The sequence below is a fragment of the Protomyctophum parallelum genome, assembly GCF_964188405.1.
Source record: "Protomyctophum parallelum genome assembly, chromosome: 15".
Lineage (NCBI taxonomy): Eukaryota > Metazoa > Chordata > Actinopteri > Myctophiformes > Myctophidae > Protomyctophum > Protomyctophum parallelum.
Genome location: NC_139710.1, coordinates 42,516,949 through 42,657,047, shown reverse-complemented (window position 1 = coordinate 42,657,047; position 140,099 = coordinate 42,516,949). Strand labels below are relative to the sequence as shown.

Below are 140,099 nucleotides of genomic sequence, written 5' to 3'. Positions count from 1 at the left end.
TTGACCAAGAGAAAATAAAGACAAATTGCTTTAAAATGTTATAGATAAAGGCTAAGGTCACACTGCTCAGGGGGATGTCTTCATATCCACACAGACCGCCAAACACTTGGATGGCATTAACATTCAACAGTCAACACATTTAAAGCATTCACCCCCGTCCAAAGTACTGTGCCCATTCCAGTTCCACTCGTGTTACAAAAGTTCCATTAATTCTCAAAACATTCAACACACGGAAATGGAGATTTTCCCATTTGCATGTTTTTGAAACCAAGCTTCAGTTGGTAATCTGGCAGTAGATGGATGGTGCGTTTGGTATGCATCAATTCTCTTGAAACGTGCAACAAACTCTGTGTAAATGTTAATTAAAGGTCAATAGTGTTAGCTGTAAACAAAATGGTGCCTCTGACATGCTTTTTGGACCACTGTTTCCCAAACAGTAGGTCGGGACCCATTTATGGGTCGCGGACACATTGTTATGGGTCCCCTTAGTTTTTGTTTCCTGCATTTTGGTTTTTAATTCTTATTTCAAACCGTTTTTAAAAAACATTCCCAAAAAAGCTAAACTTTTCATGAAATAATTACAAAATCCAAAGATCTTTTTTTCTTCAGTAATGTCATGAAGAAAATAAGAAGAAAAATCTATGAAATTCTATATATGAGAACAAATATTGAAGAAGTAGTGAAAATAGCCAATCTACGAGCTTGTAGATCTACTATTTTCACTAGTTTGGTTCCCGGGCAAATAACTTTATTTCTGTTTTGGGTCACGAGCTGAAAAGTTAGGGAAGCACTGTTTAGACTGGTATTTGTTGCGGTGGGTGGGTGGGGGTATGAAATGTTCCCATCAGTCTTGTGATGTGTGCTGGTCATGCTAATCTGGACGGCTAATGGCCTGTTCCTTCCTGTCAGATACCAGGGAACGGCGTATCACTCTCCTCCTGTACAGTTACACAGGGAGCACAAACTAGAAGGTCTAGTCAGCATGATCTGCACTGTGATGTTTGCCCATGCTTGGGGAGTAGTTCTGTAAAGTGCCAACAAGCCAATCCTGATCTATATCTCCATGGTAACCACCTCCACTCTTTTTTTCCCCTTTTTTTTCCCCTCTCGTTCTCGGTTGGTTTGAAGTGTTTACAGCCCTGTCCTGTATAATACGTGCAGCTAATTTATTGCTTTATTTAATACTGCAAAGGGCAACCAGAAGCTTCTTGAGAAGTGACGCCTGTCAAATTATCTGCGTGTGGCTCGGGGGTTTAGTGGGTAATTTAAGTCACGGTGGTTCCCAAACTTTTCAGGTCGAGACCCAAAAGAGAGATTAGATATTTGCCCAGTAGCAGATCTATCTATCTATCGACGTCGCTTAGTGCCGTGTTGCGAACTGGTAGATCAGCTATTTTCACTACTTCTTAATTATATTATTTTTATTTATGGAATTTCTTACATTTGTTTGTTTTAAAATTTATGAAATTATTTTTTATTTTATAAAAAAAAAAAACTTTTGATATGTAGGCTATATATTTTTTTAAATGTAGGAGAAGAAATGGGAGCAACGAATTTTTTTTACTCTAGTCATGACCCATATATTTTTGCAAATGGCCGAAATGTATATAGGGCTGAAGTGTTTAATGTATGTTTTGTAATACTCAACATCATCAACATTTACAAAGTAACTAGTAACTCAAGATTTCAAATAATTGTAATGGAGTAAAAGTACTATGTTTATGTTTGCCTCTGAAATGTAAAGGAGTAGAAGTAAAAGCACAGACAATTTGGCATACTCAAGTAAAGTAGAGATACTACAGATACTCAAGTACACTGGCATACTCAAGTAAAGTAGAGATACTACAGATACTCAAGTACACTATCTTAAGTAAATGTACTTCCACCACTGCACATTCAGAGATGGGCAGTATTTGAAATACGTATTTGAAATACTTTTTTGTATTTTGTAATTTGTATTTCGCTGGGATGGAAGAAATGAGATGTATTTTGTATCTAAATACGTTCAGATTGAGTATTTTCTGTATTTCAAATACATAAAATACTTTTTTTGTTTTAATGTAATTTTATTCTCAAATGGACACATGTTAAACATTTACACTTCCTCAGGTTTAAACTGTAGGGGCAAAACACACCCACCCATACACACAACACAACACAATGTGTGATGTCACTTCTATTCCGCCTTCTGATTGGCTTACACACTTGATTGATTGATTGAAATATGTATTAACAGTTTGAAGAATTACAGTACATTTCAAGCACAAACTCAATACAAAGACTGTTAACTGTGAGTGGACGACCCAATTAAGCATTACACTTGTTTACAGAGGGTCCACCTTGTTCAATTCATCAAAACATTTAGAGACGTACAAATAGACACTATATAGTTAAAGAACAGAACAGGAATTCATCATAAAGGGAAAAGAAAAAAAACAGTGAGGGGGGGGGGGATTCTGATTTTACAGGGACCAGTTTTGAATTGCAGCCGTCCGTAGGTGCCCTTTGAGAGCGATTTTGAAGGAGTCAAGGGATTCACATGTCTTAATGACTGTTGGTAGGGTGTTCCACATTTTGGTGGCATAGGAACGAAATTAATTTAGTCCCTTGTTTGTGCCGAATCTGGGTTGTACATGGTTTGTTGCACTCCCTCTGGTGTTGTGGGTGTGGACTTCGTTTACATTAAGGAAGTATCTAGACTGGTACATGGGTATCTTGGTGGCGTATCGAATCTTGTGGACCAGACCCATTGCAAGATGCTGTACTCTGTCGTCAACCCTAAGCCATCCCAGCCTGTCAAAGTGGGCAGGGGTGAGGTGGGTTTGGGGGGTGAGGCCAAGTAGGAGCCTGACCAGTTTGTTTTGTGAGGTCTGGAGCCTTGTTTTAAGGGCCTTGTGGTACCAAGAGGTGCATGTATAGTCAAAGAAACCTTGTACGAGGGCTCCTGTTAAGGTCTTCAAGGTGTTTTTGTTGACCAGTGAGGAGATCCTCTAAAGGAATCTTGTTCTTTGATTGACTTTTTTTATTACTTTGGTGGCCATTTTATCACAGGAAAGATTGGCCTCCAGGATGGAAGTTTGGAACCTAGGTAGGTAATTTAATCTTTTCGTGTGATACTATTGTCACCCACTCTAACCAATAAGCCATGAATGGATTCAGTTTTTCCCAGGTGTAAGGATAGTTTGTTATCAGCGAGCCAGGTGCAGATTCTACCAAGTTCAGAGCTGAGGGTCTTTTCAACCTGCAGTTTGTTCCTGTCCGAGACCAGTAGTGCTGAGTCATCTGCGAACAGGAACAAGTTGCAGTCACAAGCTGATGTCATGTCGTTTACATTTATTATTAGGAACAGTAAAGGCCCTAGTATGCGTCCTTGTGGAGCTCACTGGGAGGGGGGGGGGGGGGGGGGGGGACAGTGTTCCGTTCTCAAATTGAACCACAAATGAGAGGTAAGTTTTGAGTTACCATTCCTTTGTGGGTCCTGTTTTATTTGCTTAAAATATAAAGTGTATCATTCTTAATAATCTTTAATGTATTAGACATTCTGACGGGTCATTCATTTAATATTTGGCAATCAATTATGAATTTACTTATCATTATACACATGTTCATGAAAATGTATTTTCATGTATTTTCAAATACAAAATACGTATTTGTATCTCAAATACATTTCTCAGACCAGTATTTGTATTTTGTATTTAGATAAAAAAAATTGACCCAGTATTTGTATTTTGTATCAAAATACACATCTCTGTGCACATTACTTTCTCGTGAGAGAGACAAGGATAGTGTGGAGAGAGATAGAAGCAGGACTGAGTTACCCTGCATCAAAGACCAAAAGATGGCTTTTCCTCCTTCGTCCATTTAGCTGCTGGAGCTCTCAGCCTCTCTATGGGATTATAGAACTCCATTGTATCTTCACTTTGAACTTCACTAGGTGGTGCCAGAGGGTATGAACTAATGGAGCCCTGCAAAGACACTACACACATGCACAGTTTGCGCACGCCACACACACACATACAAATGTTTCTTCCCTCTTATTTGTTTGACTTTCACCTATTTCTGACTGTTCCTGTCTGTACAGAAGGTATTTATAGAGTCAGAGATGGAGATATAGGAGGATGGATAACACACAGACACACATGATTTTTGCCTCCAGATTTTCATAGCTGGTGCATGAATTTGAACCAACAATCCTTCAGTCACAAGCTTCTTTCTCTTAACTTCAGACTACTGTCATCCGCCCCATTTGCAGCTGTGCCCGAGAATATTGGATAAATACAATACTACTTCTCTTCCTAAATTGGATCATTAAAATATATCAAAGATTATATACCTTTTAATACCAGTAAGACGCCCTGAGTGCGAGACGGCGAGGTCATGTGCACGCATCCGCCTGGCTGACGGCAGACTGCTGGGCAAGCGCTGGTGCTTTGGCAGATCAACATATGGAATGAATTATGTACTGGCCATATATGGAGCGTGTCTTGAGTGTACAGGGTTTGATGAGGTCTGGCCATATATGGAGGCTGGAGCGTACAGGGTTTGATGAGGTCAGATCAACATATGGAATGTCAGAACAGGTCAGCTCCATATCTGGAGATCTAAGGGTGGCAGCGGGGGCAGTGTCTTGAGTGTACAGGGTTTGATGAGGTCAGATCAACATATGGAATGTCTGAACAGGCCAGCTCCATATCTGGAGATCTAAGGGTGGCAGCGGGGGCAGTGTCTTACGTGTACAGGGTTTGATGAGGTCAGATCAACATATGGAATGTCAGAACAGGTCAGCTCCATATCTGGAGATCTAAGGGTGGCAGCGGGGGCAGTCTCTTGAGTGTACAGGGTTTGATGAGGTCAGATCAACATATGGAATGTCTGAACAGGCCAGCTCCATATCTGGAGATCTAAGGGTGGCAGCGGGGGCAGTGTCTTGAGTGTACAGGGTTTGATGAGGGCCCCTGTAGGGCCGGGCCTTAATATTCAGGTTTGATGATGTCAGAATGACATATGGAGCGTGTGATGTCACGAGGCGTGATGGACTGACAACCATATATGGAGATCTAAGTGTCTCCATGATGTCACATGGTGTCACGAGGCGTGACCATATATGGACATGTGATGTTACGAGGCGTGACCATATATGGAGGTGTGATATGGCCATAGAACGAAAATACATCGCATGGATGCAATGCAACTGGGACGTATCCTCAGTGATGTATCCAAGGTCATCTGGGTTTCGGGTCTCGCGAACATCATACCCCTCACTCACGTGACCCAGCCGGGGTGATCAAGTCCCGACTTACGCCCCAGTAGCTACCCTCGATCAGACCCACTAGGGAAAGACCAGGGCCACACAATCCGTTGGAACCACTCCGGAACTACTATGCCGGGACTGAGAGATACAATTCTGGCATACTGTATATTAAGGGCCCTTGGCAATGTCGTCTACGTCGCGACTATATGGAGATCCCTGATGATGTCACGATGCATGACCATATATGGGGGGCGTGATGGACAAACGGGACATTTTTCATAGTAAATGTGACCTGTAGTCGCAATAAAATAGAAATTATCTATGGTTCTTTGTAGCATCCGCTGTTGAATGCAGACAAATACAATTTAGGTATTTAGCAGATAACTCACAATGACCGTACAATGTGGAAGGTCAGATTAAACCCTGATTTATACTTGTGTTATGCACCGAACATAGCAGCTCTACAAGCTCACAACGACTTGTGCTGTACCGCGAATCAATGACCTCCATCATGTGTTCCCAGGCCATTAGATATGTCCAATGGAAATTTTGAAGTAAACTTAAGATGGACCGACCAATCGACTGATCAAGACAACTATTTTAACATTATGGTAACACTTTGTTAAAAAAAGCTAATTATGATACTGCACTTTTAATAATCACACAGAAAATATTCATGGCTGTAATTGCTTCACAACAAAATCCCACTAATCGTCAAGGATAACAAGGATTCATTTATTGTCAACGTGACCAACTATTTAAAAGAATCTTTATTGAAATTGAAATTACAAAAATCTCAGGTGCAGGTAAATAAGACTATGCTGCTGAACACCCCACGCCCCTCCCAGACAAAAGGGAAAAACATTCTCCCCTCCCCATATCCCAATTTGATAATTAAGCCAATTCCAAGTTCCCCTGCTAACCCCCACAATAGGTCATTTGAAGGGTGAAGATGGCCACGAGTCTCGTCCGATACCTGGGCCGTCAAGCCACCATCTTCTTTTCACCTGACAGTGAAGGGCCTCACTAGGGGGGCATAGCACATCAACACGACAAACGTAACGGTTAACTTTCAATTTTCTCGGGGGGTTGGACTGTTTTCACCTTTAGACAAGACAAACACGGATAGCCATCAAGCCAGACGTTATAACCGTGGATCAGAGCTTTCCAGAGGGTCTTCTTCCCGTAGACCAGCACCATGGCACTGACGGTGGTGTAGACTGACGTGAAGAAGAAGGTGAGAGCGATGGCGCTCTGGTGGTTGACTGCGATCTCATAGTGCACGTACAGGTCGACCACCACGAAACACAGGAAGGCAAACACCAGTGACAGCGTCATGCGGATCACCCTCATCTGTGCGCCGAGCTTCGGCCCCTGGGCGAGGCCGTTGGTGCTTGCCTTCATGTTGCGCAGGTGGATCGCCAGGTGAACGGAGATGGAGAGGCAGCATTTAATCATCAACAGCCCCGGCAGTATGTCGGCAATGACCAGATACAGGGCTTCATACACCTGACCAGGGGTGGTATCAGGTATCATGATCCCGCAGTCTTTGCCTGGTAAATGGGAAATGGTGCATTTATAGCGCTTTACATAGATTGTGCATTCACCCATTCACACACATTCATACACCGATGGCGGAGGAAACCATGCAAGGCACCAACCTGCACAGCGGGTTCAGTGTCTTGCTCAAGGACACTTCGACACCAACTCTGGGGGAGCCCAGGTTACAAACTGGGAATCTCACGGTTCCCATCCAGCCGCTCTACCAGCCACTCTACCCCTGAGCCACTGCCGCCCCACGTTCACATTGAACCTGATTTGTGGAATACCGGTATTGCACCAACAACATTTAAGATGAGAAATACATACCTGCAATGTCGTTATCGTGATGGAGAACCACCAGCATGGGCATGCACGTGGCGAGACCGCACACGGGAATGAGCGAAATAATCACGTTCACGTGTTTCAGGATGGCCGCTCGAATCTTAGTGTAGCACTGATTGGGCGTCGCCACCAGCTTGGTGCTGTAGTAGAAGGTGAGGAAGCCCGAGGTCCACATGATGGCGAACTTGAGGCTGAACATGAGCAGCAGCATGACGGAGTAGGCCGTCTGGGAGAGGTGACACTCCCCGTCCACCTCGTCCATGGTCATCCAGAAGTAGCAGAGGAGCTGATGGGCTCCGTTGGCCACGGACAGCGCCGTGATGATGGTCTCGCTCGCCGTCCAGCGTTTGTTTTGCCTGTAGTGCCACAGGCTCATCAGTAAGATGTATAGATTGAAGAACACCGTTGTCACCGCCAACAGGCCCGTCATTGCCCAGATGGCTAACTTATTAGTACCCAGCATGATGCTGCTCTCTTCGCTTTCCCTAAACAATGCAGAGGAGATATTTGAATTATTTTTGTATTTATTTTTCTGATCAGCCTTTGTACCACTAACATCAGCAAGATGTTTTGGGAGGGTGCAAAAACGATGGAAGGAAGAAAAGGTCAGTTTTCAGAGATCATCTGATTGCAGTGTTTTTTTTAGAGGTGTTCAGGAAAATAAATCCTCGTTTCAATGGTTTCAACACGGTTTTGTCACTTTGCCTGGGGAGAAGAGACACACATTTAGCTTTGTATAAAGATCCACACATTTAGCTTTGTATATAAACCCATTCCAAATTTTTAAGTTTTTAATTATGCTGCAATAACATAAATGTAAACATAAAGGCATGTCAAATGTGCAATTGAAAAATTAAGCTCAATATATCTGGAATATGTTGGTAGAAGCATTCATAGAACTGTCATGTTAAAACACACAACTCTACCTCATATACAGGTGCCTTTGGGTTGGATCAGGAATTTCATCGTCTCAAACCTCATTAAAAAGTCTTCGTTCTCTTCGTTCACTTTTCTCATTCCTAATTGGATGGGTTGCAGTCTGACTCAGATTCTTTGTTTGTTTAACCAGTCGCCTGAAGACTTTTATTAGCTGTGGCACTGCAAACACAACTGCCATGCCATGATCCTTTATATGCAAGCTTCTAGCGTGATTTGCATCTGTGTTGACAGTAGGGAATTGTGGCTAAAGTATTTGCCTGGCCATAGGGTGAGGTCACAGGATGTGGAAGATGCGTGTTTATTATGCATATCCGGACAACATACTGTAATGCAGTGAGGCTGAGAGCGCAGTGGTGTTAAGTAACTAAGTAGGCCTACATTTACTCAAGTATTGTACTTAAGTGCAATTTTGAGGTACCGGGTACTTGACATTTTATTCAATACTTTTTTCTCAAACTTGAACTGATTACTTCACTACAATTACTTGAAAATGTTGTTACAAGTTACTTTGTATATTTAGATTAGTATTACAAAACATACATCTACCATTTAAAGCCTATATTTTATCTGTTCGCTTTACTATTATAGACAGACACTCTTGATGAAGGTCCAGAGGGACAGAAACGTCAATGCTTGAATACAGATTGCTGCTGCTGAGCAAGAGCAGTGTGCGGGATTTTTCTTCGTGAAGGGTAATTTGTTACTGTCCAAAGCACCAGCATCTGAGCTGAGAGTCCATGTATAGAATATTTACTTTTCATAGTTTATCTATTTGAAAATGGCAGATTTTCACAGCACGTCACATGCGTTATGGGCTTGTAGATCTGCTATATTCTAAAACATTTGACAAATTTGTGTAGTTTTACTTTCGTATATATATTCTGATGCCAATACTTTTGTACTTTATATAGTATAGCGCTTAAACACCAGGGGTCATCACCATGTTGGCTTGTGGTGGACATTTGTCATAATTCAATTTTTGCCACGGACATACAAAATGAGCGGACAGTAATTCTACCAAAAACACGTAAAAAGCTAGCCCTGAATGGGTCCATTTGGTAATGTACCTTGATTTATATACTCTCAGAGTTCATAAATGTTTGAGAACCACTAGTACTAGTTGGACTCCTGATGTCATAGAACCTTGACCTTGACATTCAGTATTTTATAACTATAACAGAAAACATCACATGGATGCACCTGGGACGTATCCTCAGTGATGTATCCCAAGGTCATCGGGGTTTTCGGGTCTCTCGAACATCATACCCCTCGCTCAGGCGACCCAGCCGGGGTGATCAAGTCCCAACTTACGTCCCAGTAGCTACCCTCGATCAGTCCCATTAGGGAAAGACCAAGGCCACACAATCCGTTGGAACTACTCCAGAACTACTCTGCCAGGGCTGGGAGGTACGTTTCTGGCGCATGGAAGGACTAGGCTCTGTGGGTTGACTCCTGTCTGGGCCCCTCCTACGTCTAACCAGGTCCACTCCTGCTCTTACCAGGCCCAGGACCTGTGCGTTGCACCAGACTCCCAGCACCAGACACTTCATTCAGGAGTGGTGGATTCCTAAGCCACAATGGTTCCGCAGACTCCACCCGAGTGGCCTTGCGGCTTGAGTGGCCCTCCTAAAGGCCTCACTGAGGGTTTGTTGGGCTTCCTCCACATGGAGGACACAGGCTGGGGCGCTAACCCATACTGCTCACCCGGGTGCCGTCTACATTCCGGCTGTGTTTTAGTATTATGATCAAAATAATGAACATTATAATGGTCTGTAAAAGAAATAATCTAAAATTTGCCATGCAAGGACAAGGACAAGTCTTTGCCACAAACACATTTGTCCGTGTACGGACATATTGATGACCCCTGCTTAACACCCAATGCAAATTACTATTCCTGGAGCATGACCACACATTTACAAAACACCATAAAACAGAGAACATTTTACATGAATATAGGAGGGGACATCACCTTTGGCTTCGAGTCACCTTCAGGACCTGTGTTTTCAGACCTTTTTCTTGTTTGTTTTACATTCTGTACTGCATAATTAAAGTAACACCCCTGTTTATTCAAGCATGAAGTTGGTTTTTACAATGTCACTAACTTTGTTGTGACACTGAGGCCTTATTTATTTCAAATGAAAATGTTATCAAGTTATTGGTTATTGATTACAAAACCAGTCAAAAGATGATTCAGGGTGCTTATCCTATACTATGTACACGGTAAAATACTGTTAATATAATTCAGACAGTGCAAATGTAAGGGTCCAATTGGTTATGTTCGTAAACTCTGAGTTGAGTTAAATTAACACTCAGGATTTTATAGTGTAAAAAAGGGAAGTATTAGGTTTAGAAGTTCCTTCCTCATGGGAATAAATACAACCTGTTTTCATAGTGTTTTACCCCCATATTTGCTTCTAGAAATGCGATTAACATAATATTTAGACCGTAAACACTGTCAATAAAACTTTCAAAGTTTATGCTGTTTTTTTTGTTCGTTTTTTAATTTATTTCTGGGGCAAGTTTCTTGAATTACGGTATATTTACTGCATTCATGTGGAATAAATGATTTAGGCGATAGATTTGTGCATCAATCACACAGATTATCTTGTTCTTATCCTCCCTTAAAATGAACTGGTCATTTACAAGATGAACTGAGCAAATCCAAATGATGCATGCACACACACATGTCACCCTGATAGCCTTGAGCGGAATATAACATACAGCAGTTATGGAAATCAATATTTTGAGATGTCTTTAACTTAAAGCCAAGCATACAGTAGTTTGTATAAGGATCCAAGTCATACTGTAGCTACTCTACAACTGTAGCTGGCCTTTGTTTGTGTAGGAAATGTAACCTCAAACATCTTTTTTCTGCAACAGAAAGCTTTTTTCACATCGTTTCACATTTTTCATAATTGTTCACATCGTCGAGTATTATCCAGATTATTTAAAATAGCCTACTGTATAGCCTGACTATAGGGGTGTGTGTGTGTGTGTACTGTATGAAAATTAGTGAGTCAAATTAGCCTGGACTTGTATGTGATTAGCAGGAGACAATTTGATTAATGCATAGCGATGGATGTACAGTATATTCATTGATAGACTATATTATGTTCATTCAGTTGGAGATCCAGTGCAGATACCTAGTAGCGCAGCATTTTGTTTAATTTTCACTTTCACTGCTGTGACACCTGACTTTCCCTCCGGTGATCAATAAAGGTTTATCGTATATCATTTTGAATTATGTCAGCATCTCCACTGAACATGCTCTCTTGTGCTGCAGGCTATAAAAACGATGACTGCATATGGTTGCGGTCACGTGTCTTGGCCTGCATTTTTAATTAATAGGCAACGGCAGAATATCAAGTTTATATTAACAGGAAACTGTAGAATATAGATTCAGCTCTGAAGAAAATAATTTAGAGGTGGTTTGTTCTAGCCTTTTCCTAATCGATTCTGTTTTGAAGCCACTTTAAGTCCCTTTTGGTTTCCTGCATTTCTTTGTAATTATTTTTCATAAAATGTTCTCCTGGCAACGATTAGAATGTTGATCTAATGGATTTTCTTTTATTTGGTTAAAGTTTGTTCTTGTCTGATTTAAGTAAAAGTAATACCTCATCAAATTTGACTAGAGTAAAAGTAAAAAATAAAGTATACAGTACCAAAGTAAAAGTACTCAAATCTACAAACATGTTGCATTGTGACACTTGCAGATCGGCTATTTTTGAAAGATTTGGAAACATTTAGTGCCTTTACTTTGAAAGTTTGATATGGCCATTTAAGTAAATAATATATTTAGAAGTTTAAAATATAAAAGGAATCTTGGTGGGAATGACGTGATTACAAGGTCAGAATAAAAAATAATCACATATCAGGTGTGAATACATTCCTTCAATAAAAAGTTAAAATTAATTAACCACTTAAGCCACTTCAATTGCAGTGGGGGTATCAGATTTACAAGCTAACTGATGCTGTGAGCTTGGAGATCTATTTTCAGTATAGTTTCTCATATATAATTTCTGGAACATTGTCTACATTTAAATACAGCAGTGCATTAACGTTTAAAAGAATCTCAGGTGTAAATGGCTTGACTATTGTTTTGTTACATCCACCAAGATTATCTAAAACAAATCATTCGAGACGATGTACAATGAATTACAATGTAATTGTGTAAAAGGATTTTTATTGTACAAAGATAAAAAGCGTTATATACACACATCTTTCAGTGTATGCCTTGTATAAAACAAATATGCATCAAAGATCCCGATAATTATCTATATACACATTTTACATACAGGATTTACAAAATAAGACTTGAACATTATTTTGACAAGAGCACAGTGGATCCCAGCAGCTAATAGCCTGCCATTTAGCATCCAGTGGGCTGTACCCTTTCTATGCAGTTAATCCATTGCACCATTCATCACATACAGTAGGCCTAAATGTCCCTTCCAAGATGTATTCGTGTACTTGAAGCAAAATGTCTCAATCCAACACAGTTTAATATTCGATACTTCCACATGATCCGTGTCCTCACAGCTCACACAGGGTATCCGTATTTACTGTCATATTCGTATTTCTGGGGAGGGGTTGCGTGGTCGCCATTGGTTAACTGTAGCGTGCCGTTGCCCTTGTCTGTGTGGGTGGTACTTCGGTCAGACTCGGTCCTGCCGGCCTGGGCTCTCCTCGCCGAGCTGTACGCCACCCCGGGGTGTGCGCGATACCCCAACACTGAACGGAAACTAGAGTTTCTGCTGGAGGGCCGACTCTCTGGTGCTGTGACGTCCTCCCTGAGGAAAGAGCACCACACAGGGACTCAAAACTGCACTTTTTGATTTTGTTTGTTATTTAAAGAACGTTAGGCCTATGGGGGGGGAGGAGAGGGGGGCATGATTTACGATTCTGTCACTATCAGTGTCTATTTTTATTGCAAATTCTTAAATTGTTTAGTCTTAGTCTAAACCTTAGTCTTTTAGTATTAGTATTTTTGACGGCAAATTCTTGATATTTAGTCTTTTGAACACCATTAGTTTTAGTCAGATTTAGATTTCTCTAAATCTAGTCTTCTTAGTTGACTAAATATCAAAAACGTTAGACTTTTAGTCATATTAGTCAACAAAATTAACACTGAAACTCGGACGGCGCTGAGTCGACTGAAGTTGACTTCGCAATGCTTGGCACGGCGACTTGCTCGCTCTGCGAGGCCTCACGTGGCTCAAGTCACCTTCAGGCGGGTCGCCTCCGTCGGAGAAACTGAGTGCACCTTGTGTGTATAGTTTCACAAACCTGATTTCATTGGCAACCTCCTTTACGTAACGTTTCTTACGACAGCAGCAAACCAGGAGACAGATGAGTAGCAGCAGCAGCAACAGCAACAGCAGAGCTCCTATCACCGCACCCGCTATTACACCCGCTTTGTTGGTAGCTATAGAGCAGAGGAGAAATGACACTCAGATGCTGTCCTCATTTACTGTAGTGCTCTGCATTGGCTTTTAAATGTCAACCGATATTTTTACTTTGTCACCTCGAATATCACAGCGGATGGATGACAATACAGTACTGAGAGATTTGTTCCTGCTCCGATTAGGTTCATTGTGAGATCAATGTTTTGATAACCTACTGTATGAATCTTCGGTTCAGATCTGATAATCCTTTGGTGATCGAAATGTTGATCTTACCATAGTGCAATACACTTACAGTAGTGGGAGTAAATATAAGAGTGTGCCGACTCCATTATTGTCTCCACCAAGCCGAAGGCATGGGGAGAGAGTATGTTTTGAACTCCGTCCGTCCGTGTGTGTCCGTCCGTTACCAATTTTGCACACACATTCCCTAGATGCCAACGATGAACCTCTTTTGTAAAACATTTTTTTTGCCATTACTCCTCCAGATTGTCCAAAAATCCTGCAAATCGTTACACAGTATCTCTATAGTCATGTGCTCAAGACAGATGGCACCCTTTTCACATTGACCTATTATAGCGCCACCAGAAGGCCACAACCTGACCTGCCCTGGTGGAGACCTGTGCCCGAGTTATTTCTTATGTTTGTTCTGCACCTGATTACCAGAGTGGATATACAGTACATGCTCTACTTTTCTAACGCATAACTGAAGCCCATGGGTTTGACAGTCCCAATCCTAATGAGGATATCCCAAGGCGTTCAAAACGTTGTAGAATTTGGAGGGAAAATTATAAAAGAAGTGACATCACATTGACTGACTTACGGTTGTATGCGTGCAGCGTGTATTTGCACTTCTGTTTGCCAACAGCATTTGTCACCTGGCACAGATAATGCCCCACATAGCTCTCTGAGTGATTCCTTATCAACAGCTCCCCGGTCTGTGAGTCTGAATGAAAGAGAGAACATTCAGTACTGTCACACGACATGACATACTGGAATATATATAATGTGTTATCGATGTAGGCTACAATATGGTCTATGCCTGCTTTTTCTGTATCATCAATTAGCCTTGAGTTGTACAGTACCTTGAGTGGCAGTTGGTGGGATGGCACCTCCACTGTCTCTTGTCCACACATAGGTGAGAGGAGTGGATCCCTGAGCAGATTTACAGCGGAGGGACACGGTGCCTCCCTTCTCCTCACCACCTTCAACCGAGCACTTTGGCACTGATGGGGGAACTATAATGCAAGAGAAGAACAACAACCACCAAGATTAAGCAGGGTTTTAGTGTCAAAATTTAGCCTATCATAGGATGTTTATGTGTGAGACAGTAGGCAGTGTCTTAGGTGTGGTTGCTAAAAGAAAAGGAACACTACAGGGGAGTTCAAGCATGGTTATTAGGAGTGGAAGCAAAACTGCCGGGGCATTAGCATTCCTTCTGAATGACAAAGCTCTGATAAACATAGAACAATAGGGAGGGACAGAACAGGCAAAACAGAAACCAGTCTGGGAGGCGTGTCAAAGTGTATTCATCCTCACCCATCACTACGAGGGTGACTTTTCGCATGTCAACACCAGGCGCTTTCTTGACTTTGCATTGGTAAGTGCCTGTGTCCGAGACACAGGCATCAGTGATGACGATGGAGGCATCTCCCAGTGTAGGGTCTCCCACAAACATGAGCCTTCTTGAGAGGCTGGCGTCACCATAGTGCAGCGTTTGGCCCCCAGTATACGATAAGATCTGAGATGGGGAGATTCAGTTCAGTGACAAACCAACACAAAATAGTTTGTTGGGAGCAGGTTTTTCCACTAGAATATGAATATACCCTCTAGCTGAAAAGGATCATTTACCTTAGTCTAGAATGTTTGAAATGCAAAGTATGAAATGTTAATCACACTCTCTAGTCAATTCCCCAAACCTCCCAGGCCAGTTTCTCTTGAGGGTATACTCTGATCTTCAATGGAATACTTACCAGTTGGTCTTTCTGGGTCATGTCAGGGCTAACATTGGACCATTCAATGTCAAGTTGTCCTTTATCTTCAATAGTAGAGGTGTAGGTGCATCCCAGAGTAACCTTCTCTCCCTTGGCTCTCTGGATGGTCTGGGGGCCTGTGGACGTCACCTTCAGTGCCCTTGTTACATCTCAAGGATCAGAGGAACATTGTACATATAAATGTTCTGTCATGATTCTTTTACAGTGTGGCATGTCATTCCCTTCAACCAAATTCATGTGCTGGATCGGTATTCATAAATGTATATAGTTTGCACCGATGTGCAAACTATAATTAGACTCTTAAGTCAAAATTAAGTTTTATACTGGAGGGTATAGAGCCCAAAGAGCAGTAAATTAATTGTACAATGAAGGCTCTTCATGAGTAAACTTATGACCAAAGTTGAACAGATCAACTTTCAAGTTTTTTCTTTTTGTTTCTAACCTGTGTGCACACTGACTGTCATGGCAACATATCTGCGGTATATAATCCTCATCCAAAAGGCTATAGCTTCTATATATATATATATAAGATATATACTATAGCTTGGAGATTCAAAGAATTCTTGTAATAATAATCGTCACACATATAACCAGCGCAAGAGGCCAAGGATGAAAAATAGTGTGTTTATGAATCTTTATTTCAAGGAGAGAGGGGAAGACCTCAGCATGGTTCTTCGTTGTGCAGCTGTTGTGCTTTGTTTCTCGTTGATATTTTCGTTGAGCAACACAGTCGTACGAGAAAGCATAAATTGGGCTTCAAGCCTTATGTCTGTTTATATTCTGCCTGCACACTGACGGGGACAGAACCGCATCTGCGGTGTGTTTCTGCCATGCATGTACTTAAACTGAAAAGCCTCAGAATCCAAATGAGTCCGTTTAATTCTCACAAAATATAAATATATGATTCTAGGACAACCGCCACAAACTTCTAGTGGCCTCTGAGGACCGGCCATGGAGCAGTTGCTCAACTGCCTGTGGGATCTCAAGGGCATCTCAGCAGTTAGGGAGGAGAGCATTACACACATTTTGTCCCAGTTTTCAGTCAGTCTGCTGCCAGTTTGACTATTTTAACCACTTTTTGTTAAGTACGGTTGGAATGTTAATACAAATTCAACAAAATGCTGCTTTTGAAAATAAATAAAAGAGCATTAGAAGAGATGGAAAATTGCGAAAGACAATTTAAGAAAAGATGATTATGGCAGATGACAGACAAAGAGTTAAGGGTTTATTATTGTGAGTCACGCTTAAGTTGAGAGGCTGTGGTAAGTTGTAATTTAAAGACTGATGTACTGTACATTCACATAATGGGGGGAAATCATTGGCAAGATGCGTTTGTCATAATTTATTAATGGTTCACTGAAAATGCTCTGAACAGTCTGAAGCTATTGTGTCCATTATATTCAGGTAGTGCACCTAACATTTCCACCCTTTTACAACAAGCAATGGAAATGAAAAAATGGTCCATTCAAGCAGTTAAGCTGTCAGATCATGCACATTGTCTAAACAAAGAGTCTTGGCACCATGTTAACATTTACAGGAAATACTTGTGTTTAATGTATTGATAAGTCATACTGGCCATCTAACTATTTAGGCCAGGAGGCATGGTTAGTACCATATACAACATACAGTACTGTACAAAGACATGTACTGTAAATAATAGAGTGCACATAACAAACATAGCAGTTGGTTCAAAAACCAACGACACTCACCTGTGTTCAGCTGAAGTGTTAGAAGAAACAGACCAGCCAGCAATCTGAAGTTTCTGAAACCATTTCCCATTGTAACCGAGGGTCCCGAAAGTGGCCAATTGTAACCCTGGGAGTAAATGTGATAAGTTACAGAACAAATGTAGAAGAATGTAAGACTGCATGGTACATTTAAAGTGGCATTTCATCTGAATTATATTTGATCCCTACATTGTATTTGATTCTTCTTGAGAGAATGAGTTAGAATGTATTGGTTATTTTTGATTTGAGGCTCAAATTGAAAGCTCGACAATAAGTAATTTTTTCGGTAAACTACTCCTTTGTGTCCTTTAAACCTCCTGTACATAATGATTACAGCAGGCCAACTCAGGTTGCAGTCCAGCCCATTTAGCTACTCAAAGAAATGGAATCTATTCCATCTTAAAATTTAAGACATTTTCTCTGCCAACTAATCAGCACATTCGAGCTATAGATGAACGTGAGGTAAGACTTTACATAAATCCAATAGCTAGACAGACATACTGTATATCAACAAGAACACTAAACTGAGTTCTGTTCAGCAGTAGTGAATTATATTAAAATGAATAATGACTCAAACATACCTTTCAGTGGAAAAATAATCCAACCAAGATGAAGGCACAGAGAAGTGTTTCTTGACAGCTTAGTTTCCCTTCCTATTTTGCTCTCAGCTGAAACCCAGCAGGTGCGATAAGTGTCAGCCTCAGCCACACCCTATCCTGTCCATAGTGCTAGCCTATTGGCCACTGCTGAAGCTGGGTGTATTTCAAACAAGTCCACATAACTATTTACCTTTCCAACTTGTTATTGTATTTCTACAGAAATTATACAGGGATTTTAGAACATGTTTAATAATATATAGTTATTTTGCAGTTACTGAAACATCTGCCCTTAATGAGAAATAATGTGTTCTCTGAGCAAGAAAAAATAAAGTTTGTTTACAGTCTATATATAGTTTGCCCTCCCACAGTAAATACAGTAGTTGATTGTGAAATTAATGATTTACCTCCTAAGGTAGGGAACAGCACAACCACATGGTTCAATTTGTTTATCTACATACAATAGTCTTAGAATAATGACATGTATTTAGTAGAACACATTGGCATTAATGTTAGCAAAAAGAAACTTGTCAAATACAAGCCATTTTGCAGAACAAGAACAAAAGCTGTGTTTTTCACTTTTAGTCTATAGTATCCCAACTTAACTCTACACAATGTTTGATGTGTTACCGTGTTGTTCTGTGCCGTGGCCCCTGGATGTTGTTAAAATCGGATTTCTCAAAACTGTCATAGTTTGACAAACTACGCTTTTGAGCTTATTTAACCGAATTCTCTCAGGGTGAAAAAGATAATGGTTTCATACTACATTTCCCCCAGCAATGGCAGCCTGCCATGGTCTTTGGCACTCCCATGACAATACACCACTTTCCTCATGAAAGCCCTGTAGAGTTGAACAATAAAACATGTCACTTTTGAACTTACCGTATCTGACAAAACACAGAGCACTGTGACCACGACAATGTGACCACGACAATGGACAGGAGACTAAACAGCAAACAGAATAAACTTTTTTTTGGATCATTAGGCAGAATAGAGGAAAGCTACTATAGTGGCGTTGCTTGAGTTAGTGCAGTTTGAACCAAATAGTACAAAGTCCACACTCTCTTATCAGCTCTGAATCATTTACCAAAATGGAGAGATTAGATTTATTTTGCTCGATTTTCAATTCCAGAAGGGTAATTCTTTTGTCCTCCTAAATAAAAATAAAAAATACTATGAGCGCTGCGCTCCTATAGGAGCACAGACCTCCGCCAGGCCGGGTTGGCTACCCAAGGCCTGGAAACTTTGGAAGTCAATCATAGCCAATCGGAATGGAATATGGAAAATGTGACTGATACATCTTGATCACATGATCAGTTATGGACCAGAATGTGTGCATGGAACGCTTTACAGACACTGATCGCCTGTCTAGCTGTGCCAGAGATTAGCTGTTCACAGACGGACGGACGGACGGACGGACGGACGATGAGAGGTGTGGAAACACAGACAATCTCTGGTCTGGTAGAGATAATAAAGATTCAAAGTGGCTAGGTGGAGCAAAATATAGCGAGATTAACCATGCAAATTAGCAAAAGTTGGATAGGGCTGAATCCACCATGATATAGACCTAATTTGGTATTGATCGTCACGTTGAGTGTATATGCACCTGGTCACGTGATACATGACATTGACATTAACAGACTGCTGTGCTGGGTTAATGCAGTCCTGCCAATAACATTCATTAAGGCGAGAAGATGAACAAATTAGGACCACCCAAGACGAATCATGATAAGAATGCAGATTTGAAATTACCACTTCTCTGCATGTGCATTCTCTCACCCAATTGTAAAACAACATTTCTGTTCCTAATGAATAAGGAGCCTGCATTAATGACTGCATGACTTATGGAATACCAATTCCATAAGAATATACATGAATATTCCCATAAGCCTATATGAGACAGTACAGCATCATGCTATACCAGCATGTGGTTAATTGCCCCTCTCTCTCTCCCCCAACAAGCTGAGCTTGTGGCAACAAAACGTGTGTGGGTGGGACACCATATGAGAGGACCGCTCTGAAAAAGTACTAATAAGCATGGTAAAGAAAAAAAAAATTGCCATTGAAATAAATCTGGTATTTTGGCAAGCCTTTATTTCAACATCCTCCATTTGGACACCCACTTACTTTTTCCACTAATCGTCCTAGTACCAAGCTTAGTTGGATGACAAGAAGCCAAATCTGCCTCTGTCTTACGGCCAAGGTTTGTGATAACCCCATCCATCTTCCTAGATTTGGCAAAGTTGGCCCTAATCACACCACAGGGTAGCAAACAAACCACCTTGACAGATGTCCAAATTACAAGTAAACAGCCCAGCAGGGGAGGCAAACAAATGACCCGAAGCAGAGAAAGGGAGAGGCTATGGAGAAGCATGGGCTTGATAACAGCCATACTGAAATAGCATGGCAGAGTGAGTCACGGTGTGTCAATGTCAGGGAGCCAGTTAGGCACGTATATTTGTCTTTTTAAGGCGGAGCGCCACTGGGACAAGGAAGGAGCTCCTGGCAAAGAGAGGCTCAACCTCCTCTGAGAGTTACGTGAGCGGAATGCAGCGCAGTCACTCCTACGGTACAGTATGTACATACCTCATTGAATCTTTACAATTAAATGGCCACTCTGACAGTAAATTGATTTTGGCCCCCTTTAAATCAATTGGTCCATTATTCACAGATCACTTAGGTGTCATACGTAAAAAGCACTGGGGGTGTTACAAACTCCTGTAATGACTGCAGCAGCATTGTGTTGCACTGTCGGCTGTCAATCACCTTCTGTTCTTTCACTGAACAATGAAGCAGACGTGAATATGTCTATCCTTTTTTATCCTCCACACACTGCACGCTATTTGTGTGCAGTGCCCGGCCCGTGCTACAGAATACATTATGAAGGGGAAAATGCAAGGATTCTCTCCAATCTTCATGATTCCTCATCTCAGTAAAGGACCCTATCTCAGAAAGACCACATCTAACAGTCAACCCCACACAAGCAGAGCATAGCACCTTGCTGAGATGGTGCAGTGCACAGCAGGAAATATCTATTTGGTCATCCATAAGCCTTTAATGCCAGTCTTATTAAACATGGCAAAGGTAGGGATACCAGATTGAATGGGATCATCATTCCTGTATATTGCTATTATTCCCAATGCTACACAGTATAATTAGTCTAGCATTAGGGATGGCAAGGAATTGAGAGGAAACACTAAACTAAAGACTAAGACTGAGGGTATGTGCAGGGTCGTAAGGCTTTAACATACTGTAACTGAGATGTAATTATATAGCCTATAGATAGAGAACAATGCCTCATGATATTTGTCTTGGTTTTTAATATTATTTTATTCTCTTATTCTCTATTGCTGCTAGTCTATTCGAAATAAACATTTCAAATAAGTAAAAATTATAATTGTGAATCAATTACAAGCAAATGGCATGGAGAATCAAAACCCTGTTTGACAGTCATTGTCACATGACTCACAACTAATGTGGTAAAATAAATATAGTTGCTGCAACAACCAGTGCCATTTGTAGCGTTTGTGGCGCCCCCTATCGGTGCAAGTGAAATCGCTTTTGGCTCTGCATTGTTTAGGTGCTGCTGCTCAATGTGTGATTCAGATTTGGGGTAGATGATCATAGCGAATCAGAATGTATTATGAAAATTAATACATCTTGAGTACACGACTCAAGAGAAGGTGTACCGATTTCTGAGGTTTTGACCCATATAGTAGGAGTAGTTTAGGAAAACACAAAATGGGAGTTGAGGAAAAGACTACTAAAGAGTAAGACTACTACTTGTGAGTGCGGTTATTTTTTTGTCAGTTGCATCATGATCCAAAGAATGCAGGAAAAACATTATTTTGGATTGTATGACCTACTTATAGGCCAAAATATTAAGGAGCCTATTATAGTGCCAAAATAATTTGGGTGGAGGTTCTTACTTGGCCTAGTAATCATTTTGTTTAGCCAGTCAAATGGATGTCATTCTGTGACAAGCAGACTGCCAGACTCCCAGATCACAATGACATTGGTCCATCTTGCCAGACTGACAGTTCGGTACCATGAAATAAATGTGCCATAAATCTGAAATAATCTCATAAATGTCAGGGAGCTGACATCAATATACAGGAGACTTGCGCTGTGATTTACAGTTGAGAGAGCCTTCTGTGGTAAAAAGAAAAACCTTATGCTTAATTTATAATCTGTCGTACTAAAATAGTAGATCTACATACTCATAATGTGTCACGGATGCAACACGTTGTGAGCTTGTAGCACCAAGAAGCAGCGTGAGTCCAGGATGATGGCCAGGTACTTCCTGCTGGGCATGTGGAGCTGGGCCAAGCGGGCAGGAAGAACCCAGTCCCAGCTGATTCCTGCCGCCAGCTATTTTTGGCAAGTATAAATCGAAGAGGTTTCTTTAGAAACCAAGGTTTTGTAAGTAGAGTGAGCGAAATACTTCACTCTATGGGATGTTTCCCTTTGCGGAGCAAAAGGGCAGAAACTTCATTCATGAACTCCCACAGAGCATATGCTCCTCAAATATGCTCTGTGGGTTTAAGAGCGATGACGTAGATGCCCTGCTTCTCGAAGCATCTAGGCTGCGTCTACGTCACAGCGCGCTCATTCGAACACTTTTCCTTCTGCCGGGCCAAGACAGAAGGGTGTTTCGAGTGAAGTATTTCGCTCACTCTACTTACAAAACCTTGGTTTCTAAAGAAACCTCTTCGTTTTGTTAAGTATTCGTTCACGAAATACTTCACTCTATGGGACCTTATGAACTCCCGTGTCTTGAAATAGTCAAGTGTGTTCAGGGCTATATAAAGTAACCTAATGAGGGCTGGGCAACCTCTGGTTGATAGCCCGGTCCCGGTGGAGAATGGTAGTAGCCTCGGGCTGATATACATTCTCAGTGTAGATGCTTCATGTAGGCCTGGTATATCCAGGGCATCTAGACTTATGTGATTACACATGGTTTAATGGCCTAACAGGTCCATTATGGTGCGGCAGCCCCCAACACTGCGTGCGCCACAGAGGGCGCTGCCACGTCTAGGTTATAGTATTGGATTGGGACACCCTTACAGAGTGCCCAGGATGCTGCCATGCCTCTTGTGGAGTGAGCCCTCAGCGCCTGTGGGGGCTCCACTCCCTGACTAGTATAAGCCAGGCGGATGGTCTGCACTATCCAATTGGAGATGCTGACCGTTGTGACAGGCTTTCCTTTGGTCCTGGTACCCCAGGATACGAATAGTTGATTCCCTATCCTGAAGGGGGCCGTCCTGTCCACGTATGCTCGTAAAGCTCTCACTGGACAGAGACAGTTTAACCTCCTGTCTTCATTAGAAGCAAAAGGAGGGGGGTGGAAAGCCTGTAGGTCCACTGGAACGCACACGGAGAGAGCGTTCTTGGGGATGAAGGCTGGGTTGGGCTTGATAGTGACCTTGGTTGACCTGTCATCGAACCTCATGCACTCTGGCGAGGTCGAGAGGGCGTGTAGGTCGCTGACCCTTTTAGCAGTTGTCAAGGCAACTAGGAGGGCTACCTTCAGTGTCAGGTTCTTCAAACTAACTGTCGTCAGTGGTTCGAAGGGATCCTTGGTTAAGGCCTCCAGGACTAGGGTTAGATCCCAGGAGGGGACCAGGGATCTGTTGATCCTGTGTTCCCTTCGTACGCCCTTAACGAACTGCCTAACTAGGGGGTGTTTCCATACCGTCTCGTTTTCAAACCCCACATGGCAGACTGAGATTGCTGCCAAGTTGTTTTTGACCGAGGAGAGACCTAGTCCCCTGTCTAGGAACTCTTGTAGGAAAGTCAAAATGTCCACTACTGACGCTCGGTAGGGGACCACTTGAGTAGGCCGTGTTGAGCACCACTGCTCAAAGACGTGCCATGCCGTATCATAGCGGGCCCTTGTTGATGGAGCCCTTGCCCTCTGAATTGTGGCTATGACATTCGGAGGGAGGCCTACGTCGGACAACATCACCCTCTCACGGGCCAAACCCATAGGTCTAGGTCCTGGGGGCGAGGGTGAAAAATCTCCCGACCTGCTTGAGTGAGGAGATCCACTCGTAGAGGGAGTTGCCAAGGTTGGTCGTAGAGGAGGTGAGTTATCTCCGACCTCCAGACCCCCCAGGCTGGGGCTACTAGTAGCATTGTCAGACCCTGAGTCCTCACTCTGTCCAGAGTGGGGGGAATGAGGGTCAGTGGGGGAAATGCGTAGAGTAGGCCTTTGGGCCATCGGTGTGACAGGGCGTCTAGTCCCAGCGTCGATGGCCCCTCTATCGAGAAGAAGAGGGGGCACGTCGTGTTCCCTTCTGTGGCGAATAGGTCCACTTCGGGTGTCCCGTACTTGCTCCAGATCTGTGTGACCACCTGTGGGTGTAGAGACCAGTCTGAGTAGCGGAGAGGTCCTCTGGACAGCAGGTCTGCTCCTGTGTTCAGAATACCGGGGACGTGACATGCTGTGATGGACAGAAGCCGAGAGTCGCTCCATAGAATGAGCTCTCGAGCTAACTGATGAAGACGGGGGGACCTGAGACCGCCTTGTTTGTTTATGTAACACATCGTCGTTGTGTTGTCTGTTCTCACCAGCACGTGACAACCCTGTATGTGCGGTTCGAATTGCCTCAGAGCGAGGAAAACCGCCATCAGTTCCAAATAGTTGATGTGGGAGGAGCGTAGGTGCTCTGACCACACCCCCCTGGTTGTGGCACCCTCCAGCGTGGCTCCCCAGCCTGTCATGCTTGCGTCTGTGGTGACCACTTTCCTGATCAGAGGTCTCCCCATGGGGACTCCTTCTGAAAGGATCCGTCTGTTTATCCACCATTGTAGGGCTAGTATGCAGTGTGACGTCACTTCTACCCGTTGGTGGCGACGGTACATAGGTACACGCAGAGAGTTCATCCATAGCTGGAATGGTCTCATGTGTAGCCTGGCCAGGCGGATTAAATGGATTGAGGAAGCCATTAGCCCCGCCATCCTGAGACATATGTGGAAAGGAATCGAGCGTCCTTTCTTGAAAGACGTTGCCGATTGTATCATCGCGTCTAATCTCTCTCGACTCAGGCGAGCTCTGTAAGAGACTGAGTCTAGCGTTATACCGATGAAGTCTATTGACTGTGTCGGCGTTAACATGCTCTTCTCGTAATTGATTTGAAATCCGAGAGAGCGGAGGTGGCTGAGCACTGTGTGTGTGTGTGACAGCGCCTCTTGTTGAGAGTCTGCGGATAGGATCCAATCGTCTATGTAGGTTGCTAGACGAAGACCCTGTTGTCGCAGTGGGGCTATCGCCGCTGCTGTACATTTCACAAAGACTCTCGGACTCAGGGACATTCCGAAGGGAAGTACCGTGTATTCGTATACTTTCCCCTCGAACCCGAAGCGCAGAAATTTTCTGTGCGGTGGGTATATTGGAACGTGAAAGTATGCGTCCTGTAAGTCTATTGACGTGAACCAGTCCCCTCTGCGGATTGATCGCAGTAGGACTGGTGGCGTCAACATTTTGAAGCGGAAGGTTTTCAGATAGCGGTTGAGAGCTCTGAGATCCAATATGGGTCGGAGCCCCCCCCCCTTCTTTTTCACCAGGAAGTAACGGGAGTAAAACCCGTTCATTGCCTGGTTGTGAGAAACCTCCGTGATGGCACCTTTTTGCAGGAGGGATCTGATTTCCTCTTGTAAAATGCCTGCTTCCTGTCCCCTCGCTTGAGAGAATAAGATCCTCTCGAAGGTGGGCGGTTTCGACACGAACTGGAGCCTGTATCCGGTCGCTATAGTGCGCATGATCCATGATGATGCTCCGCACTCTCGCCACTTTGACAGATGACGTGACAGGGGGTTCCCCGTGTGTGGGGGGAAACCCGCCTGTATAGTGGTGTCTCTCTGTGGCCTGTGGGTACCTTGAGACGGTTTGCCTAGGGGAAAACTCACCTTGTGTGGAGTGTCTCCCTCTAGTGGATTCTTCGGGTAGTGAAGAAAAATTTTGGCGTGGTGGTCCCTGCCTGTAACAGCTTGTGCTGTTACAGTATGGGTTATCTCTCCCATGGCTGGGCTTGTGCCCTTCAGAGTTCGTTGTGTTGTTTTTTGTGTTTTTTTTGTTTTTTGACACTTTATTAAAGCAAAAACATTGACACTTTGTGAATTGCACATAACAACATTTTGGTACGTGTGTACACTGCTGCCCGTGGCAGTCTGCACACTCGTCCTCAAGCGCTTTGACGCCGGCTCGGAGGCGAGGTCCGTGACCACTGCCTCCGGCCTCGAACTCTGTGGGAGAAATCGGGGGGGTGAGGCTAGGACCCCCCTCTGGGACCTGCCATGCGGGTCACTTCCGCTTCCCAGCGCCTCGGCCCCTGGACGCTCCTCCTCTGGGCTTGTAGGGCGGGGGGGAGCGGCGACGGTCGGTGCGTGGACCCTGCGGTTGACGCTGTCTGTCTCCGGAGTAGTCCCTCGGGGGCCCGGGTGGGTCCTTGCTGGACGTCCTGGGCTTCCATGGGGCACGCTTGCCCCTGCCGCGGCCCGGTGGAGCCTTGGCAGCCAGTGGCTGGAGAGCCTTCATCGTCTTGGTGGAGGTCTCTGCCTGCTGGATGGAGACCGACATGTCTTCGAGAACCCCATGGAAGAGGCTCTCGTGTGATATGTCCCTCCCCACCATGTCCCTCTTCACAGAATCGGGGAGAGGGGCGAGGTTCACCCACCTCATCCGCTCCTGGAGGATGGAGGACACCAGAGCTGCTCCAGTGTGCTTGGTGACATCATATTGGAGCTGGGCCAGCTCGTGTACCAGGCGGCGCATCTCAGCCAGGTTTTCTGGGGTGGATATGTTGCCCATTTTCAGCAGGAGAGCTTTCATGGATCCATGCAGGAGGCTTCCTGCGTTGAGTCCCCTGGCGACGAAGGTCATGTGGTCATACAGCCACCTGTTGATCTTAGACCCTTCTTTGTCGGCCACACTGGAGAAGACTGGTTCTTTGTCCTGTGGGATCACAGTTGGGGCTTGGGGGTTAGCCAGGTACGAGGCCATGGCTCTGTCCATGGAGGGCATCTTGAGAAGGTTCAGCTTCTCCATGTCCTTCATTTCAGTGGCCGCCCTTTTGCCACGGCGGTGGATGGCCTCTACCTTGACTATAGGGTTGGTCCAGGCTTTGCTGAGCAAGGTCTCAAGGCCTGAGGCCTGAGGAATGGCCTGCTTCTTTGGTACAGGAGGGGGGACGTACTCATCGCTGCGTCCATCCCACTTCACCTTCTCGCTGGGGATCTCCTCCCAGGCGTGGTCACAGCGGATAGCAGCCCTTTTGTAGATCTCCATCAAGGTTGAATTATCCTTGGGGAGAGCAGCGCGAGGCTGAGGTGGGGGTGTTACCTGTCTGTCGACGGGGGGAGGAAATTCCTCTACCTCGTCGTCTTCACTGTCCTGGAAAGGGAGGCGAGTGTACTCGTCTGCCTCTGACGAGTCGTTCTGGTAGTTGCCCTCGTCTACGACTTCATAGCGCTCGCAGTCTCTCTCCTGGAAGGAGGGGAGTTCGTCGTAGTCGATTTCCCCCTCTTCAGCGTCAGCCCAGTCCTTAGTGGGGGCCTTGCTGCGTGGTGGAGAGGCTTCTAGGCGGGCTGCCATGGTAGTAGAGACCGCAGTGCGAAGACGAGGCTTTGCTATCGGTCTGGCGGAGCGCTCCTCCATGGTAGCCGGGATCTCGCGGCCGCGAGGCCCGGTTGCTGGTGTACTCACTTGACGAGGTATCAGAGGGCGAGAGCCGCTCTTAGGTCTAGCTCCGTCAGCTTCGTAGCGGGCTGCGGTGGCCCTGTCTGCCGCTGCCTGGGAGGAGACCGTAGCTGTAGCACGGCTACGAGGGGCCGGTATAGGCCGCTCTCGCTCTTGAGTGGAGCCTCTGGCTGTGCGAGGCGAAGCTGGGGTATAGTCCAACTTCTGCCTCGGTCCATAGTGCTCGTGCTCATCGCGTGTGTACTTTTTGTAGAACTCATCGACGCGCCTCAGCCTACCTCGTAGGTGGGTGAAGTCCATCCTTCTGCATTTTTCGCAACCAAATAGGTCGTCGAGATCGAGAAGGGCGTTGCGTGCATGATCCACGCCGAGGCAGTACAGACATACTTCGTGTCTGTCGGTGCCGGACATCTTGTTGCTGCATCCCGCCACAGTGCACCTCTTCTGTGGCTCGGGAGTGATGCCTCTTCGGCAGCGTCTAGCTGCGGCGGGGGTCTCTCTCACCGGGGAATACATGCTTGTAGCTCGTAGTTTTCCGTCGAGAGGGGGACCAGGAATTAGCTAACTTTGTGAAAGGGCTTCGTGGCCACGAACATGAAGAAAGCTAATTTGCTACGGGCTTCCAGGCCGTGTAGCTTAGGTGAAAGCTAGGCTAGCGAAAAACGGGCTTACCGGCCTCGTAAAGCACCAGGTAGCTTATCGTATAGTCTCTAGGTGAAAAACTAGACTAGCGAAAACTGGCTTACAGGCCCAGTAAAACACCGGCTAGTTTAACGTTGAAGGTGCTATGCTAGCGCTAAGCTAGTGAGTAACACTACGAGAGCGAGCTAGCTCGCTAGAAAAGGTAGCACCTTCGTGAGACTGAAACTATGTTAACCGTAGCGGGCTTCTTAGCCTCGAACGAGAAAGATAGCAAAATAGAAGGTAGCGCCTTGCTAAGCTAACCGCTAAGCGGCGCCAGCTGTAAGCTAGTTGTTACCCCTCTATATCTGAAATGGCGGTCTTTTCGAAATGTTCTGGTAATAGAACTTACGAACCGTCTAGGAGCTTTGTTTCTGCAGAGTTTTTGAAAAAGATTCTGTCGGAAGAAAAGTCCAAGTATCAGGGAACCTCACGGTACTCGAGTTGCACTCTTGTCCGATTTTTAAGGTATAAATTGCCCTAAACACTTGACTCAGTAACAGAAGTCTGTCCTTTCAGCTCGGCAGAGGAAAAGCGAATGAGCGCGCTGTGACGTAGACGCAGCCTAGATGCTTCGAGAAGCAGGGCATCTACGTCATCGCTCTTAAACCCACAGAGCATATTTGAGGAGCATATGCTCTGTGGGAGTTCATGAATGAAGTTTCTGCCCTTTTGCTCCGCAAAGGGAAACATCCCATAGAGTGAAGTATTTCGTGAACGAATACTTAACAAAACCAGGATTTACAGTACGCTTTTTACCCCTTTAAAATTGTAGGCAAAGACAGATAATAGTATATCCTGTTATAGTATAACAATGTACAACATAATGCAAATGGTGCATAATGCAATGGTGCACACAGACAGGAGACAGGCAAAGAAACCGTGCAAGGCACCAACCTGCTTATCAGGAGCAATTAGGGGTTCATTGTCTTGCTCAAGGACACTAACTAACTCTGGGGGAGCCCGGGATCGAACTGGAAACCTTCCCAGGACCGTTTTTCTTCCGGCAGTGCTGAGATACCAGCACTGGTTGAGCATCCAGCCGACATTTGGTGGGAATCTTATGTTAGACTTAAGTTAAAAGAGAGAATATGTCTGTCTTTGTTTAATTCATTATTACACGCAGGCACATGTGATGTAACATAAGAGCTGTCAATTTACAATTTAGGCATTTTGCAGATGCTCTTTAATCCAGAGCGATTTACAGTAGGCCTAAGCAAGAACAACACATGGTATTAAATACATCAAATACATAAAACATAGTCATCGAGAATAATACATAAGCTAGTAAGAACCTAACATCCGTCTACATGTGGAGTGTTGTCCTGGCGTTGGCTGATCTGAGCGCGCAGGAGGGTTTGTAGGGTGCGTCTCGGGACTTGCAGCAGCAAGATATGCGGGTGCCATACCTTTGGTTTTGTACTGTATTGTTTTTTTATCCCCTCCAAAGGGGACAGATGCAGTTTACAGTATACACTATACAGTATTAGCCTGGCTAATAATCACATTATATCACACAACAATTATTTTCTTACTGCAAATCCCATATATGTCAATGGGATTTGCCAGCAGATGTCACTGTTTCACTGTGTTGCCTGTTTTCATTGTAGCTCAAAAGTAGCTCCAAACCCAAAGAAAACTTCAGACCACAGAAAATCCACTGAATGTTCAAAGTTCAGGTTTTTTGGGTGTAATTGAGGTCATAAAACCTAAAAGAAAAAAGAAAAAGAAAAATTAATGAAAATGAATGTCATAAAACCTTTAACTCATGCTTCCTTCATGCTTGAGTGTCCAAGTTGCTCCTTTACACCTGACAGGGGGGATTTTCCTGGTTGGACGTAGCGTGTGGAAGGAACACGTTATTCCAACCAGTTCCTTTCCCCTCCATCAGGCGTCCCGGCTGGCCAGGGGGAGGCAGTTTAGAGACCAGGATTACTGCATGTTTTTGTGAGGGTCCATCAAGTCCAACATAATATCCTTAATAGACTTACATATCGATTCATGGCTTAACACTGACCCCCATGATTGATAAGAAGTATTTTATCACATCCTGTACTCTTCACTACATATATCACTATAATATATAATTTTGTTGTATGGCATACAATGAGTGTCTCATAAAATAATCTTCTGCGGTAGAAACAAAATCACATTAACCGTCAAGTGAGTCAACTCCACCGCTGCTGTTGTTTTGCAGATTGAGCTTGGTTTCTAAATGAAATAATGACAAAGGACACAAGTAATGTTTTTTTTTGTGCCAGTAAATGGCTTTCTCCTTGAATGTACACCAGGCATCGGGCAATGATTGAGTGTCATTTCGTCAGTGGAGAGTCCATCTGACTGGGATTGAGTGCCAAACTTCATCCGCCTCCTAAATGCAGACAAAACATTTCCTCAATCACACAAGACTGATCCTCAAGGTGAGGTCATTTAGAACAAGACAAGTGATTTTCACACATTTTAAAGGGCATACAAAAGTTATGGTGCTGTCCTGACACAGAGATGCTGGGCCAGTCTGATTATTGGATATACCTGATGAACGTGAAAGGCCAATACCGTATGAGAACTGTGTAGAATAGGAAACTAAAAGCGATTTCATCATGTACTGTATTTTCTCCACATCATGCAATCCCTCTGCACAGACTGCCCACACACATCCATACGCAGTCACACCTGCACACGCCACACACACAAACACGAATGCCCATGCATGCACTCACATGCTGTGTTCGCAACACAAGCACGCACACATCCACGCATGCATGGATGCACACACAGACGCACACAGCCTCCTGTAATTTGAGCAGAGACGGTGAACCCCATAATCTGTGCTTCATGTGCAAAACCCAGTACAGAGTGCAGACTGGCTCAGAGCGTTCATGAAGAGCATGGTCCCTTAAGCTTTGCACTGAGTTAGATTGAAACTGATACTCTATGATAAATAATATCTATGCTCTCTTTCTCTCTCTGTCTGTCTCTCTCTAACATGCACACACACACACACACACACACACACACACACACTTCTCTGTCTCTCCCACACACATTCTATTTCCTTCGCTTCAGTTCTGGTGGGAGGAAATGTAGAAGGAAATTACATAAATTACATTTGCCAGACAAACCATTCAAGGACCAAAAGTTCTACTTAATGAAAACACAGGTGAGGTGATTTTTTTTTATTGTATTTCATATGCCATACGTGCTGACCATTGTGAAATCTGGGACAACTCCTGAACGGCCGGTCCAGTCCAGGCTGAACCAGGTTGGCTGTTTTTTATATACCAGTATGTGTATGTATGTATATACAGTATACACACACAGTATATATTATATATATATATATATATATACACACACACACACACACATATATATATAGACTGAATCCGTTAGTTGAAATACTGTTCAATGGCATCTCAGATATTCTATCGGCCGATCGCCACTAATCGCTGCCCCGGCCCACAGGATGTGCTTTGCATCTCCCTCGGGGGGCCAGCCCGGCCTCCTGTGCGCATGCGCGCGCGCGCACACACACAAACACACACACACACATACACACATACACACACTTCAGCGGTTCTTTTTTGTGTCATCCCTATTGTGCTAAGCTTTGGTTGGAGAACCAAAATGTCTTTAGGAAAACGATTGGCACAGCCAATGCAATGAACTATGGAATAGGAAAAAACCGAACCTCATGTGATGCATTGCATTGCCTCATGAGAGTAATGAACTGGGTGGCATGTGCAATAATATGATATAACTGACAGCTTGGTATACCCTAGCTCTGGTCCATAGCTCTAATGCGCGCATAGAGCTATGTTACTCTCAACTTCCGCCGCTCGCATGAATGCAGACCAGCCTCTACTCTTTGGCGTAAATAAAAAGAACGTTTTTGCTACTCACCAAAACAAAGGCGAGTTGTGTCATTAGAAAGCCTACTTTCCTTAGTGGACACACTCTGAGCCCCCCACCACATATATAAACTGTACTTCCACCGGGAAAAACTTTTTTTAGTTACTCCGCTGCGCCCTCTACTGATATTGCCCAGAGAACTGCCTCATAGAGAATATTTTTCCTCCGGTGAAAACAAATCCCTTTCTGGCCAAAAAGTACCGTTTATACGTGTGGTGGGGGGCTCAGAGTGCGTCCACTAAGGAAAGTAGGCTTTCTAATGACACAACCCGCCTTTGTTTTGGTGAGTAGCAAAAACGTTCTTTTTATTTACGCCAAAGAGTAGAGGCTGGTCTGCATTCATGCGAGCGGCGGAAGTTGAGAGTTGGTCTGATTTCGATTTGAGATTTAAAACGGAAAGTCCCATAGCCTTACTGCGCAGGGCAGAATCATAGAAGCAGTAGAAGGCTATGGACCAGAGCTAGGTATACCCAAAAGTGTCACTATACCGTGAAGGTTGGCTATATGTACACTGTATGTGTGTATTAAAGACAAACAAATATAAAATGTCATAAAAGTTTATTTTAAGTAATAGGTAGACGGGTAGAGATAATTACTGCAATATTACAGTGCCATATTGTGTATCGTAATGTAATTACATTCATCTGCAAGAAAACAAAAAGAAGAATGACGTAATAATGAATGTACTTCACTATGCACAGTTTGTGGTTTCAGCAACATTCCATTGTGAAAGGAAATATATAATTTTTACTTTTGACCCGGCACATTTATATCAGAGAATTTCTGTTTCTGGCATTTAGCCTGGGAATGTAATTTGCAAAAGACCACACAGAGATGAGTACATCAAAGACAGCAAAATGTCACTGGGTATTTTCATTAAAATAAAATGTATTGCACACTTTGTGAGATATTACAATATTCAATATTCCACTATAAGTACACACTCGTGAAATAGCGTATCTTCAAAGCAATAATGTCAACCTGAACGCCATATGATATGATCATCTGCTGTTCCTCATTAATACACGCTATGCTGTTGCCAAGGGGAAAACTTTTTCAATTACACCCTTGAGGCGCCTAAAAGGTCATTTCATTTTGATTGGTTATGTGTCATACCTTATATACAGAATTTATCATTGCTTATTTAATTGGTGTGCTACTCCAGTGGATGGTATTTATTTTTAAATAAAAATGTTTTATTATTGTTATTATTTGAAAAAAAAATTATGCCCTGTCACTAATATGAACGACAACTTATTTTCAGATGTGGAACTACCTAGAATGTACCGTTGACAGCTTGACATGGGGCATATTAATTGTTAGTTCTGGTCCATAGCCTTACTGCTCTTGCTGCCATTGCATTAAGGCTATGGAACTGATTGGCTTCCTGCCTCGCATGAAATGCAGAGTGACCAGTACCAGCCTCTCCTCTGTAGCGAAAATAAAAAAATATGTTTTACCTACTGCTACTCACTTTGAGCCCCCACCACAGTGACCACACATATAAATGCACTTTTTGGCCAGACAGGGATTTGACCACATCACACCAGTCCTAGCCTCACTCCATATTTGGCTCCCGGTCAAACATAGAATTGAAGTCCTTACTTAAAACGTACCTTTTCTCTTTGGCTTTTATAAACATGAACGTTTTCTTTTTGTTTGTGTCTCCTGTATGTATATAATATTGTAACACTGCACCTTTAAGGGTAGTTCATAAAAGGGGTGCCAGAAGTTTGTTGGGGGAATGCATGTGTAGGGGAGAGCGGGGTCAGTTGTGTAGGTAGGACGGTTTCACCTTTCACTGGATACCATGCAACACCTTTTCGTCGCGTATTTCCGGTGACGTCATTCGATTCCACAGCGCCCGAAAGCCTCGCAGACAAAAAAAAATCCATTTCCGCCTAAGATTGACCGAGCTACAGACCCTTTTGTGTTTTTGCACGCTTTAAGTAGCGGAGACTGGGGGAGAGACAGGGCGGTCAGCGCGCAATTTACTAATTCCCTCCCTGCACAGAGACTAATTCATTTCAAGTAACCAAACTTTTTTGTGAACAAGATACACTTGTCCTCTCACATTACCCCAAGTGTTTTTTAATTTTGGTGAAACGAGTCGGACGCAATCGGCAAGCAAAGTGATCTCGCGCTCACTTCCTCATCTTTCGTCCTTGCGAAATCCTTTCGTCCTCCTGAGCGCGAGATCACTTGCTTGCCGATTGCGTCCGACTCGTTTCACCAAAATTAAAAAACACTCGGGGTAATGGGAGAGGACAAGTGTATCTTGTTCACAAAAAAGTTTGGTTACTTGAAATTAATTAATCTCTGTGTAGGGAGGGATTAGTAAAATGCGCATCAACCGACCCCGCTCTCCCCTACAGCCTATTATGTGTTAAGAAACCCTCAAACAAATGTTGATGCCAACTGTGCCATAATTTATTTGAGAAATTGTTTGTATGTGCCATAGTGGTGTTGAGGACATGAGCATACTGGGCCATTAATTAATAGTGCATTGTTTGGATTTGTTTGCTGTGATTACTCTAATGAGGCCCTGAAGCCTTCTCTCTATATTACCTGTGGGCTCACTCCCACTTTTAGGATCATGATTTCACAGCTATAATAACCCCTCTTCCCTATAATATATTTGTCTACATGTTGAATGAACTTGACACTTTGGTTACATCAGCGATCATCTGTTAATTCTGAATCCGTACCAAATTGGGGAACCATAGGCCTACCTTGTTCAGTTACATTGTCCAGCATAAATACAGTATGGTTAATGCTATGCTATGGTCACTCCTATTTGTGAGGGTGTTTTTTGTTCTGATGTAATGGCCATGCTTTTACCTGTGCAGCACTTTGGTCAACTAAGGTTGTGTGAAATGTGCTATAAATAATCTTGATTTGATTTGATTTGACTAGTTGCGTTAGAGGAAACTGTTTCACACACCAGTGCTTCAGTTATGTAACTGCAGTACAGTACACATTAATGCTCATTAGGGATCCCCCAGAGAAAGCGGTAAAGGTAAAACAGAGACAGCACTTAGTGCAAAGTACTTCCCCGTGTCATGAGGTGGCAGTTCCTAAAAGGCAATCCAACCCAAGGGATCCACTCTCAAGCCACTGCTATACCTTTTTTCATTGTGTCTACTGCTTTCCTGACCCCCACCTACCACCATTATGTCCTTGATGCTAATAAAGATGGAATTGGTGTTCTTCATCTTGAGTAGGATGGTTCCAGGGTGTAAGCCTCGGCTGCACCAACGTTATCATCCTTCATGCAGTTTAGAGTGGCCCGCAGAAAAGCCCTTGATGTACTTCTAGTTGTTCTGTGGAGAATATAATGACAATAAATTAGAGGCAATTATAATAGTGATGCTAAGCATTTAATGACAATGGGCAGTGTTGCTGAACAAACAGATATTTGTGATTAAGTCATTTGCCATTCGGATCCTTGCTTGTTAACCACTTCAACCGTAGCGTCCCTATTTTGGGCATGTCACAATTATAGGCAAATATTATGCAAAAACAGCAGATCCATACGTTCATAGGCCCTCATTTATCAACGCGATTTACACCCAAAAATGAACGTACGCCGAAATCACTGCAATTTTCATTTATCATTCCAGCGTGATTTTGAACTTTGACGTACGCCACGCCAAAACTCATGTCTAGTCTTGAGCTGTTGTTCTGTCGTATAGACAAGCGGACAAGCGGAGCAACAAGTCGCTCAATCGATCTGGTCATGTTGGGGAAGTTACTTTGAAAGCGTAGCTTGTAAAGCTACAAGTAGCTCACCATGGCAGTAGCTTGATCAAGCTACATAGCTACCCCTGGAGAGATGTAGCTTGTAAAGCTACAGCTACATGGAAAAAGTAGCTCAAAGTAGCTCAGCTACTTATTTTTCAGCGTTAAATTGAGAATGTACATGCGGGAGACCCCTCCTCCCCTCTGGGAGACCCCTCCCCTCTGGGAGACCCCTCCTCCCCTCTGGGAGACCCCTCCCACCCTGCTCCCCTCTGGGAGACCCCTCCTCCCCCTGCTCCCCTCTGGGAGACCCCTCCCACCCTGCTCCCCTCTGGGAGACCCCTCCTCCCCCTGCTCCCCTCTGGGAGACCCCTCCCACCCTGCTCCCCTCTGGGAGACCCCTCCTCCCCCTGCTCCCCTCTGGGAGACCCCTCCTCACCCTGCTCCCCTCTGGGAGACCCCTCCTCACCCTGCTCCCCTCTGGGAGACCCCTCCTCCCACCCTGCTCCCCTCTGGGAGACCCCTCCTCCCCTCTGGGAGACCCCTGCTCCCCTCTGGGAGACCCCTCCCACCCTGCTCCCCTCTGGGAGACCCCTCCTCACCCTGCTCCCCTCTGGGAGACCCCCCCACCCTGCTCCCCTCTGGGAGACCCCTCCTCACCCTGCTCCCCTCTGGGAGACCCCTGCTCCCCTCTGGGAGACCCCTCCCACCCTGCTCCCCTCTGGGAGACCCCTCCTCACCCTGCTCCCCTCTGGGAGACCCCCCCACCCTGCTCCCCTCTGGGAGACCCCTCCTCACCCTGCTCCCCTCTGGGAGACCCCCCCACCCTGCTCCCCTCTGGGAGACCCCTCCTCCCCCTGCTCCCCTCTGGGAGACCCCTCCTCCCCTCTGGGAGACCCCTGCTCCCCTCTGGGAGACCCCTCCCACCCTGTGATACCAGGGCCAATCAGAGGCCAATTAGAGGCAGCTGTTGGCTTGTCAAGTGCTGATATGCCCTCAAAGCAATCAGAAAAAGGAACAGTCCTTGATTTTTCAAAGGGGGTTCTAGTACAAGAATTAACACAGCAACCAATGGTCAAGATTAATATATTTCTTTCATGTTATTGCCCAAAATTGTAGCTTGTAACTTGAGTAGCTAAGCTACAAAAATGACCCAAAAAGTAGCTGAGCTACTTGACGAGGTACACAAATATGAATGTAGCTAAAATACCACAAGCTACAGCAAAATGTAGCTAAGCTACGTAGCTCAGCTACATGTAGCTTAATACTCCCCAACACTAAGAGCGTCTGCTAAATGCCTAAATTGTAACATTGTCTGACCAGCTGTCACAGGCATCTAAACATATGTAAAATGTTTAGCTAAGCTAAGGTAAGCAATTAAAAACAATGTTACAAGTTAGTTAGAAGCTTAACTTGCTTAAGCCATTTAAACAGTGCTTTGCATGAGCTCATACAGTATAATTATGCGAGGATTTTAGGAGCGCTGTGCTGCCTGGAATATTTTCATGACAGAGAGACATTGGAGACTCCTAGAGGTGGAAAGTGAAATCTCCCTTGCCTTACTGTAGCCTACAGTAACAGTACAGTAGGCCTGTGTGGAGTTATGTTACTGTGCAACCTTGTTTAAGGATAAACCTGACGTGACGCTTGAATGTCAACTATGCCCAACCAGCCGACTACACACCAGTTTACTCATTATAATAATCAGTCACTCAATCACTCCATAAACCTTCATAAATTGACAGCCACCATGCACTGGCTATATATCTATCATAAATGTTGTGTCACAGTCTCATCACGGACAAGAGTAACAGAGGACACAGTGACAGAGGAGGGGATGCACTCCTTTATTTTATTTAACAAAACAGCTGCATGCGTGTGCGGCTGTGCCAGGGCTATGCGCGTCCAAACTTATCCAATCATGACGATGTGATGTGATGGTGTTATTCAACAACGTAGGTAGAAGGGAAACAGACAACGCGTAGGCGTAGGCCTACAGCTATTTATTATTTAATTAATGGTTCAGTTCAGGTGTTCAGGTGTTTGTTCACTAAAATATCTTTATTTGTTTAATATTTAACACACAGTTGGGCATGCAAGTTGCGTGTGTGTGTGTGTGTGTGTGTGTGTGTGTGTGTGTGTGTGTGTGTGTGTGTGTTTGGGGGGGGGGGGGTCATGACAGGCAGCGAGACGTGTTGCCACGTGTTGTTTGGTCGTATTCCAGTTATTCATGTCGTAAAATCGGGGTTTTTTAATTAATATTTAAGGCTGTGTTATTGAAATGAATTTACACTCATTGATAAATGAGGGCCATAGTCTCGCGTAGCCTAGTCTCGCGTATCCAGACAACTATTCCACAATCTCCGAATGCTAGTCTGGAACTACACCTCCCGAAATCCGAGTAAAGAAGCTTTTACCAAGCTATTATGCTTAGATGATTTCGATTTATATTAGGATATATTTGTGATATGACTGATTGTGGGGGTTACCAGATATGGAGTACTTGTAGGCTGGGGAATTGGGAATTGGCTTTACTAAATTGGGACTTGAAGGGGAGAAAATGGTTTTCTTTTGTCTTGAAGGGGCATGTTTTGCACAACAACATAGTCATTTATTTCATTATGTCTGCCCATGATCTCTGTGATTTATATGTTTATTACCTCTGAGTCACTGACACTAAAATCTGATGTTTTAATTTAATTTATTTCTATGAATCTGTGACTTGACATCCATACCGTTATAAAAATAAAAATAAAGACTTTTGAAAAGGATATATTTACGCGACTGGAAAGATGAAACGGAAGTGGGGAGGAGGATTCACTTCCACTTTATCGCTTGCTCATGATCAGAGCTTCGCAAAATTGCGAGAGGCAACAGTCTGGCAAAGTAAGAGGCGAGACTAATGGGGGGAGAGCATAGTGACGCGTTCAGTAGGATTTTGGTTTATTTGGGTGCCATCTTGCTGCCTACATGTAGGCAAGTAGGATGCTAGACTACTTGGCTGCCAGTCTGTAGTTCATAAATTTGCTTGTCAGTGACACTGGTGTGTATTCTGTCACTGCAGTACACCATCTTCCATCTCTACTATCTTTGACTTGTCACAACTCTTCTACTCTATGGCTCTGGATCGACGGTGGTATTATTATTATTAATTGTTAGAAAATGTTCGAGTGTTCTGTCCCTTCCCCTCACGTCAAAACAGTTCTCAATGTTTACATCTTACTTGACGAGAAGACATGTGGACATATCCTTATGGAACGAAAAACACCACGAGAGTGACGTGATCAGTCAAACATGTGTTCTCTCCGCAGTAAATAAATAATCTGTCTGTATGCGATCTGACCATTATTATTTTTATTACACTGTCCTCAAACAGGTAGGACAGGTAGATCTAGCAGGTTTGAGGACAGGTATAGATCTAGCAGATCTAGAGCAGAGCATACATGTGTTTGGGAATGTTGCTGAAGGTTATGTTATTTTGTCAGCTGACACCCAAATCAAATAATTATTTGATATATCCGACTGTCAACGCACTGCAAGGCTACAATGGAAGCATCATTCTGACGGCCCACGTGGAATGGACAAGTTAGGGTATAAACTAAGAGGGCAGACCCATTACTGTTGTGGATCAAGGTTATGTTATTTTGTCATCTGACAGTGTTTATTGAATTATTTTATATCTATAATGGTCTATGTCTCTACAGTGAGGCTGGAAAATGTAGCCTCGCAGCCTACTACTATAGCCTACTGGTAGGCAGGAAAATGTCAACCAGAATAACCCGTTCTGATTGAAACTCCTCCCTATGCACTGGCCCTATACGCTCATGATATACTGCGTTGTGGCGCAATGTGATTTGCTTGTAAATTGGCTATTTTCGCCGAAGCGATTTGGTGTCGAGACAAAAAAGGAAGGGGCCAAGGATGGACCACAAGGGGACCCTGGTCAAAGAAGTATAGGCTATACAGTTTAAGTGGTTAAGTATTAACTCCATCTCTAAGAAATATATGCCTACTACACCTAATACCTCAATGCAATGACTTATGCATTAAAATATTTATAACAGTTCTCTCATAAATCAGATGGTAAATTGGTAACTAGCCTTATAATACAGTTGGATAATTAGAAGCATCCGAGGTATATCCGAGGTTTTTCTTCCTCAATTAAATTAATACAATGAACAAAGGTTGCAACTGAGTTATCTGGTGCCAAGTCGTTTTTCGATGTTCAGTGTGACTTTTGAGATATAATTTCAGGTGCAAATGTGGTTCCTCTGTCAATCTATAGGAGCAACAATGGAAATGCTTTCTCTAGAATCAAATGACCTTTTCCCCACGTACTTGAAGCTGTGTATAGACCAATTATTTGTTTACAAACATTGGGACTGCATGGGCGGCGCACGGGTGACTGTTTCATGTAATCAATTCCCAACATATCTCAAAACCTGTTGTTTTGGGGAGTGCTGGTTTCAGTCCATTCAACTTCAACCTCCTCTTGTGAGTTGGCTAGTGAGATGCACCCTAGCAGAGACAATTATACTTCAAAGCGCAACAACAGTGTTGCGCACAGAGAACAGCTGATATACAAGTCACATCGCATCACAGATGCAATGCAACTGTTGTGAGCGTAAGCGTAGAGGTCTGCGTGCGCGACACCATTACGGGACCGTCCCGTGATGATAATTTATGGGCTGAAGGTGCTCGTGCAGCCGTGGACAAACAAACAGGCACTGCTGCCGTGATCATGAGCGCGCCTCCCGTTCTTATGACAGCGCTATCTCTGGTCCATAGCCTTCTACTGCTATGTGTAGCTTTGAGGACAACGTGCCATCCTGTTTCTTATCAGTGTGACGTGACGTCGTCTCTTGTGTCTCTCTCTGATCCTTTTCCCTCCCCCCCTATGTTTTTGTCTGCCCTATTACAAGTCAGTCCAGTTCATACAATCAGTCAGTCAACTCCGCCTCTCACCACCGGTTCGTCCTCTATTCATCGGTCCACCAATTGGTGGACTGATTTAAATAGGGCAATGGCTATACCTGTTATCTACTTTTCTTTTCCCCCTTCTGCCATGCTTCTACCATTCTCTAATAAAGTTTTCTGTTCCCTAATTTGATGCCTAACAAAAACATTGACAAGCCATCCATCTCTTTAAAAATGTACACAAGTAGGTGATCTTTCTGTTAGTTTACATCAACTCTGTTAGTTCATGTACACACTATGATAGAGGTGACTGCCACAGGTTGTAACTTCTGTTTGTTGTTGGTTGGTGTAGGAAGCGGTTTCTGTTTCTGTTTTGCTACGTTAGCTCTTTATTTTATTTAGACAGTGGTTTTCGCACCATCAGTCCCTTTACCTGTGCTTTTTTCATATTGGCCTTACAGTTACAATAACAAAAAGCACTGCTAAAGTACCCATTTGTTAGCACAATTTACTTAGTATTTAATTAAACACATCCGTCTTGTTTCAATCTATCCTTTTGGTATATGTTACTGACATGTCCCTCTTCCCCAGACAATAACAAGCTGAACCTCCAAAAATAAATTTAAGCAATTATTTTTTTTACTGTGGTGACATCTTATTATTCAACAAACCACAATATATCTTAGTGTTTGTGGAATATTTCTTTGGTATGTTATATGAATAAGGGGAAATGAAACGGGTAAAACAAATCATTGTTTTGTGTCACTATTGCATAATTGACTGCAAAGCGTTTGTTTCATAAAAATCCACCGTAGACGTTATGAGCTACTTTCTGTCAATCCATGCAGATGAACACCAAAACAAAAAATAATCACCTGCATGGAATTTATCAATGTGTTGTCAATAGAGGGTATTGCAACTCTAGATTCAAACCATTATAAAACATCTAGTGTTGCAAATTGTGAGACTGGATCACACAATTGATTTTGTTTTGTTAACAAAAATGCGCAGCTTCATGTTCCTGCAGAATATAGACATACAAAACATGTAAAGTTTTCCTAATTCAGATTTATGATTTGAAATGGATTTTTACAATATATTGTAAAATAGTATTTTACAATATATCTAGAATTTCATCCGAATTCAACACATTGTTGCAATATCTTATGCACCTGATCATGAGTGAACATAGCACTCAGTGCCACTCACCAATGTATACATTCAAAGTGTAACATCTTAACCTGTTTAATCCCAATGTAGTTTGATAGCCATATCATTAGTTTTAAAAGCATTTGAAAATAGCCTACAAATTACAGATCAAGTACTGTAGAGTACTTTTTGACGGCCCTAAGTTGCTCTGTTGTTGAATATATCTCTTGTCAATGATCCCATAAAAACTACCGTACCTATTTACCCTATTGACTGGTTTGAAATTAAACATTTTCAGTGACTGTACCTGTATGTTTTGTCAGAAAACAGTATATGCCGTATGTATGGAGGATGGAGGTGACTAGAGATGCTGCTGGAGGGCTCGTCCTAGGATGAACTAGAGAGAAGAGGGGGCTCTATCTCTTTATCCATGGGTTCCAAAGTTTTACCCTCGCCATCACTTATACAACTGATGATGTGAAGTAGAAGACTGCTCAAAGTAGGAACCTACTTGTTTTATATTTTCTTTCTTTTCTGCTGCTGCTTGTTGTAAGCTGTGTGTATATTAATGAGTTTCAAGTTGTACTATTGTTATTTTGGGACACAATGTCTGGGTGGCTGATGTTCAGTGACTGTTTTGTTTTCTGGCCCTGGAATTGAAGGCTGAAGTGAATCTACTGTGTGTATGTTGAGTTGTATAGGCGTTGAAGGTAGTGAGTTCTAACAAGGAACACATGTTCACTTGGAATTTAAGATGATGATGTGGATCTACAGTGTGTCTGTTGTGGCTATTGTCGAAGCTTATGAGTTTTGACAGGATGGCTGTATTGTTTCATGACTGGCTTGGTGGCAGAACCTATTCCATGTCATTACATCACGGGCAGCTGTTGCTCAGGAGGTAGAGCAGGTCGAAGTGTCCTTGGGCAAGACACTGAACCCTACATTGCCTCCAATGAGTTGGTCGGTGCTAGCTTGCCAACCATTGGTGTGTGAATGTGGGAAGTGAGGACGTTGGCGTCGACTGTTCGCCACTTCACCTCCCAATGTATGAATGAATGAACCATTGTAAAGCACTTTGAGCACTTGGAAAAGTGCTATAAAAATTATTATAAAGTCCTAGACTTTTTATTGTGTCTGATTCTCCAGATGGCTCTGTGTTATTATTTTTAAACTTTACCAAACCAAAACAGTGGTCATAAATGTGACCGGTGGGATTAAACCGGTTAAAACATTAGTTTTAAGTGTTCCTGAACACCCTTTATATGCAGTAAAATCCTCTGTTAATGATGTGCACAATAAAAAGCTATTGAACTCATAGCGGGCAAGGGATGGTAAAATCAGAGGGTTGAGCAGTTCTGGGCTGGCATTCACCATGATCCAGAGGTAATGTCCACTGTTGTCAGAACAATAGGGAGGCAAATTAACTAATTACTCGATAAACTAATTACTCATTGTTCTCATAGGTTATGTTGTGGTAGGGGGACTGTTGAAGCAGCATTACAGTAGCATGGATAAAAACCCTTGGCATTCAAGTTAATTTTAAAGGTGACATCCAGTCTGCAAAAGGGTGGAGCTAAATAACGTATTTTTTGCGGTTCAGTGGACAGGGTAACTTAAAAAATTTAATTAAAAAGTTATAATTCACCTGTATTTATTTCATAATACTAAACTTCACTTTTAAATTGGATTATTCATGTTCGTCAAGAAAGAAAGAAAGAAAGATAGAAATTAAGAAAGATGGAGTCTCTGCATGGTGGTTTTGGTTCAGACTACAAAACATCTATAAAAGAATTGTCTCCTGTCTGTCCTGTAAATACTGAGTGAAGGTCAGGTCAGCCTGCACTACGAGGAGTAACTTTTGATTGGTATTCCTCAGCAAGTTTGAGGCGATGCACCGGTGGCTCTTTTCCAAGGCAACATCCATACAAAGGTCCATCAGTTGTTGTCAGCATTACTTAGATTACTTTAGTAGCAATTTGATAAAAAGGTACAATAAATATTAATAATATAGCTATACAATATAGTATACATCCATTTTTCACCACTGTTGTTTTTGACAAGCTCACAGCACGTTTCAACGCAACACGTGAGCTTGTTGATCACCTATTTTCAGCAAAAGATTTCCCCACAATACGGATGCTGGGGTTTAAGTGGTTAAGCTGTCAGGCTAGACAGAAGTTCTAAATGATGTCAAAATGTAGCATCACCTTTCAAAAGGTTAGACATTGGACGGAGCATGTATTGTACTTAAAACTTAACATACCCATGCAAAAATGTAACCATACTACTAACCCCAGGCTTCTTGTGCCCCACTGACCCCACCCAAGGTCTTCCTTGGCAATTATAATAGATGAGTTAGGTTGATGTCTTGATGTGAGGTATCATGTTTTTATTGATATTCTACCAAACTGACTTTCTGTGCACATTATGTTTGTTCATTGTTTTACTCAAACTAAATTTCTGGTCTGATTGATGTTACTGAGCCATGTTTGGGATGTATGTAAACAGCAGGTGTCTTGTCTGTTCTTTCTGGGACACAAATGGCCAACATATTTATTTACTGGTGCCACTACAAAAACATGGCTTTGCTGACTCTGAATCAGCACAAAATAATTATGTTAAGAATCTGCTCTATACAATTGGTGTATACTGCTGCTATGGGACTATTTTACTCTTGAAAGGCAAGAAAGAAAAGTCAGAATCTACAGGCTGAGAGACCCGTGTAAAGGGTCAAGGTCCTTGCTATCAGGGAAATATCACCTAAATTCCTCCTCCTCCCTCCTTCCGTTTGCTCACAGGGAGGGAAGAAAATTAAAATAATCCATGGGGGGTGTGTATGTGTTATACCAAACAGGATAAGGGAGTTCCACTGCCAGCAGAGATATGATACCTTTTATTATCCAGCCGATCCAAAAAGCAAGGATTTATTAATCTGATGCTTGAGAAAAATAATCATCTTAATTCAATCCCTTTACCTCTTAGAGGGCTCATCAGCTATAGAGTCAGACATACCAAAACTGCCAAACTCCTGCTGGTAGACATTGTCAATAGTCACGCTATACCACCCCCCTGTTATTGGTCAATAAGGACTTCTTGTGCTAAACTAATTTATATGCCTAAAAAAAACAAAAAACAGGAGTTTGTTATGAAGTAGATGTATGCACACCATAATTCACTTCTTCTCTAAACATGAGTCACGATTACTTTCGCTTCCAGGCTGACGTAGGAGTTCACTGCCAAGGGGATTTATACCCATGTATTATGTTTCCAGCACTCACGTTTATGATGGATTTCTCTGAAAGACCAATGGAAGCGTCTATGGGCCTATACAGCAAAGCAAATATGACTATGACAAATGATTTGTTGATTTTTTTTGGACAGATATTGTAATTAGTGTTTGATTTGTCAGGCCTTGAATGATGAAATGCTATTTTCTTTGTTGTTGTTTTTTGAGCGGGGGGTACCCCATTATGCATTATTAGTCTGTAAGCATTGTGCAACTGAGGAAGGGATGCTGTCTAGAGAGCAGCAACTAATGATTATTGACAACTTGGATGAAAAATGGTGGAAAGGCAGAGTTGAGTTATTGAGTTAGTATAAAAAACAAGCACATTCCACAGCCTATACTCTGAGCTTGGCATTGAGGTGCAAATAGGATTCATCCTACCATGCGAAACCACAAGACACCAAGAACATAATAAGGCCTGTAAAAATAATGGTCCTTTAATAGGGATGGGACGTGTGGCTATAGTCATCTGGACGTAAGCAAGATAAGAAGTTAATGTGTAAATTTAGATCTGATAATGATAAACCTTGCATGTTCAAATCATGTACACCCTGTATGCATACCCATTACCCAATGTATGCCACTGATGGTTGCTTTTAATTATTAAATCATCATTTACATGTATACTGCCATAATCAAGGATTTTGTGTCTTTTGTCAATATCTTTAGGAATAACATTATTATATGAACCTTATATGCTGTATTCAGTAGAATGAAAAATTCTCCTTTGAAAATGTCAATCCTGGCCCAGGCCGTAGCGTAACGGTCTGGGCACCGGACTGGTGATCCAGTCGCGGTGTGCCGCGGGTTCGACTCCCGGACCCGACACGGCCTTTACTGCATGTCATCCCCCATCTCTCTCCCGTTTCCTGTCAGCCTACTGTCTGTCCCTTAAAAAATCAATAAAAGGCGTAAGCCGCAAAAAAAATATCTTAAAAAAAGAAAAAGAAAATGTCAATCCTGAGATTATAGATTCACACAAAAATATCACTTTATAGTTCATAAATGGAACTGAAATGCAGCTCTGACCCTAAAAATGGATCGCAGCAGATTGAAGAGAGGAAAGTGTCTCATTTGAGGAAAATAAAACATGGAAGTATCTCAGGACTGTCTCTCTCTGTGTGTGTGTGTGTGTGTGTGTGTGTGTGTGTGTGTGTGTGTGTGTGTGTGTGTGTGTGTGTGTGTGTGTGTGTGTGTGTGTGTGTGTGTGTGTGTGTGTGTGTGTGTGTGTGTGTGTGTGTGTGTGTGTGTGTGTGTGTGTGTGTGTGTGTGTGTGTGTGTGTGTGTGTGTGTGTGTGTGTGTGTGTGTGTGTGTGTGTGTGTGTGCGCGTGCATGCGTCGGTCGCAGTAAAATTATAATGAAAACGTATCTGTGGACATAAAGGAGCTGAAAATGAGATTTCTGAAGCAGAACCCACGAAACCCATCTGCCATTGATTTCCACACACTCCCACATAAGCACATAAACTCTGAAATGTTTAGGCAGCAACACAATTAACATGACAACATAAAGGTATGTTAAAAGTGCTTGTTTGGACTTTTAATGTTTTGTCTTATTCATGCTCCCCCATCATCAAGCCCCTACAAATCAACATGCCCCCCCCCCCCAAAAAAAATTCTGCAAAAAAGCAAAGATGTGCTCGTTGCTCTTTAACAAACTCTAGAAGACCATTTATTGGCCTGAAACTCAGGAATGATACATAAACTTTCCTTAATGATTACATCTGGTTTCAGTATTTATGATGTATTCTCTATTATTAAGGTTATTGTAGCGGTCAGTTTGTATTGGGGGTGGGGAGGGGGGCGGAGCAGGGGTTGTGAGATATGGCCAAAGCAGTTAGTTCATATTGTGTAGTCCTATTATAGCCAATGCACTAATGTCAAATTTCAGGACAATATCAGTTGCACTAATTTCTTAACAACTGCAAAATGAACAAACAAATGCAATGATAATAATAATAGATAAAGGCATTACATTTCTATTATTATCAAAACAATTACTTGAAAGGAAAGAAATTAAATTAAATTTACCTCTGGCTTGCAATTGCACTTTTTGTCTTTTAAGATGGAGTTGACAGCTCAGACCTCACACTCTATGGATCCTGATATAGTACACGTGCATGGCCTTGCCTCAGTCACCAGAGAATCCAAAGTCTCAGAGTTTGAATGGTAACTCAGGTAGTACTCTTGCAACTGCGAGTTAAGATCAAGTTCCTTCCGGGTCTTTTTCCTGCGCTTATGGTTGACCGAGTGCTGTTGCAGCTGCCTCATGGCATTGGGGTAGCGCCTCCACGAAGCATAAATAACAAGCAGGATCAATGAAAGTGACAGAAACAGGGCTACGCTGCCCGCAATGATTTTATGGAAGGCCATGTGCTCAAAGATCTCTGGGATAAATGGCGTGGATGTTTCTAGAGGGATAGGTTCTGTGGAGATCACGACCGTGGACTCTATTGCCTTCCTGTCCGTCACACTTGGAGGGAGTGGCGGTGTAGGGGTGAATCTATGTGTTGGTGTCTCAGGAGAGCCATGGCTTACAGCGTCTGGCGGAGGCGGGGGAGCTGTAATATTTGCTGACATCTGCGTAGCCAGAGCGGTGGTTGGGATCCCACTGGACACTGTTGAGTAGTTCCCCACGCACGTTGAGTAGTTCCTCACCACATCCACCACCCTGTCTCCCTGAACCAACTTGGGGCTGCTACATATCATGCTGATGTCCTTAGAGTCTTTGAAGGTTTTCAGCCAGGCCATGAGTGGGCATATGCCAGGGCTGCAATCCCAGGCATTACCTGCCAAGCTGATAGTTGTCAATGAGGTCCATGCCATGACAGCTTCCATAGGCACATTGCTGAGCTTGTTAGATTCAAGATTGAGTATTTGTAAACTCGGCATACACTGGAAAATGGCAGGATCCAAGATCTGGATTTCATTCCCTGAAAGATCTAATTTCTGAAGCTTCTGCCAGGTCCAAGGCAGGCCCTGATTGATGGCTCGTATGCGGTTCCACTGCAAGTAAAGGGCCTGAAGGTTAGTAAGGCGCGGGAAAAGAAAGAAATTAATCCTGGAAAATTGATTGTGCTCCAGATGCAGCTCTTTCAACTTGAACAGCCCTAAGAAGGTGGTGCGGGTGAGACTCCTCAAACGGTTATAACCCAAGTCTAAGAACTCCAGGCTGCGGCACTCCAGGAATGTACGGACAAGGATCTGTTTGAGACCGTTCGAGCGAAGGTGGAGGTTTTGAAGCTTGCGTAGGCCATAGAAATGACCTGGATGCAAGACCTGTAGCTGATTATATGACAGGTCAAGGTTGCGGAGGTTGGGAATGGCAACGAAAGTGTTGTTGTGCAGATGTGTGATCTTGTTAGAGCTCAGGATGAGCTCCTTGAGCCTCCGCACGCCATGGAACGCTAACGCATCAATAATACTGACGGAGTTGTGGTCCAGGTAGAGCCAAATGAGCTGGTTCAGGTGAGCGAACTGGTACGGCAACAAGACCAGCAGGTTGTTGTAGCGCAGCGACAGACCCTGACAGCCAGTGGATACGTTTCCCGGTATGTCTTGGAAGATGCCCGATTCGCAATAAACAATCTTCCCCTCACAACGGCAACTTACAGGGCACATCCTCTCTCCCTTGCTAAGCAGCAGCAGAGCACATGTCTGAAGGAGAAGACACAATAACCGCCAGTCCCACACCAGAGAACCTGTGGGGAAGAGTGAGAGAGAGGCAATGAAAAGGCATTGGACTCACTAAAAAAATATACAGGTGTATATAGTGTTTCATTAAAGTGTGTTGCATGAGAACCAGCTCTTGGTCACAGTCCATGAAGAATTGATGATGGAGAGTGAAGTTCTTGGTGCATTTGTCCAAGAAATTCACACTTTTGTGATTAATCGTAGCAACTATAACTTGAAATAAGCTGTAGGTTAATATTCTGAATAGTCCTCTAGACTTAAAAGTCTGTGAAAAAAGTAAATAAATAAATAATAATTAATCATGCAATTAATAAGAGCATGTAACCTTGTAATAACATAAATTGCTGATTAATGTATTGGAATATATTGGCTTACCCATCGTCACTGAAGGAAAGATCAATCCACAGAAATAAATATTAAGAATACATTAAACTCCTTCCATGAGAGCAAATTGCAGTTTAAACACCCCTTTTCCCCTTACAGTAAGCGTCACTATCCCTCAATTAGCAGAAAAGACAAGTTTGCAAAATACAGCTTAGCGTTCATAAAGGCTCTGATCTCTAAGCGATGCCACGCTGCATACTTGCTCCTTACTTGGAGCCACTGATAGTTCAGCCTGCTGCATGCGCAATAATCTGTTTGAGCGCGAATAGACCGCCCCACTCTTCATGCTCTCCCTCTGTCTGTTTCTCTCTCATACTCTCTCTCATACTGTCTGGCTCCCCATCTGCCTCACCACCCTCTCTCTCTCTCTCTCTCTCTCTCTCTCTCACGCACACACTTTCAGTTTTTGCTGATGCACAAATTGTTGCACGTTTAACAGTCCGTAATAGATGATTATAATGTCAGTTGTTGCTCATGTTAAACCTCAGTGCACATGAAGAGTGAAAAAGACAGACTATTATTCATACTGGGGACATACTGTACCGTTCATGCTTGATCTTGGCACTTGTCCATATTTGGGAGGGAATCCAATTTGTATAGTTGTAGCTTGTATTATTGTCATTGAGTGTTAGAATTTTAATAACCGTTCCATTAAACATCAACTTTATATAAAAATGTGAAATTTAATATAGCATAACGAATGGTGAAGTATACGTGTTATGGGTCACAGCCAGCATCCAATTTCAAATTGTCCATAATATTTGTCCATTGTCCATAATTATAGCTCCTTTATCTACAGAAGCAAGAAACGGACTTGAAATGGTTACCCTCTGAAACTTGAGTTAAAGTCACTAATCAGTAATCGTTAGCCTGGTTTCCAGCCTGATTCGCTCCATTCTGTGATTTGTTTTGTCACTGTGTAGCGAAGTGACAAAACAAATCACGGAACGCAGCGAATCAGCCTGGAAACCAGGCTAACTAATCGTATTAGATACATTAAATTGTGCTCTGTCCAAAAGTATTGTGACTCTAATTGGTCTAATTGGTCTGATAGTTCGAGAAATTAAACGTCACATTTAAAAACGTTATGAAGCTACACAATTGTTTAGTTTTTTCCTGTGTAGAACCCCTAATACACATCTATAGTTACCAATAAGCCTATTCATATCAATCAGAACCTTCTTTAAAATGTATAGTCTAACTCTTGGAGTTATCAATTGTGTTATAATCAAATGATTGACAATGGAACATTGAACCTGGGATCCATGGTCTATGGACTATTAAATGGAGTAGCGGCAGGGTCAAAAAGGTGCCTCTGCAATCATGAAAAAGGCTATTTCACTAGTGTATAAGGTATATAATTGAAATGTGTTTTAATCCTCCTAGCTTCCTATCATCACCTGGTACCTACAGTACTTAGGAATGTTCCTACTGTACCTGTTTTGTCAAAGCTTTTGACAAATTGAGACAACCTAGAAAGATAGAATCATGTAATGTCATTTGAACCAACCTTTTTGATTGTTAGCAAGCCATTTCTTATTTGCCATTTCAAGGCAAAATCTAGTAATTAGAAGGAGTAGTAGCAAAAAGTGTGTTTTGAAGAAAATGCAAAATGGTGTAAAATATTGTGAGGTGGAAATGACATGGCCTAAAGAGCCTATATGGGTTGTGTAAAACAATGTGACTATATGACCTACATATTATGGTTCAAGACAAGAATTGTATGCCAAAACATGAAGAGGCCTGTTATAGCGCCACCATGTGGCCGATTTGACAAATGTGGAGCAGAGTTTCTTCCTTGGCCTATTGGGAGTGTGCACTCAAAGTTTCACACCGATCGGTCCAATGATATAGCTGTTCACTAGTGTACGCGAGACTAGCTATTCACGGACACACTGACTAACAGACGGATGGCTGGACGGACAGATGTCTTAAAGAGAGACGCAAAAAAGGGGTAATCCGGTGATTTGATTAGCTAATATTGATGATGATGCCACGCAGCAGATAAACATTTCCGGCCTGTCTTCTCTCCCCTCGGTTCACTCAGCCTTGCACCACTAAACAAAGAAGTGACTTCCCCTCAAATATGTTAGTTTTACCAACATTGTTTGTGTGAAATAGTTTCTTTATGTGTATTCATTGAATTTATGAGAAACGCTACGCTATGGGTGTCCTGGGGGGCTGAGACTGGGGACAAGCACCTTGAGATTTACGAGAGAATTGCGGCGGCTGGCCGCAATTCAAATGTGCCATCCAAACTACTAGCCTAAAAAGGAAAGGAAAGGTACTATGTTTACCCAGGGTAACTGGACTAAGCTCAAGAACTTGTTTACAGCCAGGCTAGCCCCTAAAGCTGCCTAGTTGCTAGCGTCACGTGCAGTTCTTTTTTTAAATATATTCTTTATCCTGCAATTTTGTAACCCATTTTTCACCCCTGTGTCAACATCTAATGTGATCCTGGGCTCTACACACCCTCCACTAACCTAGTCCCCATATATGGGGGACAAGGGGCGTCACGTGCAGTTTCAGACTGTTTCAGGCAGTGAGACCACGTGATGCACAGTATCATAATTACATTTTTCGGGACGTGTCATTGGACCTTTAAGGGATATCCCACACAGCCAAGGAACCACTTCCTCACATTTCTGTCAAATCAAGGTATAGGCCTTCCTATGATAAAGTACCAAGATGCCATATTTAATCATAATAAATAAATAAAAATCGTCCAGTCTGTGGGATTTGATTAAATAATTAATAATTCCTAAAACATTTTTTTAATCTGTTCATTCGTTCAATAATTCATTGCACATTTTCGGATTCCGTTTTTAATTAATAGCCTTTAAAGGCATGGTTTTGGCACACAGGGGTTAACAGCTCCCAGTATCTGTGTTGAAAGTATACAATCCACAGATGACATACACATGAGCTTGATGCAAGGGAGATATAACTATTTTTGATATACCGGTAGTCATTTTTCACACTTCACATACTGTGAATGTATTTATCACAATTGAACATCAACAGTCTGGAGAGCATACAGTACAGTATGACTCTGTATTGTATTGGAGTTGAACTGAAATGGCCTGCATGGTAACAGCAACCCCTTGTGTATGCAAAGAGAAACGTACTATTACTTGACCATAAGAAGAAATTTCAAGAATTAAGTATAATCAGGGAGATTATAAATAAGCATCCAACATCTGTTTTTCCATTTCTATTTGATATGTACTGATGCAATTATATGAACATTTGCAGTGGATTACAGTGGTAATCTTATAATCACGCAAGGGTGCCTAAGATAAGTCATTGGCACTGTGAGAATAGCAAGCAAACCATAGCAAGTGGGAATTTAATGAGTGTGAAAATGACTCAGTGTCCTTATGGTGTACATTATCATATTTTGCTCTGAAAGAAAGAGACAAATGCTGTTGGAAGATTACAGTATTTCATACCTGGCTGTCCTCAGAGATAAAGAGTAATTAAAAATGTGATGATCTTATACAATGACATTATGTCTAATTAATAAATAAGGCTAAAATCATTCTGCAAAATATACTGTACTGTAGATATGTAGGAGTTTGTTTTAGACTGCAGATGGCACTTGTGTATCATTTTAAAATGTGGTACAGTTCGCAGGCATACAAAAATGAAACCTACAGTACAGTTAGTGAAGGAAGATTTTACCTCACCTATTTGCCAGTAATCTTATGCCAATACCGGGCAGATTATATCTGTACATCGTAGAGTATGAAGTGAAATGAAGTGTGTGTATGCCCTCCCATTATGCCATTCTATACAATACCAATGAATCATTTACAAATCCTATAGCCAGTGAAAAGTGGTGCACAAAAGTAGAAGTAGAAGTAGTGGATAATACCTCTTACAAATCACCTCTTTCATGTAGCCTACACACAACTTGCTTCATACTAAGATTTAAGGTTCATGTGGGGTTTGAAGATGTGAATTGCATCCTATTGATTTAAGCAAATGCTTACATCATGTTTGTTTCTAGTAAAAGAAAATGCCTACAGTATTTATTGTTTGCTTTCTTGATAATGCAATTTTGCCCTAAACTAAATTTACAATGTAATTATATTCTGTAGTCGGCCTATAATGGATTCAAACTCATTTGATTTTCATTCGCAGATATTTAATCAGAGATTTGACTTGAACACTGATTTTCAACAGTGCCATTTTTCAAATGTTGAATGGATTCAATCTGTTTTAATGATTAGCTGTTTACTGAGTAGAATAATTACTCAGTACTTAGAGGACCAGGCCTTATAACGTACCACAAATCAGATTTTCATTAAGTTCAGCTCAGACAGAGCTCTTGATGGGAGGAGTGATAATTACAACCAAGTCCTGATTACGCGAAATTATGTGTTTTGAGTTACGTGCAAATCAGAGCGATTTGAGAAGCAGTTTTGTTGTTTGTGAATTTAACCTTTTCTTGCAGCCACCAAGCTACTCAACAACAAATTAACAGATGAGATGATTAGGACGTTACTTTAAATTAATCTTCAGATGCAGTTCTCCAGAGGGAAAATAACGTTTTTTATTTTGTTTTAACCACTTTGTCATACAATGTTCAATGTGAAACTGTGTGGGCACACACTCCACAGCGGCCTGTTATAGCGCCACCAGGAGGCTGATTTTAGCAAAACACATTTTTTATATTACTCCTACAGATTTTGATCAAACATCAGGCAAATCTGTACACAGTATCTCTATAGTCTAGTCTATAGTCCACAGTATCTCTATCATGTGATCAATCCAATTCTTCATATTTCATCCTGATTGGCTAAGATTTGCATATACAGTTTGCAGGCGTGGCTCGTTTTGGCTCAAATCTTGTCGCAGTGTCTGAAGGGTGTGAAACTTTGCACATACAAATCAACTCATTGTGTCTGTGCAATAACTTCGTCAACATTTATCCCTCAAATTCTATAGATTCCACTCACCATTATAATGACTGAATTCTGAACCTTGCTGGGCCACAATAACCTACCTGACCTGGATATTTTCCATAATGGCCTTTTGTGGCCTCCCAAAGACATAAGCTGCCATGTAATCCTTTGATGAAAGCCCTGTGCCCTGTGGCATGAGACTGCAGGTGGAAAACATTAATCCAGCCAAATGTCAACATGTTTGACATTGCCTTTTTAGACCATCTAGATTCTAGAAGTCAAAGGTTTTCAAACTTTCTTCCAAAGAGTGTGAAAGAATACATAGGCTATTCAGTTGGTTAATGGACCACATTGGAGATATGTTCTGTTTTATTTGGCTCAGAATAATAATTTCTAGCAGGTGAGGTACCAATGAAAGCCAATGATTATCATTCCAATATCTACACTAACTGAACTCGAGTCATTTTGAGGATGAAGGTGAAGCCCTGAAACCACTTTCTGTGAGTTCTTGAACTCTAATTTGCAAACCAAGGGGTAGAGATGACAAAGAATGTGCACAAAATGGCACAGATGCTGAATGCAATTTTCCGATTGCTGTGAAACTTTGCATGCACTCCCACTAGGCCCAGGAAGAAGTGCCACCCTACTTTTTTCACATTCAAATTTATGGCGGTGCTATTAAAGGACCACTTCACCACTTTTCAACCTATCTTCATATAATAGGTCCTCACTAATAACCCATTCAGGCCTAAGGCCGATTCTAAAAACGCCTCTAAATCCTGACCTAAGGTTTCTGAAAAACTTCAAATATTGATATAGCAGAATATTTTTTTTTACATTTTTGAATACTGTACATACTGTACAGAACCCAAATATGGGTGCCCGGCCTGAGGGGGTAAGATACAAATAGGGGTTCCCGCCCAGAATGGGATAATCATGATAAAATGGCATGATTTCTTTCTACTCAGTCTGTTTCTCATAGGAGGGCTTATATGAAGATAGGTTGAAAAGTGGTGAAGTGGTCCTTTAAAGGCGGTTTCACATTTTGGCCTATAACTCTTGAACCGCAGGACGTACAACCAAAAATCACTTTTCCTTGCATCATGATGCCAACTGCGAGCATGGAATCTTGAGCGGGTTTGAGTAAATGGTGACAACTCCCACTCATGCGTCACGCCGCCAAGGACTCAAACCCGCTGAAGATTCCATGCTCGCGATGCAACTCCCTATACACCCATTCTGCCTGACAATGCGACTACGACTACTCCTATAGACTTTGTCCACAACTCACCCAAAGTGGTACACTTTGTACCACTGTACAATACACTGTATTGTATTCTCTGTAGACTTGTGGTCAAAATATATCTATTTTCTGATTCCATTGCAATTGGCTACGATTGGCTTCCTACGTTTTGCACAAAATGACACAAATCTTAAACACTCACTCGAACCTTTGGACACAAATACTAGGCAGAGGTAGAACTGCCACCCTTCAAATCAGCCTTATGGTGTTGCTATAACAGGGTACAACACAGCTCTGGGTAGGCAACCCGGCCTTGAGGAGCACACTTTTCAAGTATTTTATTGTTGTCATCACTGGGGAACATGGCCCACCAACATTGTTTTATTGTTGTCATCACTGGGGAACATGGCCCACCAACATTGTGTGTACCTGTCTGTATGAGTGGCAAATAAATCCCTCTTGATTCTATCATAAGCACACGTACAGTATTATTGCATGTGTAATTCTGTGTAATTAAATTAACACATTTGTAAATTGGGGTCTGCCATGCTTTCAAGTAAACAGTACATGTTTTGTAGTTGCCATAATTATTTTACAATTCCACACTCTTAAGCCCTAACCACACCAAAGGGTCAAGACTGTTTTAGCATTGTCCCTGTGGTGTGATATGTCTTGTTGCACGTTGACCCACGTTGACCCTAGTGATTCAATTCAACGCATGGAATTCAATGGCCCACACAACACCAAAGGGTCGAGGCAGTTTTAGTGTTAACTCCTTGCAACTGTTTGGACCCAAGGAGTTGCATGGTGACCCTTTGGTGTGTTTAGGGCTTTACAGTTGGATCAGATGCATCGAAAATAACCAGGTCAATACAAAAACTGCTACTTTGAGGACGAAAACGAAAAGCACTAGACTTGTTTACATCAGGGTCCTCCATTTTCAATTCATCAGAACATTTAAAGACGTACAGATATACACAGGAAATCATCATATAAATAAAGTAAAAACTGGAAAAACATGTACTGTATGGTGAAAAGAGGGGTTGGACAGCCATCCGTAGGTGCTCTTTGAGAGCGGTTTTGAAGCAGGCAAGGGATTCACATTTCTTAGTGGCTGTTGAGGGCGTTCCACATTTTAGTGCATAGGAGCGAAATTAATTTAATCCCTTGTTTGAGCCGAATCTGGGTTGGATGTGGTTTGTTGAACTCCCTCTGGTGTTGTGAGAGTGGACTTCGTTGGCATTAAGGAAGTATTTAGACAGGTACATGCGGTCCTGCTCTGTAATTCAGGAGTTCAGTTAGTCACCGTCCTGACAGTCATTAAAGTTTCATGGGAAACAATTTGGTGTCTTGATCGTAGTGATGTGAGGTTTAGGAAGGCAGTGTATCTTTTAATGTTTAAGCCAGAGGAAACAGGAGTTCAGGCTGTATCTGTAAGGTTTGATAACTGGTCAGTCGCATTAAAAAAGGTATTTGTAGTGATCCCCGACCCCGAGGGGAAATTACTTCTCTACACTGACCCCCATCTAAATGATACATATATAAGGCATAAAACATGTTAAAACATACAGGTTTAGGTGTGTTGAGCCGAGTCAAGTTTATATATCTCGCAGGGATGTGATAGAAATAACATTGTCCACAGTCCATGTATAAATAGGCTACTAACCTACTGTACATACTGTGTATGTATTCCATGCATATCAGTTACAAGAAATACCCAAAGAAAGATTGAGCATCATGGAAAGTGGGTCATGGGAGATTTCTTCAATGATGTAAATCAGAATCCACGCAAAAGCCACAGGGAATTACACTAAACTTAGCATGGTGTGATAATACAACAGAAGCTTTGTGTGATTTTCTTTTTTAAAGAATAGGATTACAGTAAGATGTATCTGATTTCACTCCATGAGACTCCCTGGCAAATTCTTCCCATAGATTATTCATAGATTTGCAGATAAAATCTGACATGGCTCTGACTGGTTGATGTGAAATGAGAAAATGTGCTTAACTCATGCAGTCATGTCATTTCCAAGGAACAATATTTCTCTCCAGAAGTCCAAGTAGGGTTTAGAGCAGTGGTTTTCAACCCTTTTCATATCAAGGTTCATTATTTATTCGGCATTTAAGCCACAGACCACCATTTGATGAGATTTAGCCTCTCAGACCCAAATCTAGAGAATATTTTGGATAAGATTTTGTCCACAATTCCATGTTGTATTGATGTTGGTACCATTAGGAGAGATCAAGGAATGCAGATGTTTAACAGTAATTTAACTATAACCACCCGTACGGGTCAATTTGGTTTCATTTTATGCTCTCAAGAGTTGAAGGGTCCATTTGGTTACCAACATTTAGCTGGGGACCACCTGGAACCTCCTCAAGGACCACTGGTTGAAAACCACTGGTTTAGAGGATTAAAGCTTCATCAACAGTATAGCCTTAGGAACCTATATCCCATATAGTCACAATATAACATATATAACAAAATACATACATAAATTGATGCACCTGGGACGTATCCTCAGTGATGTATCCCAAGGTCATCTGGGTTTCGGGTCTCGCAACATCATACCCCTCACTCAGGTGACCCAGCCGGGAGTGATCAAGTCCCGACTTACGTCCCAGTAGCTACCCTCGATAAGTCCCATTAGGGAAAAACCAGGGCCACACAATCCGTTCCTCCTGAACTACTCTGCCGGGACTGGGAGGTACCATTCTGGCACATGGAAGGACTAGGCTCTGTGGGTTGACACCTGTCCGGGCCCCTCCTACGTCTCACCAGGTCAGGCCCTGTGCGTTGCACCAGACTCCCAGCACCAGGCACTTTAATCAGGAATGGTGGATTCTCAAGCCGCAACGGTTCCGCAGGCTCCACCTTGCCTTTGGTGGTGCCGCAGGATCCGCTTGAGGCTTGAATGGCCCTCCTAAAAGCCTCACCGTGGGTTTGTTGGGCTTCTTCCTCACGGAAGACACAGGCGGAGGCGCTAACCCATACTGCTCCCGGGTGCAGTCTAATTTCCGGCTGCCACCCGTCTCTCCGGTGGTCACCAGACTATTCCTGGTTGTCACTTAGTCTATTCCTATGAGTCACTATAAATAGAATAACTATAACAAAATACATACATAAATGGATGCACCTGGGACGTATCCTCAGTGATGTATCCCAAGGTCATCGGGGTTTCGGGTCTTGCAACATCATACCCCTCACTCAGGTGACCCAGCCGGGAGTGATCAAGTCCCGACTTACGTCCCAGTAGCTACCCTCGATAAGTCCCATTAGGGAAAAACCAGGGCCACACAATCCGTTCCTCCTGAACTACTCTGCCGGGACTGGGAGATACCATTCTGGCACATGGAAGGACTAGGCTCTGTGGGTTGACACCTGTCCGGGCCCCTCCTACGTCTCACCAGGTCCACTCCTGCTCTCACCAGGTCAGGCCCTGTGCGTTGCACCAGACTCCCAGCACCAGGCACTTTATTCAGGAATGGTGGATTCTCCACCTTGCCCTTGGTGGTGCCGCAGGCTCCGCTTGAGGCTTGAATGGCCCTCCTAAAAGCCTCACCGTGGGTTTGTTGGGATTCTTCCTCACGGAAGACACAGGCTGGGGCGCTAACCCATACTGCTCCCGGCAGTGGTGGAAAGTAAATACATTTACTCAAGTAATTTGGAGTATTTGTACTTGAGTATCCGATACTTTTACTTCTACTCCACTACATCTCGGATCCAAATGTTGTACTTTTACTCCACTACATTTATTTGAAAACTTTAGTTACTAGTTATTTTGTAGATTTTGATTATTATTACAAAACAGACATGAACCACTTCAGCCCTATATACATTTGGGCCATTTGAAAATAGCTACTACTATCTACTATTCTAGATCTGCTATTTTCAAAAGAATTGTATACAATTGAGAACTAGAAATGGGACCTTCTGTATAATTCGTACTTTTACTTTTGGTGCTTTAATTACATTTTGATAATACTTTCGAACTTTTACTCAAGTGCAGTTTCAATTCTGGATGTATACCTGTAACGGAGTATTTCTATATTGCAGTATTGATACTTTTACTCAAGTAAAACATTGTTTTATTTTGAGTATTTTTTTCCACCACTGTATAATAGGCACTGCATCATGTGGTGACCACAAGGGATGGGTGTGTAGCCTCCCTCCAATTATCTGATTGATTCTCCCAGTGACATTTAAAGGATACCATTAGTGTTTTTTTTTTACATTTGTTTCCTCAATGTAATTAACGCTTCTTAACCAATGTAATTAATGCTTTTGACCAGTGTGATTAATCATCAGCACACTGTGGTTACTTAAAAATAATACAAACCGTCCACAAAGACAAATATTGTGCTGCATCAAAGTAGACACACTTCTGCATGTTGTTAATATCACTGCCTATTTACTACTTTGAAACTTGCCATAGCAAATATGCAGAGAGTCTGGTAACATGGGAGTTGGTCAAATGTAGTAGTGCAAGACTTGCACTACTTTGTTTTGTAAAGTTGGATCGATGTTGCCATCTGGGTGGCACAGGGGTAAAGTTCCTGCACATCGTGGAGACTGGGGTTCGATTTTTCTATGGTGCCTCCGGCTTGGCGGAATGGTCCAAGTAACAAACACAATATATTCACGGGTGGGAAGCCGGCAGGGGAAGGCGCTCTCTGTCATTGGGACTCGGCAGAGCACCTGATCAGCATGGTGTGGACCTAGGAGTAATTGCGTATTCCTCTGTCTGTACGTGTTGCATCCTCCCGGTGAAACTCCTCACTGTCAGGTTAACAGAAGTGGCTGGCGACTCCATGTGTATCAGAGGAGACCAGTGATTGTCTAATGTCTAGTGTTTACACTCTACACATTCCCTCAGACCAACAGTAGGGGTTTTGCAGTGATAATATTCATGGGTGAAATTGTCTACAACACAATTTGGAAGAAATGTCATGGTCTTGTACGTACAACCATGACATGTCACTCTGTGAAAAGTGAAAAAGCTAAAATCATGATTTCCAGTTCATAGCCAGGGATGTATTCTCCCTGACTCAAAAATAAGTTTACTTGTCACTTACTTATACAGATATACAAGTAGCGAAATGTTGTTTCGCTACTTGTTTAGGAGAATATTTTGAATGGTATGAGGACAGTAGAGTCTTTATTGAGAGACACAGTTCACAAATATTGAAAAAGAAAATGTGATAGTCCCTGCACATGCCAATGGGCAATGTCCAAGTCCATGTGCAATTTTATATCAATTGGTCCACCCACCCACTGAGGAGAAAGATGAGTAGAATAATCGATTGAGCACAGACAGACGTATGTGTTGCGTGAGGATGCACCTTGTCAGACTGTGCGAGTTGAATTGAGTCTACCAACTACTACCTATTGTGACATGAAACTATGACCTACATCAGGTAACAAACACCGGGAAATGTGCAGCCTTGAGAAAAAAAATGGAGGAAGATTTGGACCCGACTTGACTGAAGAGGGCAAGAATCAAGAACAAAGGAAAGATTTTCACTACTCATACAGGCACAAGCAGCAACATGTATACTGTATGCGTGGTAAGGTCCCTACTGTGCTAACACAACATAATAATAACAACAACAATGATAATAAACAAAGATATACTATCAAGATAACGATAGAGATAATAAAATAAAAGCTAATAATATAAAGCCTCATGAGGAGACATACTGTAGCAGCAATAGGGGAAGGAGGGGGGGGGGGGTAGCTTAGTGTCTGGGTTTACAGAATGTAAGACATGGATTGGTAATTCTCCAAAGGGATTTGATAATATCTGTGCCTCAGGATTGGAATGGTTGGTTCAATTTTACTCAGCTGTGATGAAGTCTTTTCCTCTCCACCTCCATAACAGTGCGGTTTGGCACTGTAGGACACGCCGGCTGCAGTGCATCATCAGCTCTGCAGAAAGGATTATTGGACTAAACCTGCCTTCGCTCCAAGATCTCTTCACCACCATGCAGAGCCAGGAAGCGGGCGGGAAAGATCATTGCCTACGCCTCGCATCCTGGCCACCATGCACGTCTTTGAACTCCTCCTCCGGAAGGTGCTTCCTTCAGAGCTACACACCAGAACCTCCAGACACAGGAATAGCTTCTTCCCACGCACCATCACTATAATGAATAACTAACCCAGCCATCTGACTGTCATTGGCTGTCCTCAGGACAATGCCTGTCAATCATATATAGGCCTACAGTATATAGTCATAGCGAACAAACCCACAGCCTAGTTCAATGTGCAATAATTAATTAATAAATGTCTTATTTAGTTAGCTATAGTATCTCATTATAGTTTCCTATGTTGTATTCAGTACATAACCAATCCAGTGCACAAAAACTCACTTGTTGCTGTGCATAATGGCACCACTCACACTGTTGAACCATATATAACCTATACTATTGTTGTCATTGCTGTCATATGACTGTTTTTAAATAACCAAGTTACTCTTACTCAGAGCCTGATTCAATTTCCTTACCTACTTACTTGATTGATTGTTAGTGCCAGTATCCTTTAAAGGTAGGCCCTACCCTTTAGGTACGGTAAGTTCTGTTTGTTTGTTAAAAGGTTGCAGCTCTATTTTCTGATAGTAATCATTGATACAGTGTTTGTTCAGTAACTGGGGTTTCCCTGTAGATAGAGCTTACATTTTATTGTTCTATCTATCTGTCTGTCTGTCTGTCTGTCTGTCTGTCTGTCTGTCTGTCTGTCTGTCTGTCTGTCTGTCTGTCTGTAGTTCCTTGTTTTAGCTGTACCTAGCCTATAATGTCTGCTTTTACACTTTTTTTAATCACCACTGACACTGCATATGTGTCCAAACGTCCATTAGGCTATCAGTAATGACGCTGCTCATGATCGACAGAGGGACTCAGGGCCCCATTAGAAGAGAAGTGATTACTTTGACCCTGACTCAAACTCCCCTCCCATTATGAGGACTTGAATGCATCCTCTGTTTATTCATGGCACATTTCAGTGAAAATGTAAAGCAGTGGCTGCATCACAGTGGAGCTGCAAGTAATCAAAATTGCTTTGCCGCTCCTGAATCATGTCCTATACAGCCAGCGTGTGTGCGCACGCTGTCCTTTAGTTAGCCTATGTGAAGAGTAGACCACAAAGATAATTGAATCTACAGCAGATACAGAGAGATAGCCTATTGATACAGAAACTTAAAGCCCAAGACCCGAAGAGGTCTCTCTCAGCTCTCACTGACCAGGAGAGGGCATCTTAAGTCTGTCTCTGTCTGTGTAATGATCCATCACTCCTGTTGCGATAAAGAGTGATTTATTTTAGAGTCCATGGTCAACGCGGGTCTAATCTATAGCAGACACGACTCACGGACTCAGTCGCTCAGCCTCACTCTTGCATGAATCGGACTACACCTGACGCAACGTTATTATTGTCCGGAGACCTGAACAAGGCTACTTATCTTTACTTGGCCAATTTGGGATGCCGCCTCCTCCTCATACCCGAGTGAAATTCAACAATTGGCTGCTCCGAGTTGCATCTGTCTTGACAGGGGGACGGAAACCATGGTGGCATCATCATCGTAGGCTAATCCATTTAATGTTGTCTTGAATTGCAGTCTGAGCATATAGGCTATTATTTAGATGCGTGTACCGTATAAAACTACATGAGATACAGTTCGGCTCGCTCCCGTCCTCCAGTCCCCAAATCAACGACAGGTGCATGTGTGCGTGCGGCTGTGCGAAAAGCACAACTGGCTATATACGGCGGCAAGGATTTTGGTCCCAGGCAGCTGTCCGGCAGTCCGGACCAGTAGGCTACATGTCTTCTAACTATTTGGACCGAATGCGGAGTGCGTCTAACATGTGGACTTGGGACGCGTGCAACAGAAAGCTCTAAAACATGAGGAGCCGCGCAGACATGGGTAGGTACCCTCCGTTCCGCACTTAGCCCATAATGGACACAATTGTCACAAAATTGAGGCTTTGAGGGTCATAATAAAGTGCCTATAGTAGGCTGATGGAAACTCATACACCTTGTCCCTCTCTTAACTGACAATTAGTGTCTGACTGAAATATGAAGCATATTCAGGGGAAAATAACGGAGGCAAAAAAGGAGAAATCCTCCATCACTATAAATACACTGCCGACGTCTTAGCTATCTTGTTATCAGTGATTACAGGGGATTTGTTTTACTGTATAGTAGCAGGCAGCTCGTGCTTTTATAGGCTATAGCAATCCCCATTCCTGTGTGATACATAGTAGCCAACAATATGCCTGGCAGTGTGGTGATGGATAAAGACATGTACGATGTATTATGGTACCTATTCAGTCTGAACATATATAGGGCACATTAAATAGGTTACTGCTAAGGCTGCTCACACTCACACAACACAATTTATCAGCACATGCAATAACTTAAAAAGAGAAGTATCCTGATTGAATTTGACTCCCTTATTTGAATGTCCATTCCATTCTATTTCTTTCCAATCACTACACAAGTGTGCATTTGAACAGTCAGAGTTAAATTAACACTGAGTGTATGCTGTTATTATTTTAAACAAAACCATGTATACAGTCATGTTATTGTCCTCTTTCACAATAGTTGTGTGTGTGTGTGTGTGTGTGTGTGTGTGTGTGTGTGTGTGTGTGTGTGTGTGCGCGTGTGTGTGTGTGTGTGTGTGCGTGCGCAGGACCTCTGTTGCTGTTGAAATGGCTGGTTATCGCAGAATTGGTGGTGCCTGCCTTGCTGATCGCTGCTCCAAGTGGCATTCGTGAACGTCCCTGCCCTCAGAGCTGTAGATGTGATGGGAAAATTATATACTGTGAGTCCAACGCCTTCCGCGACATGCCAAACAACGTGTCAGTGGGAACACAAGGTCTCTCCCTCCGCTACAACAGCCTGGTGGACCTCAGAGCCAGGCAGTTTTCAGGCCTTAGCCAACTGGTTTGGTTGTACCTTGACCACAATTACATTGCCACTGTGGATGGACAGGCCTTCCACGGGATACGAAGGCTCAAAGAACTGATCCTCAGTTCTAACAAGGTCACTCAGCTGAAAAACGACACGTTCCACGATGTACCAAATTTGCGTAATCTTGACCTGTCTTACAATAAATTGCAGGTCCTCCAGCCTAATCAGTTCCTGGGCTTACGGAAATTACTTAGTTTACATTTGAGGTCAAATTCCTTAAAAACCATCCCAATGCGAGTTTTCCTGGATTGCCGCAATCTGGAATTCCTTGATATTGGCTACAACAGATTAAGGAGCCTCACACGTAATGCCTTTGCTGGGCTTCTTAAACTCATCGAGCTTCATTTGGAGCACAACCAGTTTTCCAAGATAAATTTTGCCCACTTCCCCCGTCTCACCAACCTGAGAGCACTCTATCTGCAGTGGAATCGTATTAAGTCCTTAACCCAGGGCCTACCTTGGATGTGGACATCCTTGCAAAAGCTGGACCTCTCGGGAAATGAGCTGCAGCTGTTGGATGCCAGCACTTTCCAATGCCTACCCAATGTGCAGACCCTAAACTTGGATTCTAACAAACTCAGCTACTTGTCTCAACAAACGGTGGAGGCTTGGATCTCCCTCACCACCATCAGTTTGGCGGGTAACGTATGGTACTGTAACGCAAGCATATGTCCCCTGGTGGCTTGGTTGAGGAACTTCAAGGGCAACAAAGAGTCAGCTATGATTTGTGCGGGCCCCAATGAGACACAAGGAGAGAGGGTGAACGATGTGGTGGATACACTTAACATCTGCAAAGTAACACCCATGCCCATTACCTCGACTACATCCACCTTCACTTCTCCAACTCGGCCTGAGCTTCCACCTCTTCCCTCACTGCCCACAGAGGAGAAAAAACTGACCTGGAATACAACAGCCCTCCCCACACCTTCCGAGGTTTCCCCCACAATCCCTCTGCCAGAAACGGAGTATGTGTCCTATCATAAAATCATTGCTGGTAGCGTGGCCCTCCTCTTATCTGTTGCCATTATTCTGCTGGTCATCTACGTCTCATGGAAGCGCTACCCGAGCAGCATCAAGCAACTTCAACAGCGCTCCATGGTTAAAAAACGGCAGAAAAAGGTGCGTGAGACTGAACGCTCTCTAAACTCGCCTCTGCAAGAGTATTACGTGGACTACAAGCCTACTCACTCGGAGACTATGGACATGTTGCTTAATGGGACGGGGCCATACACGTACACCATATCAGGCTCCAGGGAATGCGAGGTATGACCGCTAGCTGGCCAGCAAAAGTCCGTTTCCACTGCGGGGCACAAGAGGTAAAATACAATAGTATATATTTTTCTCCTCTTGTCTTATCTGTTTCAGGACATAATGGGCTATTCAAATCGAGTATGAACTATCATTCACCATTGTATTTTGTCTATAGTTGGTGTGAACTCACTCATCCAAACTATTTCTATAGTTATAGTGCTCAGTGTGAATGGCCCTTTTATGTCAGTTGGAAAATAAAAACGTCTGAGTTTCAGAGGCTAATTTCACAGCGACTTTGACTTGTATTGTAACATGTGGGGCTTGTTCATGTCTATTTGATGGCCCAGTTGCTATTCTGAATTATGTCGTTTTTCCAAAAGATATGGATCTATGTATTTGCTGTTAAACTGTTACTTATAAGCTCCATTGGTTTGCTGTCAACAATAGAATGATCTAAAAGAACACAATGCAAGTGGTCCTCTCCTGCCCCATCTGTTTGCTACAATTTACTTAATCCAGAGCGATTTACAATAAGCAAGAACAAAAAAGCATGGCAATACATCACATAGGCCTATATAAAAAGTAGTTATCATCATCATCTACGTAACATGCTATAAGTCTGTATAAAATGCTATCTAAGTCTATATAAAGTTATATCTAAGGGGCTAGGGTAAGTGCTACGGGCCATGATGTAGTCTGAAAAGGTGGGTTTTCAGACTACGGCTGAAGATTGGGAGTGAGGCTGCAGTTCTGATTGTGATGGGAAGTGCATTACATAGTTTTGGAGCCAGGAGAGTTTGGGACGTGTGGAGTGCTTTCCCGGCGTTTTTAGTGAAGGCACCTCCAGCTTCCCCGTGTTGGCTGATCTGATTGTTTGTAGGGTTCGATCATACTTGCAAGATATGGCGGAGCCATACCTTTGTTTGCTTTGAATGCTAGCACCAGAGTTTTGTATTCTGTGCGGGATAAAGCAGTAGGCATTCTCAAGTGCTTTGTTGCAATCATAAATGCAATGGTCACATGAGTCCTCATTGGGTTCTCCTGTAGATAATCACCCAGGAATTTGTCACTAGTGTATCAGACTGTGCTGTAGGCAACTTCAGCCCTAGCTGGCCTATGGCTTGAGCCTTATACACCTGCCATCAGCTGCATACCAAGGGCACTGACATATGTCAGGCGATAATTTGTTTAGCCTTATTTATTCAGAAAGGCAAATAGCAATACTGTCAACAGTTGGCTGCCATTGGGAAGCCATTTTGTGAACCATTTAAGGTATGGTTGCCGTTTTCCGCTTTGTGTTTTGCTTCCTTTGTCCCTGGATAAAGTTCAGTGTCTCGTCAACCATGAATCTTAAACCTGATTTATTGTACAAACTCACAACACATCGCATAATAAGGCATTGTGAGCGTGTAGATCTGCTATTTTTGAGTGGTGCAACCACTCCTACAACCAGGAATGTCCGCATGTATCATGTATCATGTATCATGAGCACGAGTGGTGTGCGCATGCGTGAAACCAGCAATGGCCAGCAATATCCGCGCGTGTGTGTACAATGCGCGCCTCACATCTTGTGCTAAATAAATAGCGTCAATGCTAGCGAGCTAAAATATAGCCATCCTTGCTCTAGAAAGCACCAATGTTTCCATCTAGACCACCGGATAATCAGCAAAGACCTCCGAACATCGCGCTAATTGACCAAACCATGGAGAGCTCCGTAGATTACGAGTTATTGAAGCTTTTAGTCTGCCTGTATAATGGGAGGTGGACGGCAGCTCGCATGCGCAATCCGGTCTAGGTACGCTAAAGAAGGAAAGGCTGACCCCCGTGGACGGAAGCTCGCATGCGCAATCCGGTCTAGGTATGCTAAAGAAGGAAAGGCCGACCCAAAATAATAATGAAAAAATAGTTCTCAGCGACGCGGATTGATATCCATAATAAAGAGAGAGAGAGAGAGAGAGAGAGAGAGGGGGAGAGAGGGGAGTTGCACCACTCGGTTCACACAGGTGTGATTTTTATATTTCACGCAACTAAATATAAATCAGGCTTTACCAAACATCCAAAGCAACCGTTTTTAGAGTTTCACTAATGTTTGAATGATGAGCTCCTTCAGCAATGTCAATGAAGTAGCTTGATGTTCAGCAACTGCCAGCTATAATCCCATGGGTTGATGGACAGCTGATCACAATGAATTTTGTAATTGTGTAATGTCACCTCTGTATTCTCCTGTCATGCACTGTTTTTGGACATCATTTAGCAACGTGGTAGACAGTGATTAACAGGGACACTATGCTGGGAAAGCTGTAGTGTCACTAGAATGTTCACTGTTCTTTGCCACCATGTATTTAACTAAACACAGCTACACTTTAATAGGTGGCAACTTTCTCTTGCATTCTCCCTGACAGCACAGCTCGGAGTAGTTTTATCTTCTTTCCTATATTAATGCAATCAGATATGACCTTTCTGTTTGGATGCATGGGCCGTAAAGGCCAGAAAGTATTTTTTTGCCACTCAGTAGGCATTCCTGCATAACTTCCGCGTTTGATGATGATCGCGCATACCCTCTATAGTCTATACTGTAGCTGTCCATGTGAGAACTTGGTGTGGGAGTGTTAAATGGCAGACCTAATGGGGCTTCTGCTAGCTAATAGCCCATCAGAGGTAAGGAGCCGAGACTTCCCTCTGCTTTGTTATTCCTTTCCCTCCTCTACAGCTCATAGGGGAGCAGGCTGATTGTGCTTAAAAATGCAATAGGCTTTTTTTGTTATTTCGTTTTCGTTTTGTTGAGCCAGCATTAAGAGGTCTGTTTTCATGATTTAATGACTTGGTATCTTCTTAGTTTCTATGTGAATTCTATGAGAGAATAGGGCATATACAGCATTTATGCTGTATATGCTTTGATACAAAAAATGTGTTATTTGTATCAAATTTACAGCATCATGTTCTTTTTAACATTATCTTATCTTTAATATCACATTTCAAATTATATTTATAACATTAATATGTAGTGCAGCCGTCCCACACTCGACTGCAAAATGATCCAGTGAGAGCTGAAGGTCTCGGACTGATGGTGCCTTCAGGACCAGACATCCGCAAAAAGCAGTGAAGCAACCCTTAGCTCACCGAACCGTATACCCTCTCCACCACGACTTCGCCTTGAGACCCAGTCCATGAATATTACAGGAAAGGTGACAAGGCACAGCCTTGGTGGAGGCCAATCCCCACCAGTATTCAAAAGTATTTTACAAAGTGCATTTTCCCTTCCTATCCAAATATATATATTATATAAAGAAAACTACAGTTACTAAACAAAATGACCACTTCACCCGTTTTCAACAAATGCTCATGATAATATGATTTCTGGCTTCTCACTCTGTGTCTCATTGGCGGGCTGTGGACAGTTCAGAAACCTGCCTACCAGTGACACTATCGATGGGGAATCCAAGCTAATAGAATCTGCAGGCCTTCTGTTGCTGGAAAGGAAAGCATCTATAATAGAAACCATTGTTCTTGCATTAATACAAAATAAAATGTGAAATCTTTGACCAAACCAGCCTGTCGATGATGTCACTGTTACGCAGGTATCGTCCTCTGAGAAACAAACGGTACCATAATATAATAAGCATTAGTGAGGATGAAGGTAGGTTGAAAATGTGTGGAGTGGTCCTTTAAGTACACTACTCAAGTAAATGTACTGTGTTACTGTCCACCACTGCCAATCGGAACAAGCCTACAGTGGAGCAAATGCTTTCACAGTACATTGTGTGGCATTGCTGCTGTACTGGAAAACACGCAGTAGAAAATGTGGAGAAATGGGATCTGAAACACAATTAAGTTTGTACACAGTAAAATCCTCAGTGGTAATGTATCCATTTGTAACGTATTACTTACTAATTGTGATTTTAGTAATTTTACAGTGTACCCAGGATTCAAACCCTCAACTTTATCATCTCATTGTACTGTATGCACCCCAGGCCTGCTGAGCCAACAATGTGCCTCGTAGCACATTACTGTAACCATAGAAGATAACAGACACTTAAGCTTTTAGCTTCATTTTCAATCAGGAGGATGAGCTTGGCAGTATAGCAGCTTGTTATCTTTGGCCCCTGGATGGCCCGGTCCACATTGCAGTTAAACTGTCTTTAGATTTCCTCCAGCACTGCTCAGCTGTTTGCATTAAAAGCTGCAAGCTGAACTTGTAGAATGTAAATTTTAATTGGTGCTGTGAAATATGGGGTTTCATGGTTTTTCCGTGGGTTTTTCATTGTGGCGTATAATGTGGATAAAATGGCCACTTCCTTCTATGCCATCTTGCTCGGCTCTGAAGCAACAGCTGCAGAACATCGTGAGCACCTTTGAATCAGCTGGTAAAATGGGACAATAAACCTATGAGACGTTACCCGATTTAATCAGAATCATTATCTGTTTATTGGTACAGTATATATTCTCATACAAGAAATGTGGCTTCCCCTTAGAAACAGTCACATATGAACAAAAATGACAGATAAGAAAAGTACATTATAACATATGACAAATATAAGGATTATATCGTCATCTGTCGGGGGTGGAAAAGATTGCGGACACTAGTATGTGTATACTAGTATGATCAACTAGAAAAAGTGCACAGGTCTCCACCGGGAGGATAGGAGTGTGTGTGATGTTTGGCAAAATGTTTAGGAGGTGTGTGCGTGTGTGCGTGCGCGCAACGTGACTCGGCCTGTTGTAACTTGTAGCGCCACCATCAGTGACGTAGACTCCGTGGGGGCGGCGGGGCTCGAGCCCCCATGAAGAATTAGACCTGAATATATTACTCTATGGAATATATTCGCCTCGGTCCATCCCGTTTGTACCGCGCCAGGTCGCGCCGCGACGAGATTCGCGCAATTCTCGTCTTTGCATTGACTTTGCATGTAATCGTGCCGCTCTAACCATCCAAGTCTGAATGCACCTTAACACCTTTTTTGTCCTGGCCCGGGGGCAGGGGGCTGGTGGATCATGTTGCCTGTCCTATTGTACACATGCAGATCAGGCATTCAAATGCTAATCTGGTGGATTGTTTTCACCTGCCAGGTAGGGCATGCATAGTACTGTAGTCTGTACTCTGCAATAGGCTACTTGTTCACAATGAGAAGGAGTAGCACTAGCCAGATGACTCAGCAATCATGGCATTTAAACATGCTCTTCTGTTTATAATCTAAACACTGACACCTTAAGTGTTTAGAACCTAAACCGCTTGGGTTTAGTGTGAAACGGGGGGGGGGGGGGGGGGGGGGTATAAGCGGGGGGAGAGGGCGGGCCTCCATGACTATTATAAAAACATTTCGTCTCTGGCCACCATGACGCTGATTTGAAAACTGTCAAGTGGCATTGCGTGTGTACAAAGCGAGCGGGCTACTCCTGAAAACTTTAGAAGCCAATCGTAGCCAATCAGGTTGGATAATGAGAAATCAAACAAACCCGTCTTGATCACATGACTATGGAGAGCATGTGTACCGATTTGCGTGAAATTTTGATAAAATCTAGTAATATTAGAAAATGTGTTTTACATATGTCGGCCTCCTGGTGGCGCTATAAAGAGTAGATGTGGAAAAATTCCATGCAAAGGTTTTTCCTTGGCCTCTAGGGAGTACAAAGTACAAAGTTTTACACAGATCCGTGCAGTTAGAGGTAAAAACACTAATCGGAGTTGAAAATGTTCCAGTGGCATTTCTTCCTCTGCCTAGTGGGAATGTGATAGATAGCATTTCTGTTGGCTTAGATAGCATTTGACACAGACTTATAGCATGTTATGTAGACAGCACTATAATTGTATTGTATATAGTCATAGCACGCCATAGTACATATGTATAGCATAGTAGTGAATATGTATAGTTTATTATGTATAGTGTATGTATAGTTTCATCATATAGATATTCCACTGTTACCTTCTTAGCTTACGCATGTTTCATGATAAATGCTTTTATGTGATGTATTCCCATGCTTTTGTTCTTGCTTAAATGTAAGTCGCTCTGGATTAAGAGCGTCTGCTAAATGCCTAAATTGTAAATTGTAAATTGTAATGTGCGTGCACAGAAATCACACGATGTGTTTATGATTCGCAGCATTTTGCTTGAAACTGAGCACTCCTGCGAACTTTGGAAGCCAAACTTAGCCAATCAGGATGGAGTCTGAAAAATCTGAAAGACCCGTTTCGTTGAATGGCTCTAGAGTCTAGAGACTGTGTACCAATTTCCGTGATGTTTGGACAAAATCTGTAGGTGTAGTCCAAAAAATGGTTGTGCACAAAGAGGCCTCTTGGTGGTGCTATAAGAGGCCAATGTGAAAACCTTGGGGAAGAGGTTCAGCTGTGGCATTCAGGAAGTGTGTGTGCAGAGTTTGGCTGCGATCAAGCCAACGGTGCCGGAGATTAGCTGTCTACAGACACACACACACACACACACACACACACACACACACTCACACGGACGGACAGACGGCAAAACATACTCTCTCCCCAGTCCCCATGCCTTCGGCCTGGTGGAGACAATGATGATCGATGATTGAGGAAGACGCCAAACCCCTAATTGCTCCCGATGAGCAGGTTGGAGCCTTGCATGTTTCCTCTGCCATCGGTGTATGAATGTGTGTGTGAATGGGTGAATGTAATGGACAATCATAAAGCACCTTGCATAAAAATGAAGTAAACTTTTGAGGTATTTAGGTGCTTTACTTGAGTAATTCCCAATACTTTTACTTGTACTCCACTACATCTTGGATCCAAATGTACTTTTACTCCACTAGATTTACTTGAAAACTTTAGTTACTAGTACTTTGTAGATTTTGATTATTATTACAAAACATACATTAAAGGACCACTTCACCACTTTTCAACCTATCTTCATATAATAGGTCCTCACTAATAATCATGATAAAATGGCACAATTTATTTCTACTCAGTCTGTGTCTCATAGGAGGGCTGTGGGCAGTTTAGAAACCGTCTTCCAGTGACATCATCATGAGGCAGATTTTTTTGAACAAGATTCTTTTTACAAAAATGTTTAGATTTTCATTATCGTGAGAACGATGGCTTCCATTTTCGCATTGCAACTTTTCAGGACTAAAAGCCTGCAATTTATATTAGCTTGTATATTCCCCATCGATGATGTCACTGGAAGACGGTTTCTGAAATGCCCACAGCCCTCCTATGAGACACAGACCGGGTAGAAAAAAGATTCACAATTTTTTCATGATTATTAGTGAGGACCTATTATATGAAGATGAAAAGTGGTGAAGTGGTCCTTTAAGCACTTCAACCCAACCCTACGGTATATACTTTTTCACCATTTGAAAATAGCCGATCTGTAGATCTTATTTTCAAAAGATTTTATACATTTGAAAACTTGACATTCTGCATATAGATCGAGTACTTATACTTTCGTACAATACTACCAATACTTTTGTACTTTTACTCAAGTCAATTTGGAATTCTGGACCTTTACTAGTGTAGTTTTACTGAAGTATTTCTATATTGCAGTATTGATACTTTTACTCAAGTGCAAAATGTACTTTTTCCACCACTGGGCAGTGTGAACAGTCAGGACACATTCTGTAAACAATGCTGAATCATCACAAATCTCGCAAAGAGTTATAAAATATAGCACTTATTTATCGTGTAATTGTCCTTTGGTTTACTGAAACTTGCTGAAAATGTCAATACATTTTTAAGTTTAAAGAAAATATATTGCACAGTTCAGGAAATGACTGAATAAAACATGCACTTCCGGCACATAGATTAATAAAGAAGGCTGTGGGCTGATGAAAGAAATGAAGAGACAGGAAGATCAGACACACTTGCTGCAGTGGCCAAGGCACATAGGCTATTTTCACAGAATTGTACCGTGTTCTACCGTAGTGATATTTGGTTTGTTTTAATTTGCTGAAATAGATCTTTTTCTGTGTGCTACTGTGATAAGTAGCATACTTCTTGAGCACAACAATGTACAGTAGGTAAGCAATAGCCCAAATTGTGCACCCACACCCCCCTCCCATATTGGCATCCATTTGTTCCAAGTGTTGTGTAGTGCGTTGTCCAATTAAGGAAGAACAAACCACGCTGAAATATAATTTCTGAAAATTGTAAGCATGAAGTTTTAATGCAGTTTTAAGGTTACTCAAATCGGCTAGAAACAAGTACTACTACTTAGTAATTCATTCATTTAATTTGGATTCATTTATTCAATTATAGCTGTTAAATTTTGGCTGAGATATTGTAGTTATGTCTAATGTTCTGCATTAATTCCCTGAACAAGGATATTGGGGATTATTATTTTAAAAAGATTAAGCCGCAAGCAATGATGTAGGCAACTAGGCACCCTTTGGGGCAGATTTTTTTTTTTTTTTTTAAGATATTTTTTTTGCGGCTTACGCCTTTTATTGATTTTTTAAGGGACAGACAGTAGGCTGACAGGAAACGGGAGAGAGATGGGGGGATGACATGCGGTAAAGGCCGTGTCGGGTCCGGGAGTCGAACCCGCGGCACACCGCGACTGGATCACCAGTCCGGTGCCCAGACCGTTACGCTACGGCCTGGGCCCCTTTGGGGCAGATTTGACCATACTGGTGAACTGGATTGTATAATGGAAACTCACAAGTTTGATAACTTTACATCATTAAGGGCTTTTATACATGCTCAGTAAGTGGGAGCTGGTTAACTTCTTAAAAATAGTTAATTAAAGTGAGCCCATATAAATGGGAGAAAAAGTGTCACAATAAATTCACATTGGCTGAATTCCTGTTGGTTTTAGGCCATATGGCTGACATCAGCTATAGCGTGGGGGTGTAATGTTGACTTGGCAGACAATTACATGCCATGGTATGTTGCTGGAATGCTAATTTATTTGGGAGACAATTTGATTGAGTACTTTATTAATCAGCACAAGGTACAGTCAGATATTCAGCCTAGAAGGATAGTACAAAATGACTCATTTCCATTTGGGGTCAATTTGGTTCAATTCATCAGCGTAGCATAAAAATTACAATGCATGTCATCAACAAATGTACAAAGAATAAAATGAGGGAAAAATGTGAATGACACCTCCTTTCTATGGGAAAATGCATGTATCCCCCCCCCCCCCCCCTTGTGGTCTCCTGATAGATGATTTGGGCATTCCACATTTTGGTGGCAGAGTAGTAGAATGATAATTTGTTTTTGTTATGTAGTATCATGGATTTTGATTATTGTTTTCGTAAAATCAATTGCAACCGCTGTGATTTGTCATGTATTGCACTGTACATGTATTTTATCAGTGTTTTTGCTATGAAATGGCTCGGATGGGTGAGTAATGCAATGCAATAGGAGTGCAATAAAGCACTGTTGCCTGTTTTTATTTGGTATCCCTAGTGTGGATGTGGTATAGGCACTGGTCATTGAGAATTTGCGATGCTGTCTTCATTACATTTGTGTCTGTCTTGTAAGAATGCAAATATTAATATTTGTGTTCGTGTTTACAATGGAGATAACATTTCAACCATTTCACTCAAATGCAACAAGCATCAGCTGTTCATCTAAATCTTGGTGTTATGAATTTCTCTAGTTAAGTGTTTTGAGTGTCACGCAGCATTCTGGTGTAAATACTGTATGGTAATGTGTAGTTTGGATGAATTGTTGTCTTATTTGCTATGACCAGAGGCATGCACAGGTGCAGGGCAGAGGGGGGCCTTTCTTTACTCTGGTAGACCATATGCTCCTCTCAAGTAGAGCAAATGGGGTCACCCCCTATGTTTTCTCAGTGTATTTTTGAGCGGTGCCTCCACTCCAATACGCAGCTCTGTCTGTCTGTCCGTCCGTCCGTCCGTCCGTCCGTCCGTCCGTCCGTCCGTCCGTCCGTCCGTCCGTCCGTCCGTCCGTCCGTCCGTCAGTCAGTCAGTCAGTCAGTCAGTCAGTCAGTCAGTCAGTCAGTCAGTCAGTCAGTCAGTCAGTCAGTCAGTCAGTCAGTCAGTCAGTCAGTCAGTCAGTCAGTCAGTCAGTCAGTCCGTCCGGAGCTAGTGATGAACAGCCCACTGGACAGAGAGATGATGGTATTTTGGTAAATTAGTGTGGTTGCCCCAAAAGGGGCAACCAGACTCTAGTAATTGTAACACTTTATTCATGCGTATTCTTTTTATTTCACAGTAGTCTTTTTTTTGTCGCTTTATACCTCCCACACTGTACGCTGTACGCACTTGAGCCATATGTCAAATTGACCGGAAAAATCGGGAATCGTGTGCTTGTATTTTGTTAAGAGAAATGTTGTATAGTTTAATTGATATGAATTTATTAGTGAATTAAATTTCCCCATTGACATGAATGGGAAAAGGCAAAAAATCACATTCAAGTATTTTTTCCTCGGAGACTGTAATCACTATAGTTACAAAACTTTTAGGGATATTTCTTAATTATGACTAAAATTAATTAAAATTATAATTTTATAGGTCGGCCTCATGGTGGCGCTATAACAGCCCACTTTACCTTTTGGCTTATAACTCTTGAACCGTAGGTCGTAAAATCAAAATATTTTTTCCCCTGGATTCCTTGGGTCATGACGCATCTCCCCATATAGGCCACGCCCATTTCCGCCATGATGGATTTTCCGCCATTTTGAATTTTGTCCAAAACACACTTTTTGCTTTTCCTCCTACAGATTTTGTCCAAATCTCACAGAAATCGGCACACATGATCTCTGGACATATCCGATTAAATCACCAACTGCAGAATTTTGGTAGTGCGTATCGTTCGGCCGTAATCGTCTTCCGAAGTTAGTAGGAGGGGCCTATATCACAAAAATGCCATAAATCACGAACGGAATGTCCAATCCATCCCAAATTTGAATCACATGTCCGGGGTGGTTCAATCGACCAAGTTCTAAAAGCAATGCCATTTTCATCCATAGGGGGCGCCGCAAATGCGAGAAATGTAACCGTTTGTCGCAAAAACATGAATTTCGGGGGTTAAAGCCCCTCCGAATGACTTACGCATGATCTAAGGCGTGACTTGAAATTGTAATTGGCTGGCAATACTAGTGGGAGGGGCATATGTAAGCCACTGCGGCAACCACACTCTGCAATTTTTTAAAATTGCGAATTTTCTAGTTTAGAATTAGACTGGTACAGACAAGTGAGTTTGATGGTTAGGTTAGAATCAAATGTTCAGCCTTGCCTGTAATGGTGCATAGCAACGTTGTCAAATCTATAAGATGGATAATGAGCTGTTTACTGAGTGGAACACTTAACACAGATTTCCAAAATAACCCGGAAGTAATTTGGCTGGATATATGTGCCTGGAAGTTAGAGTGACCTGCAAAAATGTTGGAAACGCACAGTACGGTTCCTTTTTTAGCTTAATATGTAAGTGTGCAACTCTGGCCTGGCCGGATAATTGTATGTCCGTTGCCTTAGTGACTATTGATTTAGTGATTGAATACGTTATTAACAGATTTGCAAATGGTACAGTCAGTAGTCGTACAATGGTGCTAAAAGGATGACACAAAACAATGAGGGCTTATTGTCTCCACCAGGCCGAAGGCATGGGAAGACAATATGTTTCGCCCTCTGACGTCCGCCCGTGTGTCCGTCCATGTGTGTGTGTCCATCCGTGTTTAAATATTACTCCTCCAGATTCTGTCCAAAAATCCTGCACATCGTTACACAGTAGTCATGTGCTCAAGACGGATCTGTCCGATATTTCATATTCCATCCTAATTGACTAACATTGGCTTCCAATGTTTCCAGGATTGGCCCGTTTTGAACAAAAATCATTAACACAGCGTGCATTTTACGTGACGTTTTTCACGCACTTTCCTACTAGGCTGAGGAATAAATCCCACCCTTTTCACATTGGCCTGTTATAGCGCATTATTTTGGAACAAAATGCTTCAAATCATCCAATTGCCATCAAAGGCGTAAGAAGAAATGGCACCCTATTCACATTGGCCTATTTTAGCACCACCAGGACCTGACCTGGTCTGGTGGAGACCTGTGGCTGGCACTTTTTCTAGTTTCCATTGTGGTCCTGTGTATTCAGTTCATACTTTATATCACCACCATTCATGTGTATTTCATGCATTTTATTTAAAGGAAATGACATGCATTACATGCTATTATTACTTTACATTATGTTACATTACTTTGTGTGTCAAGTAATGCGTTATACTACTTTCATGTTACTTTTGCATTGCTTTAAAAAACAAAACGAAGCCAAAACATAGGATAAGGTATACTGTATAATATTACTGTTAATGTAAGAAAGTACAGTAGGCGCAATAGAGAATGCCACAAACTTATTTAGCCCCTCAAAAATAAATTAAAAAAAGAATAATCCCACGATTATGGGCTGGCCTGGGCGTGTTCCTGGGGGTCTGGATGTTCCGGGGACCCCCCGGGGGCCCCCACACGGTAACTGTCATTTCTCAACCGTTTCTGCAGGTCTGGAAGTTCCAGAGAGCTCCCGGCGACCCCTACACGGAGTTGCACCACTTACTTCACAGAGGTGGAGCCTGTGTGAAGTAAGTGGTGCAACTCCGTGTAGGGGTCGCCTGGAGCCACCTGGACCTTCTATTTGCGAGGCAACAGCACTACCGACTGTGCCGCCGTGCAGTACTTCACATAATAACTGTAATATTACCCAATTAACCCCAAATAATGCTTACGGCATATTGCTTTGAGAGACTCATGAAAGTAATATTATGTAATGTGTTACATATGCAATGCGTTATCCCAACACTGTGTCAGACACAGCAGTGGATAGAGGGAAATTGGAACGAAGTGGAGCGAGATCAATATTGCATGTCTGTAAAGCATTCTCACCACAGATAAATCAGTGGGTGGGATTATCGTTGAAGCCGAGGAGAGAGGCATTTCATCAATCGGAGATCAGGACACTGTATCGATCGTCCAGCCCATGCATGTTTGACATTATTGAGTCCTTTCTGTTTCTGGCAACTCCTTGGGACCTCCATCTCCCAGAGGCCCAGAGGAGTGAGCTTGATTGGGTGGCCCCATGTAGAGCTTAGTGGTCAGGTGGCTCTGTTCTGTGTGGCTCTAGAAGGGATATCCCATTCATGCCACCTCTTATTACTTTGACTGCCCTTTCTTTTATTTGCGAAGTTTTTGCTTAGTGTAGATGGGAGAGTATATTTGAGTTCTTCTCCAAGAAAGTAAGTAAGCAAATAAGTAAGTAAGTAGGCTAAGTAAGTACATAAATAAATATAATTTTGTTGTTTTTAAAAACCTGAAAACTGATTTTGGTAAAATATCCCAAGTTTGACACTTTTTGATAGTCAAACCTAAGCCACATTAATGTAGCCTACTTCACCGTGCATATAGTTGGAATTGGATGTGACTGGATTCAGGTGCACGATGGAAGCTTTTCCACGCATTTTTTGCTTACCGGTATATGAGTTGAATTCCTCCCAAACATAACTATTATCAACACACTGCAGCACTAGTGTATATTTTCTAACATCTCTTTTTCACTTGGGTTGACATGTTGATTCCAAATCCTCAGGAAGATGTCAAGGCAAGGGCTTCTAGCATTCAGACTCGCATACTAGCCTTGCACACCTTGACTTCTCATCACAATGTTTCAACACCAAACTAGCACACACTCATGTGTGTCTCTCTCACACACACACACACACACACAGACACACACATGCACACATGTTCACACGCATGCAACACACACAGAAAGTAAAAAATGGTAAGCTTCTGTGGGGTTACAGAGCGTTCAAGGTGTATCTTGACAGGCAGTCTGCTAGGCCTCACACATGATTGGTTTATTCTGCTTAAATAAAACAACAGAAACAAATATAAATAACTATCAAATTCATTTTAAATACCTATATTTCGATAGTGATCATTGCTTGATCACAAAAATATATCGCTTCTTGTCTCACTCCCCCCAACTATTTATTCAAGTTAGTAACCGTTCCTTATGATGTAAATTTCTGGGTGATTTACAATTTTAAATAATACATTAATAATACATAATTATATTTCATATATTATGGGGAGATTCCTGGGATTAGAATTATATTATATATATATATATATATATATATATATATATTGTTCTAACCATTACCCATTTCAACAAGGATTAGGTGAGATCCTTGGTAACTTGTTGCTAATTGTCCTGGCTAACTTGTTTCTATTATTTTAAGCCTAAAATCACATTTGAATAAAAATCTCTTAATAGTGTAATTGGATATGGCAGTCAGATGTCATCCTACTTGTTCTAATGGGTTGTCAAAACCCAGGAATGTTTTGGAAACATTTTTAATGGGCTCATTAATTTTTTATTTTATGCTACTGTAGGCTACTCTGACTGATGACAGAGTTGAGGTGGTCTGTATGCAAACTGTGTAGCCTAGTAGCCATCTATTACATAGACTGCACACCAGTCTGCAGGCCAGGCATACAGTAGGTAGGTAGCAAACCATTTGCTGAGAGCGCTCAGAATAGTGAGAGGCTGAGAGCAGCCACTACACTACACAATGGCGACAGCCAGACTGAAAAATGAGGGTGAAAATAGTGCCCTGTCTGTTTCAGTTTGCCCAACTATACAAAACAATTTTTGTGCTACTCCTAAATAATATGTCCCAGACCAATCGATATTTGGTACACAACTACACATCTCTGGAGTCATGTGTTCAGATTTTTCTATTTCTATTTCTATTTTTTGTAATAATTCTTACATTGCGGAGGCACAGAGGAAGAGCAGTTGCCAGGGAATTGCTGGGTTTCCGGGGGGCTTGGGGCTAGTGCTGCAGCCCCCCAAGGGAATGGCTGAATGTCCGGGGGCCTTGGGGCTAGTGCTGCAGCCCCCCAAGGGAATGGCTGGGTGTCCGGGGGGCTTGGGGCTAGTGCTGCAGCCCCGCAAGGGAATGGCTGGGTGTCCGGGGGGCTTGGGGCTAGTGCTGCAGCCCCGCAAGGGAATGGCTGGGTGTCCGGGGGGCTTGGGGCTAGTGCTGCAGCCCCCCAAGCGTACGCTGCTGCTTCCAGACGGCTGGGCTGATAGCCAGGCTCTGCTGCTGCCCCTCACTATAGGGGAGCTTTCCACCGTCTCCAGAGGATACTGCTGGTCCCCAGGTAGCCCGGCTGGTAGCCAGAGGATACTGCTGGTCCCCAGGTAGCCCGGCTGGTAGCCAGAGGATACTGCTGGTCCCCAGGTAGCCCGGCTGGTAGCCAGACTGCTGGGTCTCGTAGCCGTATTGCTGCTGCTCCTCCTCGCCAGGGCACTTACACTATCCCCAGAGGATGCGGCTGATCCACACAGTGCTGGGGCTAGTAGCTGGGCTCCTAGCCAGATTGTTGCTCCTCGGCAGGGCCGCTTTGCTGCCTTCAAGTTTCCCAGAGCCATGCACCCACACAGTAGGAGGGAGTCGATGACAGCAGGATTTTGCCATTCAAACTCAGTTATTTTCGTGTTGCTGCATGCCATGCATCAACATTGGGGATTCAAGATTTTTATTTTTTCTTACATGAATGTACATGTACAAATTTGGTACTCACAAACACACAAAGCTGGGTATAGGAGGGGCTCAAAAATTATGATTTTGTTTTTGTTCCTCATACATTTTTGCCACATTAATACAGTAGCAAAGTAATAAAATGGATACAGGAATGTGAGCACCTAGGAAGAGTGGGCACCTCAATGTCTATTTTTTCCAAAATGTATAAGTGAAATGATTAAAACATGATCAGAACATTCGACAATTAAGACCTAATATTTTAAGTTCCTTTGCTACAAAGTCATTTTGGCCATAAACAAGAACTTGTTGTACCCTATTGCACCTGTCCTGTAAACATTCGTATCATTGAAAGAGCAAGTTTTTCTTCTATACAACATTAATGTGTGTTTTGTGTCGATATCCAAATTGCTTGGGACAAAAGTTTACTTGCCTCTTTTGGCCTGGGAAGTGCTTGAGACTTCGACCTTACAGTATGTGACAAATGTATGGTTCAATCAAGGTTAACTTAGCCTCACCTCAAAGTACACATCATTGTGTACCCTGCCCGCCGTGGCCATTCATAGACACCATAGAGACTAATGATCCCTGGTGAGAGTCAAGGCTATGGGGCTAATTATTCATTCTCAAGTGATTGATAGCAGGGTTGTCCACTGTCCAGACTTGCCAAATTAGCAATGCTTTGGGGTAAGAACGGCTAATGAGTCATGAGACTGGAGTGAGGGTTGAAGCTTTAAGCTTATAGAATTGAGTATAGTCACAGCTAAACTAAAGTGATGTCAGGTACTGTAATGTTGCCTGGTAGAGAAGTGTTTGATATGGGCGCTTAAGCCTGAGTCATACTCGGTTGCACTGAAAATACCAGATCTACAAGCTGACAAGGCGTCATGCTGCGTTGTGTAGATAGGTTATTTTCGGTGTGACACCAAGTATGAATCGGACATTGTGGTTCTTGTTGCCAGATTTGGTTGAACTTTTTCTTCACTCAAACGCGTACAACGATGCTTTTACCTTTTGATGGTAGAATCTTCATTGATATTTCCCTCTAAAAACAATACATTAATTATAACATAACATTTTTTGGTACTATTTCCTATTGCAAATTTTACACCTTAACTTAAAAGGTGAGAATTATTACATTATTTTACGGCTGATTCTAAATTTCTAACTTAATTTGAGCTATAGAACTGATTTGTTAAAGAAATATGCCATTGGATTGGACCACCATGATGATGACCCATCTCTCTATTATGTCCTGGCTGATTTGCTAAGTATTTTAGATGTGAGCAAAGGCTGGGCAATTTAAAGGATTAGGTAATGTGATTGGCATTTGAGAGCACTGCACTGGGCACCCTGTTCAACTAATAAAGCACAAGTAGCCAATATACGTCCAAGTGTTATTGGTTCATCACTTTACCTTTCTTCATTCTGTACTGCTTCCAAATGAAGCCAATCGCATTTCCCATCAATTGATTTTTTTCTCCCACTTAGCATTAGGTAATAATCTTATCGGTGTAATCTCACAGGACTCTATGAAGCAAACTCTCTGTCCTTTGCATCGAAGCGCTATTGTGTATCCAATAATTACTGCTACACAAACTAGCAATAGGACAAATGAGAATAGAAAGGCTCAAGAACCGACCAGAACTTAATTGGCTTTGAGGAAAATTTGAATATGATTCAAAGACGTGCTTAAAGGTAAGATTGTACAATTAAGAGATTGACCAACATCATTATAAATAATCCACGATAAAAAATAAAAATGATCCTTGGATCATTGTCACAGTGTGCACAGTCAACTGCACAGTAAAACCCTCAGTTTTAATTTAAAGTCATACTGTGTAACATTAATTTTGGTGACACCTCTCATAGAACTGTTATTATAGCATTTGTTTATAATTATGTAAGTACCACAAAAAAGGAATGCTGCAGGGTCCTAGCACCCAAGCATATTTTTGAAAACTGCAGGCTATATAAAACGTTAAATGCATAAATCCGTTTTTTACCAGGAGTCATAGAGACCTGAAACTCTGCCTACCTGCCTAGAACTTGGAGTTCTAAGGGCATGCAATAAACATCTCAGAGGCCCTTGTGTGTTGCGTGCGTAGTATGCTTACATACTAACCATCTCATTGCCGTACAAAATTAGATCTGTGCCCCTTATCTGAACCAAGGTCCTGTGGGCCTGCCTCTTCCACAGTAAGGGAAAAAGGCCACAAGGCTGGCAGAGATCTTCCATGGGCAAGAAGTTCAATTACCTCAGTTGTCATGGAGCAATACATGACAAATTAAGTGGCTGGCACTGAACACTGCTTGAAGCAGGCTGCATTAGAATACTAATGTCAGCTGTGAGAGAGAGAGAGAGAGAGAGAGACCGACCACAGAAATGGCCCAAGTTTGCTGTTGGAAATGCAACACACACTCATTTTATAGGTGTAGTGACGGACACAAACACAGGTTGTCCACCCACTGGCAAGTGGCCAGGGCATTTATTAAACAGAAAATATACGTCAGGATATATACGTCCTCTCTGGGAAACAAACTACTGTTCAGTCATGTACTGTAGAGCGCTCCTGCTCTGACCGAAGCGTCCTCACACACTGACCCTGCCTGCAGTCTAACTGCTGCCTTGATTCAAAACTGGGCCCAGGTTGGCTGCCTTTAGATTGGCAGCAGTTGGAGCCAATGTCAACCATGCCTCTCACCATGTGCCTCACCCCTCTACAATATACTAATGGGCCCCATTCGGCTTAGCCTCTCCCGGATTTCCGCTTAGTCACCCACCCTGTGTGTGTGTGTGTGTGTGTGTGTGTGTGTGTGTGTGTGTGTGTGTGTGTGTGTGTGTGTGTGTGTGTGTGTGTGTGTGTGTGTGTGTGTGTGTGTGTGTGTGTGTGTGTGTGTGTGTGTGTGTGTGTGTGTGTGTGTGTGTGTGTGTGTGTTCCCTCCCTCCCTCCCTCCCTCCCTCCACCCCCAGAATTGTCTGAATTTGGCCACGAACCCCCATCTAAAATTATGTTGTTCCAGGGATGCCCCAGAGCAAAGATTTGAGTTCAAAACGTTCGCTCTGAAAGAATATACATTCCAAATTTGCGCCACCCATTTTCTTACAAAATATCTTTTTTTCCAACACTATGCAGATCTAAAGGTCAGAGGTCTTTTGACAAATGAGTGTGAGCTTCAGTTCCTGAGGGATCCTCACAGCACTAGTGCTACATTTCGTGAAAAACGATAGCTCAGAACTGCCAAAACTGCTAAAACGGCAGATTTCTTACTATAACAAATCCATGGCCCTGGACCATGGATATTGGGCAGGATTTTGTATTTTCTTTGTGAAGGAAAGGGCATATGTCATGTCAAATATGTCATCTAATTTTTCCCACAGTCAAAATGAGTGTATACTATCAATCCAGAAGAGCCCTTTCGGTGTAAATTGCTGTGAATGTGATTGCTCAACAAAGCAGATTAATGTTCAACCCTCAATGTGCTTGTGTGGTTTATTCCCCATTGAGAACAGTGCTAAATAATCAAACTGAGGCCAAATCGAACCATTGGGTCTTGTAATGAATTACATTTACTGCCCCAAATCCTGCAGGCCTTTAGGAACAGATGTAGGGTAGTGTTTCACCAACCAAAAGCCAGACAGTCGCCTTATATCACTGCAAAACACGCAGAGCTACAGTATGCTGGCATCTTTCACCCCTTCTCTTTCCACATATCTCTTCATATCGGTTGTTTCAAATGGATCTGTTCAGAAGACATCCAGGTTGCTGACCTTGCATGTTCCCTTCCTTCCCTTCGGCCTGTTTATCTTATGTGATTTATTACATTTATTACATGCACAGTGCATCTTGCAGTGCTGCAGAAGTGATGACGGCCAAACTGAGTCACTGCAGCAGACTTGTCAGACTAACACTAACACATTGACACATTGTTTTTAATACACACTGCCCTGTCCCTCGGATCTTCAAGGTGACCTCTGGGGAGATCCCGTCAAACTACCAGAGTTACCAAGGTGACAGTTAGGCGGGCACCTGCACAGCAACACGTGAGGAATATTCTCCGGTTGAGTGAGGCAAGAAGTCACGTGGACGAGATTCATTCATCTTAATAATGGGGTGTATGTCAAAGTGGTGTGGCTGAAGAGGTGCTAGTTAGGAGGGATGAAATGCAAAGAGAGCATCATAGAGAAAGACAGGGTGGAGTGATGAAGGCACAGTCGTGAGATTTCTCAGAGCGCCCCACAGTGTTCCTTTTGCAGAATCAATCCTCAGATTAGAACACTTACTCTTACCTGTTGACACTTGACAACACTTTGGCAGAATTGCTCATTTTGTAGCAGTGCTATTTTAATTCAGCCCCTGCCTACTTGGCAACACAGCAATCCTTAAAGCGTGTGACACTAACCCCGAGACAGCAATTTCTCAACTTGTTAAAGAATATAGCTATACAGCAACATCTTTGCCCTATGTTTTGATGGGGCGGGGAAGATATAGTGTGACAACGTCGCTTTCGTGCTACAGCTATTGTATCGGATTGGAGCTCATGCAGTCTCACTTGAGTTGTGCTTTATCCTGCTGCAATATTCACATCTCATCACTGCAGATGAATCTTTGCACGGCCTCAGCCTTCATATATCAGCCAGAACCTGCAAGTATAGACCCATTCCTCTGTGGCAATATCATAGGCCAACAGCTGGCTGCAGTTCATCTCGTGTCGCCTCATATTTTCGGCTACATCAATATTGGACAAAGACTGTTCAGGTTCAGAAGTTTCAGGCTGTACAGTATCACTTAAACGGATGGCCATCCTCTGGCTTCGTTTGAAAGCGACAATGGAATTGAATGGGGATAAACCAAATGTGTTTTCTTCCTGTTCCATAGTTCATTGCATTGGCTCTGCCAATCGTTTTCCAATAGACAGTACACATAGTGTGTCCGAGAGAGAGAGAGCGTGCATTTAATTTGTAGGCAGTACGATTAGATCTGTACATAAACAAAAGGTTCACAGAAAGATACACCATCATTTGTGACACACACACACACACACACAGAGAAGCATGTAATCCTCCGCAGTGTTAAGAGTTACACATACAGCTCATTCTTTAGAGTTATCACCATGGAAACTGGACAGGAGTGAAAGGCCTGTACTGTGGTAGGATTGAGCAATGGCACCACAACATTCTGCCTCTCACTATGGCATTTCCTGTATATCAGAGGGATTTACTCCATATGCAAACTTTCAAACACCATCTGTCTTGCTATGACATAGTATAGACCCCCCCCCCCCCCCTCCCAGACTGGCATTGCCTGCATTGAAAGGTTCAACAATTCCATAATTATCTCAAAGTGGCCTCATGTTGCGTTTTTTTCCCCTCAGTTTTGAATTTTATTGATCACACTCTTCTGTTTTTTCTGCTGTTAATAGATGGTTCTATGTTGTAATACACTAACCACATCTCTGGCTACCACAGTACCAATCTAAGTGACACAGAGGTTGGCACAAAGTGACACGCTGACACTGTGACCTTGCAGATCTGCTGTTTTTGAATAGCCAACATATAAATGGATAAAGTGGATTGTGATGCTGTATTTCTCAATGGCATAATAGTCCAGAATAAACAGAAACGGCCTGCAGCACTGACTTTCTTTCTTTTTTTTCACGTTACCTTGAAAGAGGGTATCTTTCAGTCCTCAGACCATCAGCAGCACCGTTTCCATGTTTCCCATCAACCGGTCTAGTGATGGTAGGGTACACACTACACAGGGTACGAGCAATCATACACTATACACAACCCATGCAGGAATATATTTTTAGAATCAACAAGCCATATCTGTCACTCTATCACAGACTAATAGCCAAATTGGAGTTTCTCATGTATCTGTTTTGATCTCTTGGCAGACTGCTTGGCTGGCTTGAAGCGCAGAGCAATGCGTTTCCTCATGGGCTCAGAAAGTCATCAGGATTCTTTGAAAATTACCTTTTAAAATGTGTTTTGTATACAAACTAATAAACAAACTCTACCTACCGGTATACAGTACGAATTGTACATCACACAAAAATATGCCAATTTCTCTGTGACACTGGCAAAAATGTGTAAAGAAATGTATTTTCAGGGGCACGGTGGCACAGTTGGTAGTGCTGTCGCCTCACAGCTAGAAGGTCCTGGGTTTGATTCCCACTGGGGACGCTGTGGGCACTGGGGGCGTGCTCCCTCCTCCGCGTCATCAGTGCCCATACCCGAGGTGGGGTTGGCAAACTGCCCATAGATCCGAAGTCCCGTTAGTCCGAACATGCAGTTTGCTCCCGTGCTTGCGGTTAGGTTTAGATTAGGGTTAGAGATAGGGATAGTAATTTCGGAACAATGAACCTTCTGACTAATGACACGGCACCGGCAAAAGGGCCTTTCTGTGTGGAGTTTGCATGTTCTCCCCGTGTCCCCTAGGGTAGGTACCCTCACAAAATACATGCAGTAATCCTGGTCAATTTAAAAATATTGCAAATTAACTTCAAAAGCAACACTTTTGTGTTTTCCTTTTGGTCTGCAATACAGTTTGGTTACAGTTTAAACAATTACTGATGCAGGCACATGACCTTTATTTATTTTAGTTAATATAACTCACACATACAATTTTATGTTCTGATTGTTATATCTTTGAAGCAGTACATTTACGACACAGTCAGGCACACAATTGATAGTCTCTCGAGACAGACTGTGGGTTCCTAGATTGCACAATTGATGATCATTCAGTCAGAACCAAGGTTATTACTTTTTTATTTCTCACTTTCCACTTCTGAAATTATCTGTGATTTGCAACATTAGATTGATCTAACACAATGCTGATAAACATGGAGCTGTCCGAGAAATCAACAAATACGCCTGCAAAGTGCAATGTTTTCACAATTTGTAGACTTCACCATATACAACAACAACAACACAAACTGAATCAGAATGAGAATCAGCTTTATTGTCACATCACAGGTTTACAGAAGTAAAGAAGTGGGTGAAATTCGTTTCCGCATTCCCGACACATTTATGTCTGTATGTGGCTAGCGAGAGAAGGATAGAAAGACAGACAGCTTGCATCAGCAATAAAATTGGCACTTGCTTTATTTGTGGACGAAGCATTCCCCTTTCCCTCTGGACAAAGATGTCTATGATTTTTTTGTAGAAGTCATCCTTGTTAGGTGTTCCTGAATTTCCTAAAGCCATTCTACAATCTCACGTTTGCAGCGGTCTCATAATCAATCCAAGCACCATGGTAAGAAATAATGATGTCCCCAGACCACATCAGCGGCAGACTACACACAGGGCACCATGATGTTGTAGGTTCGACTTGCATGATATTCAATCAATGGTCTGGGTGAAATTCTTTGACATACAAGCTCATTTGCGGTTTAGAGTAAATATATAGAGTAACATACAGGAGTATGGGTAAAAAATAAATACATAAAGTGCATAGTTTAAAGAGCAATAGCAATACAATGGCAACAGATACAGTATAGAAACATAGTCCCTTATGTATATGCATGCAGGTTAGACATCATTTAACATCATTGATTGACTGCACTGAACAGTTGCTAAAAAGCACAGGAAAGTACAGTTCGATACAAGGCCCAAAGAGGATTTTAAACCCTTAAAATCTTTTAGACTTTAGAGCGTTTTTTTATGAGAGTAGGGATTCACACTCCTTTATGGCTCTATGACCTTATGACTTTTGTGGCATAGCAGGAGAACGAATTGAATCCCTTGTTTGAGCCAAATCTGGGTTGAACGTGATTTGTGGAGCTTCCTCTGGTGGTGTGATTGTGGATGTCATTGACGTTTTGGATCCTAGAAAAATAAGCAGGGGTAAAATGAGTTGTATAGATGTAAGGCCAAGCAGTAGCCTGACCAGCAGCGGATATCAGATGCAAGTGCAAGCATGGTAAGTGGCACTGCCAGTGCGGCATCAGCAAAGTGCCCCCACAGTCTTAACATACACCGAAAAGGTCATCCTGTAAAAAGGCCCTAAAGTAGCTTTACATTACCTTTTTCTTTGCTATCTTTTAAAGTATTCCATATCCTATGAATTATGCATACATTTGGTCCTCCAGAACATTGGGTAATGCAAGAGTATAATCACCAAATTCACCTACAAAAACAAGGCAGTCACCTTGTTGACGCAACGCACAGTGGTGTTGGGTTACAGGGCAGTACTTGTTTTGTATCACAGCATTTGTTTCATTGCATGACGCTGTCTTTAGATTGGTGTATGCTGTGTGACATTGCACCGTATTCAGCATCCTTCACCAGACTAGCTCATGCACAATGGACCCCTATGCCAAAGTCCTATAGGGTCTCAGAGTCATCCCACACCTGTGCCCCTGGACGGACTGCAGGCTACTTGCACACCCATCTCATCCCCTTATCTCTTTAGTCCTTCATCCCCCCTATCTCTTCAGCCCTTCATCCTGACATATCTTCATGCCTCCATCCCATCCCCTCAGCATCACATCATCTCTTCAGCGCTCCATTCCCTTACCTCACCACACCACACCACACTGAACATTGCCACAATGGCCTGTCATCTCAATGGCTTTCTATACTTATTTAAATAAACAACTTGAATTTGTTTGAAGGTGTGCCCCTTTCTTGTGAACGTGAATGTTATATTGCACTTCAGAAATTATGTAATTTGCAGCATTAGCTTGACATCTCATTCTGCAATGCTGATGAAAAAAAAACATGAAATAGAGTCTGTTCTTGGTGCAAGAAAGTGCAAAAAAGTGCCTTTAGTCGCTCCTAGTATATCCAACAGCCTCTTTCTTCCTAGAGTACTTTTGTTTTTTTATGAGAAAGTGAAGAGTAAAAGTAATCCTTTGTTCTGTCTTATGAAATATCGAACCTGTGTGCTTCAGACTCAATACATGAGGTTCATCATTTTGGCTTTGTTCTGTCGTTTCTCTGCTAGCAGAATAACAGTTTTCCCAAATAAATTCCTCCCATACAAGATCACATCATTCACATCAAGTATAGTGTTATTATGCTAGTTCTTTGACTACATGCATGTTTGATTTCTGATTCCTCACTATTTAAAGTTCACACGTTTATATTAAAAACTATGGGCAATTCACCATCTGGGTTATGCTAAAATGAGATCACTATCAGTCTGCATTCATATAAAAAAAATAACGGTGTAGTGAATGAGTTTTCATGTACTTTGGATTGTTGGAACTGCAGCAATCCATGTACCACTGTGACCATAATTATACAAATTGTGTGTGTGTGTGTGTGTGTGTGTGTGTGTGTGTGTGTGTGTGTGTGTGTGTGTGTGTGTGTGTGTGTGTGTGTGTGTGTGTGTGTGTGTGTGTGTGTGTGTGTGTGTGTGTGTGTGTGTGTGTGTGTGCACGCAAAGGCAGGAAAAACCGTGTGGAAGAGAGTGAATCATACAGTTATCTACATACCACATGTCTTCTCTCTCTAATCCATAACGTGATGGATTGAGCCATGTATGAAAAGAAAAGACATTCATTCCTCCTTGCTTTCTACAATCAAGTTTCGCGGTTTGTGTCTCTCCATACATCGGAAAAGAGTCTAGAATGACTCATAAAAGATCCATCCAGTAAATAAGAAGTCTTGGCGTACATTGAAGAGCAGAAAATTGGATGAGCAGCGTTAGGGCTAGATAAACCGCCCCCAGCTGAAGGATTATATTATTTTGACAACAAATAGGAACATCTGAATGGATCTCTAACATATGGTGTTGTGAACTTGCGTACAGATTTGAAATCTGTTATTCAGAAGCAACGACTTCAATGCGAGCTTGTCTGTCAGACTGCCATGGCATTATGTAGTATTTATTTGTGCACGTTTTTCCTAATAACATTTTCTGATCCCCATCTACAAGTGCATTTCCTGCTATCTGTTCTAATTGCCATGCACAGCACGTGGTGCTGCATTTGAAAGTATGTTAAAATAAAATCCTGACAATGTTTTTTTCACATATCCCATATGGTCAAGCCATTCTGCTATTTATCCATGCGAAGCAAAGATCTACATAGAAGTGGTCTTTTCAGGCATTAGCATGCCATTCAGCATCCATGGGTGTGTAGCTTAATAGCCAGCGATGATAATAGAGGCCTGTCTGTGCTCTCTCTCTCTCTCTCACTGCAGTGTTGACCGCTGAGTGAATTATCCAGCTGACAGAGAGCAGCAGCGCAGCCAGGGCCAAGGATGTTTTTAAAGCAGCAAAACACACACACACACACACACACACACACACACACACACACACACACACACACACACACACACACACACACACACACACACACACACACACACACACACACCCCGTTGAGATACTCTGCACATATCTATCACACATGAACAGATTTTTCATCGTGAGAGTTAATGACTTAGTTTAAATACAGTAGTTTGAATGCATTCATTCTCCCCATGATATTGTCAAGAAGACACTTCTCCGTCTATAATTTATTGTAATTAGAATTTTGGCATTTAGCAGGGGCTCTTGTCCCGAGCACGATCGGAGTAAATGGCACGAACCCATGGCAAAGAAATTTTTTAGTTGAGTGCAAAGAAAAACAGTTAAGTGCTACAAAGTAACTGGGATGAAAACACCAAACCTGAACAACATTCTAATTCAATAGCATTCTTAGCATTTGTGGTCAATATATATTTTTTGCGTGGCGCTCCACATACACAATTTTGTGTGTCTGTCTGTCTGTCTTTGAGCACAGAATGCATGTGCTCAGCTGATTGGCTGAGCACGGAATGTGATGTATGATGATGTATTATAATAAGAGCGGCGTTCACTTCACGCGAGTATGATTTTTAAATACTTTGAAATAATAGAAAAACAATATGTGAAAAAGTAACCATAGTGTGCTGTATCAGCATAACTAGCATGCATCAAAGCGCTCTGAATACAGCTCTGTGTCATACATTACAAAATGCAATTGGGGTAATTAAAATAATCGCATGACCTTAGGGTAGTATGCCTCGCTGAGGGTACTGCCGGGACTGAAAGACTCTGTTGAAGAACCATTTACTCTGAAGGCAGTGACAAAATTCAGTTCAGATGTATTATGAGTGAAATGGTCCTTTTAATGTGCCAATCTGAGGCATGCCGGCACATCAAAGCAGCTGTCTGTCACGTACTGGAAGTCACTGAGAATCCTTTAGGTGCAACTTGACCCAAATTTACAGCAGCCATAAAGAAGAACAACTTGAGTGAATGCTTTTATAGGCAATATAAAAAGGTAATAGTGCAGGAAATTGAGTTAATGGCAGCATGCAGTGTCATAAGTGTCCTATTCAAGTCTTCCCTGGGATCCGCTTACTGTGTGCAATTAGCAGAGTACTCAAATTTAAAGGCTGCATCTATCATAAATTCCAGGAATTTCTAAACAGTATTTCTGTCCTTTGTATAGCTCGAGAACTGTTCATCGGATCCATTTCACACTTGGCGCGTGTATAATTGCTGAGGACCCACAGCGTGTCAAGGGTGAAGTTGATAGGATGTGCGGTTCTTCTTCAGAACCAGCCCGCTCCAAGTGGGCATGTGTATCTCACGAACTGCTCATCCATCTCGACTTCACAGCTCACACATTACGAGTGTATTGCTGACGACCCAAGGAAGTGCACTGCCCAGCTTTGTGTACTGTGCCTTGTTTACTGATGGGTGCTTATATGGTTCTTTTACTAGATACTAGATCTTTTTATTTTTTATCACACCATAATGTGAAGTGAGCGGTGGCTTGGAGTCGAGCACAGTTGTTGACTTAAGCACAAGGGTTGTAATGACCCCTCCTTCCTGGGCTGTGTGTATGTGTATGTGTATGTGTATGTGTGTGATGTGTGACGTGTGTGTGTGTGTGTGTGTGTGTGTGTGTGTGTGTGTGTGTGTGTGTGTGTGTGTGTATGACCTGACCCCAATTAGTACCGGAATGCGACCCCAATGATCTGCAGGGGTCAAAGGTCGTACTCAAATTGACAAACATACATACATACATAGGATATATATACTGTACAAATTATACATAGAGGCTGACACACATAGTTGTTCATAGGAGACGGTGTGCCACCACTCAAAAATAGAAAGAAATTGCAAGGCACCAGCAGGTGTGGTAAAGCATTAATTTGTGGAGTGGATTGAGGGTTTCATCTAACATATAATTTAAGGAAAGTCTGGGTGTTTTCGGAAATGCGCACCGGGAGCACACTCGCCTATTAGTTTGTATTGGCAGTGCTTGTGTGTGTGTGTGTATGTGTGTGTGTGTGTGTGTGTGTGTGTGTGTGTGTGTGTGTGTGTTTCTGAATTCTGTACTGGCCATATATGGAGCGTGTCTTGAGTGTACAGGGTTTGATGAGGTCAGATCAACATATGAAATGTCAGAACAGGTCAGATCTAAGAGTGGCAGCGGGGGCAGTGTCTTGAGTGTACAGGGTTTGATGAAGGCCCAGGTAGGGCCGGGCCTTAATTTTCGGGCCTGTTGAGAACTCTAGTTTTCAACGGCTGCCGGGCACGGCTGCACTAATAACTTTGGAGCGGGACCGTCTAGAGTTTGAATGGGCAGGTATCAGTCAAAAGGGAGACATCGAAGATGAAGGATTAACATTATGGAATGTCAGAACAGGTGAGCTCCATATATGGAGATCTAAGGATTTGAGGTTTGGAGGTGAGATGTAGAGTTGCTGGCCAATATTGATGACATCAGGGTTCTCCATAATGTGATGTCACGAGGCATGACTGACTGACTGACTGATTGATTGGCTGACTGACTGACCGGAAATGCACAATTTCATAGTTAACTGCGACTTGCAGTCGCAATAATATTAATTTTGTGCCCATCTCAACTTCCCAAGCTCGCCCCCCAGCCTCAGACTGTACAACTCAAAATACATACATCAATACTATGATCTATTAAATCGCATTATCCACACTGTACATCATTTGGTGTACATATATTCGAACGGGTAAGGACTAGTTGGTAAAATTCTGCAAAAAGCAGACCACGCAGAATACACCAATTATTTTATTTATTTGTATATTTACTGAGAGCTGTGTGCACTGGAGGAGTAAACCAGTAGATGTAATGCAATTAGTATTAGTCTCAAATCTACAGCACTCATTTTCAAAAGAGAACTATTGTGTATGCCGAGGGGGTTATGACTCTTGCTATCATGTCACATTGATACCCCAGGTTTATAAATATGACTTATTATTAAATTGGGTCAAATAAAGGATTGCAATGAGCAGTTTGTTATGTGCATGACACTGACCACAATGACATGTGGACAAATGATGTTGAACTCTTATCTTTTGAATTTTCATGAGGGTAAATTGGTTCAGACAGATCGAGTTAAAACTGTTAACAATGTGAAGACAAATGGCATTACCAAATGCCTATTCCATTACACACTCACAGTAAAATCCAGTGTTAATTTAACTCTGAGTGTGTACATGTGGCATTTGTACACTCTCAGAGACAGTTACAAATGCATATAACACTGAGGATTTTGTGTACCATGGCCAGGAGCCCAAAAGTCAATAGGAAAAAGGAGACAGGGCTTTTCACAGTAGAGTAAAGTCATCGCAACAATGAGATATGTCTTACTTTAATATCATTTTGAGTAGTTCAGTAGTACTGTAGATACAGATAGGAGAAGACTTCCTTAGTTTAATGTTGAAATTGCCACTGTTTGCAGTATTCAGCCCTAAAGCTCTAGTGCTGGCTGCTATCCAGACTGTACAAGCCAGTGAGTCATCTCTCTATTAGAGCTTCAACCATGACAGCCAGCTCTTTTCCAATATTCTTGATTAAACCTGGATGGTTGCTTCAATTGATTGGCCAAAAAACCTTTTATTTTATTCTTACACGATCAAGACTCAAGAAAGAGCCTATAGTCCCGTTTTGAAAGAAGGCTAAGAAAAAGGCATATTTAAATTGCGTAGTCTTGCGGAAATAGCGGGTAAGAGCACTCTGCCCAGTGTGAAGGATGCTATGTGGTTATAGGGGATACCTGGTGGCGGTGCAAGCCCCCAAAACGGCAGGGCAACGTTGAAGCCACCGACGGTAGTGGAACTGCAGGCGTACGACAGCATAGCATAGCATACAAGCTCGCATGACTGAGAGGTCATTTTGACTTATTTTTATTTTATTTTGAAGTTGATTATCTTTGCCCAGATCTTTTTACATCTGAAACGTTTTCTAACTATGAATTTAAGCATAGGCTACTTATACCATCTTTTACTTCAGTCATGCGAGTGTTGTGCTGTAGTTCCGCCCTACCAGTACACTGTCATTCAAAGAGAGAGAAGGGTTCTTTTTGTTCAACCAACCAGCCTGTGCCATGACTCATGAGCTGATTCAAAAGTGTCCACCAATATGTTTGCCTCTCCTTATTTCACTAATTGGAGACAATTTGTTCTCAATGTACTGTAGCCTTACTACACGCAATTTGTGCAGCAAGCTTTCAGATGCAGACCTCCCACTGAGCTCATTTTGCATTCAGGGCATTGTTGTTCATGAATAGTGTATTGACTTGCTAAGATGTACGGTTCAGCTGCTGAATTAGACGGCAAGTGCCTCGAAAGTAAACTTTCTATTTAAGTTGTGAACACACTGAATGGAACTATAGGAAAATAAATGTTTTAACATTTTGTTTAACAATAATGATCTCAAGTTCAAAGATCAGAATTGTGGCAGCGTTGTGAAAAAAACGGATTCTAGGAAGGCAAATGTACTGTAAAGGCCTTGGGGCATCAGCTAGATTGGAATCCAACATTTCAGTGGTCTGTGATCTTTCATATGGATGCACTTTGAAAGCATTGGTGCAGGTTTTTTTTTCGTTCATTCAATCTAATATAACAATAGCCCACATTTGATCAAGTGATCAGAAACAGAATTCACAGGAAACAAGAATTCTCTTTTTCAAACCTATACTATGACAGCTGGGGTCTGAATGCAATTATGCAAATGTATTTTGCCATTATCTGTTATACATACATAACTGTGTGCTCTTCAACATGCATGAGTGCATTCATATTTTGAATGAAACATTAACATACACCAAGATAGTCTTAACAGTATCACAAAAGTCTAGATGTAGCATTTTCCATTTAATTGACATAATTCAGAGCGCAGTGGCACATAAAACTTGAATCAGCAAAGTGCTTGTAATGTAATAAGCACTCTCTACTAAATGGAGTCTTGACTCCATTTAAAAGAGGGCACAAAATATGTTTGCACTCTAGCTTAAGGCTTTCATCTTGCATATAAATCACCTTAGCTGAAAGTGGGTGTTTGAACACTATGGCATCCAGGTCTTGAGGGCCTGCCAGGCGGCCACTGTATCACTGGTCTAGCTTGCATTAATGTCAGTCCTGTTGTACCCTCCCCACACGTGTTTAACACATTGATTGCTAACTGTTGAAATTCTACTCAGGATTGCTTGTGCTACACGATTAACATTGGACTTTTTAACTTTTTAGGGGCCCACAGCGAGGGGCCTCTTATAGCACATCGCACATCGCATAAATCAAAAGAACGCCAAACTAGTCCACTTCAATTTAAAAATAAAAAATAAGATTCTACCATCTTCCATTCTGGAGATATTGACCTTTTTCTAAAACCTGCTTTTCGCTGCACGCTGCTCTTTTGAAAAAACAGCAGAGATATGGAAGGTTGAAGTTGACAGACATTGACAGACAGATATACAAATGAACACAAATAATATCATATACATACTACACACTGAATGAAAGCCCTGAATGTCTACTTTTAGGAGGAAAACAAATACACATGGTCCCATGTATAGTTTGTCAGTAATTGGCTGTTGAATGCAGCTTGCGCCCACCAGAGAGGATTTCAGAAAATGCATGGAACTGACAACTAAATATTCACAAAATAAGGCATATAGCGACATGTACATACTATATACCGTATGAAACAGAAGACTCTCTGCTTTCATAAGAAAAATACTTCTACTGTAATAATAATGAAAATCACACCCCTGTGAAGTGAGCAGTGCAATGTTGTGCAACATTGCACTGCTCACTTCACAGGGGTGTGATTTTTATTATTATTACAGTATTAGTTTTTTTCTTATGAAAGCAGAGAGTCTTCTGTTTCATACGGTATATATTATGTACATGTCGCTATAGGCCTTATTTTGTGAATAATAGTTCTTCAGGTCCTTCATTCTCTGAAATCCTCTCTGAAAAATAGTATTTTAGACAAGGCATATAGCGACATGTACATACTATAGACATATCTGAAATTGTCTCAGTAACAGGGGGGGGCAACACATGTCTTGATCAGTGTACCAGCCAGTCTACCTTCCGATCGTTTCAGAACTATAGTGTATTGTGTAACGGTGAGACACGTTAGTCGTTGTTGACAGACATGTCTGGACATGTTCTGGGGCAAAGAACCTCAGGAGAGATAAGCGGTGGAAAGGAGGAGAGAGAGAGACTCTAATCAATGTGTATTCGTTATACTGTACATTACAAACGGGTCGATTACGTCGCAGACGCCTTCATTGCGGTCTTATCACTGCAATTATAATGAATAAAAAGTCGGTTACAACCACACTACGGAGTACGGATAGTGTTGCCTGGCGAAGGCTCTATGGCTAATGGTGATCCACGGTGTCGAGTCGAGAATCGCTATACGGGCTTATTTGCCCAAACATGGGTGGTCAAGACATATAAAGCGGCCAGTTGATCATCTCTCTCATAATACGTCATTCGTTTCGCGTATCATTATGACATGGCGACCGTTGCAGATTATTCTTATATACGGGCAGAGGGCTCTCTTTTTTCGAGAATGAGAGGACGAGGTGGAAAGCGATCGCAACGCGGGCCTGGGGGGGGTTCCACGGCGGTGATCTCTCCTAGTAACGTCGGGCAGAGGGCTATTTTTCCGAGTGAATGAGAGGACGAAGCGGCGGTTGCAGTTGGAGGCGTTATATCCTTTTTCCGAGAATGAGAGAGATGCAAAGCGATCACAACGCGGGCCTGGGGGGGGTTCCACGGCGGTGATCTCTCCTAGTAACGTCGGGCAGAGGGCTATTTCTTTCCGAGAATGAGAGGACGAAGCAGCGGTGAAAGGCAGTTCGAGGCACAGCCACAGTGGGTAAGTGAGTGGGGGGGGGACTGAAACTGAAATGCGACGATCCGAAACGAAGAGGGGGGGGGCTACATTGCTGCCTCGGGAGAAACCATGTAGAAACAGGAGGGGAGGGGAATCAAGTGTATTCACACACACACTAGCATGGGTACCTCCATTTTAGATCCCCTTGACATCTGCGTTGGTCTATGCCGTGCATGCCGGCGAGGCCGCCTCCAGTACGTCGTAATGGATACGGCATGCAGCATAGACCAGACCTCTTTTCAGGAGGGGGGGGCTTTTAACTCCCGGATCACATAAGAGGACCTTCCTAGAGACATCGGTGTTACTTTCTATGTTGTCCGGGCGCGTATAAATATGAAGCACATTAATCATAAAAAAAACCAATAAAACGCTTTAGAGCGTTATGCGCAGACGGCGTTCGATATTAATAAAACGCTTTAGAGCGTTTTGCGCAATCGATGAGTTAATTAAAAACAGCTCAGAGTATTCCGGAATTTTTAAGAATTGTGCAAACAGAACCTTTTTGACTGACATTATTATTTATGTATTATTATACCCTCTCTCTCTCTCTCTCTCCCCACCTCCCATCCCATCCCTTCTATTCTTTTCATTATTTATTCCATCCAGATACAACAGCAGCTGAGTGCTCTGACGTTGTACCGGTATGAGCAGCAGTCAGTTCCAGACTACTGCCCTGTGCCCTGCCCACCTGCCACTGCACCCTCCACTTGGGCGTAGAACCACCTACCACCACTCAGGCTCCTGGGAGGTGCCAAGCTAGCGGGGTGCCCCTACACCACAGGCCTCATCAATCATGGCCACCCTTCCCTCTGAGCCCACACTGCCTTGCACCCAGACCCACCAGTCCCTCCTATGGTGAGCTGTGTACAGAGCACCTCTGACTCAACCAGTGGCTGTGGGATGGGCTTAACATTCTTAAGCCTCGGTTATGTTGTGCCATATGCTCCTTATTACGGTTTATTTATTTATTATTTTATTATATATACATATATTTTATCATCTTAAATCTTCCCAGATATTATTCAGCACAGATTGAAACAAAGATTATGCTGATAGGGGTGATGTGGTATTTAGTCTCTGAACTCTGAAGTCAAGAGCACACATAGTTCATAGTCTCTCGACACTCACATTGTGTCGAGAGCATGAAACTCTGAGCCGGTCATGGCAGGTATACGGCGAGAACTGGGAACATACTCAAATATTATTGTTAACTGTTCTTATTTTAATTATTTTACATGAGCTAACATACTATGCTACTGCTAATGTTAGCTAGCTGGTAATTAATTGATTGAATACATGATGTTGCCGAGAATTGCCGATAGGCCTATACATCTTTCTTTTTTGCTTGTAATGTTGACTTGTGGTCTGTTGTTCTTATTTGTTTACTCATACTGTTAAAATATGGGTTATTTGTGACTTCGTTCTAGACCCATGGTTATTTAAGTATTGATCACTTCACTGGTCCCATTCAGCTGCTGTAGCTGTGAATGTATTACTGTTGCATTGCTTACAGAGTATAAAATAGGCCTAGAAGAAAACTCATTGCTGGAAAACCCCCAAATTCTGAAGTTTGGTGAAGGAGATACATTATTCACTATATTTATTGAACTGCAGAGACAGATTAAGACAGACTGATGTTACCAGTCAGTCAGGAGGTTGAAGGCTTTAGAGTAGCTACAGGTAATATTACAGTCTATGGGTAATACATGATATCTTATGACTTTATGATAGGCTATATGCATATTTGCCTGTAAAGCATCTAAAATAAATATCAGTAATTCTTTTTTAAATAACTACCTTGTTGAATGTGGTTTTCCACACACTACCGCAACCCAAATGTGCAGGTATGAAAATTGTCTCCTTTAGTTACTCTCAGGGTACTTCAGATTGGTGTAGTTAACACATGGAATTCATAAAGTTTTCTTTCAGAGGAGGACGCCCCTGGACTACACTACAAGGGCTTAGTCTCTCCTCTTAAACTAGAAAAGAGTTCTCCTCTGCATGATGACTTCTGCCAGACCAGGTTGCCTGTAGCTCTGGCTGTGTCAGTCATGGGCTGCAGTCGTCAGTACACGAGGAAGCTGCGGGGGATTTATTTGTGGCTCCTAGTGTATGTGCAGAAGTGAAGGGGCAGAGGGGGTTCTAAGGGAACTGAAATTCGACTGGATACCCTGATGGAGTACAAGGAGACAATTAATCCACCACATAGTAGCCTGCAGCAAGGGTCAGGTTAATGAAAATCAAAATGTTTCCCAATGGAAATGGTAGAGGTGCGAGTGGTGTGGGTGTGGGTGAAGTTATATTGATTGGTTACCTCATGTCCTAAACTGACCCCCTTGATATCTCCTATAGCAAAAGAGGCCCAGTAACAGTGTCTCTTAACCATTTCCAATTAAAACATTCCCATGCCTCCTGAAGAATAATGAAGGAATATAACTGGACTGTCCCTCGCTCTCATTGATGGAACATTTCATTCTGCTAGTAATTAAATGCAGAAATGCCAGTAAACAGATCAGGGAGGCAGCATGGTGTACAATGGAATAGCAGATCAAATTAAAGTTCAACCAAGCTAAAAAGGTTTTGTGATTTTTCTAATCATGCTGCCAGTCAGAGGTCTTTCTCTCCCTCAACTCCCTAGCGTTTTCATCTCAAGAAATGAGCCACTCAAATTAAATTACCCAAGATTAGAGAGACAAGTTGGAGAATAACAGGCAGAGTAATCGTCATGTAAAATGTACAGCCCACACATCCTGCCAGCAGTGCATATATTTTTAATGAAGACTTTTGATTACTTTAATGATTTTGATGTTGATTGTAATTAATTGTATCGAGCAGAGAATTAAACACACATGGAAAATAAACTCACTCCCAAGTACAACGCTTGGTGCATTATTCATCAGAGAAGTTTGTTTTTCCTGTTAATGTGATATTCATGGCATTTTCCTTATATCGCTTTCTTGTAACAATGTTCTGTTTTTGTAAAAAAAAATATATAAAATGAAAACTGGAGATGATCTTAGTTGACAAGATATGTGAGAAGGGGTGGATCATGTTCTGAAGTTAGGAGGATAGCATTTTTTGTTACCAATTTATGGAGGTTGAAGACAGGCATGACACATTCTGGATCAGTTGTAGCGTTATGAGTCAGCATACTTGAGTTGCAATAGTCGAGTGAGATGACTGGGCTTAGATAAGGAGTTGAGCTGGGACTTCTTTGTGAGAAGTCCCAGAGTCTGATCCTCCAGATGTTGTGCCTGCAGTACATACCTCTACAGGATGACAGCTGACGTTAGAACAGGAATGACAGCTGATGTTGGAACAGGAACCACCTGGGTGTTCTCGATGGAAATCTAAAGGAGAGGACGAGTGCATTTTCCGGTGGCATCACGGCCACGGTACACTGATGTACACGGTACACTGCTACTGTCGGCAGTTGCCGCGCTGGACCGGAAGGCCGCCGCACGCCCCAGTCCCCCCCCCATCCCCGGCAGTTGCTGCCCTCTCCCCGACAGTGCAGCGCCTGAGGCCGTTGCCAGAGAATGCAATCGCTCCTTCTGATTTAAAGATCCTAAAGGTCAGAAAGGGGGTTCAGGAGAAGCTGGTGTGGTTGACTGTGTTAAATGCTGCAGATAGGTCAAGAAGCATGAGGACAGTGAGTGGGAGGCAGCCTGTAGCATATAGTGCCTGTGACTAAGAGATGTGCTGTTTCAGTGGAATGGGCATGTTTGAATCCTGACTGGTTGGGATCCAAAAGGTTGTTCTGTGAGAGATGGGGAGAGAGCTGGTTACAAACAACATGTTCCAGGGTTATGGAAAGAAAGGAAAGGAGTGATATCGGGTCTGTAGTTCTTGATGTTGGAGGGGTCAAGAGTCGGTTTCTTGAGGAGCGGAGGAGTGGATTTGCAAGACAAAGTGATCCTCTCAGACAGCTGCCTACTCTTATACAACTCCTTGGGTGGCAGAAGCTCAAGAGCACAGTGCTGAATATAACAGACTACCTCATAATGATGTGTCTGCTCTTATTCCAACTCACCTGCACCTTGCAGCTTTCACATGCTACTTTTCCCCAGAGTGACAATGTATGACTGTTTATTGAGCTCAATGCGATAAACAAGCTTCTTTGAACATTACCTCTTGGTACTGTATCTTTGTAGCTTTTATTGTTTTTCTGAAATGTATAATACTACAGTATATGTGGAAAACAATTCCCAATTAAGTTATGAGCTATAAAAAGGGGGGGGGGGGGGGGTCCTGCTGCTACCTTTACTTCTCAAACAAATGATGTGCCATTAAAATGGACAATATTTAACTGAAGTAAATGTGGTATAATTGGGTATTTTGTTGAATTGGGAATGTACGTATGTGTTTGACTTTGAGAAAGGGCCTGCAATATTGATTTGGTATTTTGAGTGAGTTGTTTTTGTCCATAATGATGTTGATTGATCACTAAATAATATACAGTATATATTTAATTAACTTTTTTTATATTTTATATGTTTTCTTCCTTGGGTATTTAACAGTTTGTTGTGGTCATAACCTTTTATAAGAATGTACAGTATTGCCATATTTCAGTGCTCATTGTGGAGGGGAAAAGAATAATATGTACAGAAGTGCCTGTTTGTATTTAGTTGATTTGGCTTTTGAAATAAGTTGTGTATATTATTATCATCTATTATCATCTATCTATTATATTATTATCATCCATCCCTCAGGCTTTGCGTGACTTGTCAATAACGAACATTTGTAAATGTTGGTATTGTGTTCATCTGTTTAAGAACATGTGTTGTAGACGTATCTACCTCCAGCATCATATTCAGTGACAAATATGTGCTGCTAGAGGGAGATTTACCACTGCAGAGCTGTACAGATGGAACAGTTTAATGACATTGATTGATTGCTCACTCCACTCTCCCTGTAGTGCTTTATTGGGTTTTATTTTGGATGCCGTGTGGTGTACACAGCAAACTCCTGAGTGTTGATTTAGCTCAGAGAGTGTAAAAATGGACCCATGAGAGTTCAATTTAAAACTCAGGATTTTGTTGCAAGTTCATTCGATGCTCAGTGGAGAAAGTGTCAACAACGTACGTGGCACTGGCCTGTTTTTTGTTTGTTTTTTTAACAATATATTTATTGCATTTTTCTTTTTTGTACAAACAAACAATACAACAGAATAATACATCAGACAATACAATTACTTAAAAAAACGAAAAAACTAAACAAAAACATACAGTACATACAATATAATAAAATAAGGGCACTTAGACAACACAGTCCTTATGGCCACAAGACCAAACAGCTGCAGAGAATACAATTAGACATTTTCAGTTTCCACCATTAAATAAGATAAATCATTAACCGTAATATATATTGGATAAACCGTCCCCATATTTTATCAAACATCTTTTGTTTATTCTTCAGAGTATAAGTGATTCTTTCCAGAGGAAGGCACAATGATAGCTCCCTATACCACTGAGCAATACTGGGTTTGCCTATGTTTTTCCACAATAAAGCTATAGCCCTTTTGCACTGGCCTGTTTAAAAAAAACTGTGCTGTACGTAACTAAACGTTGAGTTTGCCAATCAATTGTGAAGTATTGTTAGCCAATATAGAACATACAGACTTGTATAGTACAGACTTGTGTTGAGTCAAACTGAAGAACAATTTCCATAATGACATAAGTACCTATCATCATCGCCTGATCTACCCTATAGGCATGTAGTTCTTTCTTTCTTTCTTTCTTTCTTTCTTTCTTTCTTTCTTGATTGATATTTGCTAGGCTGATATTTACCCACTCCAGACCTACACAGTACAATCCTGTTAATTCTAATCTGAGAGTATAAAAATGGACTCAAATGGCATTTTTACAGTCTCAGAGTTAAATCAACACTGCAGATTTTCTTGTGTAACATTGATTGATTCTTGACAATGCAGCATCAGGGAAAGTTTGTTGTTATTCAGCCGGCATTTTATCTGTTTGCACAATTCATTGGTTCAGCTGACACTTTGTTGGCACTTGGAGAGCAGACGCTATAGACTTATTTACTTTCTCTTCAGCGCTGTCAAAGTAAGCCAGATGACATAGTAGGCCTACCTTTTTATTTGACTTAAATCCTTCCCTGCTTTCATTCTGTGTTATTAGTTTTACTTTCTGTATGATTCTGGATCAGTAAAGCTACAATTCACAACTTATTTTAATCTACTGTATAAAACATTATTTTAAGCTTAATACAATATAACTTAGCATATCTTCTTTCTTCTTTCTTTCTTCTTCTTTCATTCTTCTTTTCTATTGAGAAACTTTGACAATAAAGTATAACATTTTTAATAACAGATGATACACCGGATTGGACACTTCAGTACTGTAGATGTGCCACTACCTCACTATCTTTCAGGAGAGGGAGACAACAGGCATAGAACCTATGGATAGTTTTAAGAAGACATTAAGACTGTTAGCAAAGCACAATAACAATAGACAAAGGCTATACAGGCCAGGGATTTAAAAAGCCATGATAGGTCTTTACTGTAGTACTGCGCACTACTTGTGCACATTTAGATGTGATACAAATAACTACGGCTTAGATCTTTCTGGCAAGCTGGCTGAGCTGTAACAAACGTCACTAGACTAGATTTATTTTTCTTTCTTTCTTTTTCTCTCTTTTTTTTGTAAAATAAATTATAATATATTCCAGCCTGCCTGGATGTAGAACAGTTGACATGGAAAATAGCCAATTTGCAAGCTCACAATGTGTCATATTACAACTGGAGAGTTTTTATTGTTTTGAATATAATAATAATAATGATTATATATATATAATATATACACACACACATACATACACACAACTTGAACTATGTGTCTTGGGTATAGATGATATGGCACAGTTGATGTCGTTTTTCAGTAGAAATTCGGCACAGAGTTCTAGCCTGACTTTGTCCCCAAGTACTCTGCCATGTCATTTTAGAGTTGTGTTGCAACTCCAGGCAGGCAGGGCAGCTGTGAAAGCTCCTGATTTCCCAGGGGACTTGCGGTGGCACTGTGCCAACACTTCCAGATTACCTTCACCATCTTACAGACCCAGTATGGCACTGGTCCTGCTAGTATATTTCTAAACTCTGAGCACTTCACGGCAGGCTGTCTCTCTAATCAACCGGCAGTCCTCGACTTGATCGCCGATTTCAGGGTCAAAGCCTTAGTTTACACCCCACTTTTCTAATATTGCCACAGACTGCGGTCTCTGTTGGTATAATGCACAGTTGCCTCAAGCAAGGATTTCTCCAGGCATAATTTACCCTCATTCATTTCCCCCCCTTTTTTTTTAAATCTATATATATTTTTCATGAAGGGACAGACAGTAGGCTGACAGGAAAGGGGCAGAGAGATAGGGGGAAGACATGCAGTAAAGGCCGTCGGGATCGGGAGTTGAACCCGCGGCACACTGCCAGACTGGATTACCAGCCAAGGTGCCTGGACCACTGAGCCATGGCCCAGGCCCAGGTGAACATCTTTAATTAAAATAATTTAATTTGTGTCTTGTGATTATAAGCATGAGCAAGTCTGCATTATCGAATGAATACCTTATCTAATGGCATATGAAACCTAGATTAAAAAAAAAAAAAAAAATGCCTTGATTTTGCACATTCAGAAGGCATCAAAAAAAGTGGAAAAGAAAACACTATAAAATCAACAATTGTTTCATTAAAACAAAAGTAAATTTATGCTAAATAGCCTGTGTTACTGAAGAATAGCATGGAATGTTTGGCAGCAGTGGTGACTAGTTTTAATGCATGGCTGCCATTCTAAAGCCCCCAGTCAACAATATTAAATTAAATGTAAAATCACTGTCTGTGATCAGCTATACTATTTTTACACACTAGGCTGACACTGACTCTTTGAAGCTGGTGTAGTCACGTGCATATAGTTAATGCTGGTATTTAAAAAAATCTGAATTCACCCCAGTATTTAATTATGTAAATACAAATCAATTATTGTACACATGTCTTTAATTAAGCCAGCAATGTTCCATGTGGTTATTATCATTATTGGCTGAATGCAATTCATATTAACAGACAAACAGATGCTGATTTCAGGATTATGTTAGATGTAGTGTCTTATATAAAATCACCTGTGTGAAGTGATGGGCGCTCTTATCATCATACATTGTCTCATTACAGCCCATCACAAATTGCATCCTCACCTTTGTCTTCAATGTTTGTGTTTACACAAACACTCAAAGCTGGCCATCCATTGTCAATGGAATTCAATGTTTGTGTTAACGCAATGTTTGTGTTTACACAAACCGTCAAAGCTGGACATATGGGGCTAGCGCCCCTCACAAATATAAGCATTTTCCATTTGTCCATTCTCCATAAAGACGCTTAATCCAATTTTGCAGTTAGCTGGAGTTGAGATGAAAGGTAAAATGAGGTAGCTCACTTCAGGGATTTTTATTTCCTGTAGTTAATCCCCCCAAAGCAGTATAGGCTCTGTGCCGAATCACCATACAACTGGTGAAGGGTGTTGATTGACATATTGGATATTGCTTATTCATTTATACTACATCATACGATGGTGCTGCAACGAAAATAGCAGGTCTACAAGCTCACAATGCGTTCCATAATCGTGCATCATGGAGCATGACAAGTTAACAAAGTCGGGCTTAATCATCCTACAAATCAAACAGCAGTTCACCTCTCTAGAATAAGCTTTTATCTCTCAAACCGCATTGCAAAAGCACAAACAATATACACATTTGCCAAAATGAGCAACGTACAGTACTGATTTTTATCACCACTTATGTATAGGCTATGCATACTGATTTTTATCACCACTTATGTATAGGCTATGCATACTGCAACAAGCGTATGTCAAACAGTTGCTTTCATCCTTGTTGGCAATATTTTCCTTCAGATCATAGCGGAGCTCTAGTACTGTAAATCCTTGTAGGACTATTGTTTTCTCAGGGAGATATTTGTGCTCAAGAAAATATTTCTAAAGCATGCAATCTATTGATATCTAACAATAGAGTAGGGAAGGATTAAGACTCATGGAGGCTCCTGCATGGGCCAATTATCTTTCAGAGCCCCCCTACACACTACCCAAGATGGGCAGTCGGGACACGCAAACACACCACTCGCACCACCACGAGTTGTAAGGCATGTGTGGGTCAAGAAAGCGCATGTAGACATTATTATACAAGATATACATTTTCTAATCTACAGTATTTATTTGTAAACAGTCATGATCAACCATGGATCAAGCATGGATTTATAGGCCTACTTGTGTATAACTGTGATGCTCTCAGAAAATAACAGATTTTCACCAGAATTTTCATTACATTAGGCTTTAACATTGGGCGCGGTGATTGCGCCCCTGGTGATATCTCGGTTTTTGACATCTCTTGCAAGTTGCAACATACTCTAAAACATTATTTTTGCAACAGAGTTTGACATTTGGTGGCTGGCTCTTTGCCTTTGAACGCATATGAAGAAGCTAATTTATTAAACTGAGTTGGGTGAGACGCACACACGCAGGCAGGCACGCACGGACACACGCACACACACTCTTGGTCAGTTGATAGCATCAATTGAGCAGGAGGTGGCGGGAAGGCGCGCACATACAAACACACATACCGGTATATGCGGGCGCACACACACACAGACACACACACACACACACACACACACCCACACACACACACACACACACACACACACGCGCACACACACACACACACACACACACACACACACACACACACACACACACACACACACACACACACACACACACACACACACACACACACACACACACACAGAGAGAGAACATTTCCTACACCACTCTTCTATCAGGGGACTAAAAACAAAAAAAACATGCAGAATAAATTACACTGTCGATGAAACAGCAAAAGTGTGTTGGCCCACGTACAGTACGAGTTCACCCACTGTCAAATCCAGATGGAGGAGATCGAATTCAGCTGTCTCTCAACTTAATTCACAGGTGTGGTCGTGTACCCTGCAGAGTGTGGGGGGATTTATGGAGGGGAAGACTGTAGCTGTCATGTCCCAGCAGCAGCAGCAGCACCAATGCACAGCATCTCTGCCAAGGCACAGTTTACTCTGCCAGTGCTGCCCGTGCATCCCAATGAGCTGCATGCAGGGAACTGAGAATGTTACTGCATCACGCCAGGTACTGTGAGACATGAGCTCAATTAACTCAACATAAACACTGTCAATGGAGATCAAAATTGATACAGGCCTCTTGATTCACCACCGGTATATGCATTGCATACAGTAACAGTCAGCTTGTGGGTGACATGAGCAGAGATTAAAACAAGAAAAACAAAATGGCATCAGTGTGGCAGAAACTTTGAAATAAGGAGCACTGAGGCTGCTCCTCAGAAGCAGTCATAAAACCACACACAGCTAGAAGAAGCTCCAGCTGTTTAAGCTTGCTACATTGATTTAATGGACATTTCTTGGACAGAAGACAATTCATGAAAATTCGGAAATCCAGGATTGTTTTTCTTTGTACTTCTCCTTCCTTATGGGTATAAGGAGCTATCGTGGTGGATCTATGTAAATTGGATAAAAGCACTATATAAATGCGCCATTTAATCAGCATGCTGTTAACATTTAATCAAGTATTAATTTGCACACTGAACCAATTTTCTGCATAAATAACTGTACCCCCAACCTACACACATGGATGCATACAAGTGCAGAATAGATACATACTGTATATTTTTCATTCACGCGTGCATGCACACATACACACACGCATGCATGAGTGCAACTACTATCATGGTTATTCATTGGGGAAATGAAAGGAGCTATAAGTACAGTAAAAGGCATGTTATGCAGGGCTGTGCTTGGTGAATGAGGGTCAGAGATTCTCCAACAATGACACTGCTGGTAACTGGCAGGTCTCATGTGTTTTCTCTATGCCACCTGCCAACAACACCTGCCACAAAATAAATCCATTAGTGGGATTTGATAGTGGACAAAGATGCATTTTTGTGTTTAGCGTAATTGCCAAGATATGTGTTTCTTCCTTTGTGGTCCTTTGCGGCCAGTATTATGATTATGTCAATATTGCTAATATTTGATAATGATAATTCACCCTTCATAACCCCATTATACATTTCATCAATGGAAAATCTGGCACCAGTCTAAATGTGTTTCATTTCATATTTACGTATTGTGAGCCTGCATGTAGATTGTCTATTTTTACCATTTGATGTACGATACTACGGCATAATTGGTTAAAGTGGCAAAAGGGGAATGGAAGCAGTTTCAAAACTGGGTCTTCGCAACTCACAATGCACTCACCATGTGATCTGTGCACTCACTGGCTGAGCCATCAGGCACTCTGGCAAATAGCGAATTAAATTTGTATTGAAATCTGCAGATCTTAAATTAGAAGAAGTAAATTAGGAAAACATGTTACATAAAGGTTTAATGAAGCCGTCATTAATAGTATAGATATTAATATGGATGAATATTGTCAATAAGCATTTCATGAGACTTTTATGAATGTCTAGTGTGTATTAATCTGTACTGTAGACACAATTCAATTCAGAAGCATTTTTCATCTAAAGATGTCTGCTTCTCTCATTCTGATTGCATGTGTGCACTAAATTACGTCATCTGCAGCTAATCTTCATTAACTATTATGTTGATCAGAGTAGGGTAATTCATTTATATGCAGTTAAATATATAAAAAAGGATTGCAATGTGAAAATAAATTTAGAGAGCATTGTTGTTGTTTTCTGATGAATGCTAGTTAAAGCCATTTAAGCTATTTGTCCATATTTTCCCTACAACACAGAAGAATTAGGTCGGGAGTTGCTTGTCAGTATCAGCCAGTATCAGGTGGACGTCTGTCCAACGCATTACAATGCGCTAGATGCTGAGGTGGAGCGCCACACCTACCATCAGCTCCCAGTACTTCCTGCACGACTTTCCACACCCAAGCCGTGCTACTCATACGCTGAGTTGGCGGTGCCCGGGATCGAACCTGTGAACTTCAAAGGCGAGAGCTCTACCGACTGGCCAACACAGCACAGGATTAAGTTTATTTATTAAATGATGTTTGTATGTTGTGTTTAGGACAAGAAGACTCTTCTTCTTCTAACAGTCTGTCGTTAACTATGAGTTGTTTTCTCAATAAAATATTTTATAATGTTAGATGCTGCAATGCAATGTGTTGATGTGTACCCTTCGATCACATTAAATGTGTCAAATGTGTTGTCTCCCAATGGAAAGCAATTCATTTAAAATAAGATTTGTTGCTTCGCCGCCACCACATTACATGCATTAAAATGCATAATATTTCAATGAAGGTGCTTCATGCATTGGATTTATGCAACTCATGCATTGATAATGAGCACTACTGAAGCCAATGTTATTTTACCACTGCTTTTGCTAGTTTTCTTAATGAAAACATTTAGTCTGTGGATTAAAATTGCAATTATAATTCATGTGACAATTGGTATACAAAGGTATAGAGGATGAATACCCCCAATTAGTTTAATCTCTGTGTTATCTCTGTGGATTATATTGTGCAAAACTGCAAATAGTTTGCACCACCATGTGTGATGTAATAACTGTGATCTCAGGTGGCTCAGGGAAGTGCGCTGCCTTAAATTGATTTATTTGTTGCTGCCTCGTGCAGCAACAAATATACCTCATATTAAAGGAGAATTTGAGATTGAGAGGATTAGGGCCACCAAGTGATAAATTACATCAAGAAGATCGAGTCAACAAGATCTTGCCTGATATTTAGATTTGTGTTTCATCTGGTTTAGATTTAATCAATTTGATCAAACAAGGAAAAAAAAGAAGCTTCCACGTACAACCAAACCCCCAATGACTCTTTCTATCCAAAGCATTTGAATTCTGACACCACAGCTTTATCCTATTGCTCCACTCTCCGTACCGCCGGCCTTCCCCTTGGCAGTCTGTTCAGGACATTAAAAACTGTCAGGAACACGGATCACTCCCACCTATAGTACATGATTATTTTTAGTTTTTGTTTTGGCCTTTCTGCCTTTATGTCAATAGAACAGTGTAGATTGACAGGAAAAGCAAAGGTCTGTTGGGAATCAAACCCAAAATGCTTTGTGGTATGTTTTTTTTATTTTTTTACTGTAACCTTTATTGTGACCTTTACAACTGAAAAGTTAATCACGTCTTGTATTTGTCTCACTGAAGTTTCATGACTGTGACCTTCATTGTGACCTTGACCTTTGGCAAATTAGGCCCAAAAGTTAATAATCTCTTCGTGGCAACCAACTGATCATTCTCACCAAGTTGTTGAGTTGTATTGTACACACGCACACACACACACGCACGCATGCATGCACCCACACATCACACGGCACACACTACATATTGTACAGGACCGATCACTATATGGTTGTCAGTATTGAATCAGAACTAAAACTCTTCTCTGTTAAATCATCTATAATCATCATCTATAAATCATCATTTTACACTCTCAAGAGTTACATTATTGTTAAACATCTGCATTAATTAACTTAAAATAAGTCTACAATTAGAGAATGTACAGTAGAATAAAATGTATTTTGATTAATATTTGCCTGTTATCTCTCCTAATGGTACTAACATCAATACAGCATGGAATTGTGTCTTATCCAATGACAACAAAATCTTCAAAGTATTGGGTCTGAGAGGCTATATGTCCGTAGCTCAAATACAGAATAATGGGCCTTGATATGAAAAGGGTTGAAAACCACTGATCTAGAATCATAAGCATGTGCTGTGAGTAAACATGGAGAAAATGGCCCTAGTCTACGATGGGAAGTAATAAATTAGTTTTTGTCTCAATTGTTTGGAATCACATAGTTTTGATACCTATCTATTTGCTACAAGAGTAGATCTTTCTATTCAAGCTGTACTGTTGATCTCACACATGTCAACTCTAGGGACCATGGTGACAATTCCGATGTGAGTAATAGCTCATCAGTTGAGTATGTTACATTAGTTTAACTATGAGAGTGCAGAAATGGACCTTTATATAACTATATACAACTGAATGAAGACTGGGGGGTGTATATAATAACCTCTGGAACCATATTCCATGACATTTCTCACCCATCTAAACAGCAGCTTCAAGCAACACCTCGAGTGCCATATGGTCAGTATACCTGCATCAGAGATGCACTACACTCTACTCTACCATTCTCTTCTGTTATTTATATCTTTTTCCCCTTTTCAATTTCCCTGCCAGGGGGTTGGGTGCAGGTTGCGTGCATGTGTGGGTGGGTGGGTGGGTGGATGCGTGCGTGCGTGCGTGCGTGCGTGCGTGCGTGTGTGCGTGTGTGTGTGTGTGTGTGTGTGTGTGTGTGTGTGTGTGTGTGTGTGTGTGTGTGTGTGCGACTGTGCGTGTGCGTGTGCGTGTGCATGTGCGTGTGTGTTTGTATACTAACAGCACACAGAGTAAAGCATAAAGCACAGTAATAGCTATATGTACAGTTTATATATGGTAATATTGGACTATACACACACACACACACACACATATTATACAACAATTCATCACTGTGTCATGCGTTATATTAAGGTTAAGGTTAGATGAGTTCAACCCAGATCGCTAAAATATAAATCACTTATATGTACTGTAGGTCCTGGACATTCAACTCCACTACAGGTTTGTTTCATAATATCACAAATCACGATTACAGCAACATAGTCAGCATTGCACAAAATGTCTGTTAATTGAACAACTATATTTGCAGCTATTGTTTACATTTATATGTTCAACGTTAACAGCATAACACTACATGAGACATTTTCTGTTTCATAAATTACGATGAGAGTAATAAGGAAAGTCATAAATGTCATGGGGGGGGGGTGGGATCATAAATGTGAATCACAAATCTTAAAGTTTTAACTGGAGGAGGTTGGATGAGACTTGGATTAAAAATGCTTAATAGCCTACCTGGTAGCTCATCATTGGGCAGGTTTCCTTGAAGCAGTGACAAGAAAGGTGACTTTTCGGCAAAGAGTTTAGCTGCGCATGATTCTGTCATGTGGGAGCAGTTTCCCTCAAATCCCATACACCACAAATGCAGCAACACAATAATAGGACATTATCGATCTGTGAAATGTCCAAAAAATGCCTTCATTGAGACCATTTGTAAATAAAGGACATAAACTGTTGGTGCCAGCTATTATTTATTTCAGGAGAGAAGCATACAGTTATTTGACGGTAAGTGGCACTCTTCAAATACACCACACTTCTAAATCTACTTCTAACAAAATCCAACCTCTTCCATTTCCTTTTGAATGATAATAATGACTGCAGGCCTGTCTGCAGGTTCATACATCATTCCCATTACAAAGAATCCTATTACAAATCCCATCTGATTTTTTATACTGTATGAAATAACATTTATCAAAAGGACAATCTTACCATGTGAACCAAGACATCCTTTATTTATGATTCTCTTATGATGATTCATTGAATACCTATACAGTAGATAATGCAGTGTATTCATCAAAGTCTCATAGATCACAGTGGGTTGCACAATATCTCTGCACAACGGTTGGCCCTAGCTATGGTTTTCATGAGTTGGGGCGCAGTCATTCCATGTTCGATTTCCCCCTCAGTAATGTTCCCTGGAATTATATGGGATTTGGGCACTGGAGAAAATGGGATATATATTTTTTAACTGTAATGAAAATTCCTAGTTATTCTTAGACCTCTACGTCCAAGGGGAGTGAAATAAACTTCACCATTTAAACAAAGGTTCTGCTGTACGTAGTTTTAATTTTAATTATTTCTTATTTGATGAGATGATTTGACGCAAATGTGTGCTACTGAACTCAAAATGCATTTTATGATCTACAGTATGTCTGGCTGTCTCTGACACTGTCTTGCTTAAATACCTGGTCCTGAGTTCTAATGTACCATTGTCTAACAACTGAGGTCACAAATGTAGTCACCATATAATGACAAGAATGAATAGCTGTTTGTGTGAGTTGCATAATTGCACCGATAGGAACCATTACCTGTTCTTCCCAGGTGAGATTATCAAGGCAATGGTCTTGAACTAATGACCAGAACATTGAGCCCACAGGCCGATGCCAACTGCTCGGCTCCAAGCGTCAGACACTTTAAGGTGAATCACCAATTAGCTTTGCTTCCAGGTTCTAGGAGGATTTGTTAAAAATCATTAGCACTGATGCATTATGATGTTCGTCTCTGAAAGCTCCCACAGTATATGAAATCGTTTATGTTATTGCTATTCATAACACTGGCAGGTGAAGTCAAGGTTGAATATATTATCTACTTATCTAACCTTGTTTTGCCTAATGGTGAACTTTGACCTATGTACATTCCCACTTCTTCCCACTTCAGCTAGCCCAATGCACCTCTGCAACATTACTACAAAATCTCTATCAGGGAGACTTATAGGTCATTCAGAATCAACTTTATTGTCACATATGGGTTTGTAAAACAGTGGGTAAATTTTGGTTTGGCGATGGAGCTTTATGTTTAACAATTTATGTTTAACAATGTGCATGAATTTACAAAAATTAAAGAAGAAATAATTGCAATATAGAATAGTTTTTTTCAAGGTTTTGTGCATTCCACATCTATCTACCAGTAAGGTGCCTGAGGGCGAGAAGCGTGCATGCATCCACTTGGGTGACAGCAGACTATGGGCGAGCGCTGGCGCTTTGATATGGGGGGTCAGATCAACATATAAAATTGGGCAATTATATGGGGGCTTTCCCATGTATGGGGATTTTGAGTGATACACTGACGGCCCCTGCCCAGCCTCCATATATGAAGCTGGCATGTTCTAACACATCACAACACTCCATATTTAGGCATGCCTGAAACAGAACTCCATATATATAGGAACTAGATAAAGTGCCCCTCGGGGCACAGGTCTCCACCAGGGCAGGTCAGGTTGTGGCCTCCTGGTGGTGCTATAATAGGCCAATGTGAAAAGGGTGCCATTTCTTCTTATGCCTTGGATGGCAATTGGATGATTTGTTTTTTGCTAAAATCCACCTGTTGGTGGCGCTATAACAGGCCAATGTGAAAAGGGTGGGATATATTCCTCAGCCTAGTAGGAAAGACTGTGAAAGGTAAATTGCACGCTGTGTTCATGATTTGAGGCATTTTGTTCAAAATGGTCCAATCCTGCAAACTTTGTAATCCAATGTTAGCCAATTAGGATGGTCTGCCTCCTGGTGGCACTATAACAGGCCGTTCTGGAACATTTGGGGCATCGTTGGCATCGACCGGGTTAACGGTGCCGGAGATTAGCTGGTAACAGACGGACACACAGACAGACGGACACACACACACACACGGATGGAGTGCATAACATACTCTCTCCCATGCCTTCGGCCTGGTGGAGACAATAAAGGGACACAGAGAGACAGATAGAGAAATCTCCATATATGGGCATAAAAGGGACACAGACAGATGGGTGGAACCGAACGGGTACTCTGACACGGGTACAACGGGTATTGCATATAGCCGGGTGGGGTATGGATCTACAACTTCCATCATTAATCAAATGATATTTAATATTACAAACCTGTGTCTGATGTGGTTTCCATGGCAGCAGATCTGACCACCACCTAAAAATAAGAAAGCGATAATCTCACACCTGATGTCTGCACTCTGCAGACAGACAGACAGACAGACAGACAGACAGACAGACAAGTCTTGCATGCACGCATACACACGCGCGCACGCCACGCACACTAGCCTACACACAGACACTGCCAGCTTCCATCTAAACATCTGAGTCCAAACATCTGGATGCTCAAGATGAGTATGAATTTATTTCGTTATTCCTTCCCAGCAGAACTCTATTTAGAAGACTCTTTTGCGAGGGAGAAGTCGACTGTGGTACATCGCCTCAGAGCTACAGCACAAAGGGAATTGTGTTTCCAAGTGGAGCTGTCCTGTTTTTGAGGCCCTAAAATGAATATTGTGTTTCCAAGGCAATCCTGTTAGCACCTCCTAATCTGACTCTGAGTGGCAGACTTGAAGATTGGTACCAGAGGCAGCATGAGGATTATACACAATGGTGTTCCATACAGTACATTTGCTTGCCTAAACATCCAGGACAAAAACAAATGTCAGTCTGTATGGGAAAGAAAGGCAGGGTCTTTGAGACCCAAAAATAAAATGCCAGTAACATCACAGTGGATTGATTAAAGGACCACTTCACCACTTTTCAACCTATCTTCATATAATAGGTCCCCACTAATAATCATGATAAAATGGCACAATTCTTTTCTACTCAGTCTGTGTCTCATAGGAGGGCTGTGGCCAGTTCAAAAACCCGTCCACCAGTGACATCATCTTTAGGCAGATTTATTTTTAAAACAAGATTTGTTTTACAAAAATGTTTAGATTTGTATTATCGATGGCTTCCATTTTCGCATTGCAACTTTTCAGGACTAGAAAGCCTGCAATTTCTATTAGCTTGAGGATGTCACTGGTGGACGGGTTTCTAAACTTCTAAACCCACAGCCCTCCTATGAGACAGACTGAGTAGGAAATTTTTTGCCATTTTATCATGATTATTACTGAGGACCTATTATATGAAGATAGGTTGAAATGTGGTGAAGTGGTCCTTTAAGGAAATATGAGGAGGGATAAAAGTGAGTGTGAACGGTTGAGTCTCACAAGGCTGCTGCAGGCTGTCAGTGTTTGATATTTACCACAGCTGTTCCTCTTGTCTTTGTGGTTATTGGAAGTTCATATTCATGTGGCTCTGCTGATCCAGTTTTCATCTTCTCAGCTTTGCTGGCACATCATTCTCTCATGCCTTCCATATCCCTCTCCCTAGGGGTAATAGTTAAAGCCTTTGCAGACGGGAATCTATCTTGGCACAAAATGAAAAAGGCATAATTTTTTTCATATATCAAACATATCAGAGACAAATTAAACAATGGTCCAGTTGTAATGTTGCATTGCAACTTTATAAAAAAGGAATTGGTAGGGCAATGGAGTAAAAAAACATGTTTTTCCTATTTCACTGACACAGCATTCATCAGAGAGTATAGAATACATTAAAGCTAATTGAGCATATTTGCCATTTGGGCTGTATTAATTGAAAAGCCATCACTGCCAGCCATGCACTAAATGACCACATTAACTGTCAGCATTATGTTTGACATCTACTAGATGGAATTGTGCTTGGGTAACTCTCAGAGGGCTCTGCAGCAGAAGCAGAGTGAAGGGCCATACTGAGCTTAGATGGTCAGGCCTAAAATCAAAGTACGCAGTCTGTCCTCAGCTAATCACAGTGGATTAATTTACCTCATCATTCAGAAACTGGTCTGCTGGCTCTTCAGTCTATTTAGAGGGGAGTTTGTCATGTTGTTTAGTTTACGCACCATTCTTGTTCATAGCACATCTATCATGTTGCCCCTTTCATATTTTCACCCTCGTTGCTCCCCAGGTCTCGTCCTGTTCGAGTATCTCAGCTCGTGTTGCAGCACGGGTAGCCCAGGGAACAAAACACTGATTTCTGTCTCCTTTGGTACATTCTACACTCACTCAAGTGCTGCTAGTGCGCAGTGTGGCGCTTGGAAGATGACAGCGGTGCTTAATTTGAACATAAAGGTATCTGAGAGATGCCTCCGGTGTTATGGAGTACAGAGCCAACCCAAACACAGAATGCAGACACAGGAGATAAGATGAGGTTCAAGGTTTATTTGTAGAGATTGGCTGAGTTAAGGGGTGATGGTGAATGGTGTGGACAGGCTGGAATAGCAGGATGACTGACAAGGCAATCAAGCAGGTATAAGCAGGCAGGAAAGCAGTCTGCAGATGAGTAATTATCCCATGTGAGCACAAGGAAAGACTGTTAGTATACAGTCTTTGTAATAAACATGTAAAACAAATAAACTCAAAACTGAACTTCTGAAGCATGTCTGAAGCTAATTGCGTTTCCATCAACATGGTTTAAGTGGGTAAACCAGCGTTATATGCTGGAGAGATGATGAGCTGATGGATGGCAGGTGTGTTGGCTGAGGGATGTGAGAATCTGACTGCAGGCAGGTGTGCAGGATTCAGGTGTGCCAGTGCCAGGACAGTAACTCATGCACACAAGCACGCGTCCACCGCTGCACACACACTCACGCATGCACAAACACACATACCAACAGGAGACACAGAAGGAGAAAACACACAGAAACACAAGGTAAGAAAGATACAGGTGCACGCGGCCATGGCTGCTGTGACACGACTCCCTCAATGGGTGCCTCAGGCAACCCACCCGGCTTGCTGGGATGCTCTTGGACCAGGGAAGAATGCAGGATGAAACTGGTACCTACAGCCTCAATGGTGTATGCCAGATGGTCATCGATGATGCAGGGGGAGGAGGCTAGAGGACACAGATTTCAACAGAGAATCAAGGAAGGTGGGGTGAATCCTCATTGGGCCGACTTGGTGTCCCTAGTTTTGGCATGTCATACAGGCGAACATTAAAAGTAATTTTGATATTCAGGAGTCTAGATCTAGATTGGCTATTTCCGTTATTCTTGCATGACACGTACTGTTGTACAGTGAACTTAATGATGTGGTCTATTATTTATGGATCAATGTGCCACTATGGATGCAGGTGTTCTTGGAGCCAAATCATCTGACCTGATTGGTAGTTGGCTGATTGGTAGGTGGCAGTAGCAGATATTGGCTGACATTCAGATAATTCAATCAGGCAGATGTTACATTGTTGTGCTAATAAGAGTCACTTGTCAGAGTTGAGGAGAGAGGATAGATTATGAGGAGCACAAACAGGGAAAGCTTAATTGGTTTAGATGGATAAGCTGAGACAGGTATTTAGAGTGATGTGAATATAATTACACATCAATCTGTGTTATTTGTTACATGAGAGGCAGCAATCTACAATAGTTATGATGAATGAGTTGGGAACATTCTAAATCAAGTCACCTTTTTAAATGAATTACATGTGGTGATATCCATATCAGGGAGCAAAATAACATCCTATGGTGCAGGTGCCCCGCACTTTCTTTCTTACATTCAGCTCTGTTGCAGAGCTCTGAAACAGTCACAGTCGTGTGTGTGTGTGTGTGTGTGTGTGTGTGTGTGTGTGTGTGTGTGTGTGTGTGTGTGTGTGTGTGTGTGTGTGTGTGTGTGTGTGTGTGTGTGTGTGTGTGTGTGTGTGTGTGTGTGTGTGTGTGTGTGCGTGTGTGTGGGCGTGCGTGTGGGCGTGCGTGCGTGCGTGCGTGCGTAGTCCGGCGGATGTAGCCCTGGTGTGAGACAGCTTTTACTCAATCCCACCTGGAGGACATTCCTGAAGCTGCCAAGCTTCTGCAGGGAATGCCACAGTAGAATGCTTTGGAGACAGGGACTAATGCAGCCCACACTAAATCCCTCTTCTAGAGAAATTCATTTTCAAGTTGGCTTTGTGCATGCTGAGGACATTGAAACCCTTTCCACTAGCCTCTCTTCATGGTTGCACTGATGAGTTGGCTTTATAGGTCAAAGACCTATTAGATTCAGATGTTTATGTTCATTGGAGTGTAGCCTACCCTATGCCCTAATATTATTTATATTTGAGTATGTTTTATTTTATTTTATTAGTACATAAAAAAGTTAGGGGAAGAATACAGGCCTATTGAGCAGGAGAAGGTAGAATAAGAAGTCTCTAGGGGCTTATAGAGAACCTCCCCTAATTTGACGAAACAGACGTAGAAGAAGTAGAACAGAACAGAGGTAGGCTGTATACATATTTTAAAAATACCAGTAATACATTTGATAGGCTTGAATACATACATGTACAGTACATACACAGTACATGCATATATTGAAAACATATTAGTTTATAGTAGGCCTATAAAGCCAATAATTATATTTTACTATCATTCAAAGTATTATTTCCATCTGGCCGTCATACTTCTGGCACCTATCAATACAAACCTCTCTCTCTCTCTCTCTCTCTCTCTCTCTCCGACATTTTTCTACCGATATTTCACCGCGAGCAATAATAATGTGACGTTAATGGCTTGGGAAATTAAAACAGAATAATTCATCAATGAGATCAATATGAATATGGTAATATTAATATCGTTGCTGTCGGGAAGAAACCTAACCTTATTTTTGCATGAATCAGTGCTATTGAACACCCTTTACATCTGTGTGTTGTTTCGAAAATATTGAACCAATGGAAAAGTAGTAAAAAACGCCTTGAACAAAACCTCTTAACTCCATTGGATCCTCAAACTGTCTGATAATGCAACTAACTCCACCATCTCTCCCCCTCTCATGCAAGTAATTGACAAAATGACAATATAAAGTCACAACACCAACTTTGATGAGGCTTTTCTTTGTTTTCAAAATATAAGGTTTTCTTAATTTCCTGAAATGTTTATATTTTTCATTTCCTGAAAATTGTACATTTTGGGGTTACGTGGTTTCTTCCCGACAACAGAGATAAATAACAATTGACTATATCGGTATCGATAACGGTAGCTATCAGTATCGGCTGATTTGACCTTGCATATTATTGGATATAGATATCGCCCAAAATCTCCCAAAACTTGCAACCTTGACGATATATTACGTGAAAGATAAATTAAAGTGAGAGAAAGTTTTGGGGGTATATTTGTCATCGCAACTTTACATTCTCCATTTCTATCAGTTCACGGTCAACTTTTAATTATCCTTTCCACAACCTTTGTGTTGATTTAATCTCACTCAAGAACAAGAGGTCAGTTACTTTATCTGACCGCTATCATCCTAGACCGTGGAAGTAAACATTGAATTCATGCCAATAAGTTAACTATCAGTCAGATAAGAAATGAAGTGTTTGCAGCCAAATGGAGCTTTACAACCCAAAAATAGACATAGAGCAAGAGACCATGTGGATGATGGGTTCTAACAAACCCACTCAAAAAATGCACAGATTTTCCAACAGCCAGGTTGTAATCCTATTAAATCAGGCACTACGCTCAAACAAATGAAATTATCTGCTACAACTGGAGGGAGGCCAAGTTTACCTATATAAATTAAGAAACAGATTCTCTTCCACACCCTTCAGTGATTGCACCTGTATTTCCTGAACAGGAAAAGGGCAAGATTCAACCGATAAAGGCCTGTAAATGAATTGCATTTTTAGCCCTTTGTAACTTATGTTTAGGACATGCAATGCAATGGTATTTTTTCTGTCTTCTAGGAACGGCATACATATTCAGGGGAAGCATATTGGCTGTGAACCTTTCTTAATCATTGTCTCCACCAGGCCGAAGGCATGGGGAGAGTGTTTTGCACATAGACTGTAAAAAATATGGACAAAGCGTTCCCCGGGTATAACATGAACGTAAAATGAAGCCTGTAATAATATGCTAATTCCTGATGTAAGTCGCCATCTTTCTAGATCCGTTTGGTACCATCTGGCCATTGGCTGGCTCCGTTTGGGTCCAGCTGGCCATTGGCTGCCCAGACAACGAGGCGGGACTTCCCCCCTTCTTCTCCGTTGGTTTTTTATTTTGACTCGAGTGGGAGGAGTAGACTCTTGAGTGGGAGGGGAATCCCGATCATAGATGGTAACGGTAGCCACGCCCCTCAGAACATACGCGACGTTATGGTCATTATTTTAATTAATGGGACCATAATTTTCCAAAAAGAATATTATGACATTAGAAATGAGACTTTAAACTAGTGACTGGAAGAAGAAAGTATTCATGACCATGTTTATTAAGGTAATACAGTCTAGGTGAAGTTGGGCCAAAATACATGGGCCTCTATGGAGCTATGGGGCTTTTTGGGTCCAGTCCAGCGCCACAACAGGCCATTATATGAACTACCGATTTCAAATGAGGCTTCACGAAATATCTGGCTGACTGCCCCCCTGGTTTTGCACTCCATCTATGCCAAACTGTGCACACACACTCCCTGGATGCCAATGACGAACCTCTGCCCCAAATATTCCACAACGGCCTGTTATAGCACCACCATGAGGTCGATTTTGGCAAAACACATTTCTGTAGATTACTCGTACACAATTTATCTATACAACACGCAATTCAGTATACACTATTTCCATAGTCATGTGATCACAACATGGATCTGAACCGTTTCCCATATTCCATCCTTATTGGCTAAGATTGGCTTCCAAAGCTTGCATGATTGGTCCGTTTCGAACAAAATGCTACAAATCACAAACACGTGTGCAATTTCCGTGAAATTATATACGTATATTTCCACTAGGACGAGACATCTGTCAGGGTGGAGGAAGTGTGAAATGTGTCAAATCATGAATGCACTTTCCTACTAGGCTGAGGAATATATCCCACCCTTTTCACATTGGCCTGTTATAGCTCCACCACCAGGTGGATTTTTGCAAAACACATTTTTGGAACAAAATGCCTCAAATCATCCAATTGCCATCAAAGGCATTGGAATAAATGGCACCCTTTTCACATTGGCCTATTATAGCGCCACCAGGAAGCCCCAACCTGACCTGCCCTGGTGGAGACCTGTGCCCTGAGGGGCTCTTTTTCTAGTTCAATTCTGCCTTTTCAAGCGCCAGCAGGAGGCCCATTTATGTGCACACTCTTTTTTATATTAGTCCTTCAGATTTGATCCAAATAGCAATCCTAGTGGAGACCTGTGCCTGGGCACTTCTTCTAGTTAGCCTTGTTTTTGAGCATAGCATTTGGTGGCTGACTTTTTTCATTGTTTGAACCCGAATGAAGAAGCTCATTTATGAATTACAGTCTGGTCAGTCACATAGCAGCCGCGCAATCGTGCATGTTTTTTTTACATTTTCTCCCACAACTCCTTTCCCAGTCATCCCCACCCACCATCTTTCCCCACGAGGCCAGACACAAACAACATATAAACACAGGTATAAAACCAATAGGTAGACAAGATACTAAGATACAAAGAAAAGGATCATATGGTTATGATTAATGAACAACTTCAATGGGGGGTAAAAATAAGATTAACAATAATACAAATAGGTAAATAAAATAAAACAAAGTAATATTATATAAAAAAGAAAAAGAAGAAGAAAAAGAAAAAAATAAGAAAAACCTATATATATATATATATATAAAGAGATAAAGCGCTTAATTGGCTCATTTCTCGACTCTCATGTGTAATGATTTCCGATATATTATGCTATATATATACTGCACCAAGTAGAGATCTGCACACCCACACCACGTGTCTTCAGTCAGGTGAAAGTGATTCTAAACTGCTTACATACGATATTAAAGGTTGCCAATGGTCGTAACATTTGTCAGAGGACCCTCGAATCGTGAATTTGATTTTTTCAAGTTTCAGAAAGGACATAACATCAATCAACCATGATTTAGCCGAGGGAGGGGACTCAGCCTTCCACTGTAAAAGTATCCTCCTGCGGGCGATTGTACTTCATCATGTTAATGATTTATTTTCAATGACATAGTAAAATGTTGAAAATGAGTGTAATTCCCCTTTAAACAGTCCCCTTCATTTCCTCCTGAACAAGTTAAGATGAATGGGTTTAATTTCCATTTGAAATCCCTGAAAATAGGATGAATATTTTGTCAAACATTATTCTAGCCCCTGAAGAAATGATATGATGAATTTAAAATAATTGAAACGAGGGCTTTGTTGACATTGGGAGAATTTCCATTAGAAAAGGCCAAGAAAATGAAAGATGTTTCCTCAAACGCTGATATGACAGCAGTGCATCATTCACTCTTGGCAGCTTAATGCTGCTTTTTATGCTTGAACCTTGGATTAATGCTATCTTCAATTCTACAACACAATTTTCAGGTGTCCTCTCCTCCTGTCCTTAATCCGCTTAGTTTGTGTCTATCCATGGGGAGCAATTTTGAACACTGAGTAAGGACAGGAAACCACCTAATTCCACTGATAGAGATCTTCGCTGATTTGGAAAGTGAAATCAAAAGTCCTTTAATCATCCCATGGTGTTGTAACCGAAGCACTTTCTTCCTTACTTTGCCCTGGAAACCACAAGGAGAAACAAAAACAGTGATCCATAGGGTATTACATTTTAATGGCATTAGCAGGCGACTACAATTAGTGCAGCAGAATGGAGAGATAATTTTCAACGGCACAGCTCGCTAATGACAGTCCCAGGGATGCTGGCACAGCAAGGGACTATGCAACTGGATTACTCAAACACAATATTTAGAAGCATAAACAATTGCTCACAAGTCTTAATGACAACCCAGTACCTGGCAAACATGTCCACCGTAAGATGAACCTAAGTAGGCTAGAATGGGGTTGGTAGGTTTAAGTATGTAGAACAAGTAGCATGCCAAAGTTTGTGCTATTGCCATAGAGAATGTATTGGGCGTTTAAGCTAAATAACTCAGCTCAACTACAAAACATTTCAAAGTAGCATTTTTTTCATTTTTTTTATAGTAGTTTTTCATCATTTTTGACCATGGGCTATAGCCCATATCGTACGGCATACTATAGCACGCTGTTTTTCATAATTTTTGAGGATTTGAAAAAAATGAAAAGAATTATGGGCCCATCGTTTTTTTCACAATTTTTTATCCTCGTTTTTCATAATTTTTGACCATGGGCTATAGCCCATATCGTACGGCATACTATAGCACGCAGTTTTTCATCATTTTTGAGGATTTGGAAAAAACGGAAAAAAACGATGGGTTATAGCCCATCCTTTTGTTTTCATTTTTTCATTTTTTTTATCCTCGTTTTTCATCATTTTTGACCATGGGCTATAGCCCATATCGTACGGCATACTATAGCACGCCGCTTTTCATCATTTTTGAGGATTTGAAAAAAATGAAAAAACGATGGGTTATAGCTCATCGTTTTTTTTCATAATTTTTTATCCTCGTTTTTCATCATTTTTGACCATGGGCTATAGCCCATATCGTACGGCATACTATAGCACGCCGTTTTTCATCATTTTTGAGGATTTGAAAAAAACTAAAAAAAACGATGGATTATAGCCCATGGTTTTTCTTTTTTTTTTCATTTTTTTTTTTATCCTCGTTTTTCATCATTTTTGACCATGGGCTATAGCCCATATCGTACGGCATACTATAGCACGCCGTTTTTCATCATTTTTGAGGATTTGAAAAAAATGAAAAAATGAAAAAAACGATGGGCCCATCGTTTTTTTCATAATTTTTTATCCTCGTTTTTCATCATTTTTGACCATGGGCTATAGCCCATATCCTACGGCATACTATAGCACGCCGTTTTTCATCATTTTTGAGGATTTGGAAAAAACTAAAAAAACGATGGGTTATAGCCCATCGTTTTTTTTTTCTTTTTTTTATACTCGTTTTTCATCATTTTTGACCATGGGCTATATATAGCCCATATCGTACGGCATACTATAGCACGCCGTTTTTCATCATTTTTGAGGATTTGAAAAAATCATTTTTTTAATCCTCGTTTTTCATCATTTTTGACCATCCCACTGAGCAATAGCCGGCTATTAGACGTGCATCTAAAAATGGGTTAAAAAACGTCTAAAAATTAAAGTTTTTTAGACTATGGCCAATCTATGGCCAATCTAAGAATAGACGTCTAAAAAAACTTTCATTTTTAGACGTTTTTTATCCCATTTTTAGATGGCCCTTTAGACGAATATTTGATGTCTATTAGACCAAAAAATGCTCAGTGCGAAGGGCTATAGCCCATATCGTACGGCATACTATAGCGCGCCGTTTTTCATAATTTTTGAGGATTTGAAAAAAATCTTGAAAAAAAGCCCATCGTTTTTTTTCATTTTCTCCTTTTTTTCTCCTCGTTTTTCATCATTTTTGACCATGGGTTATAGCCCATATCGTACGGCATACTATAGCACCGTTTTTTTAATTAAATGTAAAATAATTGTCTTTTTGATCAACGTTTGCCTGTTATCTCTCCTAATGGTACCAAAATCAATACAGCATGCAGTAAGTGTGGACAAACAAACTCTTATCCAACGACAACATTTAAATAATGGACTCTGATGTGAAAAGGGTTGAAAAGCACTGAGCTAAGCTAACAGTAGGCTAACACCTGCAAACGCACTCACCTGAGTTTGATCAGCTGATGGACATGCATAAAGGCCTACTTCTGTTTCCACAGCTTCTTGTATAGTTGTTTGGTTTTTCACCAGCCTGGTAAAAACACTGACGACTCTCATTAACTCCATGTAGGCCTACATATGTCAATAAAAGTTGCATTCCGAGGTGTTTAATATTAAAACAAACGGCTTGTTGCCTTGTTGTAACAAACACTGCATGTCTCTAGTAGCCTGGTTAATAAACCAGACCGAATCAGCCGTTGGCAAAAATAAATTGCCTGCCGGCGGATTACGGTCTGGAGAGGCTCAATTGTACGCCCATTTCCTACACCAGAGAAATGGGGCGGCCAATTGGGACACGGTATGCAATATGGGCGGGCTTTGGTACAGTGACTTTCAATGCTTGAAACCTTTGACTGACAGTAGCTCTGACCAATTGCGTCAAAGAGAAAATGATTCAACCCGCCCCCCTGGAAATGAAATCCAAGCTGAGCCTCCCCAGACTAATATCCCGCGGTCCGTGCGATATTAGTCTGGTTTATTAACCAGGCTATGTCTCTAGAGCATGCATGCTTGTTGGGCGTGAGTGTGGTCGTGGTGGTGTGACCAAAAGGTGGCGTGCACGAGCTGATGACTTAAATACATGCACGTGCGTTATTATGGATCCAACTTCCGCTCAAGCCACCGCGCCCCCCGCCCGTGCTCAGAACCCCCACTCCAAAGATGTGCCCACGCACACACACACACACACACACACACACACGCACGCGCACACAGAGGCACGCACGTGCACACACACGCTCGCGCACACACACACACACAAGCTAGTCATTTATTTATTTTTTGTATATTTGTCATGACAGTATGACTGGCTGACGTTATCTGGCTGCATTGAAGTGTAGCGTAGAGGTAGAGTGGCTGGATGGCAACTGCAATGTTACCAGTTCGAACCTGGGCTCCCCCAGAGTTAGTGTCGAAGTGTCCTTGAGCAAGACTGTCCCTGTGTTGAACTGGATCTGCTCATGTGCCTAACCTTGCGCTTTGCACACAAGTGCAAAGTGCTGCGCTTGTGCGCGAGCAGAGCTCACAACTTCTCACCCCTTCTACCCGTCAGTTTGAATTGACACCCCTGTTCTAGATCACCCAACGTGCAATTTACAATTACAATTTAGGCATTTAGCAGACGCTCTTGATCCAGAGTGACTTACAATAACAAATAGCAAGAACAAAAAGCATGGCAATACATCACATAAAAGTAAATATCATGAAACATGCGTAAGCTAACTAAGAACGTAACAGTGGAATATCTATATAATGAAGCTATACATATAAACTATACATACTATACTATATAAAGTGCTATGAGTACATAAAAAGTCTATCTAAGTCTACATAAGTGCTACGGGCCATGGATGTCTTGTCTATGTGTATTCTCTTTCCCATTGTAAATTGCAAGCTTCTTTGTCAAATGGGCAAATAGAAACAGACAGTATCAGCATCCATGGACTTTTTAAGTTATGTCAAACCAATTTATTTTGCCATAAGCAGACTGAGTTATACTGTATGTCTACAGTAGCCTATATAAATCCCATTTGAGATATCCACTACAATGTCTAAATGTTTTATGTGTCCTATAAATTTGAAACTGAAATTGGTTATGTCATCCACGTATGTCGGTGTGTGTAATCAGGGATTGTTAGCCAATCAGGGATTGTGTATTTTTGGTGGCGTCACTCGGCCAATCAGGGATTGTATTGGTGGCGTCGCTCGGGCCAATCAGAGCGCTGCGTATGTCGGTGACTGATGATGTAACTATGTATGTTTATGTAAAAGCGATGGTTCCTGATTGGCCGTGATTGGCCTGATAGTACTTACGTAACAATTAACTAGAGTCAAATGTTACCACACAGCAGGGCATGTGACCACTTTGCTGCAGTGATTGCGACTGTATGTCGCATTTACTCAGAAAACCTGCATCTCAAGTCCATCAGTTAGTTAGTCACCCCACACCTCCATATATGGTCACGCCTTGTGACAGCACTTCCATATATGGTCACACCTCGTGACATCACGCCTCCATATATGGACACGCCTCGTGACATCACGCCTTCATATATGGTCACGCCTTGTGACACGTCACACCACCATATATGGCCATCTCCATATATGAAGATCACGACACTGACTTCATCTAACCAAGGATAACCAACCATACTTGGAGAAGACTGGATCATCATCACATCTGCTAATTATATGGAGCCAGCCAGCAACTCTTCATCTCACCTCAAACCCTTAGATCTCCATATATGGAGCTGACCTGTTCTGACATTCCATATGTTGATCCTTCCCCATCTGTCCTTCCTGTTCTGACATTCCATATGTTGATCTGACCTCATCAAACCCTGTACACTCAAGACACGCTCCATATATGGCCAGTACAGAATTCATTCCATATGTTGATCTGACCCCCCATGCCAAAGCGCTAATGCTCGCCCAGCAGTCTGCCTTCTGCCGACACCCAGGCGGATGCGAGGGCGAGGTCGCTTCTTGCTCTCAGGGCGTCTTACTGGTTATACTGATTTGCAAGTGAAAAAAATGAGTGACACATTCATACAGTAAAATTGTGTATTAGACTTAAAACTTGACCTGTTACCTGTATATTAACTCCAGATTTTGCAGTTGCTTACTGCTTAGCATATAGACCTACTTCCTGTAAGTAAGTACGTACGTATAAGTACTATCAGAAAGAAAGGCAAGTTGGAAGAAATGGGATGATGTAAAACAGCCATTCCATCAATCATTCTTTGACATTTTCACTATTGTCACGTAATGATATTCAATGGGTGAAGTAGGATATTGGATGAGTAAAATGGTGTCATCCTGATGTGAGAAACGCTGTGTTACTGTAATGCCTTGATATTTTCAGTAGCGTCGGAGACCCATACATACATACATACACGCCTCTGCCTTGCATAGTCCCCAGTGAATAGGCATGTTGCCCTTCACTGGTAACCCTATTTTGGTATTATATGAAGATATATACATTACATACATACATACATACATACATACATACATACATACATACATACATACATACATACATACATACATACATACATACATTCCACTTTACCTCCCAAGCCCCCACAGCCTCATACACTCCATTTCAAACCCCGCAAATTCATCAATAACCCCCATAGTCACACTTCCTCCCCCATCACGGACCCCCTGTCTCTGACCACACCCAATATAGTCTACATCATCACCTGCACACAATGTCACAAACACTACATAGGAGAAACCGGACACACACTAGAAACACGCCTCAAACAACACTTATATCACATCCAACGAGCAGACATACACACAACTCTGTACACACACTTTCAATCCCATCCTATCGCTAACCTCATCATTTCAGGTCTGGAATGTGGAGTCCGTTGGACCAGTGGACAGCGGAAACTCATGGAACACAGATGGATAAAAAAATTACAAACTGTAACACCCACTGGTCTTAATGAAAGAAGTTGATTTTTATCCCCTTCCTGTTCATTTTTATGTAAATAAATAAATGGTATCCAGGCCTTGCTGTGAACTTTTACTCCTGTTTGGTTTTAGGTTGTTTTATTAATGTCCTTTTTTTATATCCATTTTACCATTGGGTTTTAGAATATGGTTTAGGTATGCGGTCTAGCTTAAACTTGGACTCAGGGGGGTGGACGCCTCTGCCTTGCATAGTCCCCAGTGAATAGGCAGTTGGCCCTTCACTGGTAACCCTATTTTGGACTCATTTTAAATATAGGAAGGTATTGCGGGCAGGGATTTTTACCAAAACCCCCCCCCCCCCCCCCCCCCCCCTTTTAAAATACACACACACATACATACCTACATACATACATTTCAGACGTTTTAGCAGTTTTTAAGGACCCACTTTTAGGCCAGTGCACCAGAGCAAATTCTTGCCTTTTTTTAAACCCTACCCATTCCAACCAAATACATACATACATACATACATACATTTCAGAAGTTTTAGCAGTTTTTAAGGACCCACTTTTAGGCCAGTGCACCAGAGCAAACTCTTGCCTTTTTTTAAACCCTACCCATTTTAACCAAATACATACATACATACATACATACATGTATACATACATACATACATACATACATACATACATACATACATACATACATACGTACGTACGTACAACACACACACACACACACACACACACACACACACACGCACTCACACACGCACACACACACACACACACACACACACACACACACACACACACACACACACACACACACACACACACACACACACACACACACACACACACACACACACACACACACACAGAGAGAGAGAGAGAGATTTTACATTTTCAGTTGCCCTGTATTTAATTTCACTGTAATTCATGTGCAATATGCATGCATTTAAACAGTTTAAGCAGTTTTTAAAAACCCATTTTTAGGCCAGTGCATTAGAGCACCCATTTTAATCCAATACATACAGGCCCACTGAGGGAATCCTGGAGTCCCCCAGTTGGACAAATAAGGCTGAGGATCAGCCGTCCTCACTGTACACACAGAGCATATATGGGAGTGTCTCGAGTAACCCCTCTGTCATAACCCTAGAGTTTGCCTGTCTTGTTGTCCTACAGGGGGCTCCTCTGATGGGGTGCCCTCAAATAACCACCTCTCCAGGTCTTAATAATAATCATCAGTCATATTATACCACTAACTCTCTGCCTTTCTCCATTCTTTCCCTTTTTATCTCATTATGTATTAAGTGCTTTTATTATTATATTATTATTTTATATTTGTATTATTTTATTATGTCATTAGTTATTTTATTATTTTTTATTATTTTTATTATTTTATTTAATTACTTTATTATTTCATTAGTTTATTCTTTTATTCTTTTATTCTTTTATTCTTTTATTCCTTTATTATTTTATTCTTTTATATCATTGGATACAGTACAGGCTAGCTTTATAGAGCCCCTTTATTCTTCCTTCCCCCTTAAACAAATCCAAAACAAAAAAAACCCTCCCTCCAAAATCCACCCCCCCATCCTCACTCCCAGACCAACCATATCATGGCACCACCACCTTACCACCTTGGACACCCCCACAGTTAACTCCACCCACAGAACACACCACCTTACTTATATCCTCCTTGGGGTGTTGGCTCTCACCCTTGCCCCAGATATGCTATCCTCTGAAGAAGCTGCAAGAACAGCGAAACGTCAGGACCTTTTAGCTTTAGATTAGACCCTTTTTACTTGTTTCTTTGCTTTTAAGTCTTGGTTGCACCTTTTAAACAATAAATTTGGTTTTTAATACAATTTCTATGGGGGGCCCAACCCTGGTCACAACTGCCACTCATCACCATCTCCACCACTGAGCCCGCAGATCCAGCAGCCACAACAGCAACTGGAGGCAGCTTTCCAGCCAGGCTCCAGTCTCCAGGCTCCAGGCGCATCCAACCCAGGTGGTAAGGGCCCAACCCTGGGCAGCATACTGTACCTTACAGCTGCTCACCCCAGATGGGATTGTATTTTAAATTTGTATTTGTTGTTTTTAAGTGCCTCCACACTTAACCCCATTCCCTTTTGTTAGAACTAGCCACCACCCTCACCATGCAACATCCCTCTGCACACAGTTTTCCCCGTAGACCCACATATGCACAAGTAGCCAGACCACCCTTCACCAACAGATATCCCCCTATACCTCTGTCTTCCCATACCCCTACTACACGCCCACATCACCCTGTACCTCACAGCCAGCCCCCCCTTAGTCACCCTCCCGATGAAGCCACCAGGCAGACAGCCAAACTTTATTTTAAAATAATCCAAGCTGTACACCATGGAGAGGTGGCTGACAGGGCGCTCCGGACGGGGTCCTTCCCTGTTGGGATGATGAGACAGGTGAACAAACTCACCACCTTCATCAAACCCGCCTGCCCCACTGAGACCACCACCACCCAGGTGGCCCACAACACACACAACTGGATGAACATAAACATGCACATATTACAAACACACTACACAGACACCATAGACACACTCACACCAGACATACACCCACACAACCCTATGGCCTATACCATAGCCATAGGTTGGGCACACAAACGATACACCCAGATACTGACTACTGCAACCCTAACCCGGGTTAGCAACATATTACAGATACAGACACCCACACAACACACACAGCCAACCACACAACACACACAACACACACAGCCAAACACACAACACACACAACACACACACACAACACACACAGCCAACCACACAACACACACAACACACACAACACACACAGCCAACCACACGACACACACAACACACACAGCCAACCACACAACACACACAGCCAACCACACGACACACACAACACACACAACACACACAGCCAACCACACGACACACACAACACACACAACACACACAGCCAACACAACACACACAACACACACAACACAGACAACATACACAGACACAACTCAATACACAGCAACATTTCACACATACAAACCGCTACAACATACATACACGAGCGAACACATACACAGCAACACACACCACCCCCCCTCCACCTCACTCGAGACCTCCCAATAGCTCTGCTAGTGCTCGGCCTGGCCTTCTCCCACACCCTTGGACCCCAGCCCAAGTGTTCCCCCCTCCTCTAGGCAGGAACACTTCCCCACCAGCCTTACTCCCAACACCTTCCATCCCACCCCTTCTCACCATCCCTATAACCAGGCGGCCTACCATCCCACCCCTCCTCATAACCCCCACAGACCAGCTACCCGTCCCCCCTAGTGCCCCCCGCCCACAACCCAGACCCATTTGCTCTCTCTCCCTGGGGAGGCGTCCGGAGGCCTTTGCTCTGGCGCCCCCCCCCAGCCACAGAGAGTAAAACCCCACAGGACCAGCTCCCGGTTGCCCCCCACAACCCCCCTCCCCCCGGTCCCGGAGGACTCAACACTGCCCTCCTCCTCTGCGGGGTCCGGGAGGTGGAGGTTGCGGGCAGCTCACCCTATCCCCTTCCTTCTGCCTCCTCAACACCCAAGACTACCCACACCACCACTGGAACCTCCCCCCGTTTCCAACCCAGGGAGTGCTCAACTTGTGAGGAATCCACAGCCCCAAGCCCACTCCAACCCACCTCACCAGTCCTTCCCACCACACCCACCACTCCCCAGCACACCCCAGCATTATTCAATGAATTAAACTCCATTTCCCTTTCCCCCACAGGAGGCGCCGGTGTGAAGCGCGGGATCGGTACCCTAAGATCCCGGGTAATGATGAGTAGGCCTCAATACGGGAACAACCGTGACCAAACAGGCCCCTCTGAACCCTCTCAGAACCACCCGATCCCGCAGCCTCTCACCACTGGCGCCTCACATCCACACATGTCACCACCCCCTACATCCCCAGCACTTCCCTCCATACCCACATATCACAAGGCCAGGCCAAAGAGAAAGGTGTTGGACTGGAATATTGTGGTCCATAAGCCGGTGGCCATCTTGGGGGACTCCAACTTAAATAGAATTCCACCATCACACCACACTGACCTCCAGATAGACAGCTACCCTGGGGCGACCTTCAACCACCTGACCAAGGTTTTGGAAAAGGCGAAGGTTCACCCCAGGGTAGAAGAAGTCATTCTCTCGGTGGGCATCAACTGCAAGGACAATGATACAGACCAGACCTCCTATAGGCAGCTAAATGGGATGCACAAGGAGGCACAACGGACCTTTCCAAACGCCACCATCCATATTCCCCTCATCAACTTCTCCCAGTTCCTAACAGTCAAACAGAAAAAGAACCTCACACTCATGAACCAGTACATCTCCACACATTTCCCATACATCCCACCAGTTGACCCCGACCAGTTTCACACAGAACCCGACAACATACACTGGACACACAACACAGCAGTCAAAATATTCAACCATTGGTGCACACATCTAAATTTTCTTTAAACAGGAGCCGAAGCCTGGATTCCTGCCCTACCTCTCCCCTTCCTCTGGCACCTGCCTCGTTCCCAACAGGCTCCTCTCCTCCTCCTCCTCCTCCTCCTCCTCCTCCTCCTCCTCCCCCCTCCCCCCTCCCTCCCCCCTCTCCCACACCGTCCACCACCATTCTTCCCCCCTCTTCCTCTTCCTCTCAACGTCCAACAGCCCTTCAGTCCCTCCGACCAGCACCTGACCCCCACTCCAATGTGTTGAACCTGTCCAGGTCCGTCCGTCTCACGGCCGCAGAGGCCCAGTTGCTGGAGAGGGGTCTCGCCTACATTCCTCGACCCACAGGGACAGATTGGGAGGCACTTCGAAGGGACACACACAGATACCATAGGAGACTTAAATTAATAGACTTTTTCCAAAACACACAGACAGACGGACATACACCTTTTGTCCTGCCCTCCACTTGGGAGCCAAAACTCTCCCAGGTGGACGGCAGGATACGAGACCTCATACAGCTAGATAACCATACACTTAATCAGTACCACCCACCACCAGACAGACCTGACAACCTGACCACAGACGAACGGAACAGCATCACAACACTGCGGAACAACACCCGAATAGTTATTAAACCAGCTGATAAAGGTTCAAAAATAGTCATTCTAGATAATTTCCAATACACATATGAAGCCAACAGACAACTTTCCAACACTAGATACTACACTCACATAGCAGCCAGCATACAACCACAGACTCAGATCAAACTCAGACAAATCATTACAACACTTTATCACCAAAACTACATCACCTCCAAACAACGCGACTTCCTCTATGGACCCGATAACCCCAGACCTAGGATTTTCTATCTACTACCCAAAATCCATAAGGATCCCCAGACTTGGACTATTCCCTTCGAGGTGCCTCCCGGCAGACCCATAGTGTCAGACTGCAGCAGTGAGTCCTACCACATAGCACAATACATAGACCACTTCCTCAACCCCCTCTCCACCATACACGCCAGTTATTTAAGAGACACATATGATTTCCTGGAAAAAAATCAAGCCCATAGCCGTGCCACCACACTTTCACCATAGACATTGACAGCCTTTACACTAACATACATACAGCCACTGGTTTACAGGCAGTTAGAAACCTTTTCCAGACACACCCGGACAACACTAGACCAGACAATGCCATTTTACAACTATTAGAACTTAGTCTTAATTGCAATGACTTCACATTTAATAACAAACATTACTTACAGATAGAGGGCACAGCTATGGGCAAGAAATTTGCACCCGCTTATGCTAACATATACATGAGTGAGTGGGAGAGAGAGGCCTTGGCAAAGTGTCCACTACAACCTACCATGTATTTCAGATTTTTAGATGGACTCTGGCCACACACCTTACAACAGTTTGATACATTTTTACAGATTTTGAACACACACCATGCTTCCATAACCATCAAACACATAATTCATCCAACAGAGATTAACTTCCTGGACACCACTGTATTTTTTCATACAATAGATCCTACACATAAACAACTACTGACAAAAAATTATTTTAAGGACACAGACACACACGCACTACTCCATAAACACAGCTACCACCCAAAGCACACATTTGCAGGAATCATCAAATCACAAATCATTCGGTTTTTCAGGATTTCATCCAATAGGGAACACTTTAATCAGGCCACACACACACTCTGTACAGTCCTCCGAAGGAGAGGTTACAGCAAAAGGTTTTTGCGCACCATCAGGAGCAATGCCCTGGCCTCTCTCCCCCACCCAGCCACTCTCCACAAACACTCTGCCTCCTACCCCTAACCCTCTCACCCCCATTTCTCACCCTAACCTCAATCCTAGCCTTCTTCCCCAGCCACCTCAGCCTCTCTCTAGCGCAGGGACAGGGACGGACCTGGACGGGGCCCACACATTACCCTCTCCTCTAGGTCTTCCCTCCTCCAACTCTTCTTCTCCCACCATCCAGGCCATCGGCTCCTCTACCATTACAACACTACTCCCATTCATAACCACATTTTCACATACACTCCAACCACTACACCACAAATTTAAACAGAATTTCACCACCACACAACAATCCTACCCTCCATTACAAACACATTCAGTAATTTCAGCACTTAGAAGGAATAAGAACCTGGGTGACCTCCTTGTGCATTCCAAATTTTCCACTTTACCTCCCAAGCCCCCACAGCCTCATACACTCCATTTCAAACCCCGCAAATTCATCAACAACCCCCATAGTCACACTTCCTCCCCCATCACGGATCCCCTGTCTCTGACCACACCCAATATAGTCTACATCATCACCTGCACACAATGTCACAAACACTACATAGGAGAAACCGGACACACACTAGAAACACGCCTCAAACAACACTTATATCACATCCAACGAGCAGACATACACACAACTCTGTACACACACTTTCAATCCCATCCTATCGCTAACCTCATCATTTCAGGTCTGGAATGTGGAGTCCGTTGGACCAGTGGACAGCGGAAACTCATGGAACACAGATGGATAAAAAAATTACAAACTGTAACACCCACTGGTCTTAATGAAAGAAGTTGATTTTTATCCCCTTCCTGTTCATTTTTATGTAAAATAAATAAATGGTATCCAGGCCTTGCTGTGAACTTTTACTCCTGTTTGGTTTTAGGTTGTTTTATTAATGTCCTTTTTTATATCCATTTTACCATTGGGTTTTAGAGTATGGTTTAGGTATGCGGTCTAGCTTAAACTTGGACTCAGGGGGGTGGACGCCTCTGCCTTGCATAGTCCCCAGTGAATAGGCAGTTGGCTCTTCACTGGTAACCCTATTTTGGACTCATTTTAAATATATGAAGGTATTGCGGGCAGGGATTTTTACCAAAAAGCCCCCCCTTTTTAAAATACATACACACATACATACCTACATACATACATTTCAGAAGTTTTAGCAGTTTTTAAGGACCCACTTTTAGGCCAGTGCACCAGAGCAAACTCTTGCCTTTTTTTAAACCCTACCCATTTTAACCAAATACATACATACAGTACATACATACATACATACACACACACACACACACACACACACACACACACACACAGATTTTACATTTTCAGATTGTCAGAGTTTCAGAGTTGCTGTTATATTTTCCGTTCAAGTGAATTTCTTCTTCCTAAAAAATAAATATCCAAAATAGTTTTTCTTGTGAAAAGTAGTGCAATCTTCTGCAAAATCAAAGATAATGCAAGGCTTTCAGTTCAATTCAACACAGATTGAGGTAACCCCCAGCTGCATGAAGCGTGACAAGGCTTCAGCAATTCTGAAAACAGCCACACACATTGTTGAAAGAGCTTATTGTCAGCATGTGAGCTGCCATGACTGCAATGGTGGGAATCCCTGGTGTTGTGTTTTTTCCCCACTCCCGATACTTTTTAGCTCCAAGACAGGAGATGCTAATCAGTCTCAAAGCAGTTTCATTACCATAAAGAATCATGCAGTCTTTTGCTACTGCTTTGTTCTTGTCAGTGCTTTAAAAATGATAAATGGTTTGCACAGTATAAAATCCATTACTTTGAGTATAGTGAGACAAGGAGAGGCACAACAGTGCAGATCTGTGGGTGGGAGCTGCAAAAAGGTGTCCTTGAGGTTTTTAATTCAGGAAAGATGCACAATGGAGCAACACAAAGTAGACCATTAAAATAGTCCTCTTTTATGGCACTGAGCAAGCTTTGCCATGCACAAAGCTTTGCCTGTGCTGTTCTTTATATTCTCATATTGAGACACAAAGCCTTGCCATGCGGCTGCAAGTCTGAAAATGATGCCATATAGTACATACATTCGGAAGTACATAAAAAATAAGACAATTATAAAATGAAAGTTATTAAATTATCACATAGTTTACTTGTGTTTTACATTAATAAGCAGCATTGTGTTTGCCAACAACTTATGTTGGACTACCGTATATAACTTATGATTACTTACACACATTTTCTTTTAATACAATAGCATATTGTGGAAAAATTCGGATAAAAAATTGGAAAATGGAAATTCAGAAAGGTAGATAATACATCGTTGTAAGACATTTCGTTCCAACTCACACATTTTTGGAACACTGTCGGTGGCTTAGGAGAAAATGTCATGTTACACAAGTTCTATATTTATGGGACCGCAGTGGGAGTTACAGCCTTGTGTAAGATCATGTATTCATTTTTGTCTCACAGCTACCCTACTGAGTATTCTGTATCCTGATTATCCTCAGAGAATTCTTATGAATATTTGTTTATTATTTGTTCAATTCATGCTCTATCTCCAGCAGTTGCACAGATATCTTGGTAGGAGGGGATGCGCATGCACATACTGTATGGGTGCATGTGTGGCCGCGTGCACACACACACATGCATGCACGCACGCACGCACGCACGCACGCACGCACGCACGCACGCACGCACGCACGCACACACACACACACACACACACACACATGCACACACACACACACACACACACGCATGCACACACGCACACACACAAAGAGAGAGAGAGAGAGACAAGCAAATCCAAAAGTCTGTGACAAACGGGGAAACACAACACAGAAATAATGAATAAGCTGGGAATTCTTTGTTTTTCTTTCAATCTAGTGCCTACAACACACCTCAGCTCAGCACCATGGACAGAGTAAGGCAATGAAGCGCTCAAACTTCATTCAAGCATGATTAAATCCATGCAAATAGACTCGAAAGTAGTCTCAAATAGTCTTACAGTATCGAGTGGCAGTTATTATATGCTGGCCAATGTTGTGGGTCTTTAACCACTTATACTGTACTTTACTTCATTGACTGGAGTCCCCATGGTCTATATAGGCTAGGCCTCCACCTTTTTTCACTCTACACAAATAAGGCTTGGCTATTGGCTATTTTTGACAAATATTTGTCCAAGAATAGGGACGTTAGGATTCTGGTCTGGTTTAACCCTAAAGAGTCTACACTAATTTTTTTCTCAATAGCTCAGCTATTGAGTGTGTGCTTTTGGTTGGCACAGTAACAAATATTAGCATGTTAAATCTACATTAAATAATTGTTTCATCACGGTGGAGGTGAACGGAAGGCTGCCCCCCCCCCCCCTCCCAGTGAGCTGTGGCATTCCACAAGGAAGCATATACTAGGGCCTACTATTATGTGAACGACATGATATCAGCTTGTGACTGCAACTTGTTCCTGTACTTCAGATATGTTGTGTACATGTCATGGCATAGCCTATTAGTACAGTTTGTTATGGGTGCCCCTAGAATGTGTATCTGAGACTACTCTGTGTATTATAAATGTACAACAGAAACACCCTCACAGAATCATGGCGGGTACATCCCTCATATCTAGGAGAGGGAAAGTCGTAATGAAAGTCGAAGTCGAATTGAAGTAAATAAATCCCTCTGATACTGTTTGGCAGGAGGTTGCTTGATATACCTTGGGCTGGATATTAAAAACCTCAAATGGGCCATCTAACTGACAACTTGTTCCATTTACAGTCATGACTAAGCGGCAGGGAGCTGAGTCAGGGTCAATCTGTCATCTCACACAGGCACAATAAGTTTGTCTGTGGTAATCAATTATCCAATAAAACGCTAGCAAGAGTGCAATCATCCTATTTTGGTATCATGATGAATAGCAGCAGGCATGGAGTGAAAGCTTACCCAGGTATAGAAATACAGTTTACCTTGAAATTTACATTTTCCAAGCAAACTGAATGACTACAAGGACATCTCTGACTTGATTCGAAAATATCAGTTAT

The 140,099-nt window shown here is 42.3% G+C and overlaps 5 protein-coding genes across 6 annotated transcripts in view; 2 read left to right on the top strand and 3 right to left on the bottom strand.

Annotated features, from left to right (window-relative positions):
* The window catches only part of dock5 (dedicator of cytokinesis 5), a 51,405-nt gene extending 50,856 nt beyond the window's left edge, over positions 1-549 (top strand). For both annotated transcript variants that reach the window (XM_083784245.1, XM_083784244.1), the window contains exon 51: positions 1-549. This exon is cut by the window's left edge and continues 2,306 nt beyond it. The gene's annotated coding sequence lies outside the window, so the exon portion shown is untranslated.
* A 5,759-nt stretch (positions 550-6,308) lies between these two features.
* Positions 6,309-7,664, bottom strand: tas2r202 (taste receptor, type 2, member 202). Its single transcript, XM_083783508.1, has 2 exons — positions 7,121-7,664; positions 6,309-6,828 (listed from the first exon to the last, which is right to left on the bottom strand). The coding sequence occupies exons 1-2, from the start codon at positions 7,596-7,598 to the stop codon at positions 6,317-6,319; spliced, it is 990 nt and encodes a 329-aa protein (XP_083639634.1). The 5' UTR covers positions 7,599-7,664; the 3' UTR covers positions 6,309-6,316.
* A 4,585-nt stretch (positions 7,665-12,249) lies between these two features.
* vsig8b (V-set and immunoglobulin domain containing 8b) lies at positions 12,250-17,876 on the bottom strand. The gene is made up of 8 exons (XM_083784042.1): positions 17,779-17,876; positions 17,180-17,285; positions 15,450-15,619; positions 15,016-15,217; positions 14,562-14,714; positions 14,300-14,422; positions 13,361-13,499; positions 12,250-12,864 (listed from the first exon to the last, which is right to left on the bottom strand). Exons 2-8 carry the CDS (start codon positions 17,247-17,249, stop codon positions 12,615-12,617), a joined length of 1,107 nt encoding a protein of 368 aa, XP_083640168.1. The 5' UTR covers positions 17,250-17,285; positions 17,779-17,876; the 3' UTR covers positions 12,250-12,614.
* Positions 17,877-47,258: 29,382 nt separating this feature from the next.
* Positions 47,259-49,483, bottom strand: lrrtm4l2 (leucine rich repeat transmembrane neuronal 4 like 2; the record flags this gene model as incomplete). Its single annotated transcript, XM_083783226.1, has 2 exons — positions 49,248-49,483; positions 47,259-48,880 (listed from the first exon to the last, which is right to left on the bottom strand). The coding sequence occupies exons 1-2, from the start codon at positions 49,249-49,251 to the stop codon at positions 47,259-47,261; spliced, it is 1,626 nt and encodes a 541-aa protein (XP_083639352.1). The 5' UTR covers positions 49,252-49,483.
* A 13,835-nt stretch (positions 49,484-63,318) lies between these two features.
* LOC310871870 (leucine-rich repeat transmembrane neuronal protein 4) lies at positions 63,319-99,860 on the top strand (the record flags this gene model as incomplete). The annotated part of the gene is made up of 3 exons (XM_083783507.1): positions 63,319-63,322; positions 64,091-65,634; positions 98,871-99,860. 3 exons carry the CDS (start codon positions 63,319-63,321, stop codon positions 98,979-98,981), a joined length of 1,659 nt encoding a protein of 552 aa, XP_083639633.1. The 3' UTR covers positions 98,982-99,860.
* Positions 99,861-140,099: the final 40,239 nt, after the last annotated feature.

Bases quoted from the DNA above. Each gene is read 5' to 3' on its own strand.
- vsig8b (XM_083784042.1), bottom strand. From the start codon at position 17,249: ATGGGAAATGGTTTCAGAAACTTCAGATTGCTGGCTGGTCTGTTTCTT. The intron at 15,218-15,449 runs GTAAGTATTCCA...TCCCCATCTCAG, and splicing joins TGACCCAGAAAGACCAACTG to ATCTTATCGTATACTGGGGG. The intron at 13,500-14,299 runs GTAAGTCAGTCA...TCTGCTCTATAG, and splicing joins CACGCTGCACGCATACAACC to CTACCAACAAAGCGGGTGTA.
- tas2r202 (XM_083783508.1), bottom strand. From the start codon at position 7,598: ATGCTGGGTACTAATAAGTTAGCCATCTGGGCAATGACGGGCCTGTTG. The intron at 6,829-7,120 runs GTATGTATTTCT...TAAAGCGCTATA, and splicing joins TCACGATAACGACATTGCAG to AATGCACCATTTCCCATTTA.